The sequence below is a fragment of the Lolium perenne genome, chromosome 4, assembly GCF_019359855.2.
Source record: "Lolium perenne isolate Kyuss_39 chromosome 4, Kyuss_2.0, whole genome shotgun sequence".
Classification (NCBI taxonomy): domain Eukaryota; kingdom Viridiplantae; phylum Streptophyta; class Magnoliopsida; order Poales; family Poaceae; genus Lolium; species Lolium perenne.
The window spans coordinates 256,014,280-256,157,694 of NC_067247.2; the positions used below are offsets into that span (position 1 = coordinate 256,014,280).

General features: G+C 45.6%; 4 protein-coding genes and 2 long non-coding RNA genes across 15 annotated transcripts; 4 read left to right on the plus strand and 2 right to left on the minus strand.

Moving 5' to 3' along the window:
* Window positions 1–14,300: 14,300 nt before the first annotated feature.
* On the minus strand, window positions 14,301–17,089 carry LOC139830632 (uncharacterized). Of its 3 annotated transcripts, none has more exons than XR_011743537.1 (5): window positions 16,680–16,952; window positions 16,505–16,592; window positions 15,993–16,246; window positions 15,629–15,697; window positions 14,301–14,656 (listed from the first exon to the last, which is right to left on the minus strand). It is a non-coding gene; the product is annotated as an uncharacterized lncRNA (long non-coding RNA). The 3 variants fall into 3 exon arrangements; XR_011743538.1 differs by lacking the exon at window positions 14,301–14,656 and adding an exon at window positions 16,963–17,089 and having other exon boundaries at window positions 15,251–15,697; window positions 16,680–16,738; XR_011743535.1 differs by lacking the exon at window positions 14,301–14,656 and having other exon boundaries at window positions 15,251–15,697.
* Window positions 17,090–18,041: 952 nt separating this feature from the next.
* Window positions 18,042–19,567, minus strand: LOC127329942 (uncharacterized). Of its 2 annotated transcripts, XR_007869060.2 has the most exons (3): window positions 18,932–19,563; window positions 18,681–18,846; window positions 18,042–18,373 (listed from the first exon to the last, which is right to left on the minus strand). It is a non-coding gene; the product is annotated as an uncharacterized lncRNA (long non-coding RNA). The 2 variants fall into 2 exon arrangements; XR_011756769.1 differs by lacking the exon at window positions 18,042–18,373 and having other exon boundaries at window positions 18,734–18,846; window positions 18,932–19,567.
* A 14,137-nt stretch (window positions 19,568–33,704) lies between these two features.
* LOC127332189 (uncharacterized) lies at window positions 33,705–90,570 on the plus strand. 3 transcript variants are annotated; one of them, XM_051358460.2, is made up of 14 exons: window positions 33,705–34,002; window positions 35,447–35,528; window positions 36,210–36,313; window positions 36,504–36,630; window positions 37,085–37,179; window positions 37,442–37,565; window positions 38,087–38,167; window positions 38,543–38,641; window positions 38,736–38,891; window positions 39,122–39,176; window positions 39,259–39,326; window positions 39,522–39,566; window positions 89,058–89,225; window positions 89,774–90,570. In XM_051358460.2, the coding sequence occupies exons 1-14, from the start codon at window positions 33,965–33,967 to the stop codon at window positions 90,257–90,259; spliced, it is 1,728 nt and encodes a 575-aa protein (XP_051214420.1). In that variant the 5' UTR covers window positions 33,705–33,964; the 3' UTR covers window positions 90,260–90,570. The 3 variants fall into 3 exon arrangements, with proteins under 3 accessions (XP_051214420.1, XP_051214418.1, XP_051214421.1); XM_051358458.2 differs by lacking the exons at window positions 89,058–89,225; window positions 89,774–90,570 and adding exons at window positions 41,060–41,227; window positions 41,795–42,590 and having other exon boundaries at window positions 33,722–34,002; XM_051358461.1 differs by lacking the exons at window positions 33,705–34,002; window positions 35,447–35,528; window positions 89,058–89,225; window positions 89,774–90,570 and adding exons at window positions 41,060–41,227; window positions 41,795–42,590 and having other exon boundaries at window positions 36,584–36,630.
* Window positions 43,514–49,032, plus strand: LOC127332190 (putative B3 domain-containing protein Os03g0621600). 2 transcript variants are annotated; one of them, XM_051358464.2, is made up of 5 exons: window positions 43,514–43,691; window positions 43,975–44,132; window positions 47,740–48,145; window positions 48,254–48,423; window positions 48,728–49,032. In XM_051358464.2, exons 2-5 carry the CDS (start codon window positions 44,016–44,018, stop codon window positions 48,974–48,976), a joined length of 942 nt encoding a protein of 313 aa, XP_051214424.1. In that variant the 5' UTR covers window positions 43,514–43,691; window positions 43,975–44,015; the 3' UTR covers window positions 48,977–49,032. The 2 variants fall into 2 exon arrangements, with proteins under 2 accessions (XP_051214424.1, XP_051214423.1); XM_051358463.2 differs by having other exon boundaries at window positions 43,517–43,691; window positions 48,251–48,423.
* A 300-nt stretch (window positions 90,571–90,870) lies between the features above and the next one.
* LOC127332187 (putative B3 domain-containing protein Os03g0621600) lies at window positions 90,871–93,312 on the plus strand. Of its 3 annotated transcripts, none has more exons than XM_051358454.2 (5): window positions 90,871–91,081; window positions 91,208–91,362; window positions 91,821–92,226; window positions 92,313–92,503; window positions 92,760–93,312. In XM_051358454.2, the coding sequence occupies exons 2-5, from the start codon at window positions 91,249–91,251 to the stop codon at window positions 93,003–93,005; spliced, it is 957 nt and encodes a 318-aa protein (XP_051214414.1). In that variant the 5' UTR covers window positions 90,871–91,081; window positions 91,208–91,248; the 3' UTR covers window positions 93,006–93,312. The 3 variants fall into 3 exon arrangements, with proteins under 3 accessions (XP_051214414.1, XP_051214415.1, XP_071675235.1); XM_051358455.2 differs by having other exon boundaries at window positions 92,331–92,503; XM_071819134.1 differs by having other exon boundaries at window positions 91,236–91,362.
* A 4,845-nt stretch (window positions 93,313–98,157) lies between these two features.
* Window positions 98,158–100,866, plus strand: LOC127332188 (putative B3 domain-containing protein Os03g0621600). 2 transcript variants are annotated; one of them, XM_051358456.2, is made up of 5 exons: window positions 98,158–98,504; window positions 98,589–98,766; window positions 99,421–99,826; window positions 99,930–100,108; window positions 100,348–100,866. In XM_051358456.2, exons 2-5 carry the CDS (start codon window positions 98,653–98,655, stop codon window positions 100,507–100,509), a joined length of 861 nt encoding a protein of 286 aa, XP_051214416.1. In that variant the 5' UTR covers window positions 98,158–98,504; window positions 98,589–98,652; the 3' UTR covers window positions 100,510–100,866. The 2 variants fall into 2 exon arrangements, with proteins under 2 accessions (XP_051214416.1, XP_051214417.1); XM_051358457.2 differs by having other exon boundaries at window positions 98,612–98,766.
* Window positions 100,867–143,415: the final 42,549 nt, after the last annotated feature.

Consider the following 143,415-nt stretch of genomic DNA (forward strand, 5'->3'; position numbering starts at 1 on the left):
CTCGTTTTTGTGCAGAAATTCAACATTCGGGAAAATCCTTGGAATTTATACCAAAGGGCCTATTTTACCAGAAGAATCACGGAGCCAGAAGGGCAGGCCTAGGGGAGGCACAGGGCCCCCAGACGCTAGGTCGGCGCGACCTAGAGGGGGGGCGCGCCGCCCTAGCGTGTGGACCCTCGGCTGCCCTCTGACGCCCTCCTCTGGACTACTTAAAGGTTTCGATCTAAAAACGCGAGGGGAGAAGTCGAAGTCGCCAGAAACCCTCCAGAACGCCGCCACATCGTGAAACTCCATCTCAGGACCAGAAACTCCATTCTGGCACTCCGCCGGGACGGGGAATTGGAGGAGATCATCGCCATCATCACCACCGACGCCTCTCCATCGACCAGCAATGCTTCCCCCATCCATGTGTGAGTAATTCCCCCGCTGTAGGCTGAAGGGGATGGTAGGGATTGGATGAGATTGATCATGTAATAGCATAAGATTGTTAGGGCATAGTGCCTAGTGTCCGTAATTGGTACTTTGATGATATTGTTGCAACTTGTTATGCTTAATGCTTGTCACTAGGGCCCGAGTGCCATGATTTCAGATCTGAACATGTTATTGTTTCATGATGATATGCATTGTTTTATGATCTTACCTGCAAGTTGTATACACATGTCGTTGTCCGGAACCCGAGGCCCCAAAGTGACAGAAATTGGGACAACCAGAGGGGAAGGCGGTGATGTGAGGATCACATGTGTTCACGGAGTATTAATGCTTTGCTCCGGTACTTTATTAAAAGGAGTACCTTAATATCCAGTAGATTCCCTAGAGGCCCGGCTGCCACCGGCTGGTAGGACAAAAGATGTTGTGCAAGTTTCTCATTGCGAGCACGTACGACTAAATATGGAACACATGCCTATGGATTGCTTAGTACTTGGACACTATTTTATTATTACCTGCAAATGCCCTGCTTTAATTGTTACATGAGTTTCTCTCATCCATGCAACGCCCGTCATCCATCCATGTGCCTACAGTATTTTAATCCTGCTATTTACTGTAATCACTACTGCTGTCTTTGTTCTACTGCTACTGCTATAAAACTGTTACTACTGATAAACTCTTGCGAGCAAGTCTGTTTCCAGGTGCAGCTGAATTGACAACTCCGCTGTTAAGGCTTTCAAGTATTCTTTGTCTCCCCTTGTGTCCAATCAATAAATTGGGTTTTACTACCCGCGAAGACTGTTGCGATCCCCTATACTTGTGGGTTATCAACCTTCCGCGACAACGATCTATGTCAAGCGCTTGATAACCGCATCGATCCCCCCACACAAAACAATAAACTTTATTGTGTGAACCTTTCGTACTACTATTTGATAGCTATTGTTTTGCTTCTCGATATTTTACATAGCCCAAGGTGAAACTATTAATCTATCCTCGTTGCCTAGTGATGGAGTGGAGTTGCAACGCGCCGTCGAGCGCGGCGCTGCTCCGCTGGCACGACGCGTCCATGGTAGAGTACACGAGGCACACCTCCACCAAGACCATCCCGAGGCCTTCCTCGCATCCGGCGGGTGCACCTCGCGTCAGCCGAGCGCATTGGCAGAGCGAATGGTGGTGTTCGTGGACACGCAGACTTCTTCCTACTCTCAGACGAAGCATCCGCTGCAACGAAGAACGCCGGACGAGCCCTAGTGCCAGCTCTCACGGAGACCATCCATGCACGCACATGAGGCGCTGTGGCCGTCGTCTCGGACGCCATGCTTCACTAGGCGCCCACGTCTCATGCGAGTGCGACGTACAACACGTGATGTTCCACACCATCGACACCTTTGCGGGATGACCATATCCACCGTCGTTTTGTTACTCTATGTGATCCCGACGCCGGTGGGATGACCTTGTCCACCGGTAATGGACAAGAGGAGGGAGAAGAGGGGAAAAGGGGAAAGAAGATGGTAGGGTGGGCCCCATGTCCACTAGCGCATGCCTAAACGGTGGGGCGACAGGCGTTTGTCCACGTTAGCTTAGTGGGGTTGCACCAGCTAAGATTAGCCACAATGAGAATATCATAAGTAGTACTATCATGCACGCTATGTTGGTAAAAAATTCTGACGTGACACAATATTAATGAGGAGAGAGGTGAGAGTGATGTCATAAGTAGATATCGTAAAATATAGTAGCAAATAAATCATGTACACAAACTTGCATCGAGATTCTACAAAATATTAGTACGATAAAATTGTGATAATACGTCATGATACTATGCGTTGTATTGGTGATATCATGTACTAGTATTATCTGCATGATACTAGTGTATGATAATTTACGCGATTCGTTGCTCCGGGCGATGAAACTTGAAAAGTTATAAGAAATGGTGCTGACTCCCATGGTAACCTCAATTGTGGTTGTTTATTATAAGAATGAATTCTACTTTTTACCCTATAGCGTTTCATTTGTGACATTAATTACCTACCAAGTGAAAATTCATGCATTTTTTATTTTTAAAGTTGTGTACCATTATTTTCTGGTGTGTGTCTATTGGCAAGGTTTTAGGTGATGATCGGGGTTCAAAAATATCAAGACGCATAGTGATGAATAGAACATATAGATTAAACAAGTTTGAGAATAATCATCCATGAGGCCCTTTGATATTTACATATTTTATCGTATCATGCCTATACCATCTAACAATACCAAGCAAAATGATAAACGGGGGCTAAACCGTATTTAAAGTCTCCGGATATTTAATCGAAGCTTAAATGAGGTAATATGTATCACAAATGCACAACTACAACGTAAAAATGAAATTTTCTCTTATTGTAATTTACCAAGGGCTTCAACGGGGCGACGCATATCAGACGCCAAAAGTGGTCGCGCACGTCTCTTTCCGTCGCCCCGCAGATACGAAATGGTCATTTTTTTTACTGCGCGTCCGTTTGCGCCTGGGGTGCCTCCAGCGGGATGACTGTCTACTACTGGCGCGTTGTTGACGAGGGAGGAAATACCCGTGGTGAAGCTTTTCGGTCCCCGGCAACGGCGCCAGAAAATAGCTTGATGTCTACTCACGCTTCTTTTCCTGTAGACAGTGTTGGGCCTCCAAGAGCAGAGGTTTGTAGAACAGCAGCAAGTTTTCCCTTAAGTGGATCACCCAAGGTTTATCGAACTCAGGGAGGAAGAGGTCAAAGATATCCCTCTCAAGCAACCCTGCGATCACAATGCAAGAAGTCTCTTGTGTCCCCAACACACCTAATACACTTGTCAGATGTATAGGTGCACTAGTTCGGCGAAGAGATAGTGAAATACAGGTGGTATGAATGAATATGAGCAGTAGTAACGGCACCAGAAAATAGCTTGCTGCTACAACTGGCGTGTGGTTGATGGAGGGGAATATTGCAGGCAGTACAGATGCAGTAGAACAGTAAATAAGCGATGATTGCAGTATTTGGGAACAAGACCTAGGGATCATACTTTCACTAGTGGACACTCTCAACATTGATCACTTAACTGAATAGATAAATGCTATACTCTACACTCTCTTGTTGGATGATGAACACCACTAATTGTGTAGAGCTACAAGAGCACCTCAATGCCGGAGTTAACAAGCTCCACAACATTCGATATTCATATTTAAATAACCTTAGAGTGCATGATAGATCAACACAACTATACCAAGTACTAACATAGCATGCACACTGTCACCATCATACTATGAAAGGAGGAATAGATCACATCAATACCATCATAGTAATAGTTAACTTCATAATCTACAAGAGATCACAATCATAAACTATGCCAAGTACTACATGATGCACACACTGTCACCATTACATCATGGAGGAGGAATAGAGTACTTCAATAACATCACTAGAGTAGCACATAGATTAATAGTGATACAAAGCTCATATGAATCTCAATCATGTAAGGCAGCTCATGAGATCATTGTATTGAAGTACATAGGAGAGAGATTAATCACATAGCTACCGGTACAGCCCTTAGCCTCGATGGAGAACTACTCCCTCCTCATGGGAGACAGCAGCGGTGATGAAGATGGCGGTGGTGTCGATGGAGATGCCTTCCGGGGGCACTTCCCCGTCCCGGCAGCGTGCCGGAACAGAGACTCCTGTCCCCCAGATCTTGGCTTCGCGATGGCGGCGGCTCTGGAAGGTTTCTCGTACCGTGGCTTTTCCGTATCGAAGATTTAGGTCAGGGACCTTTAAATAGGCGAAGAGGCGGAGTCGGGAGGCTGACGGGGCCACCACACAGTAGGGCGGTGCGCCTGGCTCCTTGGTCGCGCCGCCCACACGTGTGGGCCCCCTGTGGCCCTCCTCTGGTCCCTCTCGGGTGTTCTAGAAGCTTCGTGGAATTATAAGATGCTGGGCGTTGATTTCGTCCAATTCCGAGAATATTTCCTTACTAGGATTTCTGAAACCAAAAACAGCAGAAAACAGGAACTGGCACTTCGGCATCTCGTCAATAGGTTAGTTTCGGAAAATGCATAAATATGACATAAAGTATGTATAAAACATGTAGGTATCATCAATAAAGTAGCATGGAACATAAGAAATTATCGATACGTTGGAGACGTATCAGCATCCCCAAGCTTAGTTCCTACTCGTCCCGAGTAGGTAAACGATGACAAAGATAATTTCTGAAGTGACATGCCATCATAATCTTGATCAATACTATTGTAAGCACATGTAATGAATGCAGCGATCCAAAGCAATGGTAAAGACAATGATTAAACAATTGAATCATATAGCATAGACTTTTCATGAATAGTACTTTCAAGACAAGCATCAATAAGTCTTGCATAAGAGTTAACTCGTAAAGCAATAAATTCATAGTAAAGGCATTGAAGCAACACAAAGGAAGATTAAGTTTCAGCGGTTGCTTTCAACTTGTAACATGTATATCTCATGGATAGTGTCAACATAAAGTAATATGATGAATGCGAATATGCAAGTATGTAAGAATCAATGCACAGTTAACACAAGTGTTTGCTTCTAAGACAGAAAGAAGTAGGTAAACTGACTTAACATAAAAGTAGAAGAATGGCCCTTCGAAGAGGGAAGCATCGATTGCTATATTTGTGCTAGAGCTTTTATTTTGAAAACATAGAGAGAGCATAAAAGTAAAGTTTTGAGAGGTGTTTGTTGTTGTCAACGAATGGTAGTGGGCACTCTAACCCCCTTGCCAGACAGACCTTCAAAGAGCGGCTCCCATGAAACATTTTTATTTTTGGGTGGCACTCCTTCCAACCTTGCTTTCACAAACCATGGCTAACCAAATCCTCGGGTGCCTGCCAACAATCTCATACCATGAAGGAGTGCCTTTTTATTTTAGTTTTATTTAGATGACACTCCTCCCCACCTTTGCTTTCTCAATCCATGGCTAACCGAATCCTCGGGTGCCGTCCAACAATCACATACCATGGAGGAGTGTCTATTTTTTTTGTAAAATTATGAAGGTTAATTAGTTGGGACTGGGAATCCCATTGCCAGCTCTTTTTGCAAAATTATTGGATAAGCGGATGAAGCCACTAGTCCATTGGTGAAAGTTGCCCAGAAAGATTGAAAGATAAACACCACATACTTCCTCATGAGCTATAAAACATTGACACAAATAAGAGGTAATAACTTTTGAAGTGTTTAAAGATAGCACTCAAGCAATTTACTTTGGAATGGCAGAGAAATACCATGTAGTAGGTAGGTATGGTGGACACAAATGGCATAGTTTCTGGCTCAAGGATTTGGATGCATGAGAAGTAATCCCTCTCAATACAAGGCTTAGGCTAGCAAGATTATTTGAAGCAAACACAAGCATGAACCGGTACAGCAAAACTCACATAAAAACATATTGCAAGCATTATAAGACTCTACACTGTCATCCTTATTGCTCAAACCCTTACCAGAAAATATCTAGACTTTAGAGAGACCAATCATGCAAACCATATTTCAACAAGCTCTATGTATTTCTTAACTAATATGTGCAAAGTATATGATGCAAGAGCTTAATCATGAGCACAACAATTGCCAAGTATCAAATTATTCAAGACATTATACCATTTACCACATGTAGCATTTTCTGTTTCCAACCATATAATAATTAACGAAGAAGTTTCAACCTTCGCCATGAACATTAAAAGCTAAGAACACATGCGTTCATATGAACCAGCGGAGCGTGTCTCTCTCCCACACAAGGATGAACTTATTCAAACAAAACAAAAATAAAAACAAACAGACGCTCCAAGTAAAGCACATAAGATGTGATGGAATAAAAATATAGTTTCGCTAGAGGAACCTGATAATGTTGTCGATGAAGAAGGGGATGCCTTGGGCATCCCCAAGCTTAGATGATTGAGTCTTTTTGAAATATGCAGGGATGAACCACGGGGGCATCCCCAAGCTTAGAGCTTTCACTCTCCTTGATCATATTGTATCATCCTCCTCTCTTGACCCTTGAAAACTTCCTCCACACCAAACTCAAAACAAACTCATTAGAGGGTTAGTGCATAATCAAAAATTCACATGTTCAGAGGTGACACAATCATTCTTAACACTTCTGGACATTGCACAAAGCTTCTGAAAGTTAATGGAACAAAGAAATCCATCAAGCATAGCAAAACAGGCAATGCGAAATAAAAGGCAGAATCTGTCAAAACAGAACAGTCCGTAAAGACGAATTTTTAAGAGGCACCAGACTTGCTCAAATGAAAATGCTCAAATTAAGTGAAAGTTGCGTACATATCTGAGGATCACTCACGTAAATTGGCATAATTTTCTGAGTTACCTACAGAGAATTAGGCCCAGATTTGTGACAGCAAGAAATCTGTTTCTGCGCAGTAATCCAAATCTAGTATGAACCTTACTATCAAAGACTTTACTTGGCACAACAATGCAATAAAATAAAGATAAGGAGAGTTTGCTACAGTAGTAACAACTTCCAAGACTCAAATATAAAACAAAATTGCTGTAGCAAAATAAACACATGGGTTATCTTCCAAGAAGTGCTTTCTTTATAGCCATTAAGATGGGCTCAGTAATTTTAATGATGCACTCCCAAGAAAGAGTAGTTGAAGCAAAAGAGAGCATCAAGAAGCAAATTCAAAACAAATTTAAGCCTAACCCACTTCCTATGAAAAGGAATCTTGTAAATAAACAAATTCATGAAGAGCAAAGTGAATAGCATAGGAAAACTAGACAAGTGCAACTTCAAGATTTTCAGCAAAAAGAGAGGTGTTTTAGTAACATGAAAATTTCTACAACCATATTTTCCTCTCTCATAATAATATCCAGTAGCATCATGAACAAACTCAACAATATAACTATCACATAAAGCATTCTTATCATGAGTCTCATGCATAAAATTATTACTACTCCCAACATAAGCATAGTCATTCTTATTAATTGTGGTGGGAGCAGATTCAACAAAGTAGCTATCATTACTATTCTCATCAAGTGTAGGAGGTATGGTATAATCATCATAAAATTTACTCTCCATAGTAGGTGGCACCAAAAGACTACTATCATTATAATCATCGTAAATAGGAGGCAAAGTATCATCAAAGTAAATTTTCTCCTCAATGCTTGGGGGACTAAAAATATCATGCTCATCAAAACTAGCTTCCCCAAGCTTAGAATTTTCCATATCATTAGCAACAATGGTGTTCAAAGTATTAATACTAATAACATTGTCATTAGCATGCAAATAAGGTTCCATAGGTTTTTCTATTTTTGCAACGAACCATTTATGTCTTAACTCAGGAAATAGATTAAAAAGCTCATAGTTGCTTTCCATTATGCCAAACTAGTGAAAAATAAAAACAAGAAACAAAAAGATGTAATTGCAGGATCTAAAGGAAATAGCTTCGAGCACTTACAACGGCAACAGAAAATAACTTAGTTACCTGGGACCGGAGTGTGAGTGCCTTTTACCTTTCCTCCCCAGCAACGGCGCCAGAAAATACTTGACTGTCTACTACTGGCGCGTTGTTGACGAGGGAGGAAATACCCATGGTGAAGCTTTTCGGTCCCCGGCAACGGCGCCAGAAAATAGCTTGATGTCTACTCACGCTTCTTTTCCTGTAGACAGTGTTGGGCCTCCAAGAGCAGAGGTTTGTAGAACAGCAACAAGTTTTCCCTTAAGTGGATCACCCAAGGTTTATCGAACTCAGGGAGGAAGAGGTCAAAGATATCCCTCTCAAGCAACCCTGCGATCACAATGCAAGAAGTCTCTTGTGTCCCCAACACACCTAATACACTTGTCAGATGTATAGGTGCACTAGTTCGGCGAAGAGATAGTGAAATACAGGTGGTATGAATGAATATGAGCAGTAGTAACGGCACCAGAAAATAGCTTGCTGCTACAACTGGCGTGTGGTTGATAGTGGAAATATTGCAGGCAGTACAAATGCAGTAGAACAGTAAACAAGCGATGATTGCAGTATTTGGGAACAAGACCTAGGGATCATACTTTCACTAGTGGACACTCTCAACATTGATCACTTAACTGAATAGATAAATGCTATACTCTACACTCTCTTGTTGGATGATGAACACCACTAATTGTGTAGGGCTACAAGAGCACCTCAATGCCGGAGTTAACAAGCTCCACAACATTCGATATTCATATTTAAATAACCTTAGAGTGCATGATAGATCAACACAACTATACCAAGTACTAACATAGCATGCACACTGTCACCATCATACTATGAAAGGAGGAATAGATCACATCAATACCATCATAGTAATAGTTAACTTCATAATCTACAAGAGATCATAATCATAAACTACACCAAGTACTACATGATGCACACACTGTCACCATTACATCATGGAGGAGGAATAGAGTACTTTAATAACATCACTAGAGTAGCACATAGATTAATAGTGATACAAAGCTCATATGAATCTCAATCATGTAAGGCAGCTCATGAGATCATTGTATTGAAGTACATAGGAGAGAGATTAACCACATAGCTACCGGTACAGCCCTTAGCCTCGATGGAGAACTACTCCCTCCTCATGGGAGACAGCAGCGGTGATGAAGATGGCGGTGGTGTCGATGGAGATGCCTTCCGGGGGCACTTCCCCGTCCCGGCAGCGTGCCGGAGCAGAGACTCCTGTCCCCCAGATCTTGGCTTCGCGATGGCGGCGGCTCTGGAAGGTTTCTCATACCGTGGCTTTTCCGTATCGAAGATTTAGGTCAGGGACCTTTAAATAGGCGAAGAGGCGGAGTCGGAAGGCTGACGGGGCCACCACACAGTAGGGCGGCACGCCTGGCTCCTTGGTCGCGCCGCCCACACGTGTGGGCCCCCCTGTGGCCCTCCTCTGGTCCCTCTCGGGTGTTCTGGAAGCTTCGTGGAATTATAAGATGCTGGGCGTTGATTTCGTCCAATTCCGAGAATATTTCCTTACTAGGATTTCTGAAACCAAAAACAGCAGAAAACAGGAACTGGCACTTCGGCATCTCGTCAATAGGTTAGTTCCGGAAAATGCATAAATATGACATAAAGTATGTATAAAACATGTAGGTATCATCAATAAAGTAGCATGGAACATAAGAAATTATCGATACGTTGGAGACGTATCACGGGACGACGCATATTGTTTTTCCAACACTTTTTTCATAGCTCAAATGCAAGAAATGTACATACAAAAAACAAGAAGCAGTAACAAGTCCCTAAACTAGTTGTCGCCCCTCGGGGCGGTTGATGGCCCGACACCATCGTTGCCTCCCTCCCTCTTCATCAGCTTCTCATTCGCCCACTGCTCCATCCGCCGTGTGGTGGCCAGAGCTCCGTGGGTCGCTGCATCCTCTAGCAGGCGTTGCCGCAACGCCTTGTTGGCGGCATCCTCGGCCTTCTTGAGCATCTCGAAGGACTCGACTAAAGCACTCTGCTCCGTCGCCTTCTCCTCCGGGTCAGGCCTGTCAGAGTGAGAGTCCCATTCGAATTCGGAGGAGTCATCCTTTGTGGTCGCCGCCTCCCTGCGGCGTTCCTGCTTGGCATCGAACGCCGCGTGGGCCGCCTGCATCTCCTCTGCTTCCTGCTGCGTGTCAGCCATGAACTTCGCGTCCATGGCCACGTCGATGGCGTTGTCCGCGCTTTCGTTGTTCTCCTCTCTCGACCGAGGGAGGTGGAGTCGCATGTGGAGGTGCCGTAGGCTGGCCGCATCCGACGCTACTCATGGCAAAGGCGGAGGGTTGTGTGGAGGCGACGCTACAGTGGACGATGTGCGGTGACTAGGGTTTGTTTGGGAGGAGATGAGATGCACGCGTCCCTTTTTATAGACGCCAAAGGCAAGCGATGGGCGCGACACGCGTTGCATCGCCATTACTCGTTGGTAGTCGTGGGCGGCGGCCGTTCGGCAGGCGAGGCATCGTCATTAACATGGCGCACACTATTGAGCGACGCCTTGGCGTGCATGAGAAGACGCATCTAGCCTAGGTCGCTGCTAGACGGGCCCAACGAAATGCCTGCCAAACGCGGGCGTACACTCAGCGCGACCGCGCACATCCGGAAGACGCATCCGAAACTCATATTGGTCCGCGTTTGTGTCTCCACGGACAAGCTGATCACTATACGTTAGGGCTGATTGCTGATGTATTTTTCGACAGCGTGAACGCAAAGTCGCAAACAGATCCCTTGGTTGAAGATGCCCTCGGTAGAAGCAGGTGAGCTGGATTGCCTTTCCACCGATGCTTGATGCTTGAGAGCAAGTTCAATAGTAGAGCCAACTGTTGGCTATAAGCCAAGTGCCATGTCATCTATAGTCATCTTAGAGCCAACAAGTACAATAGTGAGCTATAAAATTATACTACTTTACTAGTGCATGGCCCACCATTCACTCTCACATAGTGCTTAGGAGCACGTGCTAAAGTTGGCTTTTGCATAAGAGCAATTCCAATAGTGTAGCTAGCTGCTGGCTATAAGTCAAGTATCATGTCATCTATAGCCAATATAGAGCCAACACATACAATAGTGAGCTATAAAAATGTAGTACTTTATCAATGTATGGCCCACCTTTCACTCTCACAAAGTGCCTAGGAGCACGTGCTAGAGCTGGCTCTTGCATAAGAGCCCACTCCCCTTCTCTCTCCTCCTCTCTCTCCTCCAACTAAGCAATAATATAATATTTTAATCCTTATAGCCAGCTGACTAGGACTTATTGTACTTGCTCTAAGAGCCCACTCCTCTTCTCTCCTCCTCTCTCTCCTCCAACTAGGCAACATTATATTATTTTAATCCTTATAGCCAGCTGACTAAGGCCATGTTTGTTGAGCTTCTACTTCTGCTTTTGGAGCTTTTAGGGTCTAGAATCGGAAGCTCAAACAAACAACGCTAGATAGGAAAGCACTGCCGAGAAGCGCTGTCGAGAAATGAACTACGAGGCCGGAAGCAGGGGGCGAGGTGCTTCCCGAGCTTCTCCTGCTTCCCGAGTTGTGCTGGACAAAAATGCCCCCTGCACTTTGAGATGATTACGAAAATAATGCCATTCCTTATATCCCATCTCGGACAGCAGTTTTCCAACCAGCCCGACACACCCGACCCCTTTTCCCCAATCCTCCCTGCATGATGAAAATGGTTTTAATGGGATTCGATTTATTGTACAAAATAGCATGACTTCACTGTTAAGATAGAGGAAATGACAAAACATTTCATAGCACGAATAAATATAATACAAATTTAATACTTTGATAGGCTTTGTATTAGTGCAAATCTTACCATGACATGAATTCTCTTGCAATTGAGCTTGCTGCTCTCTTCTATTGTGATTATAAAGCTAAACACTGCAATCTATGTGGTCCCAATAGTGTTGAACACAATATTGAACCGACTCTTCTAGTATTCATTGATCTTTATGTCTTGCTTCTAGTAGTTGGAGACCAACTACTTCTTCTGAATAAGAGTGTTCTTCATGTCAAAGCAGGAATCAGGCTCCTTATTACCCTAGGCGGTTATTGTAGCAAAATCAGCCACTTTATATGCTATCCCCGTAACCTAAAAATTGTGATCGATATATTGCATCAGTCAGTATTAGCAAAACAGAAAACATCTAAAAGAAAGAAGTACACCTCTCTAGAGCGACAAACACACATTTCTGATCAGGAGCACACCTCTTCCATAGTCTTTGTGACATCTGTGGTATCTGAAGTAGTCGTTATTTAAATCCTTATGTGATGATCAGTGCCAGTGCCGCACAACACATGTTTTGTCTGCAGCGGCACAGCCGAGACGTTCTCAGGCTCCGGCAGCATATTCCCGAAGGTGAGGATCTATGCGGTTGTTGAGCAGCTTCTCCGCGAGAAGCCTCCAGTAGGCCTCCCTAGACGGGTAAGCCTCCAAGGCCGCCGCATACTCCTTGTTCGTCTTGGTCTGGTCTCCGTGAGCAGGTAGTGCGCAAGGGCAAGTTCCATGTCCATTGCTGACCGGTCCCAGATGAATTTGTCTCCCTGCATGCACACAAGAAAAAAAGACCATATCAAGCAATTTCGTCGAACAACTTATGCACACACGCATGTACATGATTTCGGATCTACGAAAATATGTAGGAATTGACCGACGGATTTCACGAGGTGGTGCTCAGCGATGGCATGTAAGGGAGGGATCCGGCCTCCTAAAGCGGCGGCCGGTGCACGGTGGCGTTGTTCTTCTTGGAAGAGATCGAGTGAGAGCATACAACCATCCGGTGAACGGATCTTGCGCTGCGACGAGACACGTCCATCCCGTCAGACGCAGCCGTCGCCCATCCCCACCATCGCACTACCTTGATTGTCCCCATCAGCCAGGCCTGGAGCTCCGGCGGTAGTCTTGGCTCGTTTGATCCCTACCATCGGCTGATCGCCCTGGGGTGGTAGGACGATGCAAGGAAGGGGGCAGCGTGATGGTTGATCTGCCGGGGCGACGTGATAGCTAGGGCGGTAGATTGATTCATTCCATACCAGGGTAAGGAAAGATAACACGAAAATTAAATATCCCTTTAATTTTTATTGATTTCCATAAATCGTACGTGGGGAGTGGAAAAGTGTTAGACGATGTAGAGGCTGTTAGATTTGATCGAACGGTTCAGATACTTTGAATCTCCTTCACCAAACGTGTTGTATGACGTACGACCAACTGGAATATAATAGTAAAGATATGTCACAACACTCTCGTATTATCTTGAATATATGTAATATTTTATATTTAATATGAACAAGTATCGTAAAACAGTCGAAAATAGTTGATCTGTGTCAAATCGGCTTTTATACAACTTCTTCAAAATTCAGGGGCATTTCAGAGATTTCATCCTTCGTTACAGCTGCAACAGCAATTAACAACACTCCTGCCAAACATCAATCTCTGCTTCACAACTTTTCCACAATTTACCAACAAGCCAAAAGGCTGCGGCTGTAAACAAATGACCTAAGACGTAGTGTACTTGCTCTCACATGAGACCCGCCGTACCAGTAGGGCACACGCACCGGGCCCGGAAAAGAAGAAAATCCGGATAACGAGGAGTCAATTGCCTCGGTCAAAGTGCAGGAGCCATGTCAGTGCCAGCCGTGCAGCCGGTCAAAGCGCAGACAAAAGCTAGCTCCAATCAGGGCCCGCTCTCTCTTCCGGCCCACCGAGCCGAAGCGAGAGTGCGAGACCCCGCGTCGATCTGCCTCGTCGTCTTGCCTGCCGCGCGACCTCTCCCATCTCTCTCTCTCTTCCCCGCCGCCCAGGGTGCTTCTCTGTCGCTGGCGCTGGGTCCCACCGCCCAGTTGCGCACTCGCACCATAGCTTTTGGCCCCGACACCAAGGAGGCAATCATGTCCCCGCACGTGCCCCACCCGCACTGTTGCGCTGGCCCCGAGCCTCCCATTTTTCTCACATAGCCCCCTCAGATCCCTTGTAAATAGAGACCGCCACACAGTGCTGGGCTTTACATACTGTTGAGCCGTTTCGATCAGCTCTGCTGCAATCTCTCTCTGCAAACCAGGAGTGGAGTATGGGCGTTGTCAATAGGATTGGATTAAACAAAGATTTTGGTGTTGCGTTTACGTCTGTCTACTGAAGGAGAGGGCTGGACGTACTGGATGGGACGGCTAAAAATGGGCGTCTGCAGGTCAACTTTCAGAGAGAGAGAAAGGGCCACCATGACTTGGCGTCACGGCGATGCTTTTCAGTGCAGTTGCGTGCGGACAGGCAGGCGTACCTGTGCCAAGTTCAAAATACTAGATTTTGATGTGCGCCTTAGCGCACGACCCCGTGTGACTCGTGTAAAATATGAAAATGATCATCATCTACATAGGTAGCCCATTGTCACAATATATGGTAGCTTTTCTCAAGACAACTAATTTCATAGAACAAAATTTTAGAACAATTCAAACTCTTGTTCTGAGGAAGAATAAAGGTCAATACATAATAGGAGGTCACTTCGGCATATGAGGAAGAGCACTTGCTAATATCAAGCACAATAAAACATTTGGAGCAGACTTTCTAGTATTGTGGCCAATTATTACGGCAGCAAGGAGATGAGGTCCCTGCTCTAGTTCTGAAATCCCTCGCAACCGGTCACAATCTCGGCCACCTGGTGCACCTCCGTAGCCTGTGCACACGGCCGCGAGCCCAAAGCATGTCCTCCTATAACTCCTACACTCCAAACAACAGCACGCTCACGCTCACGCCCACCGCTGCAATACCCTGTTGAACAATATGTAGTAGGCACCATCATTAAACTTTCAAAGTTCAATAAAGACTTAAAGAACACAGCCTTTTTAGGCCACTGATATTTTAATCCATTCAAAAGTTATAAGAATCAATAACATCCAGAATTGCAGACAACTTCCTATCTAACTGATTTCAACATTCACAGACCTGTTTAACTTTAAGATCTGGAGACACATGTCTCAATCTAAGGCATACATCTCAGATGTTAATGGTACTGTTGTAATAGCAAGCAATATCGAAATGTTAGAAAGCATTTCAGTGAAATCAGAGAAGAAAGAATTAAGTCAAGCACATAATGAAGACCATTAGCTTATCCCCGACCTGTATAGAAGAGAACTGTCAAGAAGATGGGCAAAGTTCCTAACAAACATTCCTTGGAATCAGTCAACACTCCCCATGCAGCAACAACTATCAGTAGTACCAAGCAGGGTGAACCCTCGAACAGTATTCTCAATATATACCAGAAGATAAAAATCATACCTTTTCTTCAAGGAAAAAAAAACTATCGAGACAAGTAGAACAAATATGTAACAAATACGAGATAAGTATCAAACAAACTAACTTAGAACCAGCTGAACAATATGCAAGGCTACCTACAAATCTAAAAATAACTATCCACACATATTGGTGAAATGATCAATGATCGTGAGAAGATTTAGATGTGCGCCTTGGCGCACGGGCCCGTGGAGCTCGTCCTATTGATTTTGTATGTCAACGATAAAATTTAGGCGCCAATGTGATAATACATTTGCTGGGTTTTACAAAACTATGTTGTTAGGATGAAATTAGGTTAAAGCATAGAGAACTACAAACGGAGTACCGAACACTTATACATATAACCAGTGAAATAGGGGAAGATTTAAACTCTGATGCATGCATAATATTTATCCACACTTTCTCTAACGCCCCATATAGGGCATGTCACAAATGGCGTAACGGAAATACCAGGTCTGCAACACCATTCATATTTATGGGAGCCGGTTTACACTTCTGAAGTTTAACCTTAGACTCATCCTGCAAAAAAAACAAGACAATAAGTTTAACAAAAAAGCATAGAGACAAAGGATGAAACACGTCTGTTTTTTACACAAGCGTATTTTTTTAAATGCGTGATAAAGAAGAAACTCTATCAATACATATGCAATTAAAGTATTTGTCTAGATTGTAGCGCCATTCTTAAGCGCGTATCACCGTCGTTGCCAAAAATGAGTGAAAAAAAGTTGAACAACAATATTTTAGAAGAAATTTCTAATTCTAGAAGCACAGCAGATCCTCCTTGGATCTGAGGCCTTGACCTGCAGGCCCTTACCCATTTTGTTCCCAAGTAGAGATAGCGTCTTAAGTCTTAGCTCTTCTAGAAGTAGCGTCACATGAAGCTGGTTTGATCTGAAAACAAAACTGGCATAAGCTATATATGAGTTATAATTAGTTAATACGGTGAAGAAATCAAATAATTTAGGGTGCCTCACACACATGAAGCAACTCACTTGTCCCAGGATTCCTCCATTCGATTGAAGAAAGGTAATGCATGGTATCATATTTAATTTTCAGCTAGAATTTCATCTATAGCCGAAAATATCATCCATCATAGGTTTTATACACAAATAAAAAGATCAACTCAAACTGTGAAGAATATTTGTAATGAAGAAATTCGTTTTCTACTACGTGGATCTACTCCTTACACCACTGCGATAGAAAAACGGAGACATCTCCATGTAAGTTATGCTACATTGTGCAATATCTTTGTATCATTATATATTAATTTCTGCAATAAACAGTACAACTAATAGATGATGGTTATACCATGCTTGGTATGCATACCTGATATAAACCCAATATCAGTACCCTTTTATCTTGTTTACTTCACTTCTTTTACGATGGAGTAGACACCCTACCAAGTAGTGCCAACCTGAGAAAAAGCAAAGACAAAAATGGGAACATGCTGTTTACATGGTTACGAGAAGTTGTCCGATAAGTGATAAGAAAGAGCATATACCATTTTGTTTTGCAATTTTTCTTCTAAATCACTCCTCACTTGAATAGAGCAACAATGATCTGCTACACTTAGTTTTGTAAGGTGCCATTACCATAGCCTTTGAATTAATAGGAACCAAAAACTCCTTGCCATATCACACAAAGCATCAAATGAATGCATCTGGGAGGTGCATGGTTTTTCACAACCCTTAGCACTTTTCTCTGATGCTAAAGTTTCATAGGATAGTTTTTAATTGTTTTAGACTAATTCCTAGATAGCATATAGCATTCCGCAACATGCATACCTTGCTGAACAATAACCATGTTGTTGCCCATATCATTGGCCATTGCTCCAAGTCCAAGCGCTTAAGTACTAATATAAAAACCAGCCTGAACAATCTTTAAATAGAATTTCCATGAGAATGTTACCAATATACTCCGGCTTGAGTCTTTGGTGACCTGTGCATCCACAAGAAATACATCCCAGCTTCAGCAAATCCTGAACTATGGCGGTGAAACAAACAAACTTTACACATAAATTTCTGAAATAAATATTGGGCTGCAAGGGAATCATTGCACGATGCGGTTGATCTAGAGATGAACAAATGAAGGCATGGCAAAATTTTACCTACCAATTTGGGCCGATGCATGCCGTGGACTCGCCACAATGCTGCATGCGGGCTAAACGGCGTAAGGCAGCGCTGATCTCGGCGACAACAACATCAACGACATGATTCGGGCGCTGTTTCCGGCAATGGCTGCGCCGGCGTTCTTGTGTGAGACATCGCTGCCTCTGTCGACGTGACAAAGGTACAACTCTCATCTCGCACCTCACCTAAAATGTTTAATAACAATCCATGAAAGGCCAAGAGTGGGCAAATTTCAAAGAAAATGCAAACTAATTATAGGAATATATCAAAGTGCACACCTAAAGCTTTGTAGCATCTACACAATTTTTTGAACAACTACAATTAAGTTTTTAAGCTGGATAATTATCTATCTAAACCACGAGAGTGCAGCATGTCCTAAATACAATTAAATGTTAGAAGGGGTTGTGGCTTCAGATCCTTCTCTTTATCTAAATAATACAAAATCTAGGGGACCAGTTACGATATCCTCAAAAACAACACGGACTCTTCTCTTTAGTTCTTACCCTGAACGTAGCAAAGAAAGAATCACTCGTATGGCAAAAAATTAAATATACACTATAAGGGAAATTAAAATAACCATGCTTCTGGTCCTAATAAGGGAGAAATATGATGCGTCTAGTCTCTGCCTTGTTCTCAAGGCTAAAATCCATTACGAAACAACATTTGGCTAAAATAAGTAATATCATTTGATGTTTCGCTGAACTATTGCACAAAAGATTGCATCTAGATATTTAAAGGAAGCTTCAAGTCTGATTCCGCTAGAAGCTAAAAAACACAAGTACCTAAATCTAATTATTTGAGTACCAAGGAATTTGCAGTAGCAATGATGCCAATTCTAGAATATCTTTTGGTTACATTCTCTCATCACAACAGTAAATTGTAAGATGCAACTATTTTTTGGAAAATGGTGAGACCATACATCCTATGTGATCGAGGTCTTCGTTTCTCCCGAGTTCCGATTTCTCCTTGGTATCCAAAAATATCTCAAACTAAGGTGCATATGACACATGCAGCCGATTGCCAAGAAATACATGATCATCCAATTTAATCTTTGCAACGCTCACAGCTGAAATCAACATGAAACAAAAAGGAAATTTCTCATGTGAATTCACACGATAGCAACTTCAACAGATTGGAGCCTCTGCACAAAGTCAGATATAAATACATATGCGTTGAATAAGTACAAACGAGAAAATGATTATACATCAGTCAACACCATATCAGTGGAAAATAAAAGATCCAAATTTGTTGGAGAATAGTCTAATTACTGTCCATATCAGATTACCAAATAAAGTAGTAAGTCATAGATCTCAATCCTAATGTTGTACGGCAAATGGCCACCATGTAAACTAAGTTCTGCTGCATCAGGTTACCTTGTTCATTGATTTGGATTGTTGTGAACTGGTGCCTTCTTTGAAGATGTTGATTTACATCATCTTGCAGAAATATTAATTTTGGTGGGGGGAAAAGGGAGATGACTCAATCAAGTGCTGAAGATAAAAAAAAACGACGGCTCACAGCTGCCTTCTTCTCATCCTCCTATCAAGTGCCAAGGAACAGAAAACAGGGTAAGGGAAGAGGACCATGGGACAGGCCACGGTTGCAAGGGATGCGAGAGAGGAACCTGGGTGTAGGAGATCTAGATCAACCGCCACTTGCTGCTCGTCCACCTCCGGCCCAGCGCTGCACCTCGCCGCTGGTCCACCTCCATCCAGCAACTCTCTAGGAGTAGGCCACGAGGAGGAGGGATCAGCAGATCGGCGATGGAGGCACGCTGGCGGAGCCTCCCTCCATGTCACTCGCCGTCGTCGCCGCAGTCGCTGCCGTCGCGCAGGCACACGCTTGCCTCCGTCGTTTCCAGCCGCGCGCTCGCCGCCGCCGTCGCCAGCGCCGCGCCTTCGCCGCTGCCGTCTCCGGGCGCGCGCTCGCGGCCCGCCGTCTCCCGGGCGCGTGCTCGCGCTTGCCGCCGTCGCCAGGCGCGCCCTTCGCCGTCTTCAGGCACGCGCTCGGCTTCGTCCCTGGGCGCGTGGTCGGCGCCGCCGCCGCTGCCCTATTCTCCTCGGTTGGGGATAGGGCGTGGAAATGAGGGGATTGGGGAGCAGCCTCACGACGCACGTCGCCGCCGTCTCCAGCACGAGCGTATCCAGCACGTCGCCGCCGTCTCCAGCACGAGCGACGACGACGGGGTGGCGGCGCGAGCGACTGGGAGGAGGCGAAGCAGCGGGGGCAATGGGGCGTGCGAGGCCTGGGATTGCGGAGGAGGAACCGGGCGACGGGATTGGGATAGGGCACGACGCCGCCAACGCCGGGCCGGATGGGCTTCATTGACCCGTGGATAAAAAGCGGGTCGCGCGAGGGCCTCGTTTCCTACTACTCCACCAGTGAAAAATAGACGGCCAAGATTCACCTGCTGGTAAGATCCGATGGCCCACAGGCTCAAAACGCTGTGAGGCCCCCTATGGGGGGCATCATATACAACGTTAGATTTCAACCCGTACATGTGATGTGTGCGGTTGAAGACCAACAATGTAGGGGTATGTCCATTGGCGGATCTAGCATCTACATAATGGTTGTACATATTCCATTAAAATGACAATTTAACTCAAGTTTCTCATGAAAATATTTAGCACGTTGTTGTATTTCTAAATTACAGCTAAATATATAAAAAAATATTGTCAAAAATGATGGGTGTATTCATTTGGCTCCGCCCATGGGTATGTTAGAGGACTCCTATTTTTAACTACCCCGAAATGAGCTTTCTAAAAAAAACTTATATTTCGGAAAGGATTTTACAAAGTCTTTTAGCTTTCTAAAAATGCTTATGTTTCGGAACGAATGTAATAATCAACAAGGATTGTTTAAAGCCAATTCATGTGCAATATGGAGTACGATCGAAGAGAATATGGAGCGGTGAAAATATTCGTCGACAAGAACGCAACCACATGTCGCTGCGCTTTGGCACAATGTCACATTGATGATTGATGTTGTTGCATTTGGTTTTAGTTTTAGGTGACATCTCGAGTCAAACATATTGAAAAAGCTACATACTACTACGTTTATTTATCTAGACACCTCCTTTATAGTACATCGCAAAACTCCTAGTACTCCCTTCCTTATAAAGAGACTTAGATTTATCTAGGTTTCTATGTATCCACACACTAAAATGGGTCTAGATACATGCGGATCTAGATAAATCCAAGTCACTTATTTCCGTAAGGAGGGAGTAATAAATCTAAAATTCAAAACATAACTCGAAAGGAAAGATGACAAGTTTAACATCATACATCAAATGCTCCCATTCTCAATGAATAAGCTATCGGGCGTGTATTTTGTTTTGTTTTGTTCAAAAGTATGTTTCAAGTTCAGATTTAAAATTCCGATCAAAAGTCCAGACTAATCACTCCGAAAAAGTGTGAAAATGAACCAATTTAACCATTTTTTTAAAATTTTAGCATAAAATGAACCCTATGTTGTCAAAAATTACAATCTAATCCTATTGCATGACCATTGTGTCATAGGCGGACCTACCATCCCTCTTGCCCGGAAAGAAGCCCGGACTTCTGGCTTGACAAAAAAATTAGCACATTAGTTTGTTTGCCCCGGCTTTGAAATTTTGTTGGGTCCACCTATGCACGACGCCCTGATTTTTTTCAAAATTGATTGATTCATTTTGGGTTTAAGTTTTAGAAAATGGTCAAATTGGTCCATTTTCTTGGAAAAAAAGGTTCGTCTGTTCATGGACAAGTGGATTAGAGCATCTCCAGCCGCGTCCCCCAAAGAGATTTGGGGCGCGCCGGACCAAAAAAACCGTTCCAGCCGCGTCCCCCAAAGCCCATTTTTATCCGGCGCGTCCCGATACGGTGTCCGGCGCCCCGAGCCCGTCCCCGTCCCACAGGGGACGCACCGGGGACGCCGGACACACCGAAAAGCGAGGCGGGGAGTGGCGGGGCCGACTCGTCAGCTGTAACATCCCAACCTTGTTTATTTGAATAAATGAGTGATCATGTGCATTTCATGCATTTAGTTTGCATTTGAGTAAAATTTGCATCAAACCCTAACAATTATGCAAATTATTCTCTATTTCTTTCTCATTCAAATCTTGCAAGTTTTTCAAAATAGACAACATGGTTTTGTTGTCATTCAACAAGTCCATGTGTGTTTAATATCCTCTCTGGAAAATTGAGTTTCAAACAAAATTCAAAAACAGATTTGAATTTGGGTTACATTTGGAGAATAAAAATAGAAAAAGAAAACTAGAAAAAAATAGAGGGAGAACCCTCCTCTCTTCTCTCCCTGGGCGCAGCCCACTTCCCTCCCCCTCTCTTTCTTCCTGGCCGAGGCCCAAGTGGCCCAGCAGCCAACCCACCTCGGCCGAACCACCCCGCAGGGGGTTTTCTGCAAAAACGTCGTCGTCCTCCCCGCGAAACGAAGCAGGTGCTGGCAGCAGCACGGCCGCCCGATGGCGCCGGCGCGCCAAGATCGCCGCCGCCGCCCCCTGCCGGCCATAAGTACCTCCGCCGCCGCCGCCCCGAACCCTATTCCCCATTTCTCCCCTCTTCCGCGACGAAAACCCTAACCCTACCCTATACTGCCGCCCCGGCCTCCGGCCAAATTCACCGCCGGCGAGCTTCCCCGGCCACCGCCGACCACTCCGTCGCGCTCCTGGTGAGCTGCTGCTCCTCCTCGTCCCCTCGCCTCTCTCCCTCTCGCCCTCTAGCCATGGCCGCCACGGGCTACTGCCCCGGCCTCCGCCGCACCTCGCCGCCGGCCACTCTCCGGTGGCCAAAAGCGGGCAGCGCCGCCACCAACCGGCTCAGCGCGTCGCCCCGCGTCGTTTGCCCCCGCACACGCGCGCTATCGCGCCCTGAGTCGCCGGATTGCTGTCCGGCCGAGCTCAATTTTGAGCTCATGGCCGGCTGACGTCAGCATGACGTCATGCTGATGCCGTATTTCTTTTTCTCTATTTTTCTGTATTTCTTTTCTGTAATTTCAGTAAATAGAAATAATATGACATGTGGACCCCATCTGTCAGGATTTTAATAATTTCATAAATATTTTAGAAAATAATAATATTATGACATGTGGGTCCAACTTCATTATTATTTATATAATTTTCTGAAATTGATTTAAAATGAATTAAACTTGGGAAATTCATAAATAATTCATTTTAAATCAGAAAAATATAAAATTATATATCAAAATGATCAGAAAAACAAATCCTAGTTGTTTATCCATGTTTCATACATCTTTGAACCAATTAAATATGAGCCTTAGAAGAAACCCTAATTTGACCCCTCTCATATATCGGGATCGAAGCCGAACCCCTCTTAATTTCCGTCGATGCACCTAGGGTTACTCGAACCCCTTTAATATGACATGTCATCATATTTTATGTGCATTGCATTGTACCTTGTCTTGATTGTGCTCTTCCTTTCCGGTATTTGGTTCTTCTCGATAGGGACCGAACGCGAGCCTGAGATCAACGCCCCCGAAGAGCAGCATCACAACAACGAGGGACAAGGCAAGCCCTAACCTGGTTCATATATGGTTTCGAAATGCTTTACTTCTGGTTCTTACATATTGCATCCGCTTCAAATATGTTTTATCGGCAGTTCTAGATATCCTATGTGTGCATATTCCATCCTTGTAGCCCAGAGTTACTGATCCACCGCTCCCAGCAAAACTAGGTCTGAGCTTGTTCGCATCGCTAGAGCTGTATATGTGTTATGCTTAGCCATGCTTAGCTGTTGAAGTCTGATCCATCCGGTTGATGAATCAGAGCTACGAATGAACCTAGTTTGACAGGATGACGTGGTAAGATCAGTGATGATGTTAATAAACATGCTAAAGGCTTGGATGGGCCGCCACATGGGGATGTGGTGATTTGACTCGTTCTCGCCGATACTAGGACCTGAGTTCTCGCCTTTGGAACCAAGACTGAGCGTACAGCCACACGGGGCCCATGGGAACCCCTTGGCCCGAACTTACCTAGCTTACCCATGAGTCAATTAGTTTGCGAGTTCCATTTGCCATACGCATGGGGAAAGGTGGAAAAGGTTTTCAAAGTGCATCATACAGGGCGTGGCCGGGGTGAAGGATGCTGGAGGCATTGAACTGGATCCCCTGCACACAATGACCGGGACCGCCTCGAAGAATGGCTACCTACGATGACGGAGCTCCCCAGTTAGTTTGACTCATGGGATAGGCGAAGTAAGGGAAAGGTTTTGGTCGACCACCCTCTGCCGGCACACCAAGGAAGTGTGTTAATCTAGTGGCACTAAGAGTCGGTCGGCGCGTGTGGGTAAAGTTGTACACCCCTGCAGGGTAAATCTTTTCGAAAAGCCGTGTCCACGGTTAAGGACGACTTGGTGATGGATTCTGTGATCATAGACAACTTGAACCTAATCGTAAAACTTGATGTCAGTGTGTGATAAGGATCCCTTCTCAGGGTGTCGAGGGTGTGATCCTAGGTGATAGGTTCAGGTGATGATGAAGATTCGGTGGATTCAACATGATGATCTTGAAGCTAGAGTTGATATCGCTCTCTTACCCCTTTTGAAAATGGTCTGAATAGATGAGCTTCTGCTCCCTCCTGTTTACAAAGGAAAACTGGCTTTCTGCAAAATAAGCTCCACATAAAGCCTCGCATACCCGCTTTGCTAATAGGTTGTACTAAGTCTTGCTGAGTCCCTGTACTCAGCCTTGCATGCTTTGTTTCAGAGGAAATCCTTCCAACTGATGGCGGCTTCTACCTTGACGTCGACGAGTAGATCGGAGTTCCTCAGGCGGCAGCCTGAGACTTATGGGCTGGGACGTCGCCTTATGTTATGGCCTCTTAGGCCCTTTGCAGTCTTGTTATCTAGATAACATAATTTGCTTTCCGTTGCTTGTTGAATTGTGGTCAGTGACCTCTGCGTGTAATAAATTTGGATCTTAACTCTGCTAAGAGTTGTAATATATTTGCTTTCAGTCGTAGAGTCACTGTTGTGTTACCGATTCTCAACCTGTAGGCCCTAGAGATCTAGGTTAGGCTTATGCCAGATGTGATATCTGGGTTTGTCTAGCCCTGACCTCCGGGGTCGCGACAGGTTTTGGTATCAGAGCAGGACTGCCTATAGGAAACCCTTTCGACTGGTCGATGTTGAGTCTAGTAGATGTGAAAATTATTTGAAAGCTAAAAGTATTTGCAAAAGCATCTGAATAGGACTCTTTTTACTCCTTATCTGGTGTCACTCTAATGCTGAGTCCTCTTACCTTGTTTTGATTGAAAAAGGTTTTACCTCTACCCTGATATTTCCAAACTTATAGGATCTACGAGTTTGGGTTGTTTTCTCTAAAAGTACTCCGTACTTGGTTGCTTAACTCAGTGTTCCTAAAGTTACATCAGTTGATCTGAATCTTGTTCCTTCTATTCAGTGAATGTTATCATTCCGTTCAATTCTTTCCAAGGAATCTGTTTCTCATGATCTTTGTCTTTCTCTTCAGGATGGCTGGTCGTGGTCATGGTCGTAACCGACGTGGACAAAACAATGCTGAACAGGAACTGCCGCCACCTCCCACAATGGCGCAGGTTCTTAACAACATTGAGACCAACCGCCTAAGGAATGAACAACTTCTGGAGCGTGTAGCTCAAAACACCGAGCGTCGTCCCGACAACTGTGTCACACTTGGGGACTTCATCCGTGCACTGCCTCCTGTCTTCACCCACCCCAAGGAGCCTCTTGATGCTGATGATTGGCTTCGCACCATCGAGCGCAAGTTCAACGCTCTTCATGTTCCACCAGGTGAACGCGTGAACTTTGCCACCTACCAGTTAGAGGGTGCCGCTGGTTCTTGGTGGGAAGGTTTTCTGGCTCTTCAAGCGCCAGGACATGATGTTACCTGGGAGGAGTTTGTCACAGCTTTCCGTGCAGCCTATATCCCCAAGACTGTCATGGACATCAAAAGGAGGGAATTCCTGGACTTTTCTCAGGGCAAGCTGGATGTGGAGACATATGGACGTGAGTTCACTCAGCTGTCTCGCTATGCACCCCGTGATGTGGTTGATGATGCTTGATAAGCAAGATCTGTTCCGCAAGGGACTTAACCCCGAGCTTCGTTATGAGATGCTGCCTTTCACCTTCCAGTCATTCCAAGACCTGCATAACCGTGCTCTTCTGATGGAGAACGGAAGGAAGGATATGGAAAAATCCAAGAAGCGTGAAGAAGGTGATTCTCGTGCGTCTTCCTCTCACAACAAGAAGCGCCGAGTCTGGATCCCTTACTGATCTTGTACCTCGTGCTCCCTATGCACCAAGGTCTTCGGCAATAACTCTAAGCCACCCTACGGTGGCTCAAGCTATCGTCTGCCATGGGTCTTGTGCCCGGTGGTGCTGCTACTCTTGTGGTCAGCACGGCCACTACTCAAAGGAGTGCCCCCATAAGCGGTGGTCGTGGATATTCTCAGCCCAAGAAGGATGACAAATATTCCTCTGGTCGTGCTCGTTTGACCCATGTCTCTGCTGATGAGGCTGAAGAGGATCCAAGCGTCCTAATGGGTACGCTCTATATAAACTCAATCCTAGCTACAGTTATGTTTGATTCCGGAGCATCGCATACATTCATATCTCAAGAGTTTGCACAAAAGCATGATATACCCTTCAAGACAATGCCCTCCCCTCTAGAGATCACAACTCCCGGGTCTCGTTGGCAAACCATTTGGATTACCCGTGAGGTCATAATCAGTATAGGGCATCTGTTGTTCCCCACCTCTCTCATTGCCCTCAAGTCAACTGACATTGATGTCATCTTGGGCATGGATTGGCTAGTAAAGCATAAGGAAATTTGTCATTGATTGTTCAGCCGGGTCTATTGTGCCGACCGATCTTTACGGCAAAAGTATTCTATCTTGGGCTCCATCCGCAATACCTCCATCGGCAAGGTTTACCCCCGAAGCCGAGTTGTATGCCGTTGAAGCCACTGCCTAAACCAGAAATCTCCGATGTTTGGGTGGTCCGTGACTTTCCAGATGTCTTCCACGAGGAGTTACTCCGGCATGCCACACGATCGAAGTGTGGACTTTGTCATTGAGTTGGTTCCCGGAGCGCCCTGTTTCTCGAAGACCATATCGTATGCCTCCGGAAGAGTTGGTTGAACTGAAGAAGCAGTTAGAGGAGTTGGAAGAGAAGAAGTTCATACAACCCAGTACTTCTTCCTGGGGTTGCCCTGCCCTCTTTGTCAAGAAGAGAGATACCAACATTCCGCGACTGGTTGTTGATTACCGTCCGCTCAACGCAGTGACCATCTAGAACAAATACCCTCTTCCTGTAATCAATGATCTTTTTGATCAGTTGTCCGGTGCCACAGTCTTCTCAAAGATGGATTTGAGATCAGGTTACCATCAAATCAAAATCCGCAAGGAGGACATTCCTAAGACAGCGTTCACAACTCGTTATGGTCTTTACGAGTACACTGTCATGTCCTTTGGCCTCACAAATGCTCCTGCCACTTTTATGCGGCTTATGAACTCTGTTTTCATGGAGTATCTTGACAAGTTCGTCGTGGTCTACATCGACGATATTCTGATCTACTCCAAAACCGAAGATGAACATGATGAACATCTCAGTTTGGTGTTAACCAAACTTCGTGAACACCGTCTCTACGCCAAATTCTCCAAATGTGAGTTCTGGTTAAAAGAGCTCATATTCCTTGGTCATGTTATCTCTGAAAAAGGTGTTGCAGTCATTCCAGATAAAGTTCAAGCCGTTCTTGACTGGAAGACACCTAAGTCAGCTAAGGAGATTCGGAGTTTTCTCGGTCTGGCGGGTTATTACCGCCGATTCATTGAAAATTTCTCCAAGATTGCCAAGCCAATGACTGATCTTCTCAAGAAAGATAAGAAGTTCGAATGGTCAGAAAAGGCTGAAGAGAGTTTCCAGGTTTTGAAAACCAAGCTGACTACTGCTCCTGTGCTCGTCCTTCCGGACACAAGCAAAGACTTCGTTGTCTATTGCGATGCCTCTCTCCAAGGGCTCGGATGTGTGTTGATGCAAGATGGCCATGTGGTGGCCTATGCCTCTCGACAGTTGAAACCACATGAGCTCAATTATCCTACTCATGATCTCGAGCTTGCAGCTGTGATCCATGCTCTTAAGCAATGGCGACCTTACCTTTATGGTAATCGTTGCGAGTTGTACTCAGATCATCAAAGTCTGAAGTATCTTTTCACCCAGCCGGATCTGAATAACAGACAGAGAAGATGGTTGGAAGTCATCAAAGATTATGACTTGGGTCTCAACTATAAACCCGGCAAAGCCAATGTCGTTGCTGATGCACTAAGTCGGAAGTCCTATTGCAACAATCTGATGGTTAAGCAAGCGCAACCTTCTCTCTATGAGGAACTTGCAAAACTCAACCTTGAGATTGTTCCTAGTGGATACCTTGCTAATCTAGAGGTGAAGCCCTCTCTTGAAGACCAGATCAATAAGGCTCAGAAGCAAGATTCTGGCATTACCGAGATCAAGAAGAACATTGCTAGCGGAGTTGCTAAATGTTTCTCCATTGATGATCAAGGTACCGTTTATTTCGGTAAGCGTCTTGTCATGCCGGATAAATCGGATCTCAAAGAGCTAATCCTTAAAGAAGCTCATGAATCACCCCTCTCCATCCATCCTGGTAGTACCAAGATGTATCGGGATCTTCGCCAAAGATTCTGGTGGTCCGGGATGAAGCAAGAGATCGCTAAGTTTGTTGCTGAATGCGACGTTTGTCGTCGCGTAAAAGTTGAACATCAAAGACCTGCTGGCACTCTCCAACCTCTATCAATTCCAGAGTGGAAATGGGATGAAATTGGCATGGATTTCATTACCGGACTCCCCAAGACCAAAAATGGAAGAGATGCTATATGGGTAGTCATTGACCGTCTATCCAAGGTTGCTCACTTCCTTCCTATCCGAGAAGACATAAAAGCTAGTCAACTAGCAGATCTATATATCTCACGGATAGTCACTCTTCATGGTGTTCCTAAGAAGATCGTCTCTGATCGTGGAAGTCTTTTCACCTCAAAGTTCTGGTCTAGCTTTCAACAAGCTATGGGAACTCGTCTTTCCTTCAAAGACACCTATCATCCTCAAACCGGTGGTCAAACCGAAAGAGTGAATCAAATTCTTGAAGACATGCTCAGGGCCTGTGTTATATCCTTCGGTAAAGATTGGGAAAAGTGCCTTCCATTTGCCGAGTTCACCTATAACAACAGCTTCCAAGCTAGCCTGGGCATGGCACCTTTTGAAGCTTTGTATGGCAGAAGGTGTAGAACTCCTTTGAACTGGTCCGAAACTGGAGAAAGAAAGTTCTTTGGACCAGATATAATCAACGAAGCAGAAGATCAAGTTCGCATCATTCGCGAGCGTCTGAAAACTGCTCAGTCACGTCAAAAGAGCTACTATGATCGCCATCATCAAGAAGTGAAGTATGAAATTGGTGATCAAGCTTATCTTCGGGTCACTCCTCTCAAGGGTGTCCGTCGCTTCGGTATCAAAGGCAAACTAGCTCCTCGCTATGTTGGTCCTTTCCGCGTCCTTGCCAAGCGTGGTAATGTTTCCTACAAGTTGGAGTTACCTTCCAATTTTCCTGAAGTTCATGATGTCTTCCATGTGTCCCAACTCAAGCGTTGCTTCAAAGATCCTATCCGTGGTGTTGATCACGAGACCCTTGACCTTCAAGAGGATCTAACATATCGAGAACATCCTGTTTGTATCCTTGATGAAGCCGAGCGTAAAACTCGACGTCAGAGCATCAAGTTCCTGAAAGTTCAATGGTCTAATCATTCTGAGCAAGAAGCAACCTGGGAACGAGAAGATCGTTTACGATCTGAGTACCCTTCCTTCTTTTCTAAAATCTAGGAATCTCGAGGACGAGATTCTTGTAAGGGGGGTAGAGTTGTAACATCCCAACCTTGTTTATTTGAATAAATGAGTGATCATGTGCATTTCATGCATTTAGTTTGCATTTGAGTAAAATTTGCATCAAACCCTAACAATTATGCAAATTATTCTCTATTTCTTTCTCATTCAAATCTTGCAAGTTTTTCAAAATAGACAACATGGTTTTGTTGTCATTCAACAAGTCCATGTGTGTTTAATATCCTCTCTGGAAAATTGAGTTTCAAACAAAATTCAAAAACAGATTTGAATTTGGGTTAGATTTGGAGAAATAAAAATAGAAAAAGAAAACTAGAAAAAAATAGAGGGAGAACCCTCCTCTCTTCTCTCCCTGGGCGTAGCCCACTTCCCTCCCCCTCTCTTTCTTCCTGGCCGAGGCCCAAGTGGCCCAGCAGCCAACCCACCTCGGCCCAACCACCCCGCAGGGGGTTTTCTGCAAAAACATCGTCGTCCTCCCCGCGAAACGAAGCAGGTGCTGGCAGCAGCACGGCCGCCCGATGGCGCCGGCGCGCCAAGATCGCCGCCGCCGCCCCCTGCCGGCCATAAGTACCTCCGCCGCCGCCGCCCCGAACCCTAGTCCCCATTTCTCCCCACTTCCGCGACGAAAACCCTAACCCTACCCTATACTGCCGCCCCGGCCTCCCGCCAAATTCGCCGCCGGCGAGCTTCTCCGGAAACCGCCGACCACTCCGTCGCGCTCCTGGTGAGCTGCTGCTCCTCCTCGTCCCCTCGCCTCTCTCCCTCTCGCCCTCTAGCCATGGCCGCCACGGGCTACTGCCCCGGCCTCCGCCGCACCTCGCCGCCGGCCACTCTCCGGTGGCCAAAAGCGGGCGGCGCCACCACCAACCGGCTCAGCGCGTCGCCCCGCGTCGTTTGCCCCCGCACACGCGCGCTATCGCGCCCTGAGTCACCGGATTGCTGTCCGGCCGAGCTCAATTTCGAGCTCATGGCCGGCTGACGTTAGCATGACGTCATGCTGATGCCGTATTTCTTTTTCTCTATTTTTCTGTATTTCTTTTCTGTAATTTCAGTAAATAGAAATAATATGACATGTGGACCCCATCTGTCAGGGTTTTAATAATTTCATAAATATTTTAGAAAATAATAATATTATGACATGTGGGTCCAACTTCATTATTATTTATATAATTTTCTGAAATTGATTTAAAATGAATTAAACTTGGGAAATTCATAAATAATTCATTTTAAATCAGAAAAATATAAAATTATATATCAAAATGATCAGAAAAACAAATCCTAGTTGTTTATCCATGTTTCATACATCTTTGAACCAATTAAATATGAGCCTTAGAAGAAACCCTAATTTGACCCCTCTCATATGTCGGGATCGAAGCCGAACCCCTCTTAATTTCCGTCGATGCACCTAGGGTTACTCGAACCCCTTTAATATGACATGTCATCATATTTTATGTGCATTGCATTGTACCTTGTCTTGATTGTGCTCTTCCTTTCCGGTATTTGGTTCTTCTCGATAGGGACCGAACGCGAGCCTGAGAACAACGCCCCCGAAGAGCAGCATCACAACAACGAGGGACAAGGCAAGCCCTAACCTGGTTCATATATGGTTTCGAAATGCTTTACTTCTGGTTCTTACATATTGCATCCGCTTCAAATATGTTTTATCGGCAGTTCTAGATATCCTATGTGTGCATATTCCATCCTTGTAGCCCAGAGTTACTGATCCACCGCTCCCAGCAAAACTAGGTCTGAGCTTGTTCGCATCGCTAGAGCTGTATATGTGTTATGCTTAGCCATGCTTAGCTGTTGAAGCCTGATCCATCCGGTTGATGAATCAGAGCTACGAATGAACCTAGTTTGACAGGATGACGTGGTAAGATCATTGATGATGTTAATAAACATGCTAAAGGCTTGGATGGGCCACCACATGGGGATGTGGTGATTTGACTCGTTCTCGCCGATACTAGGACCTGAGTTCTCGCCTTCGGAACCAAGACTGAGCGTACAGCCACACGGGGCCCATGGGAACCCCTTGGCCCGAACTTACCTAGCTTACCCATGAGTCAATTAGTTTGCGAGTTCCATTTGCCATACGCATGGGGAAAGGTGAAAAAGGTTTTCAAAGTGCATCATACAGGGCGTGGCCGGGGTGAAGGATGCTGGAGGCATTGAACTGGATCCCCTGCACACAATGACCGGGACCGCCTCGAAGAATGGCTACCTACGATGACGGAGCTCCCCAGTTAGTTTGACTCATGGGATAGGCGAAGTAAGGGAAAGGTTTTGGTCTACCACCCTCTGCCGGCACACCAAGGAAGTGTGTTAATCTAGTGGCACTAAGAGTCGGTCGGCGCGTGTGGGTAAAGTTGTACACCCCTGCAGGGTAAATCTTTTCGAAAAGCCGTGTCCACGGTTAAGGACGACTTGGTGATGGATTCTGTGATCATAGACAACTTGAACCTAATCGTAAAACTTGATGTCAGTGTGTGATAAGGATCCCTTCTCAGGGTGTCGAGGGGGTGATCCTAGGTGATAGGTTCAGGTGATGATGAAGATTCGGTGGATTCAACATGATGATCTTGAAGCTAGAGTTGATATCGCTCTCTTACCCCTTTTGAAAATAGTCTGAATAGACGAGCTTCTGCTCCCTCCTGTTTACAAAGGAAAACTGGCTTTCTGCAAAATAAGCTCCACATAAAGCCTCGCATACCCGCTTTGCTAATAGGTTGTACTAAGTCTTGCTGAGTCCCTGTACTCAGCCTTGCATGCTTTGTTTCAGAGGAAATCCTTCCAACTGATGGCGGCTTCTACCTTGACGTCGACGAGTAGATCGGAGTTCCTCAGGCGGCAGCCTGAGACTTATGGGCTGGGACGTCGCCTTATGTTATGGCCTCTTAGGCCCTTTGCAGTCTTGTTATCTAGATAACATAATTTGCTTTCCGTTGCTTGTTGAATTGTGGTCAGTGACCTCTGCGTGTAATAAATTTGGATCTTAACTCTGCTAAGAGTTGTAATATATTTGCTTTCAGTCGTAGAGTCACTGTTGTGTTACCGATTCTCACCCTGTAGGCCCTAGAGATCTAGGTTAGGCTTATGCCAGATGTGATATCTGGGTTTGTCTAGCCCTGACCTCCGGGGTCGCGACATCAGCGGCACAATAAATTTTAACCTAACCGTCGCCTACCTCGCGACGGAAGTTATTGGCTTTGCAGCGACGGTGCAGTTCCCGCAGCGACGCGTCCCGTCGCGCCTAGCTCTGCGTGCAGGCGTTAATGAGCGCCACCGCTCCTCCGCCTCCCTCCGGCCTATAATAGGGCCGCCTCTCATCGTCCCTCTCACACAAACCCTAGCTCCTCTCTCCCAAACCCTAGCCGCCACCATCTCAACAAGACTCGACGCTATGTCTGGTAGAGGTGGAGGCCGACCTCGCGGCCGTGGTCGTGGTCGTGGTCGTGGCCGCGGCAGAGGTGAACGCTCGCCGTCGTCTCCCACGCCGTCGGCTTCATCGTCGGAGATGGACGTGGAGCCGGACGTGCTGTTCGAGTTCGTCCTCGTCCTCAAGGGCGACCTGCGCGACATCTAGAGGCTGCCGGACTCCTTCGCCGACTACGTCGTCGGCGACGACCGCCCGCGCACGATGCATCCGCGGGAGGCTGCATGCGGCTACTACCGGTGGATCGTCGACGTGATCTACGACACTCGCGGCAAAATGTACCTCAACATCGGCTGGGAGAAGTTCGCGCGGCAGCACAGCCTCGAAGCCGGCTTCATCCTCCTGTTCTCCTACTTCGGCGACAAGGACATGAGCGTCAAGGTCTTCGACGAGACGCGCTGCCGTCGGGACTACCACGGCGACAACACCGGCGAGGAGGACGACTGAGTGTTGTTTCTTCGTAGCGAACACGTGCACGGAAGTTTCTGGATGTTCGCCTCATCGGTAGAACCAACAAGGGCACCATCCCCCCGCTGGATTTTCCAGTTTTGGTGACTGAGTGTGCCCTCGAGTGCTCTTTCTTAGCAGCGAACACATGAAACCTTCGATGCACGACCTAGTTAGGTTTAGTTTCTTTGCAAAATTTTATATTTGTGTCCATGACGGTTCAAACTATGTATTAGTTTGTGGAAAACCATGTTCCTAACTGTGTTTTCGTGTAAACCATGTTCCCAATTATGTATTAGTATGTGGAAATTGAAATAAAAATGCCAAAAAAAAGTATTTTAAATGTTTGGGGGAGACGTTTGGTGGACGCGACTGGGGAGCGACGTCCTCCAAAGACGGCACGAACAAAACACATCCTCAAACGCTCAATCCGGCGCGGTTTGAGGGATGCTTTGGGGACGCGGCTGGAGATGCTCTTAGCATTTTTCATGGACAAGTGGATTGTACAAGCAGAGTCCTCATCAAAGATTTTCAGCATTTTCATCAGGACACCGCATATAAAATAGAAGAACAGAGGGTCCAAACCGTAAAACCACCATTCGTTCTCGGGGCCTCGTTGTCGTCTGCCGAGGCCGGATTAGGAGAAGGCAACTGCGCAAGGCACCCAACCCAACCCAACTAATTTACCATCATCACCAATTAAAAAGAGACGGAGGGGAGAGGGAGAGCAGAAGGTGGGAGAAATCAGAAGCGATCAGAGCACAGAGGAGAGGGAAGGCCAGCGAGCGACGACGGAGCAGCTGCCTCTGCTCCGCTCCGTGCGCCCAATCCCCCTCTCCCTCGCCGCGGAGATTCGCCGCCGTCGTCTCCCTCCCGCCCGATGGACCAGCTGGTGAATTTCATCATCCGCCCGCCCAGGTGAGCTCCGCTGTTCCTCCAGCCACCCGCCCCGATTCGGTTGGCGCAGGTTCGGATCTGAGCCGCGGGGCAGATTCTGTCTGCCCCACACCCGATTTTCTGTTGGTCGGTTGCGGCTGTATGGTTGCTTCATGCGGCCGCGTAATTCCGGCAGATTCGTGGATTAGGCTAGTGGTGTAGATGTGACTTGCAGTTCGGTTTCGTCATTCAGTGTGTACGGAGCTTGGTGACTTGGGCTCTGTTCAAGCTGTTATGTATGTGCGGGTTAGGACGTTCATGTAAATGCTCGAATGCCTATTGGGTTTAGGTTTCAGCTTAGGAATGGTTTGCTCAGCTGGGTGGTTTCTGTTTCGTCGGATTGGAGATCATGTACAGGCTTAGGAATGCTACTTGCGTTCTCAAGTGTTAAAACCGTCCGGTTGTCATTTTATGGCTGCTGTTCCTGAATTGTCCTTGCTGACTTGTCGATGAGTTAGTTAGTTCAGCTCTACGATAGATTATTTGTGTACTGACCATAAAGAGCAAATGTGTGTGAGACTGATTATTGGCAGCGTACTGACCTCGTAAGATTTCTTGTTTCTCATGTCAAACCTTAGGTTACAAACTAGCTTGAATGCCTGTCTGCCTGCAAATGTTGTGGGGTTGTGATCATAAAATTATTCCCGTGGCATTTGCAAGTTGTCGTCACCACCTATACTTCCTTAAGTGGTCTTCCGTTCCACCTCAACAAGCTACTCTATTCCAAAAACCCGTGGAATTCATTTTACCAAGATGAGACAAGTTGACATCGCTACAATATATATTTAGTGGCCGGAGCTTGGTTGTTCATTTGAATGGTTGAATCTCTACTGGGTTTAGGTTCAGCTTAGGAATGGTTAGCTCAGCTGGGTGATTTCTGTTTCTTCGGATTGAAGATCATGTACAAGCTTAGGAATGCTCCTTGTGTTCTCAAGTGTTAAAATGGTCTAGTTGTCATTTTATGACTGGTGTTCAAGAGCCGTGCTTGCTGACTTGGCAATGAGTTAGTTCAGTTCTATCGCCATTTTTTTCATGTAGTTGCCAGAATGAGCAAATGTGTGTGAGGCTGACATTATTGCCAGTGAACTGACCTAGTGAGACTCTTGTTTCTCATATGAAATCTTAAAGGACAATTGAACTTGAATGCCTGCCTGCAAATGTCGTGGCACTGTGCTCATGAAATTATTCCTGTGGCATTTGCACTCTATTGTCACCGCCTATACTTTCTCAAGTAGTGCTTCCATTCCACCTCACCAAGCACTCTATTCCGAAAATTCGTTGAGTTCCTGTTACCAAGAGTAGACTAGTTGACATCACTAGAATAAACATTTAGCAGACGAAGATGAACAACTATGCCTATTAGGGTAACTCTTTAACTCTATGGTCCCGACTTTCTTAACCTTTTCGATGCTTTGTCGCATTGCAGAGCTGACTATAGTCCAAACGATGATCTACTGGAGCAGGAGTTTATGCTGAAGGGAAGATGGTTTCAGAGGAAGGACATAGAGGTTATTATATGTCTTATATCTATGTGATTCGATGATGACAGATTAAGATGACATGAGAACCTCCTCTTTCTATTTCTAGGGTTCTATTGTTTTTGTCTGTGCGGTACACATTTAGGAAACCTACTATCACCTTCATTGCCAAAAAAACCTAACATCATTTAACTAGTGAAGCAAGATCAATTTATGTATGCACATGCATATATGTTATGATTTTTTTTTTGCCGATATGCTAATAATGACAACCTACCAACCTACTGTTTTGTTGATTCTTTCTAAATTCTGTGTAATCTGTAAGTTGGCTGGCACTTTTCTCCAATTGGGCTATGTTCTTAGATTCTGCGTCAACTTTAAAATGTACCCATTTAATATTAGATGCATGTTATGATAATTAAGAAATTTAAATGAGAACTACAGTATTTATTATATTTTTGAGTTAGGAGTATTTATCACATCTTTCCCATCTTTATGTATTCGTATTACCATCTTAGCTGTTGCATTTATTTCTCTCTTGGACTAGTGTAGAAATAGTTATATTGATACTGGTCTGCAAACATTTTTGTCATTTATTGGATTGCGTATATTATATGTAGTGAACAGGGGCTTCAGCCTCGTCTAGTAGACTTGGGTTTCTTCTGTTGCATGCCATGCTATGTAACTGATATGCACAGTCTCTTTTTTCAGGTCATAAATGGGCAGGGCAAGAAATTGCAGTGTAGCCACTACATACCTGCTGTGATGCCTGAAGGAAAAGCACTTCCTTGTGTTATATACTGTCATGGAAACAGGTAAGGGTATAACACATTATCCTTTTTCTTAATATAGGTTGCTTTTTCAGTTTTACCAAGCTGCTTTCCACCTATTAAGTTAAGTTACTAATAAAGTGCAATCTTAATCCTTACATACAGTATTTGCTAAGCTATTTTATTATATTATTTTTTCCAGGATTAATTGATATATGTATTATTTATTTTCCAGTGGATGCAGAGCTGATGCTAGTGAAGCCGCTATTATTCTTCTACCATCAAATATTACAGTCTTTACACTGGACTTTTCAGGGTCTGGACTCTCTGAAGGAGAGCATGTCACCTTGGGATGGAATGAAGTGAGTTCGCCTTGTGCAAGTAGAAGATTTAAAAATGGCACACATTCTTTCTGAAACCTTCTGTTTGCATGTATAGATTCTGCATGCATAACTAGTAGAAATGATATTAGATAACTAAATTGAGAAATAAATAACACATAATAATTTGTTGTCTATGATCTGTATTTGTCAAGAAATAGATACTCTGGAAGATTATCGCAACTGTCAAATGGATGGTTGGTGAAATCTAAAACCTTGTGTATAAATTAATCACAGTATAACATTTATAGAAAGACAGTTCTCATCAAAATCTGACTGATTTTAAATGTTCCTTTCGGCCTATGGAACCTTTTCTCTCCCTTCGGCTTCTTCTACTCTGAGCCATCAATACCGTAGTTTATCACAGTGCTTCTATTTCAACGGATTTTATTGCTTTTAAAGGCACATCGATGATATTTCTTTTCTTTTTTTACAGAAAGAAGATCTGAAAGCTGTTGTTAATCATTTACGGACAGATGGGAGCATATCTTGCATTGGCTTGTGGGGCCGCTCAATGGGTGCAGTCACAAGGTATGTTCTTTATGTTGAATTGAATCCTCATTTTCTCTTGTAGTGGTCAGATACCCTGTCGTCCAGCTTAGTATGTTCGTATGGTTTATGATGATCCTGTGTAATATTCAGCTTTTATTGAACGGAAGTAGTATTCCGCTTTATGTGTTTGTTGGCTTATTAATGTGCATGTGTAATATTGTTGCTTCTGCTTCTGCGTGTGTCGGAGTGCTGAAACACTAAATTTTGCCTTATCCAGAACATCTGTATTCTCTTCTTTCAGTTTAATGTATGGAGCAGAGGATCCATCAATTGCTGGGATGGTTCTTGATAGTCCATTCTCTAACCTGGTTGAGTTGATGATGGAACTAGTAGATACCTACAAATACCCGTTGCCAAAATTCACGGTAAGCATCATTTGATGACGGTGACTTGACAGTTGTCACTAACAATGTGGATATGCGGCTGTTGTCCAAGGAAGTAGTGTAGTTGATGCAAGCCTGCACTTTAGCATGGTGTTTTATGCAATTTGTTTCTTGCATCACCCACCTTATAGCACCATTTCTATGTGTGAGTATGACTACTCGAATATCCTATTGGAGCCATGCATGATCCTTGTAATCTGGAAGACTATTTTGTCTCCCTTTTATTACTACAGAGTATAAGCTACTACATTTAGTTCTAATGTTCATGAATCGTGAGTTTCTTCGAACTGGTATCTGCCTAGATGCTAAGTTTATGGCTACGGGTTTTTGTAATTACAACTATATATGAACTGCTGTTCTATTTTTGTGATGAAATACATGAATTGAGGTTGCCTTCTGCTAATTTGATTTGCTCTAGAAATACTCATATGCATAGTGATACTGCATACTTGCACATGGTAGATCCATCTTATTTATTTTGGAGCTTGTATTTGTTTGTTTAGGTCAAACTTGCAATACAGCACATGCGGAAGATTGTCAAAAGAAAAGCCAGCTTTGACATCATGGATCTTGATACCATTCAGGTTTATTACCAGACTTATTTAAGTTACTTAAATACATATATAGTTTGTTCTTACGCACATGATCTACTAGGATATTTTGCAAGTCTCTTTTTTTGTGGCTCTTTGAAATAATGATATTAGGTTAGTTTTCTGACAGTTGGTCCTAAGCAAAAGCAAAAACTGGATACGAAACTGGGGAACTACATGGGCCTTTTCTCTTTAGGAAGTAAATGAGATTCTGCACTTCATTTGCCAACTGCACATTGCAAACTTTTATTAAATAATGATTTGACAGCATCATTTGGACATAATTTGACACATCATTCGAAAACATGTACGTGATTCTGTTTTGACAGCATCACATCACATAATTAGTTTATGAATATAATCCTGTAGGTAGCAAAGCGATGTTTTGTTCCTGCTTTGTTTGGCCATGCAACTGAGGACGACTTTATACTACCCCATCATTCGGACAAGATCTGTGAATCATATGTTGTAAGTTTCTACTTTTCTATCCAAATATGAAACATAAATGAATTCTTGTGTCTGTTAAGATAGTAATATATGGTTTATCCACATGTATCTGCAGGGAGATAAAAACATTATAAAATTTGACGGGGACCATAATTCACCCCGTCCGCAGTTTTACTTTGACTCCATCACAATATTTTTCCATAATGTGCTAAATCCTCCTGATGTCCCTGAAGAACATTATTTCATGTCACCACATGGCAGCCTTGGTCAGGTAGTACAAATTGGTATTCTTTCACTCTTGAAATGTGTTAACTTATGCAAATGGGCCAATATTAGGGAACCCTCTACCCTCTTTAGTTCAAAAAAAAGAACTAACTTTTCTGATGAAATCATCATTTTGGAAAATTAGTTCATTTATTTCCACTAAAGAGGGTAGAGGGTGCCGTAATGATGACCCATTTGCATCTCTATTAACTTTACTTACTTAGCTTCTGGTGATAGGGTCATTGGGATACAGAACATGATATTGAGTATAGGATTGCTCAATCACCAACAGGTATGATTTGCATACATTCATCCACACTTGTGTTTTGCACCAGTCATGTCAAGTAACTTATGTGTAATTTGTTCAAGGACAGCCCCTGCAGCTACGACAGAAGATGCCATTGCGCAGTTGCGTTCTAGAAGGCTCATGAGTAGAATGGAGGTTAGTTGACATTCTGAACAATCCAGCAATCCTGCTTCGTCATTGTGCCATAGTGGTATTCTGGTTTATGGGTTCTCTTTCTCGAATAGAAGAATAATATCTATCTTAGTGACGATCCAAATGTCATCAAGCAATTCATAGTGTTGTATTGACCTTTTTTTGTGGAGCAGGAAACTAATTCTTATTTGCTTGTAGGTCCCATCTGGTGCAACCCCAGAAGGCAGGGCTGACAGAACTGAGGTGTTCTTTTTATGCTATTTCGACTTCATAGGATTAGATTTTATCTTTCATAACACTGAAATTTTCTACCTTATCATCCACTGCTTGACTGATTTCCCCCGGTAGTACTGCAGCTTCATAAATAGAAACACATGACCTATTGCCACCATTGATTTTTGAGTCGGCGATTTCGCCGACTAATCGCCAAGTCGTTCTGCCATGGACGAGTCGCACTAGCGACTTGACTCAGCGAGCGAGTCGCGCGACTTCCTGGCTCGCCGGCGGCTATACAGCGACTATACGTAGGCGGGGAATAGTCGCCGGTCGCCCCTGTTTGTCAGCCAGAAATTTTTTGTGGGGGATCTCTCCCTGTGTCGGTATTTCAGAGAGAAGGGGATGGGATGGGAAAGAAAGGGCTGAGCTCAGGAGGAGAGGCTCGAGCCGCCGCCGTCCGCCGCTGGTCGCCGGCGTCGCAGAGGAAGAAGAGGGGAGAGGGGAGAGGCTCGAGCGAGCTTGCGTGCCTGAGTGCGGCTGGCGGCGCTTGGAGGATCGATTCATGTAATTGCCAGGTTAAGTGAGAGGTGAGCCTGGGAGTTAGCTGGGCCGTGCTGGGCCTGGTCAGCCTGGCTGGGATAGATGACCGCGCCAATTTTGCTCATGTGGCCTTAATGGGCTTCGCAAATGAGAGTATTTTGGTCGTTTACTGCAGGCGACTTGGGGTGACTATACAAGCCCTAGTCGCTGAGTCAAGTCAGCAAGTCATGAGTCTCAGCCTTGGCGACTTGACTTGACTTGGCGACTCAAAAATCATGATTGCCACCAGTAACCTATTTGCTCTATGGCACATAGCAACTTCAACTTCAAAGCAATTCATAGTGCACATTGTTACAACAAATATAGGTTTCATACAGATATCTGGTTGGTTTAATTGTCCATGCTCCCTTTCACCATATAGGCGACGATTGTCTCTAATATGTTGCCTACAAAATCCCCTCTCTCGGTCTCTGCTCTATCTATTCTTTGCTGACTGGCTTTTTGGTACAGTGTCCAGCAATCCTTGCGCTTGAGCTGAAGCCATTTTGCGGTATAAAACTGTAATCTAATAATGGGTGTTAGTAATATTTGATATGTATTACTCCCTACGTCCCCTAAAGGATGTCTTAGATTTGTCTAAATTTGTAGGTATCTAGACATATACTCCCTCCGGTCAGTTTTAATCGACGCGGAGTGTACCTACCTGCCTTCTAGCTGTAGGCAGTGTCGGACGTCAATTATATCCGATCGGGGGTAGTACAGTATTCAAGATTTTTTTATTTGTCCTGCGCACTCAGTTTTTTCACTTTAGTCATTGCATGGTATGTGTTGACAACAACAGCTGGTATATATATCACTGATAAATTTTGGAGGGAATGCTTTGATTGTTTGTGTCAATATTGATCTTTTCGCAAGCTTACAGAAGATTGCATCCATCAAGCATCAGCATTCAGATTCGTTTTTGATTGCTGTTTGGACAGGTATTGGATAGTGATGTTGGTCCCTCCTCATCTAGTGCATCTACTGCGACTCCTCCCAATGGCCGGAACGGAAGGATGCTGACTCCAACCTCTGATGATGGCGAGTATGTGGAGTACTCATTTGATAGTGTATCAGACATGCCTTACACCGAGGAAGACGAAGATAGAGTAAGTTATACTGTAATGTTCTTTGGGGTTGTCGTTATAACTTCACATTTGAGCTGTTTGCAGTTTCTTAAGATCTTCGTAGAGTTCAATATGCCAAAATGTTCTAAAATGTGTAGTAGAGATAAAAAAAATAGGAGGATTGAGAGCTACTTGCCTCCCCCCCCCCCCCCCCCCAGGTAGGGGTCAGCTTGGATGGTGTTGGGAGTCCTGGTTGTGATTTAGCGACTCGTGACTTATAATTCAATTGCTAATCATTGTTTAAGCTATGAAAATACATTTCTTAACAATAATTTTATCGGTGCAAATTGAAGTTTGACTTCCAAATGGGGATGTCAACTCCAAAAAGCATGAGCAAGCTGTGGTAGATGCATAAAGTTTTGCGTTAGCTCTGGTGCTGCAGTTGTGCACCCCATGTATTGAGCTTGTAGCCATGTGAACGAATGTTCTAAGGATTATCACGGTGGTTGATCTCTGCTGAATACACATATACTTTCTTTTCTAGTCTTTACCTTTTGTCGTTTCTAACCTTATCATCGACTAATCACTTTCTGATGCGCTGATATGCAGATGCTGATGCAAGCAATTCTTGAGTCTCTGAAGGATCTAGATAAGTCAAATTCAAAGGACACTAAAACGGTTGCATCCGATGCTGTGTCCAAAGAAAGTAGTGTAGCAAAAGATGGCAATCATACAACTGATGTAGCAACATTGGAGACAGATGCATCCTCCATCTATGTCAGTGCCACTGATGTTCCTGCCAAGGATGTAGCTGTCTGCAACAGCGTGGCAAAGAAAGCTGATGTGCAAAGTGCAGACCGCAGCGCTGCAACCGATGCTGCTGTTTATGTAAATGCTGCTGGCACATCAGAATCAAATGGCTCAACTCAAGCCGTCAATGGAAAATCTGGTCCGGCAGAATCCCAGAAATCCAAGCAGAACTCCAGTGGAGAGGATGGAACAAGAGCAACCCTGGTAGTCCAGAAGAGCCGGACAGGCAGCCTGATGGACGGGTTGTCACAAAAATGGGGTTCCTTCTTCAAGAACAATGACTGAGCGTCTGAGCCAGACAAGTGGCAGTTGACGATACACGGGTTTTGTGTGTTTATATAGTCCATAGAATTCCTTTGGCCGGGCATCACGCCCAGCTTGATTGATTTACCTGTAAAATGAAAAAGGGAAAGGGAAATACTGTACAATTGGTTTTAGCGTGTTGGTGTATATATAGAACTAGGAAAGGTAGCGATCCCCTTGATCATGTATCATATCTCAACACTTTGGCTTCCTGTGAATTGTAGATTCACGTTTCTTGGAGTGAGCTGTACTTCTTATGATGTGATGCAGGGAAAGCTTGATATTTCTTGCATTTTCGCTTGTATTTACGCAAAATATAGCTGGCCTGCCATATAGTGAGTTGTTTGAAGGTTTACGGCTTCAGTGTTTGGTAACTGATGTGCGGTGGTGTGCCTGCGACGTAGTAGAAAAAATCAAGTCTACATTCTAGGTAAAATTAGACAAATTAGTAGTGCATTTATTAGCGGAAATTCAATTCGGCTCCCGGGTGCGTATGCTCCCTCTAGCAAAAAATCATATTTCGAAATGTTGAAAAATTTGGACAAATAATTCTACATGTACATCTCCATAATATACGTGCGTTCGTCAAGTTTCACGAAAAACCAATATTCTGTGTGGTCTATATAAAAAAGAGAAAGTTTATCTTGTGAAAAGCATTATTTTTAGCACTGAATTTTGTTTTTTTTTACATACGTCACATGATAAGTCGATTTTTTATGAAACGACTTTGTGAGCACGTTGCACGTGAAGATGTACGTGCGAACTTTTAGTATCAATTTTTTAAAAAAATTAAAATGTATGTAAAATGCATTTTGAAATATAGGGAGCATATGCACCCATATTCCAAAACACCGCTCCAATTCAAGCTACATTGAAAATAGTGACATCCAATACATAAAGGAGAACCACTTTGTTTTCCATATTCTTATAGAACGTAGAGTATTTCAGAAAAAAAAATTATGCCTAAAATGCAGAGTATTTCAGAACAGAGGGAATAGATTTCTATACACATCCAAATCATATCTTCCACTTGTACATTTGTTGATCCAAAAAAAGCCTATACATTTGTTTCAAGGAATAACAGTCCCTCCATAGCGGTAGGTGAAATGACGACGCAACATAATAAGTCCCTTGGATTTTTTTAATCTAGCATTCATGCATTTCTGAGATACATGGATGACAGTTCAGACCTGAAGACAAGTGGGCGTCAGGGGAGGGAGAGGAAGAGGTAATTTATGGCTCTACAGTTGAGCTAAAGTGCGTACTGCTCGGCTCCTCGGCTTTCTCGGCTTCCTCGTCTTCCCCCATCCCTCTACTAGGCGTTCAGAAGCTGGAGGCTCACTTGTTCTACCGCACAAACCATTGCTGCCGTCCTCTCGACAGCAATTTGACCGTAAGCACTCTCAATCTTTTGTATTACTTTCTTGGTGACTAGCCTACAGACTCTTCAGAGATGTTTGATTAATCGATTCTAGCTCAAGACGCCCCTTCTTTTTTTCTTTCGCGTTTCGTGAACCATTTAATCGATTCCATGTGAATATGCGCATTTGTTTCCTATATAATCAGTGCAGTTTCGTTCCACCGAAACAAGTGTAAAAGCATTTGCCGCACCATGGCCTGAACCGCCTGACACGAAATTTCTTGTTTTCCTTTTACCTTTTTCTCTGCAATCTTAGAACTTCTGGGCTAAGCTTCTGGACGTAGATCTGGTTAAGAGATGGGCAAGCCTTGTGAGAGATCAAAGGAGAAGGCCGAAGATTACTGCTGCGATCATGCAGAGGAGCAAGACAAGTATTTCTTCAAAGTTATGATTGGTGATTTTCGTGAAAGAATCGTAAGTTATTTTCCATCTGCACTGTGTTCCCGTTACTTTTTTTTCTCTCCTGCACTTCCTCTCAGCCCGAGAGCGTGTTAGCAGGTCCACGTTATTTTCTTCCAGCTGCACTGTGTTCCTGTTACTACCTCCGTTTGAAAATGTAAGATATTTTAGGTGCTTATAAAATAGACTAGATATATACTAAAGTGGGTGAATCAAAGAAAAGGCTTCAACATGTTACATTTCTAAACGGAAGGAGTATATCTTTAGATTTGTTGTTAATCAACACAACTATACTCCGCGGAGCTAACAGTGGAAGTTTTATCTCCACGGCCGGAATACTATCATAGTTCTGCTAGCAACATGCTGCTAACAGTGGAAATTCTATCTCTGCATCCTTTCGCCAATGTTTTTTTTTTGTGTTGATCATCAACACGCTTAACAGGTTGCTAGTTGGAAGTTGGACCTTGTGCTACCCGCAAGATTGAGACCCCGCGGTTGATCCTAGGTAGGGCGGCATGGCGGCTGGATCAGGGGGCTCGGTGGGGTTAGCTCCTCATCTCCACTGAGATCTCCGGCCTACGATTAAGATCTTCGGCCTGCGGGCGATGGTGTGGGGGCCTGCCGATCTTCCTAATAAAGGTGGCGGTCCTAGTGCCTTCCTCACATCACGACAACGATCTGCGTGATTGGTCACCCTCGATCTGTCCGCGACGTGTTCTGGAACTATTGTCGGAGGTCTTCACAGATTGGCACAACGCCCTGGGATATCTAGATCAGATAGAATTGGGTTGTGCGCGTCCATGTCATCCTACGTGGCTACATGAGGGAGCGACACGAAGTTACGCAATTTGTTAAACACTATGGGACATCTAGGTATCTCGATTTCCATGGTGTAGACAACGGTGGAGTTTTTGGTGGCTGAGATTGGAGGATCAGTAATGACGGATGGGGCCTTGAGGTGATGGAGGCTTTGCTTCACAGGCTGCTGCTCGGATTTGGCTTGCGGGACTTTCCCGCCCAGTCTGGACGCGGTACTTGTGAGTCTGTTGTTTGTTAACTTTCAGGAGCAGCAGTGGCAAGTGAGGTGCAAAGGTTTTCATTTTTGGTAGTGCTCCTTGAGTGCGAGTCGTGTTTAGGGTGAAAGTCTAAGGTTTAACCTTCATTGATTGTGCTTGGCAATGGCCTAGCTGAAGGAATTGTTTTGACAGCTCAGACATCTTCAGGGTGAAAACCTACTCCCTCCTGCCCAAAATACATTGCATATGAAAGTTTGACCATGTATATTGATAAAAATATACAATGAAAACTAATATTTTTAGAATTTTCATGAAATATATTTTCATATAACATGCATTTGGTATATTATATCTTGGTATTATTAGCTATATTGCAAGTCAAAGTTTGAGTTGCATGGAAATTAAGCGCAACATAATATGGAATGAGGGAGTAACATTTTCGATCGGGCCTCGACGACGCTTGTGCATTGTTCCCTTCTTGGAGGCATCACTTTTAGAGATCTTTTTTCAATTCCGGGTGTTGTCTTTGGTTGTGGTTAGAGGAGTTGATCACTAGGGTGGGGCCTTTGTTTTTTTCCTTTTTATTTTTTTCACATTGTTTGCATCCTCTGTGTCTTTTGTGACGCTTTGTTGGTGCAGATGCCAGGTGTAATTGGTATCTTCGTGATATTAATATATCCCCTTTGTCAAAAAGTAGGTTGCTAGAAGGCTATCGAGCTAGGATCCTTCGGCGCCTTGTGTTCTAGGAGTTGGCCACATTGGTCTCGCAGTATGCGGACAATGTCATTATCTTCTGCCACTTGGATGAGCCGGAGCTGTGCACGGTATGCGGCATCCTCGAGCTCTACGGACACGCTTCGGCTCTACACACGAACTTTGCGAAGTGCTCTGTCTCCCCCATTGCTTGCTCCGAGGAGGAGGCTGCCTGGTGGTTATGAATGTTAGTTGGTACCTTACCCCGTCACACATCTTGACATTTCCCTTGCGACCATGCGGTTTCTGAATGAAGCGAACCAACCCTTGGTTGACCGGATTGCGAACAAGCTACCTACCTAGAAGGCCTCCATGATGCCTAAGGCCGGGAGACTGGCTCTGATCAATCGGTCCTAGCCGCAATCCATCTAGGCTAACTCATGGTGTTGAGCATCAACTAGAACACCTTCAAGAAGGATTTTAAGATCTTCTAGGGCTTCCTTTGGGTGGGCACGGCGGCAGCTAATGGTGGCTACGTATGGCCACGTCAACTGGTCCAAGGTCTATCGGCCGCAGTGATGTGGAGGTTTGGGGATACCTGACCTGGCCCGCACGCCGATAAGCGTTCGGACCTGTTGGATATGGATGATGTTTTCTGATCGGCTCGACGAGCAGTCTATTCAGGACATAGCACCGGAACTTTTCGCGCTCATCCCGAGATGCCCCATGAAGCGTTGGACCGTACGCGAGGCACTAGTTTACGGCAGTTGGATTACTGACATAGAGGTGACTTGAGCCCCCTAGCCCTTTGGCGATATGTTTAGGTTTGGATCTGTCTGCATGATGTTCAGTTCTCAATGGAGTATGAAGGTTGGTGTGGCGGTGGACGACCGACGGCAAGTATTCCTGTAAGTCTTGTTACAATACCTTTTTTTAAGGAACACTTGTTTCAAGGTCTTGGAGGCTTATCTGGAAGTCGTAGGTGCCCCCAAGGTTAAGCTCTTCATCTGGCACCTTGCGACAATGTTGGATGGTGGAGCTGTTGGCGCGCCGTGGACTGCAGCAACCGATGAGCTGCCCTCTGTGCGACCTGTCAGAGGAGACGATAGCGCACATCGCCATGACAATTTGGAACGAGGTGCTGTCCTAGATCCCATCTACTCAACTTGATCTATTGCTGAGGACAACTTCGCAGATTGGTGGGCGAGGTATATCCACGCCTCGCATGTTGCACAAGGGCACCTTGTCGACGATCACGCTCACGGCGTGTTGGATATGGAAGCATCGCAACGCGGCCATCTTTGACAACACACGGCCTTCAGTGGCCTCCTTACTCGACATGAATAAACCGAGGCACGATCGTGGGTGGATGCGGGGGCTCCCACCTGCTCCCCCTAGGTTAGCTTCTTTGGGTCGAGTTGCATGGCAGGGTGTTGGTCCTCCTTTGGATTTGCACTATCAATGCATCGAAACCCAATGTTTTTTTGTGTTTTCGCGAAAAATAGCCGATTTTTCATTTACAAAATAATGGAGAATTTTGCATCATGAGGTGAGGAGTAAATTTTTCTTTGGGTCCCAGCTGCTCCCCTAGGTTAGCTTCTTTGGGTCGAGTTGCATGGCAGGGTGTTGGTCCTCCTTTGGATTTGCACTATCAATGCATCCAAACCCAATGTTTTTTGTGTTTTCACGAAAAATAGCCGACTTGTCAGTTTAAAAATAATGGAGAATTGTGCATCATGAGGTGAGGAGTAAATGTTTCTTGGTTTTAAAATTTTGATAGAATTAATCATTTCATGACCTGGTGTTTCTTATGGCAAGACAATGAATTTTAAACATATCAACCATACTATTGGTACAGAAAAAACATTCTACTTTCTCATGAGGGCTGGTCTTTGATTATCTTTTTGCTGCAGACCATACCAGATGCCTTTGCGAAAAATTTTAGCGGGAAATTAGCAAAAACCATTAAGCTGAAATCACGCAACGGTTGCACCTTTGATGCCCAAATTACCAATAATTTCAAAGACCTAATACTCCAATCTGGATGGAACGCATTTGCTAGTACTCATGACTTGAAAGTGGGTGACTTTCTGATGTTCAAGTACAATGGGATCTCTCAACTGGAGGTTCTTATCTTCGATCCGAGTGGCTGCGAGAAAGTCCCATCCTGTCTTGTCATCAAGCATACTGGTCAAGAACTAATTGACATCTCAAGCAGTTTTGATGATATTCCCATAAATTCACCACTAAGTGAAAGGCCAAACCAGGGGAACGAAAATGTGAATATCAGTTCATCAAGGCCTCCACCCGAGGCATCAGGTTTATAAATCATACTGCCAAGCCAAACTATGCAAATTATGACTTTCTTTTGCATTATATATTATGGTTAAATTGTCTTGCCTGTATGTTATTTTTCATCATCAGAAGATGATCTGGAAGCGCAGTCTGTCCCGCCTTACATTCTCCCAAGGGGCACACGTCTTACTGATGTGCAGACGAAGAAATTGGGAAAAAGGGTCGAAGCTATTCAATCCAAAAACCCCATCTACGGGTGTATACTGACCAGGAACAGTCTTTATGGAAAACCTTCTGCTCTGGTGAGTCAAAACCTCTGTTACTGAATCTGCATTCTATTATTTTCCATGCGTGTTTGGAAAAATTCATTGTTTCAAATACTTAATTTGTTCAAGCCGTGAAAGTTTTGTGTACTTTATGAAAACTCTTTTCGTGTCAGGCCTACCAGACTTTACGTAGCTACTAGACTACATATACTTTTTCTGCATTGTCCAGAAATCAAACACACTATTAGCCGTATTTGCCTGGAACATAAAACGCTTCAAACTACACATCATATTGTTTTATTTGACTGACATTAGAGACCCCGTTTTTCCATGTACTTAGTACTTGTCCAGGAAATATGCCGATGTATACCTTCCGTTTGACGATGAAACTCTCATCCTCGAACGACATGGCAAGAACTGGGGAGTGCGGTGCTGTGCTGCCTCGAATAAACGTAAAGTGCTTCTGAAAGGGTGGACACAGTTTGCACGTGACAACAGTTTGAAGGTGGGAGATCTCTGCCTCTTTGAGCCACTCAAGAAGAAGAATAAGCAGTACATCATGAGGGTCCATATCATTCGGAAAAAATGAGATCTGTTAGGCTGGTCGATCTCTTCGGCTGATCGTTCCTACGTTTGCTGTTGGTGAAGTGTGTCGATGTTATGTGGGAACGATACCCTCTCCCTGGGCTCGGTTTCATGTTTATATAGGTGTGGAATAGCCCCACACGTGGCAATACAGAGGGGGTATAATACCGGGTAGAGTACTACTCTATACCGGTATTATACAAGGATATCACATACACTAACACCCCCCCTTAATCTGAACCTCGGGAGAGGTTAAGATTACGCCTAAACTTAGCAAGATCATTAACAGCTAAAACCTTAGTGAATCCATCAGCAACTTGGTCTTTTGTAGAGATGAACCGAATGTCAAGTAACCTGTCAGCCACACGCTCTCTGACGAAGTGATGATCAATCTCAATATGTTTGGTACGAGCATGAAATATAGGATTTGCAGATAAATATGTAGCGCCCAAATTATCACACCAGAGACATGGACGTTCTTTGAGAGAAACACCCAACTCACGAACAAGTGCCTCAACCCATATTAATTCAGCAGTAGCATTTGCCAGTGACTTGTATTCTGCTTCTGTGCTAGAGCGAGAAACTGTTGCTTGTTTGCGAGCACTCCAAGATATCAGATTCGGCCCAAAGAAAATGGCAAAACCACCAGTGGAACGCCGATCATCCAGATCTCCTGCCCAATCAGCATCAGAAAAAGCACTAAGAAGGGTAGAGGAGGACCTGTGAAACGTGAGACCAAGCTGAAGAGTGCCTTGAATATAACGAAGTATCCTTTTAACAGCTGTCCAATGAGAGGTAGTGGGAGCATGGAGATACTGGCAGACCTTATTGACTGAGAAAGAAATATCTGGCCGAGTCAATGTAAGATATTGTAAAGCACCAACAATACTGCGATAGTTGGTAGTATCCTCAGGACCAAGAGGGTCACCATCTTGCAAGGAAAGCTTATCAGCCGTAGAAAGAGGAGTAGGGCACGTGGAACAATGTTGCAGCCCAACTTTTCTAATCAAATCAGAGGCATATTTGCTTTGTGTCAACAGAAGACCAGTAGGCCGGGTTTGCACTTCTATACCAAGGAAGTAGTGAAGGTCACCAAGGTCTTTGATAGCAAACTGTGTGTTTAACTGAAGAAGAAGATTCTTGGTAGCCAAATCAGAGGAACTGGCCACAATGATGTCATCAACATATATTAAGAGAAGCATAGTGATACCTGGCTTACGAAGCAGGAAAAGGGACGTGTTAGCCTTTGATGGAACAAACCCAAGAGCTAGAAGTCTGGAACTCAATCGTGAATACCAGGCACGAGGTGCTTGTTTAAGACCATACAGAGACTTGTCAAGTTTGCAAATATAATGCGGAAAGCGAGAATCAACAAACCCAGGAGGTGGTTTCATGTACACTTCTTCCTCCAGAACACCATGTAAAAACGCATTCTTGACATCCAACTGACGAAGACTCCAGCCATTAGAGACAGCTAGAGCCAGAACAAGTCTGATAGTGGCAGCTTTGACAACTGGACTAAAAGTATCCTCATAGTCAATACCATACCGTTGTTTGAAGCCTTTGGCAACCAACCGAGCTTTGTATCTATCAACAGTACCATCAGCATGCTTCTTGATACGATAGACCCACTTGCAATCAATTAAATTGGTGTGTTTGCTAGGGGGCACAAGGTGCCACGTTTTGTTAGCCATGAGAGCACCAAACTCCTCACTCATGGCCTGTTGCCATTTGACATCCGCAAGAGCTTCTTTGAGATTACTAGGTTCACCTGTGGAAGTAAAAAGACCATATCGAATAGTGCCATCAGTATATATTTTGGGTTTCTTTATACCTTGTTGCAGCCGAGTAAGCGGTCGAGGAGGCTGTGCTGAAGCACCCACGGTGATAGGACCAGTATTTGGTTGAGAGGATGCAGGTGCAGATGGTGGGGTGACCGTAGCAGCAGAAGACTCGGGTGCAGAGGGCGGGGTGGCCGTAGCATTTTCGGCCAGGGAGCTGTCGGCCTGAGCGGGAGAAGCAGAGCCGCGCGCGCGCGAGCTGGCTGCACTGTCGGCCGCGCGGTCGGAGGAACCGACGCTGCCGGGGCACGTGGCGGACGCGGACGGGGAGACCGCGCCAGAGGCAGGGGACCCCGGCAATGATTGCCCTGGGGATTGCAGCAGATCTTCCTCGGTTTCAGCAAGATTTTCGTCATTTTCTGCATCCGATTCAGAACTCGATATTTCATGTGTGGAACCGCCATTTGAAGCAGAATTTTGAGCAGTGTGTGAAGCAGTAGTAGAGCTACGATCTGGCGCATGATCCTCGGTATGCTGCAAAATGTTAGTAACCGGTACAATAGGCATTGTACCGGTTACTAACATTTTACTCATTGTACCGGTCATCAATATGCTCCCCCTCATGTTGCTTATGTGTGGATGCTAAGGAATCAGATAGAAGCAAGATGTTATCTTTTAATCGTTTGCCAGCATTTGGATTAAGAGAGGCAAAGGGAAAAACTTGCTCATCAAACACAACATCACGAGAAATATACACACGGCCTGTGGAGGTATCTAGACATTTTACTCCTTTGTGCATAGGACTATAGCCTAAGAACACACAACGTTTAGAGCGAAAAGCAAGTTTATGTTTGTTATATGGGCGGAGGTTGGGCCAGCAAGCACAACCAAAGGTCCGAAGAGACTCATAGTTTGGGGAAACCTCAAGTAACTTTTCGACAGGGGAAACAAGGTTGAGAACTTTGGTGGGTAGAAGATTAATGAGAAAGGTGGCAGTCAAGAAAGCTTCATCCCAAAACTTAAGAGGCATAGATGCTTGAGCAAGCAAAGAAAGGCCAACCTCAACAATGTGTCTATGTTTTCGCTCAGCCGAGCCATTCTGTTGGTGAGCATGAGGGCAAGATACATGATGTGTAATACCAACTTTTTGAAAGAAACCGTGGAGTTTTTCGTATTCACCACCCCAATCAGTTTGCATGGTTACAATTTTGCGACCAAATTTGCGTTCAACAAGTTGCTGGAAATTAAGAAAGACTTGATAAACATCACTGCGTTTCTTAAGCAAATAAATCCAGGTAAATTTACTGTAATCATCAATGAAGCTAACATAGTACTGGTGTTTGCCAACACTGGCGGGAGCAGGACCCCATACATCAGAGAATACTTGTTCCAAAGGAACAGTGGACACACTAATAGAAACGGGGTAGGGAAGCTGATGACTCTTCCCTTGTTGGCATGGATCACACACATATGGATGTAATTCTGGCGAATGACTGAGTTTATTTCTTCTAAGAACTTGTTGAACAATGAACGACGATGGATGTCCTAGACGGCGGTGCCAGGTGGAGGATGACGGCTTGATGGTGATGAAGGCATGCTTGGAAGGGTCGACAGTAGTGGGTACGAGAGGATACAAGCCGTCATGACAGGGACCTCTAAACAGAATTTGCCTGGTTGCCTGATCCTTAATCAAAAAGAAGAAAGGGTGAAACTCAACAAAGGCATTATTATCAAGGGCAATTTTATGAGTAGAGAGTAAATTTTTGGTGGCACTAGGAACATGGAGAATATTACGAAGATGTAAAGAACTATGAGGGGTATGCAATATTGAATGACCAACATGCTCAATTTTCATACCTGTACCACCGGCGTTGTTGACTTGATCACGGCCTTGATAAGTGTCCCGAGTGTGCAGTTTGTTCAATTGTCCAGTGATATGATCAGTGGCTCCACTATCCATGTACCAATTCGTGTCCACACCGTATGCACCCTTTTTATCTGTCCTGGAGTCATCATCATCACTATCGCGGTCTGCATAACGCCACCAGCACGCACTGGCTGGATGGCCGTGCTTCGTGCAGATCTGACAGGTAACATCAACATAGGGAGTAGGGGTGCGGCCACGGCCCCGACCACCCTTGGGTGGTCCACGCCCATCGTCACGGCGATCACGACGCCCATCACGATCACGGTCACGGCGCCCATCACGATCTCGGTCACGGCGCTGATCATCACGTCGGCGATAACCATCATCACGCCGACGATAGCCATCATCACGTGGGCGGTAGCCATCATCACGCCGGCGCTGATAGTCGTCATTGCGGTGCTGCGCGCCACCATCACGTCGAGCGGCGATGTTGGCAGAGGTCTGGAACACAGTAGGAACCTCAGAGGTCTCTTTCAGCGTAGCCTGGCGATGCTCAAGGGCTTGGAGTTGGGAGCACATGTCGTTCAGCTTGGTGTGAGGAACAGCGTTCATGGAGGCAACAAAAGCAGTGTAGTCATCGCCAAGACCAGCAAGAATATAGCCTTTGAGCTCATCATCATCGACGTGTTTGCCAGCAGCAGCAAGCTCGGACACAAAGCCTTTCATCTTGGTGATGTAGTCGGTGCAGGTCATGTCGAGTTTCTTGGTGTTGGACAGCTTGACGCGAAGCATATTCACCCTGGAGCGAGACTGGGAGGAAAATAGTTCCTCAATTGCAGTCCACAGGTCCCGAGCGTGCTCTACCCCGAGAACCTGCGCAAGAATGTCTTGGTTGAGGCCTTTTGTCAAAAAACTGAGCACGGTCTGATCCCGAGCAAGCCAGGAGTTGTAATCTGGATTGGGGATGCTGATCTCCTTCTTGTCATCATCGAGGACTTGGATGGTAGTCGGTGGTGCGGGGTCAGTCCCGTCAAGGAGACCCATAACTTGCGCACCACGGAGAGCCGGTAGGACTTGCGCCTTCCAGAAGAGGTGGTTCTCACGGGAGAGTTTCTCCGGTGGTGGGTGACCGAGAGCTGATGCCAGAGCAGCCATGGTGGCCATTGTCGAAGAAGAGGCCATGGGGTTGTGGACGAAAAAACGCGGCGGCGGATCACAGGGGACCGGCGGCGGCTAGGGTTTTGGAGTTTTACTGATTTCTGGTTGTCTGTAAGGATCGGCAGCGGCGGATCAAAGGGATCGGCGGCGGCAACTAGGGTTTTTGGTTGTTGTTTTGGTTTTGGCGGCGGCAGATCAAGGTGATCGGCGGCGGCGGCTAGGGTTTTTGATGGGTTCTTTGGTTTTGATGTGGTTGTTGACGGCGGCGGAGGATCTCAACGCGGCGGCCGGAGAGGATTGTTTTCTGGTTGTTTGGGTTGTTTGGAAGCTCGGCGATCGCCGGCGGTTCTAGGGATCGGTGTTGGATGTCGTGGAGGAAGAGGGCTCTGATACCATGTCGATGTTATGTGGGAACGATACCCTCTCCCTGGGCTCGGTTTCATGTTTATATAGGTGTGGAATAGCCCCACACGTGGCAATACAGAGGGGGTATAATACCGGGTAGAGTACTACTCTATACCGGTATTATACAAGGATATCACATACACTAACAAAGTGTTCCTTATGTTTGATCGATCGAGGCACTAGCTATCTGTGATGTATGTCTGGTTTGCCTGTAGGATCCAAGCTCGATCAGTCATGGGTTTGTTTTGTGCTTCAACGAATTTGTTGCTGTAAAATGCAGTGTTGTAACAACCTTTCTTCTGTGTTTTGTAACCTCAACGTGGCTCTAGTCCGTCTGAATTCTGTGTAAACAAAAGCGTCAGTCTTATCTGATACTGCATCAATTGTTGAACTAAGGGCGCGTAGCCTGCATCCCCTTCAACCTGGCCCGGGGAAGAACAAAATGGGCTGTTTGGATTACTGGGCTCTCCCGCGTTGTGGCCATCACTGGTTTTAAAACACCCTCCGGCCTGTCCGGGAAGAGAGGCCCAATCGGCCGTTTCTATGAAAATCAGAACGCGCTCGTGCAACTGATGCACTCATGGAGCAGTGTGGGAGATGCCACTCCCGCCTCAGTTAGTCCCATGCATGCACTCCACTTCACTCACCGTTCTCTCGCTCTCTCTCCTCTCACTGACACGAACTAGCATGTCCCGTCAACCGCCCGCTGACATCATGTCTTTTTCGCCGTCTCCGCCCCATCCGCCAACGGCTGTCGCGGCCAAGCTCCTTCTCCTGGGCGCCGAAAGGCACGCGCTCATGATCCGCGACTACGAAGCCACTGGACTCTGCGAAGTGGCGGGCGCCGATTGACCCGACAGTCATGCAAGTGTTAAATCGCCCCCCCCCCCCCCCAATCGATGCGGAGCGCGAGTACAAGGGCGGCCGTTGTGGGCATGCACTACCGGAAAAGGCTTCGCAGTGATGGGCGTGTTTTCCGCACTGCTAACGATAGAGGTGTGTGTCACCTATATACATCCACTCGTAATGCACACGTCTGACGGGAAATTATTACACCGCCGATTACGCTGACTATTGACAAACAAATTGATAGTAGGCCGTCGCCGGTGGTCATGAGCAATAAAATGGCGACGGTCAAAGCGACCAGATCTAGCGATAATACATTAAATAAGAATATCATTTGTATATGATCAATGATAGTTCATTAAGTTTGCATTTAATTCATGTTGTCAATACCATTATCAATAAATTTGCTGTAGAAATAAAATAAAATGGATGCATGAAAAGAAAAGAGGAAGAGAAATAAAAATTGAAATACAAGTTACACATAGAGTTGTTTGTTTGATAAGCTTTACTGAATGATAATTTACAAGTGCCATATTTAGTGATGTCTTTTATGCACATGCATAGATGGTTAATTTTAAGTTACTTTGTTTAATAAGAAATGATTAGCACTATGCACACTTTTGCATGCTTGTAGATGGTCAACTTTCTCCCTATTCCAAGTATAATGTATGTGCTATGCCTTTGTAACATTTCAAAATTATCTCTTTTATGTGATTTAAAGCTCATGGGATAGTACTGCAGCTTCATAAATAGAAAGACATGACCCATTGCCACCACCACCAGTAACCTATGTGCTCTATGGCACATAGCAACTTGAAATTAATTTGAGATTAAGTGCACGACATTGTTACAATACAAATATAGGTTTCATACAGATATCTGGTTGGTTTAGTTGTCCATGCTCCCTTTTACCATATAGGTGACGATTGTCTCTAATATTTTGCCTACAAAAACCCCTCTCGCGGTCTCAACTCTATCTATTCTTTGCTGACTGCCTTTTTGGTACCGTTCTAGCAATTCTTGTGATGAGGACATCCCTACTACACTACTACCTCCGTCACTACAAGATGAAGACGATGCTGCTGTGAAGCTCAAGTACAATGAAGTTAGGATTGGACCAATGACAAGAGCTCGTGCGAAGCTACTCAAACAACAGGTGAACTTGTTCCTAACTGATACTTTGAATGACGAGAACTTTATACTGCCTAAGTCCTTTTACTTATGTATGATCAGGTATAAAGAAGGAGCAAGCATCGCACGAGGAGGAGAGGAGCAGCTGGACAAGAAGCTGGACGTGAAGCTGGACATGGAGCTGGCCATGAAGCTGGATATGAAGACATCCCATGGAAGCGCGAGGGAGGAGAGGGAGGCATGCGCGAGGGAAGAAGAAGAAGTCCAGGCCGGCGCCAGGCCCGGTCTGACCGGCCGCCACGCCGGCGCCCGGTCCCCAGCCCGGTCCAACCGGATGCCACGCCAGGTCCGCTCGGCGCCGACCGGATCCTCAGCTGGTGACATCCGGGCGGGTGTACTGAGCCACACGACCCGCCCCGGTCACTACCCGATCCCTGGCCCGGTTGAAACCGGACCACCCGGTCCCAGGCCCGGTTGACCGGCCCCCAGACCGGCCGAGTCCGAGTCTGTCTCGACCAGATCCAATCTGGGTTGGTTTTCTATCTATCTTTTCGACTCCTGGTCGTCCTGAACCCATATATAAGTGCCTAGGACGCCCCCAAATTAGGTTTAGACCACGTTTAAGATAAAACCTAGTTCATAGTTGATTGCTTTGCAACTCTATCGAATTTCTACACCATATTGCATTAATTTGGTGTATACCCCTGAAAGTCTTGTGTGATCTGCTGTTCCATTGGGAATTAGACGGTTGCAACTTACCGCTTCGTGGTTGACGGCTACGTGCGCAAGTGTGTGGAGTTGCGAATATCTTGCAGGGTTGAGAGCTGCTGCATTGGCATCAGGGACCAATCGAGAGACTTCGTTGCGTCATACAAGTTATCATCCACTTCATCATCGTGTTATCTCCGTTGTGTTCATCGCGTGATCATCATCACCACCGTGCTTACTGAGAAGATCGGGCAACCCCTTATCATCTTGGTATCAGATTTTAGTGTTTCCTCGGTAAACCATCCACAATCCACCCCATAGTTAAGTTGTGAGTGTTTTCCTATCCAGAAAGAGCCAAAAAGAAAAAGTGAAGTGCTAGTAAGATCAACTAAAGGCCTAGTTTACTTTTCTGCACCTGTATTTGAGCAATCTTGTTCCTGTTTTCGTTGAGCTTTGCTAGTGTCTCTCGAGTGCATTGCAACCTTTTCATCCATATAGTTGCATTGCCACATTTATCGCCTTGTGTGAGTATCATTGGTTGTCTACGGTCAGCGCTAGAGCTTGTTATTGGTGCAAATAGGTAGCCTACCTACAACCCCACATATATCCTGCTTTGTCGTGTGATTTGTTCTTATACCCTTGATATTCTCTTCGCTACATCCGTGCACTAGATGTCACTACAAGTGATAAGCAACACTAATTCACTTTGGAGCGGTAATATTTCCTTTTCTTATCAGTTGTAAGTGAGTTGTGAGAGTACCACCATATATATTTTTGATTTAGTGCACTAGCCTACTAACCATGTCTTCTAGTGATGAGAAAATTGTTAACCAGAAAAACAAGGATGCCGCTGATGTGATGACATGGAGGGAGTATGAAGCTCTTCGTAATGAGATGCAACGTGAATTCCGCACTCAGGACGATGAACTTAGGGGGACTGTTCAGGAGATCTCCCAGAAGCTGGATGCTACTAATGAGACCGTCACCACAATGCAAGATCAAACGACGGATATCCAGCGCAGTCTTCAAGTTTTGCAACTAGCTGTTGATAATCTCACCCAACAACAGCAATAGGAAGATGAAGACCCTGAGCTTCAGGATGAAGCACCTGGTGTTGGTCGTGGTGCTGGACGTGGTAACCGTGGTCGTGGCTTTGTTGAACTAGGAGCTCGCCGTGCTTATCCACAATAGCAGGACGATGGTTTGGGTAAGCCAAAGTTTTCAATACCCAAATTTGAAGGAGGTGCTGATGTTGAAGAATACCTCACTTTGGAGCTGAAAATTGAGAATTTGTGGCGTCTACATGACTATACTGAAGATAGGAAGGTTAAGCTTGTTTCTTCAGAATTTGATGGCTATGCATTGCGTTGGTGGGATGGAGCTACACGTACTCGTCAGGAAGATAACGAATTGCCAGTTCTTACATGGCGTGAGATGAAGGCCATTATGCAAGCTTGTTTTGTTCCCACGAACTAGTTGCGGTCTATATATGATAAGTTGACCCTCTTGAGACAAGGTGTGAAAACTGTTGATACTTATTTCATGGAGATGGAGATGCTTATGCAGCGTGGCCGTGTCCGTGAGTCAATTCAGATGACAATGCAGCGTTTTCTACATGGTTTGAAGTATGATATCAAAGGCATTGTTCATCATCACAGTTACACTAATATGAATGAGTTGCTACATCATGCAAGAGAAGCTGAAGCACAGTTAGCTGAAGAAGCACAAATTAAAGGACGTGCTACGAGAGCTGGGCGCTACACGCCTAGGGCGCCTCCATCTACAACGTCGATGCAATCTTCGCGCTCCACACCTTTTCCTACTTCTTCTAGCAAGCCGTTCTCCAATGTGTCCAACACAAAGAAGTCCGAATCTGCTGCAAGTACAAGTGGTTCTAGCATGTCTACTACGCGTAACCGTGATATGGTTTGTCATACATGTGGTGGCAAGGGTCACTTCAAGAGAGATTGTCCTAACCGCAAGGTCATGATTATCAATGAGGACAATGAGTATGAGACTGGAGATGATGTTCATCCATATGCTCCAGAAGATGATGACTATGACAGTGATGGTGTAGATGCTTATCCGTCTGAAGCTCTCACTATTGTTGTGTCTCATCATGCTCTTAATGTGTTGCCAAGTGCATCTACTCAGCGCTGCAATTTGTTCCAAACAAAGGCACTAGTTGGTCCTGATAAAGCTTGCAAGGTTATTATTGATGGCGGGAGTTGCCGGAATTTAGCAAGCAAGGAGTTGTGTACCAAGATGAAACTGAAGTACCTACCGCACCCGCATCCATACTATATTCAGTGGTTGAGCGACAATGGTGAGATGAAGGTAAACCACATGGTGTGTGTTGAGTTTGAGATTGGACCGTATAAGGATTTCATTGATTTTGATGTGGTTCCTATGATGGTGTGTCACCTACTATTGGGTCGGCCATGGCTCTATGACCGTTCTGTGCAACACAATGGCCGTGTCAATACATATAATTTGGAGTTCAAGGGCAAGAAAATCAACTTGCAGCCTATGTCACCACAGCAAATTGTCAAGGAATCTCGTCAAAATGTTGAAGTCAACTTGGAGGATGCACCTATGGATAGGCGAGAGAATTGTAATGCCGTAAGTGATATAACGAAAAGTGAGAGAGTGAATTCATTAGTCTTATTAGCCACCAAAGAGGACATGAGAGAATTTAGTGAGGATCCTACAGCCATGCCTCTTGTGCTCGTGTACAAGGGTGAGGTTTTGGTTTCTAACGATATGACCCCTATTTCTCTTGGTGTTTCTAGTGTTTTGCAGGAATTCAACGACGTGTTTCCAGAGGAGGTGCCCGCAGGATTGCCACCATTGCGTGGTATTGAGCATCAAATAGACTTGATCACCGGCACCTCGCTGCCCAATAGGGCGCCATATAGGACGAACCCCGAAGAGAAGAAGGAGATACAAAAGCAAGTACAAGCTCTACTCGACAAATGTTATATTCGCATAAGCCTTAGTCCTTGTGTTGTTCCTGTTATTCTAGTTCCCAAGAAAGATGGTACATGGCGCATGTGTATAGATTGTAGAGCGATAAACAACATTACTATTCGATATCGTCATCCTATTCCCCGTTTAGAGGATATGTTAGATGAATTTAGTGGTGCTGCTGTTTTCTCTAAAATTGATTTGCGTAGTGGTTATCATCAAATTAGGATGAAAGAGGGGGATGAATGAAAGACAGCCTTTAAAACAAAATTTAGTTTATATGAGTGGTTAGTAATGCCTTTTGGTTTAACTAATGCACCTAGTACTTTCATGAGACAGATGAACCATGTTTTGCGTGATTTTATTGGCAAGTTTGTGATTGTGTACTTTGATGACATATTAATCTATAGCCGCAATGAATCTGATCATACTATACATATTCGACATGTTTTGCAAGTGTTGTGTGATAGTAAACTCTATGGTAATCTTGAGAAGTGCACATTTTGCAAAGATAAGGTCACATTTTTGGGTTATGTTGTCTCTAAGCATGGAGTAGAAGTAGATGTGTCTAAAATTGAAGCTATTCAAAATTGGCCTACTCCCATGAATGTGAGTCAAGTAAGAAGTTTTCATGGTCTTGCTGGGTTTTATAGAAGATTTGTGCCCAATTTTAGTACTATTGCTGCACCTTTGAATGAATTGACTAAAAAGGGTGTTGTATTTAAGTGGGCGCAACCCAAGAACATGCTTTTGATAAACTGAAGAGATTGTAACTTCTGTACTGTTGCTTGCACTTCCTGATTTCAATAAGCAATTTGAGATTGAATGTGATGCTAGTGGTATTGGAATTGGTGGTGTGTTGATGCAAGAGGGTCGCCCATTGCATATTTTTCTGAGAAACTTTCTAGTGCTAAGTTAAATTATCCTATATATGATAAAGAATTGTATGCTTTAATTAGAGTTCTTGAGGTTTGGTAACATTACTTGTGGCCAAAAGAATTTATCGTACATTCTAATCATGAAGCTTTAAAATATCTGAAAGCTCAATCTAACTTGCATAGGCGTCTTGCCAAGTGGGTTGAGTTCATCGAGTCTTTTTCATACATTATTAAGCATAAGAAGGGAAAAGATAATATTGGTGATGATGCTCTATCTAGGAAGAACATGCTATTAACTCAACTTGATGTTAAAATTCCTGGATTAGAGATATTATGTGATTTGTATGCTACTGATCATGATTTTGCTGAACCATATCGCTTGTGTGCTATTGGTAAAGCATGGGAGAAATATCACATATATGATGGGTTCTTGTTTAGAGCTAACAAATTATGTGTTCCAGAATCGTCTGTGCGTTTGCTCTTATTACAGGAATCACATACTGGAGGTTTGATGGGTCACTTTGGACGTGAGAAGACGCTACTCATGCTCGCTGATCACTTTTATTGGCCAAAGATGAGGCAGGATGTGGACAGATATGTGAAGAGATGCATTACTTGCAACAAGCCCAAGTCCAAGCTGAAGCCTCACAGTTTGTATACTCCTTTACCGACACCTACTACACCATGGGAAGATATTAGTATGGATTTTATGTTGGGTTTTCCGCGTATTAAAAGAAGCCATGATTCTATATTTGTGGTAGTGGATAGGTTCTCTAAGATGTCACACTTTATTGCCTGCCACAAGAGCGACGATGCGTCGCATATTGCTAACCTATTTTTCAGGGATATTGTACGTCTACATGGAGTCCCGAAGACTATTGTTTCTGATCGTGACGTGAAGTTTATGAGCTACTTTTGGAAGACACTTTGGGAAAAGCTGGGGACAAAGATACTTTTCAGTACTACTTGTCATCCCCAAACTGATGGTCAAACTGAGACGGTGAATAGAACATTGTCGCAACTGTTGAGATCCATGATCAAGAAGAACCTGAAGGAGTGGGAAGATTGTTTACCGCATGTGGAGTTTGCTTACAACAGGGCGATACATTCTACCACCGAGCTGTGTCCCTTTGAGATGGTGTAAGGTTTCAAACCCATTACTCCACTTGATTTGTTGCCTCTACCCATACATGAGAGAGTCAATATGGAGGCATCAAAGAGGGCAGATTTTGTGCGAAAGATTCATGTGAAGACTAAGGAGTTGATAGAGAAGAAAGGCAAGAACAATGCTGCAAGAGTGAACAAGAAGTGCAAGGAGATGTTGTTCAAGCCTAGTGATATGGTCTGGGTACATTTTAGCAGGGATAGGTTCCCGAAGCTACGGAAGTCCAAGTTGCTTCCTCGTGGTGCTGGTCCTTACAAAGTGCTTGCCAAAATCAATGATAATACATACTCTATAGATCTTCCAATTGATGAGTTTGGTGTCAGAAATTCTTCAATATGGCTGATTTGACACCATATGACGGAGAAGACCTTGGATCGTTCAGGTCGACGCCTTTTGAAGCGGGGGGGGGGGGAGATGATGAGAACATCCCTACTACACTACTATCTCCGTCACTACAAGATGAAGATGATGCTGCTGTGAAGCTCAAGTCCAATAAAGTTAGAATTGGACCAATGACAAGAGCTCGTGCGAAGCTACTCAAACAACAGGTGAACTTGTTCCTAAGTGATACTTTGATTGACGAGAACTTTATACTGCCTAAGTCCTTTTACTTATGTATGATCAGGTATGAAGAAGGAGCAAGCATCGCACGAGGAGGAGAGGAGCAGTGATACGTCTCAAACGTATCTATAATTTCTTATGTTCCATGCTACTTTTATGATGATACTCACATGTTTTATACACATTATATGTCATATTTATGCATTTTCCGGAACTAACCTATTGACGAGATGCCGAAGTGCCAGTTCCTGTTTTCTGCTGTTTTTGGTTTCAGAAATCCTAGAAAGGAAATATTCTCGGAATCGGACGAAATCAACGCCCAGAGCCTTATTTTTCCCGGAAGCTTCCAGAGAGCCCGAGAGGGACCAGAGGGGAGCCCTGGGGGCCCCACACGTGGTGGCAACGCGGCCCAGGGGGGCGCCCCCTAGTGTGTGGGACCCCCGTGGCCCTTCCGACTCCGCCTCTTCGCCTATTTAAGCCGTCCTGACCTAAATCTTCGACACGGATCGACGAAACACCAGAAAACCTTCCAGAGCCGCCGCCATCGCGAAACTCCAATTCGGGGGACAGAAGTCTATGTTCCGGCACCCTGCCGGGACGGGGAAGTGCCCCCGGAAGGCATCTCCACCGCCATCTTCACCGCCATCGCTGTCTCCATGATGAGGAGGGAGTAATTCTCCCCCGAGGCTGAGGGCTCTACCGTAGCTATGTGGTTCATCTCTCTCTTTGTGATCTAGTTGAATATCATCTATGTGTTACTCTGGTGATGTTATTAAAGTAGTCTATTCCTCCTCCATGATGTAATGTTGATATTGTGTGCATCATGAAGTACTTGGTATAGGTTATGATTGTGATCTCTTGTAGATTATGAAGTTAACTATTACTATGATAGTATTGATGTGATCTATTCCCCCTTTCATAGCTGATGTTGACAGTGTGCATGCTATGTTAGTACTCGGTATAATTGCGTTGGTCTATCATGCACTCTAAGGTTATTTAAATATGAACATCGAATGTTGTGGAGCTTGTTAACTCCGGCATTGAGGTGCTCTTGTAGCCCTACACAATTAATGGTGTTTGTCATCCAACAAGAGAGTGTAGAGTGGTTTTATTATGTGATCAATGTTGAGAGTGTCCACTAGTGAAAGTATGATCCCTAGGCCTTGTTTCCAAACATCGAATCTCCGTTTATTTACTGTTCTGTTGCATGTTTACTCGCTGCCATATTTTATTCAGATTGCTATTACCACTCATATACATCCATACTACTTGTATTTCACTATCTCTTCGCCGAACTAGTGCACCTATACATCTGACAAGTGTATTAGGTGTGTTGGGGACACAAGAGACTTCTTGTATCGTAATTGCAGGGTTGCTTGAGAGGGATATCTTTGACCTCTACCTCCCTGAGTTCGATAAACCTTGGGTGATTCACTTAAGGGAAACTTGCTGCTGTTCTACAAAGCTCTGCTCTTGGAGGCCCAACACTGTCTACATGAATAAAAGCGTGTGATACGTCTCCGACGTATCGATAATTTCTTATGTTCCATGCCATATTATTGATGTTATCTACATGTTTTATGCACACTTTATGTCATATTCGTGCATTTTCTGGAACTAACCTATTAACAAGATGCCGAAGTGCCGATTCTTGTTTTCATTGTTTTTGGTTTCAGAAATCCTAGTAACGAAATATTCTCAGAATTGGACGAAATCAACGCCCAGGGTCCTATTTTGCCACGAAGCTTCCAGAAGTCCGAAGAGGAGACGAAGTGGGGCCACGAGGTGGCCACACCCTAGGGCGGCGCGGCCCCCCCTTGGCCGCGCGGCCCTGTGGTGTGGGGCCCTCGTGCCGCCTCCTGACCTGCCCTTCCGCCTACTTAAAGCCTCCGTTGCGAAACCCCCAGTACCGAGAGCCACGATACGGAAAACCTTCCAGAGACGCCGCCGCCGCCGATCCCATCTTGGGGGATCCAGGAGATCGCCTCCGGCACCCTGCCGGAGAGGGGAATCATCTCCCGGAGGACTCTACGCCGCTATGGTCACCTCCGGAGTGATGTGTGAGTAGTCTACCCCTGGACTATGGGTCCATAGCAGTAGCTAGATGGTTGTCTTCTCCCCATTGTGCTTCATTGTCGGATCTTGTGAGCTGCCTAACATGATCAAGATCATCTATCTGTAATTCTATATGTTGCGTTTGTTGGGATCCGATGAATAGAGAATACTTGTTATGTTGATTATCAAAGTTATGTCTATGTGTTGTTTATGATCTTGCATGCTCTCCGTTACTAGTAGATGCTCTGGCCAAGTAGATGCTTGTAACTCCAAGAGGGAGTATTTATGCTCGATAGTGGGTTCATGCCTCCATTGATATCTCGGGACAAAGGATGAAAGTTCTAAGGTTGTGGATGTGCTGTTGCCACTAGGGATAAAACATTAGTGCTATGTTCAAGGATGTAGTTACTAGTTACATTACGCGCAATACTTAATGCAATTGTCTGTTGTTAGCAACTTAATACTGGAGGGGGTTCGGATGATAACCTGAAGGTGGACTTTTTAGGCATAGATGCATGCTGGATGGCGGTCTATGTACTTTGTCGTAATGCCCAATTAAATCTCACTATACTCATCATAATATGTATGTGCATGGTCATGCCCTCTTTATTTGTCAATTGCCCAACTGTAATTTGTTCACCCAACATGCTGTTTATCTTATGGGAGAGACACCTCTAGTGAACTGTGGACCCCGGTCCAATTCTCTATACTGAAATACAATCTACTGCAATACTGTTCTACTGTTTTCTGCAAACAATCATCTTCCACACAATACGGTTAATCCTTTGTTACAGCAAGCCAGTGAGATTGACAACCTCAGCACATTTCGTTGGGGCAAAGTACTTTGGTTGTGTTGTGCAGGTTCCACGTTGGCGCCGGAATCCCTGGTGTTGCGCCGCACTACATCCCGCCGCCATCAACCTTCAACGTGCTTCTTGGCTCCTCCTGGTTCGATAAACCTTGGTTTCTTTCTGAGGGAAAACTTGCTGCTGTGCGCATCATACCTTCCTCTTGGGGTTCCCAACGAACGTGTGAGTTACACGCCATCAAGCTCTTTTTCTGGCGCCGTTGCCGGGGAGGAAAGGTAAAAGGTACTCACACTCCGGATCTCGGCTACTAAGCTATTTTCCGGCGCCGTAAGTACTCGAAGCTATTTCCTTTAGATCCTGCAATTGCAACTTTTTGTTTCTTGTTTACACTAGTTTGGCATAATGGACAAGAATGAGCTTCTTATGCTATTTCCTGATTTAAAACATGGATTGTTTGATGCGAAAATTAAAAAACCTATGGAATCTTATTTGCATGCTGATAGTAATATTAGTATGAACGCTTTGAACACCATTGTTGATAATGATATAGAAAGTTCTAAGCTTGGGGAAGCTGGTTTTCATGATCTTTTTAGTCCCCCAAGCATTGAGGAGAAAATTTTCTTTGATGATACTTTGCCTCCTATTTATGATGATCATAATGATAGTGGTCTTTTGGTGCCGCCTACTATGGAGAGTAAATTTAGTTATGATTATACTATGCCTCCTACACTTGATGAGAATAATAATAATGATAGCTACTTTGTTGAATTTGCTCCCACTACAACTAATAAAACTGATTATGCTTATGTTGGGAGTAGTAATAATTATATGCATGAGACTCATGATAAGAATGCTTTATGTGATGGTTATATTGTTGAGTTTGCTCATGTTGCTACTGAAAGTTATTATGAGAGAGGAAAATATGGTTGTAGAAATTTTCATGTTACTAAAATGCCTCTCTATGTGCTTAAATTTTTGAAGCTATAATTGTTTTATCTTCCTAATCTTGTCACTTTGCTCTTCATGAATTTATTTGTGTACAAGATTCCTCTTCATAGGAAGCATGTTAGACTTAAATGTGTTTTGTATTTGCCTCTTGATGCTCTCTTTTGCTTCAAATACTATTTCTTGCGAGTGCATCATTAAAACTGCTGAGCCCATCTTAACGGCTATAAAGAAAGAACTTCTTGGGAGATAACCCATGTGTTATTTTGCTACAGTACTTTGTTTTATATTTGTGTCTTGAAAGTTGTTTACTACTGTAGCAACCTCTCCTTATCTTAGTTTTGTGTTTTGTTGTGCCAAGTGAAGCCTCTAATCGAAGGTTGATACTAGATTTGGATTTCTGCGCAGAAACAGATTTCTATCTGTCACGAATCTGGGCTGTTTTCTCTGTAGAAAAATCAGAAAAATATGCCAATTTACGTGCGTGTTCCTCAGATATGTACGCAACTTTCATTAGTTTTGAGTTTTCTGATCTGAGCAACGGAAGTATTTATTAAAAATTCGTCTTTACGGACTGTTCTGTTTTGACAGATTCTGCCTTTTATTTCGCATTGCTTCTTTTGCTATGTGGGATGGATTTCTTTATTCCATTAAACTCCAGTAGCTTTGGGCAATGTCCAGAAGTGTTAAGAATGATTGTGTCACCTCTGAACATGTGAGTTTTTGATTATGTACTAAACCCTCTAATGAAGTTTATGAGAAGTTTGGTGTGAAGGAAGTTTTCAAGAGTCAAGAGAGGAGGATGATATACTATGATCAAGAAGAGTGAAAGCTCTAAGCTTGGGTATGCCCCGGTGGTTCACCCCTGCATATATCAAGAAGACTCAAGCGTCTAAGCTTGGGGATGCCCAAGGCATCCCCTTCTTCATCGACAAATTATCAGGTTCCTTCTCTTGAAACTATATTTTTATTCGGTCACATCTTATGTGCTTTACTTGGAGCGTCTGTATGCTTTTATTTTTGTTTGTGTTTGAATAAATTGGATTACATAATGCTTGTGTGGGAGAGAGACACGCTCCGCTGGTTCGTATGAACACATGTGTTCTTAGCTTATAATATTCATGGCGAAGTTTCTTCTTCGTTAAATTGTTATATGGTTGGAGTTGGAAAATGATACATGTAGTAATTTGCTAAAATGTCTTGGATAATGTGATACTTGGCAATTGTTGTGCTCATGTTTAAGCTCTTGCATCATATACTTTGCACCCATTAATGAAGAAATACATAGAGCTTGCTAAAATTTGGTTTGCATAATTGGTCTCTCTAAGGTCTAGATAATTTCTAGTATTGAATTTGAACAACAAGGAAGACGGTGTAGAGTCTTATAATGTTTTCAATATGTCTTTTATGTGAGTTTTGCTGCACCGGTTCATCCTTGTGTTTGTTTCAAATAAGCCTTGCTAGCCTAAACCTTGTATCGAGAGGGAATACTTCTCATGCATCCAAAATACTTGAGCCAACCACTATGCCATTTGTGTCCACCATACCTACCTACTACATGGTATTTTCCGCCATTCCAAAGTAAATTGCTTGAGTGCTACCTTTAAAATTCCATCATTCACCTTTGCAATATATAGCTCATGGGACAAATAGCTTAAAAACTATTGTGGTATTGAATATGTAATTATGCACTTTATCTCTTATTAAGTTGCTTGTTGTGCGATAACCATGTTTACTGGGGACGCCATCAACTACTCTTTGTTGAATTTCATGTGAGTTGCTATGCATGTTCGTCTTGTCTGAAGTAAGAGCGATCTACCACCTTATGGTTAAGCATGCATATTGTTAGAGAAGAACATTGGGCCGCTAACTAAAGCCATGATCCATGGTGGAAGTTTCAGTTTTGGACATATATCCTCAATCTCATATGAGAAAATTATTAATTGTTGTTACATGCTTATGCATAAAAGAGGAGTCCATTATCTGTTGTCTATGTTGTCCCGGTATGGATGTCTACGTTGAGAATAATCAATAGCGAGAAATCCAATGCGAGCTTTCTCCTTAGACCTTTGTACAGGCGGCATAGAGGTACCCCTTTGTGACACTTGGTTAAAACATGTGCATTGCGATGATCCGGTAGTCCAAGCTAATTAGGACAAGGTGCGGGCACTATTAGTATACTATGCATGAGGCTTGCAACTTGTAAGATATAATTTACATGATACATATGCTTTATTACTACCGTTGACAAAATTGTTTCATGTTTTCAAAATCAAAGCTCTAGCACAAATATAGCAATCGATGCTTTTCCTCTATGGAGGACAATTCTTTTACTTTCAATGTTGAGTCAGTTCACCTATTTCTCTCCACCTCAAGAAGCAAACACTTGTGTGAACTGTGCATTGATTCCTACATATTTGCATATTGCACTTATTATATTACTCTATGTTGACAATATCCATGAGATATACATGTTACAAGTTGAAAGCAACCGCTGAAACTTAATCTTCCTTTGTGTTGCTTCAATGCTTTTACTTTGAATTATTGCTTTATGAGTTAACTCTTATGCAAGACTTATTGATGCTTGTCTTGAAGTGCTATTCATGAAAAGTCTTTGCTATATGATTCACTTGTTTACTCATGTCATATACATTGTTTTGATCGCTGCATTCACTACATATGCTTTACAAATAGTATGATCAAGGTTATGATGGCATGTCACTCCAGAAATTATCCGTGTTATCGTTTTACCTGCTCGGGACGAGCAGAACTAAGCTTGGGGATGCTGATACGTCTCCGACGTATCGATAATTTCTTATGTTCCATGCCATATTATTGATGTTATCTACATGTTTTATGCACACTTTATGTCATATTCGTGCATTTTCTGGAACTAACCTATTAACAAGATGCCGAAGTGCCAGTTGCTGTTTTCTGCTGTTTTTGGTTTCATATATCCTAGAAACGAACTATTATCTGAATTGGTAGAAATCAACTCCCAGGGTCCTATTTTGCCACGAAGCTTCCGTAAGTCCGAAGAGGAGACAGAAGTGGGTCCACGAGGTGGCCACACCCTAGGCGGCGCGGCCCCCCTTGGCCGCGCGGCCCCCGTGGTGTGGGGCCCTCGTGCCGCCTCTGACCTGCCCTTCCGCCTACTTAAAGCCTCCGTTGCGAAACCCCCGCATCGAGAGCCACGATACGGAAAACCTTCCAGAGACGCCGCCGCCGCCGATCCCATCTCGGGGGATCCAGGAGATCGTCTCCGGCACCCTGCCGGAGAGGGGAATCATCTCCCGGAGGACTCTACGCCGCCATGGTCGCTTCCGGAGTGATGTGTGAGTAGTCTACCCCTGGACTATGGGTTCATAGCAGTAGCTAGATGGTTGTCTTCTCCCCATTGTGCTTCATTGTCGGATCTTGTGAGCTGCCTAACATGATCAAGATCATCTATCTGTAATTCTATATGTTGCGTTTGTTGGGATCCGATGAATAGAGAATACTTGTTATGTTGATTATCAAAGTTATGTCTATGTGTTGTTTATGATCTTGCATGCTCTCCGTTACTAGTAGATGCTCTGGCCAAGTAGATGCTTGTAACTCCAAGAGGGAGTATTTATGCTCGATAGTGGGTTCATGCCTCCATTGATATCTCGGGACGGATGTAAAGTTCTAAGGTTGTGGATGTGCTGTTGCCACTAGGGATAAAACATTAGTGCTATGTTCAAGGATGTAGTTACTAGTTACATTACGCGCAATACTTAATGCAATTGTCTGTTGTTAGCAACTTAATACTGGAGGGGGTTCGGATGATAACCTGAAGGTGGACTTTTTAGGCATAGATGCATGCTGGATGGCGGTCTATGTACTTTGTCGTAATGCCCAATTAAATCTCACTATACTCATCATAATATGTATGTGCATGGTCATGCCCTCTTTATTTGTCAATTGCCCAACTGTAATTTGTTCACCCAACATGCTGTTTATCTTATGGGAGAGACACCTCTAGTGAACTGTGGACCCCGGTCCAATTCTCTATACTGAAATACAATCTACTGCAATACTGTTCTACTATTTTCTGCAAACAATCATCTTCCACACAATACGGTTAATCCTTTGTTACAGCAAGCCAGTGAGATTGACAACCTCACTGTTTCGTTGGGGCAAAGTACTTTGGTTGTGTTGTGCAGGTTCCACGTTGGCGCCGGAATCCCTGGTGTTGCGCCGCACTACATCCCGCCGCCATCAACCTTCAACATGCTTCTTGGCTCCTCCTGGTTCGATAAACCTTGGTTTCTTTCTGAGGGAAAACTTGCTGCTGTGCGCATCATACCTTCCTCTTGGGGTTCCCAACGAACGTGTGAGTTACACGCCATCAGCGTGCGTAGACATCAAGCTATTTTCTGGCGCCGTTGCCGGGGAACGAAGAAAAGCTACACCACAGAGATTTCTACCTCCCACGTCAACCACGTGCCAGTTGTGGACAACAAGCTATTTTCTGGCGCCGTTGCCGGGGAGGTAAGGTAAAAGGCACTCACACTCCGGACCCCGGCAACTAAGCTATTTTCTGGCGCCGTTGCCGGGAGGTAAGGTAAAAGGTATTCACATCCTCCGATTACTAAGCTATTTCCTAGCATTGTTGCCGGTGTGTGAGTGCTCGAAGCTATTTCCTTTAGATCCTGCAATTGCATCTTTTTGTTTCTTGTTTTACACTAGTAAGGCATAATGGAAAACAATTGTGAGCTTTTTAATTTATTTCCTGAGTTAAGATATGAATTGTTTGATGCGAAAATTTAAAAACCTATGGAACTTTATTTGCATGATAGTAGCAATGTTATTAGTATGAATGCAATTACTGCTAATGCTATGGAGAAGTCTAAGCTTGGGGAAGCTAGTTTTTGTGATCTTTTTAGCTTCCCATCTTTAGGGGAGAAAATTTGCTCTGATAATGCTTTATCTCCCATATGCGATAACTCTAATGATGCTTCTGATATTTTAAATCCACCTGCTGAAAGTATTTCATATAAAATACCTATGAAAATTATTGAACATGTTATGTATAACCGCTATGAAGGGGATGGAACTGTCCATCCTGGAGATCATTTACTGTTTTTGCATGAGTTATGCGGGTTATTCAAGTGTGCAGGTATCTCTATGGATGAAGTTAAGAAGAAACTATTCTCTATATCGCTGTCTGGTAAAGCGTCGCATTGGTATAAATTGCTGAAGGATGGGCATTCTCTTGATTCGAAGGATATTGTGCCTCTATTTTACTCTAAATTCTATCCTCCAAGTGAAATTCACAAAGACCGGAACCGCATATACAATTTCTGGCCTCATGATGGAGAGAGTATTGCCCAAGCATGGGGAAGATTGAAGTCTTTAATGCTCAAATGCCCCATTCATGAGCTTCCTGGTAATATCATCATTGATAATTTCTATGCAAGACTTTCTTTTCAGGATAAAACCTTGCTGGATACTACTTGTTCTGGATCATTTACATGCAATGAAGAAGAGTTTAAAAGGGACCTTCTTGATCGGATTCAGGAGAATACTGAAGGATGGGAGAACAACAAAGGTAAAGAGTCAGGTATAAATTATGATTATGAATGCATTGAAACTTTTATGGATACTGATAAAATTCAAAATATGAGTGCTACTTATGGTCTTGACTCTCAAGTTGTTGCAAATCTTTATAAAGCTTTTGCCTCTCATTTTGAATTGCCTAGGAAGAATTTTGATAAGTATCATGAACCTTTTAAAGACACTTGCATGAAGGATGAAACTGTTATTAATGATTGCAATGAACATGCCCAAACTTCTGTTTCTTATAAGCATGTTAATTTTTGTGGAATGCATAGACCTTATGGAATTAATCAAATCGAAGATGAATATTGTATCCATCATGGGAATGAAAAAACTAGAAAGTGGTCTAGGGCTCTAGATGATCTTGGTAAAAAAGTTTGTGCCCTCTATCCTTTTATTTGTGAACTTTGCCATAGAGTGGGTCATTTTAATTTTCAATGCTCCTCCAATGATAATTCGAACCCCATGAGTGCTGCAAATTTGTATTGTGATGATGAAATTACTTCTAATCAGCAGGATGAACTTACTTTATTTTTGTGGTGTGAAGAGTTATCAATAAAAATCTCTTTGTTACATATGAGTGATCTTGATATTGATGATGTCCTGCATGGGTGTTTTTCTTATTGCATTGATAATTGCCATACAAATACTTACATACAAAATATTTTAGAAGATGACACTTTGCCAAAATATGATAGGACCATTGTGTGTTTTGAACTTATTAATGAAAAGGAGGAATCCTCCCAAGTTTCTTCTATTGTTTCTGGAAATAAATCAGGTTATGTGGAGGAGCCCCCTTCAAGCCTCTTCCTCCTAAAGAAGGGAACGAGGAGAAGGAGGAGAAGAAGAAGAAGAAGGGAACGAAGAAGAAGAACAAGGGGAATAAAAAGAAAGAGGTAACAACATATCCCCGCGTGTATGAGATAACGATAGGTAACCGTAAGTATGTTGCTCCTGATGATTATTATGATAATGAATCTGAATACAATGATCTTCCTATGACCTTTACCTACATTAGTGATCATGATTTGAAAGAGCACACTACTTTTGATATTGAAAATCTCTGGGAAACTAATTCTGAGAATGATGATGTTAATAACTGCCATAGTATCAGTACTATCCATGCTTCCTCCCATAATGATATAGAAAGCTCTAAGCTTGGGGATGAGGTGTTTGAAAATCCTTTTGCTACTGATCATTATATGATTGATACATCTCCTTCTAGTAACAATGATGGTATGGTCACAGATGAACATACTGTGAAAGATAACTATTCTATTTCTTATGATGACACTATGCCTCCGACCTTTGATGATTATTATAAAGAATGCTATGATATAGGTTATAACTATCCTTATGAAACTTGTCATAGTTATGATTGGATTGCCAAAAACAATTCCCTTAGTATGCAACTTGTTTACCATGTTCAAGTTCTTGATAATAATCTTGCTTCAATTACTATTAATGAGAAGAACTCTTCTTATGCCAAAATTAATGATACTTTTATGCATATGAACCATGATAAGAATGTTTTAAGTGATGGGTATATTGTGGATTTCATCAATGATGCTACTGAAAGTTATTATGAGAGAGGGAAACATGGTAATATGCATCTTAATAATATTAAGTTTCCCTCTTTATGTTGAGAATCTTGAAGTTACTTGTGTTTTATCTTCCTATGCTTGTCACTTTGCTCCTCATGAATTTATTTGTGTACAAGATTCCTTTTCATAGGAAGTGGGTTAGGCTTAAATTTGTTTCATACTTGCTTTTCGATGCTCTCGTTGCTTCAACTCTCATCCTTATGAGTGCATCATTAAAATTGCTGAGCCCATCTTAATGGCTATAAAGAAAGCACTTCTTGGGAGATAACCCATGTGTTTATTTTGCTACTGTTTTGTTGTGTCTTGGAAGTTGTTACTACTGTAGAAACCTCTCCTTATCTTACTTTATTGCATTGTTGTGCCAAGTGAAGTCTTTGATAGTAGGGTTGATACTAGATTTGGATTACTGCGCAGAAACAGATTTCTTGCTGTCACGAATTTGGGTAGGATTCTCTGTAGGTAACTCAGAAAAATCTGCCAATTTACGTGTGTGATCCTCAGATATGTACGCAACTTTCATTCAATTTGAGCTTTTTCATCTGAGCAAGTTAAGTGCCTCTAAAAAATTCGTCTTTACGGACTATTCTGTTTTTACAGATTCTGCCTTTTATTTCGCATTGCCTCTTTTGCTATGTTGAATAGATTTCTTGGTTCCATTAACTTTCAGTAGCTTTGTGCAATGTCTAGAAGTGTTAAGAATGATTGTGTCACCTCTGAATATGTGAATTTTTGATTATGCACTAACCCTCTAATGAGTTTGTTTTGAGTTTGGTATGGAGTAAGTTTTCAAGGATCAAGAGAGGAGGATGATACAATATGATCAAGAAGAGTGAAAAGTCTAAGCTTGGGGATGCCCCCGTGGTTCATCCCTGCATATTTTAAGAAGACTCAAGCATCTAAGCTTGGGGATGCCCAAGGCATCCCTTCTTCATCGACAACTTATCAGGTCACCTCTAGTGAAACTATATTTTTATTCCGTCACATCTTATGTGCTTTACTTGGAGCGTCTGTTTGCTTTTATTTTTGTTTTTGTTTGAATAAAATCGGATCCTAGCATTCTTTGTTTGGGAGAGAGACACGCTCCGCTGTTTCGTATGAACACATATGTTCTTAGCTTTATTTTTAATGTTCATTGCGAAGGTTGAACTACTTCGTTCATTGTTATATGGTTGGAAACAGAAAATGCTGCATGTGGTAATTGGTATAATGTCTTGAATAATTTGATACTTGGCAATTGTTGTGCTCATATAGATCATATTTAAGCTCTTGCATCATGTACTTTGCACCTATTAATGAAGAACTACATAGAGCTTGTTAAAATTTGGTTTGCATGATTGGTTTCTCTAGAGTCTAGATATTTTCTGGTTAAGGTGTTTGAACAACAAGGAGACGATGTAAAGTCTTATAATACTTACAATATGTTCATATGTGAGCTTTGCTGCACCTTTTATACTTGAGTTTGCTTCAAACAACCTTGCTAGCCTAGCCTTGTATTGAGAGGAATTCTTCTCGTGCATCCAAATCCTTGAGCCAAAAACTATGCCATTTGTGTCCACCATACCTACCTACTACATGGTATTTCTCTGCCATTCCAAAGTACATTACTTGAGTGCTACCTTTAAAATTCTATCCTTTGTCTTTACAATATATAGCTCATGGGAAAATAGGCTTAAAAACTTTTGTGGTGAAGAATATGTAGCTATGTATATTATTTCTTATAAGTTGCTTGTTGAGCGGTAACCATGTTTCTGGGGACGCCATCAACTATAACACCTTTGTTGAATATCATGTGAGTTGCTATGCATGTTCGTCTTGTCTGAAGTAAGGGCGATTTTCATGATCAAATGGTTTGAGTATGCATATTGTTAGAGAAGAACATTGGACCGCTAACTAAAGCCATGAATCATGGTGGAAGTTTCAGTTTGGACAATTAATCCTCAATCTCTTATGAGAATATTATATGTTGTTGAATGCTTATGCATTAAAGAGGAGTCCATTATCTGTTGTCTATGTTGTCCCGGTATGGATGTCTAAGTTGAGAATAATCAAAAGCGAGAAATCCAATGCGAGCTTTCTCCTTAGACCTTTGTACAGGCGGCATAGAGGTACCCCTTTGTGACACTTGGTTGAAACATATGCTATGCAATGATAATCCATGTTAATCCAAACTAATTAGGATAAGGTGCGAGCACTATTGGTATACTATGCATGAGGCTTGCAACTTATAGGATATCTTATACATAACACATATGCTTTATTACTACCGTTGACAAAATTGTTTCTATGTTTTCAAAATGAAAAGCTCTAGCACAAAAATAGGAATCCATGCTTCCCTCTGCGAAGGGCCATTCTTTTACTTTATTGTTGAGTCAGTTTACCTACTTCTTTCTATCTTAGAAGCAAACACTTGTATCAACTGTGTACATTGATTCTTACATGTTTACCTATTGCACTTGTTATATTACTTTGTGTTGACAATTATCCATGAGATAAATATGTTGAAGTTCAAAGCAACCGCTGAAACTTATATCTTCATTTGTGTTGTTTCAAAGCTTTCTACTAAGAATTTATTGCTTTATGAGTAACTCTTATGCAAGTCTTATTGATGCTTGTCTTGAAAGTATTATTCATGAAAAGTCTTTGCTATATGATTCATTTGTTTACTCATTATCTTCACCAGGAGAGGGAGGCATGCGCGAGGGAAGAAGAAGAAGTCTAGGCCAGCGCCACGCCCGGTCTGACCGACCGCCACGCCGGCGCGCCCAGTCCCCAGCCCGGTCCAACCGGACGCCACGCCAGGTCCGCTCGGCACCGACCGGATCCTCAGCTGGTGACATCTGGGCGGGTGTACTGAGCCACACGACCCGCCCCGGTCACTACCCGATCCCTGGCCCGATTGAAACCGGACCACCCGGTCCCAGGCCCGGTCGACCGGCCCCCAGACCGGCCGAGTCCGAGTCCATCTCGAGCAGATCCAATCTGGGTTGGTTTTCTATGTATCTTTTCGACTCCTGGTAGTCCTGAACCCATATATAAGTGCCCAGGACGCCCCCAAATTAGGTTTAGACCATGTTTAAGATAAAACCTAGTTCATAGTTGATTGCTTTGCAACTCTATCGAATTTCTACACCATATTGCATTAATTTGGTGTATACCCCTGAAAGTTTTGTGTGATCTGCTGTTCCATTGGGAATTAGACGGTTGCAACTTACCGCTTCGTGGTCGGCGGCTACGTGCGCAAGTGTGTGGAGTTGCGAATATCTTACAGGGTTGAGAGCTTTTGCATTGGCGACAGGAACAAATCGAGAGACTTCGTTGCGTCATACAAGTCCATTGAGAAGATCGGGTAACCCCTTATCACCTTGCGCTTGAGCTGAAGCCATTTTGCGGATGAAACTGTAATCTAAATAATGGGTGTTAGTAACACTTGATATGTATTACTCCCTACTGAAAGATCGAGATGTCGCCTAGAGGGGGGGGTGAATAGGCAATTAAAAACACTTACGGATTTGTCTTGTAATAATGCGGAATTAAACTATCGTTTAGTTTACAAGCACAAACCCTAAATATGCTAAGCTCAACTAAGTGTAACAATAGCAACTAGAGCTAAGCAAGATAGGCACAAGATATATGTAGCACAAGTGATAGCAAGATATATGTACTTCAAGCACGATGGCTATCACAAGGAAAGAGAGCTCGGGTATAGAAATAACCGAGGCACGCGGAGACGAGGATGTATTCCCGTGTTCCCTTCCTTTGCAAGAAGGTACGTCACGTTTGGAGGAGTGGAGGTCCCACGAAGGATTCCCCGCGCCATGAAGGCTCACCCTATTCTCTGAACCACACCCACGAAGGATAATGGCCCTTTCCTTATGGTTAGCTTTTCTTCCGCTCCGCCAAGCCAACTAGGAGGTAATCTTCCAAGAGTAACAAGATCATATGCTCTCACTCGAACTAATCGTGGTGGAGAGCTCAACACTATGCAATGATGCAAAGCAAGAACACTAGAGGTGTTCAAGTCCTTCACTCTCAAATCCCACCCAAACAACAAATGCTAGGATGAGATTGAAGAGGAAGAACAATGGGGAAAGTCAACAAAAGACTCCAAGATCTAGATCCAAAGGGTTCCCTCACTTAGAGGCTCTGTTGGACAAGGCGACGCCTAGGCACCGCTTAAGCACGCTTAGGCACTAGGCGATGGACAACCGCCTCGCCTAGGGCATAAGCGGAAGTCTAGGCAGTGTAACCAAGAAATTGTCTTCCACAATAAGAAATCATGCCATACTTCACGATTGAGCTAGATGGGAATTTTTCTAAAGGTAGTTATCAGAAATTTACACATTTACATGCTCTAAATTAATATTTATTCACATATAATAATCCATATAAACACTTTATGATATAAACTATGCCCGCCTAGGCTGCGCCTAGGCCGCTTAAGCATCGCCTAGGCACTAGGCGAATGCCAACCGCCTCGCTTACGCCTAGCGCTTTTTCCAACCTTGCTTAGAGGAGAAAATGATTGGTGGGGATGTAGATCTAGATCTCCTCTCTTAGATCCCTCAAGAAATAGCAAGAGTTATGGGAGGAATCAAATGGGAGAGCAAGTTCTTCAAAAAGCAACAATGGAGGAGAGAGAATGGAAGAACTTACTTGCTCAAGGTGGAAGAAAGGGCTATTTATAGCTAGGGAGCAAGTATACCCGTTGGGGGAAAATACAGAGAAAAAGATAAGAAAAACGGGCAGCAAATCGGGCAGGAAAAACGGCCCAACCGGCTGCCAGGCCAGCCGACCGGATTTGGCGCTGATGCGACCGGTGGCCCGTCCGGTCGGACCGGTCCAGCAGCCGGGCGGCAGCAGCGCGCGCGTGGGCGGCAGGTAGGCGCGGGCGCGCGGGCTGCGCTGGGGTGGGCCACGCGGGCGGTGAGGCCCAGCCGGAGCTGAGCCCGGTCGGGCCGGGGAAGCAGCCGGGTGGCCCGGTTGGTGACCGGCGCCTGGGCCGGAGGAAGCCGCCAGGCCCACGGGATCCCGCTCGGTTGGCGACCGGTTGCGGACCGGGTGGGCCGGTGTCTGGGCCGGTCGGCCGGCTGGCCCCTCCCCTTTTCTTTTCCCTTTTTCTTCTTTTACTTTTTCTTTAATAACAAATGCTCCCGAACTCCGATTTGAATGAAACCAATTTTGTTTGAGAGATAAGAACAAATGCTATCCTATGGAAAGTGCAAACACAAGAATCTTTAGGAGGGGATTTTATCATGAATATAAAAGGTAGAACTTTATATCATGAATAACCGACAAAATCACCCAACCTCGAAAACGCAATAGAAGATGCATGCGAACTCCGTTTTCGATGAACTTGGGCTTGTTGTAAAGCTAGCAACAAGCTCAAGAACCTTACACATAGAAAAACCCAGAAGTAATAAGGATATGCAAAGTATGCAAAGGATTAAGCTCCCTAAGACGATGTGATCAAGTTACCCAACCGAAAGCCCCTCTTAATAGTGCGGCTATCTATCCTATAATCCGGTCTCCCAACATCCACCTTGAGACCGGTAAAAGGAAAACCTAGCAAGGCCATACCTTTGCCTTGCGCATCCCGCTCGATCTTGATGATAACTCTTCAAGCTTCACTCAAGTCGGAATGTCTCACTTGATCAATGTTGCTTTGTGAAGACTCACAAATGCTCCCCCATACACTATGATGGGAAAGCCCAATTGATGCACATCTTCACATGTCCATTAACACCAAATGGACGACAAGCTTCAAGCATGTGATCCACTCAAGATGCTCATCTAGAACTTTCCCAAATCAACCTTGTATCTTCTCATACTCACTTAAGATAGAGCATGGCTAATATTGAGTTCCACACAAGAACTCCATCTTCATTTCTTCTTCTTGATCATATCACATATATATCTTTATACCGATGATCTTGATGCCAATACACAAGGTATACCTTTATCTTCATGGCATCCATACTTGAATCCAACACATGGAGTACAAGTAGAACCTATGGAATATTCCTACATATAAACTCAATGAAAATATTAGTCCATAGGGGTTGTCATTAATTACCAAAACCACACATAGGGGCAATGTACCCTTACAATCTCCCCCATTTTGGTAATTGATGACAATCACTATAAGATGATTTATATAATGAATATTAGAAACAAGTACGCAACTTATCCGAGAATAAGTTGTATACAAGAGGTTGTATTTGATATGGTCAAGTAACACAAAGCTACTAGCCCATATCAAAAACGGATCTACTCACACAACTACAACAAATGCAAGAGATGTGAGTAGAACCAATATATATAGAGAAAACTCCCCCACAATGTATGCACGTGTGATGAACATGAATTCATTGCATATATTGTCAAGATTAACCTTTGGGATAGTTTCCACTATATATATATATATATATATATACAACCATGCAAGACATATAAATATGGAATGCATGAGAGGACAAAACACTTAAGCACAAACCAAACTTAAGTATAAAACCATTCCCTTAAACCCCCTAAACTTCTCCCCCATTGGCATCGATTGTCAAAATGGGTGAAAAATTTAGAAGGCCAATATAATGTGAGTTCCTCCCCAAAGTGTGCACTTTTTCATAATTTGAGTGGAATCAAGTGGACATATCCAATGTCGAAAACTTGAAGGAAGTCAAACTATATTGAGGATCAAAAGATTGCATAAAGATAACATGGTGAAGTGAGCTTCAACAAATAAAGCAAGCAATCAAAGATCCAAATGGACAAACAAAGATATCAAGATAAGAGAGATATAGTGCTCTAAATAAAGTAAGAAAGCTCCCCAAGGTTCATGCACAATTTATAATGTTTGCATTTGAATACAATATGCACAAACATGGAATCCTCACTCCCTATATATCATTTAGAACACAACTAGGATAAAGAGAATAGCTTATCAAGAACAACTTGAGTCCAATAATTACAAGATATGAGTGTATGAAGAAAAACAAATAAACCAAGCACTCATAAACTTTCTTTACCAACACCACTAAAATCAAAAGGATAAGAAGATGGTTGGCAAAGAACAAGGATATCAAGGTGATGGATTAACGCTCTTATGTATATGAGTTTCTATAGTGGACAAAGTGATCCATAAAGAAACATGCAGACACAAGAGGTTAACAAAATAGATAAGACAAGATATCCAAGATGAAGTCATAAAATATACCAAAGGATATTTGCTTAAAAAAGCATATATAGCCTATGGCTCCAATTTTCACTAGTGGTATATGAATGAGCTTCAACTAAGAAAATCTCAAAAACATCACAACCAACAATAAGGGAAGTAAAGCTAGTTGGAATGTTTTGAGAAAGGCAACAAGTATCATAAATATGGATTTATTTCACAATTTCATCAATATTGCACATAAGAGCTCTTTGAGGAATTGATATGCAATAAATTGCTAGAAGGCATATTTGAGATAGGTGAATCATAAACATGATATATATATATATATATTCCTATCATATGCATCTTCTCAAGTTACTCAAATGTACAATAAGAAGTTTTCTTTTTAAAAGGATTTTTCAAGACTCGCAATGTTTTCGAAATAAAGAATTTCATGCCAAGATGCAACCTACAAGAGGTTGGATGCTATATGAGTATGCATGAATAAGATACTTGTTACCGAGATAGCAATGGCTTGATGTAGTAGATAAGAGTTCATCGATCATCCTAGCTTGACTCCAATTTTGATATGGTGACAACACCTTCCTTATGGATGAGACAAGCCTCCATTGCATCTCCAATGTACCTAAAACAACATTCAAGTACATCTTGGTCCCCAAACTTATTGGGTCCAAAATGGTTAGACTAACCACAATATATAGGACACACTCCATATAAATATGTGCATATCTAGATGAAATTTGAATTTCATGCACATCTTATCCATTTAGGATTTGATGGAGTATATCCTACATAATAGATCAAAAGAAAGCAAGCATGCTACAAGTATAAACAAATTACATATAAGCATGCACCAAAACTTTTAAAGATCCAAGAAAGATATACTTTGGACAAAACACCAAAAGAATTGAATAAGGCATAAAGGTGTCACAAAACAAATTTATTGTCCAAATTATATCTAAGAAGTAAATCACAAAAAGATTTGTTCAACAAAGTTCAACAAATAAACTAAGAAGTAACCATTGAGGATAGAGGATGAAATAAAGCAAACATGCTCAAAGATTTATCTCATTCAAGCTAATAAAGTATGTAAGAAGGAATGAGATAGCAAACTCCCCAAAAGAGCAAGGTTCGAACAAATAAACCAAACCCTCACTTTTCACAATGGCACAATGTACCGTAAAGAAAAGGTATGTATTCCAAAACAAACACTTGATATGAATCAAGGGGATTTATTAAAAGATTTTTCAAAGGGACAAGGAAGACATATGGGAGCAACAAAGATTTTTTGGAAATAAAATAAGGAAGTAAGAAGCAATCCAAGGTGAAGGAGATCCATAAATTCAACCACTTACAAGGTTATCAATTGTCAAAGACAATGATAATATTGGAATTAGCTTCCGGTGGTATATTAATAAGGATAGTACGGATCAATTTCACAATAAAAAGGCATAGGATAAGTATATAGAATTAAGCACTATGCATGGATGAAGATTCTTGATGGCTTCAATTAGTCAAACAATCACGAACGGCAATGATTAGAATAACTTGAAGCAAATGGTGTCCCGAATAAGATATAGTGATATGTATTTGAGGAAGAACCTCACCAAGAATCTCTTAATCAAACAAGAACCAAAAGATGAGCAATAAAAGCTTTTTACTACAAGTGGAGCTTGTTTGAGCAAACATGCCACCTAGAATCAAGATAATTACGTGTATCAACACTAAGTGGCAAAACCTCATATGTTCACATTTTCTAGGCTTGTGATATGTACAAAACATATTACTCCCCCATAATGTGATAAGTCATTTCTTCTAAAACAAGAGGCAACTAAAATTCGACTAGAGATGATTAATGGACATTAGAATTTGAATTTCTCATGAGTATGACACACCACATAGTGACTAGATAATATTGCAATATCAATACTAAGTGGTGGTACCCATGCACACACATTGTAAAGAAAGATAGATGCACAAAGCACATCACTCCCCCAAAATGGGATGTTCCATTAATCACTTCAAAGAGAGCCAAATAAGATATCATCAAGATGCATTAGGCTCAAAACAATACACAAGTATATGATGAGTCAAACAAACATGCTTGAATACACAAGATAGGCAAGTAAGACTCAACACATACAAACACATATTTGATACAAAACCAAACATGCAAAGGGGCAAGTAACTTACAATAAATATGAAGAGATGAAGTATAAGTTACCGCAAGGAGGAACATTGGATATAAGATATAGATGATAAACCATACGACTTGGCTTGGTCAAAATATAATAAATGAAGATCCCTTAATTCTTCATGAAGTAGCCAAGTCTCCAATGCCCTCCACCTACACCTATTGATCAAGTTTGAGCTTGTTGGTCCCCAACCAAGTTGGGTCCTAAGAGGTTAGTCACAATAGGCTTGGCAACCCAAATGGTCTTTTTCTTGAGACCACTTTGAGTTCCAACAAACTTAGCAAACACATTGCCATCCTTATCCTTCCCTAGAGAATAATCATCATCAACAATTATAGGGTTAGATAAGGTACCACCTAAGCAAGAAGAAGCAAAGTGCCCCTTCTCACGACATAAGTAGCAAGTGTTCCCCTTTCTCTTCTTTATTGATTTCTTCTCTTGGGGAACAATATCTTGATTCTTCTGGAAGTGGCCTATCTTCAACTTGAGGTCGAGCATGAGCTTGACCTTGACCTTGTGGCTGTTTCCCTTGTTGTTTCTCACTCAAGTGCTTCTTCTTCTTCAGTGGGAACGATCTAACATGATGCCCTTCAACCTTGCACTTGAAGCAAACCAACTTGGCTGGATCCTTGACTTTGTCTTGGCCTTTCTTCTTGTTGCTCTTGCTCTTGGACTTGTTCTTGTTATTGGAGTTGAATCCAAGTCCACTCTTGTCATTGGGGAATTGTTGCATACTTAGCATCTTGTCAAGTGCGGATTTCCCTTCATGACGCTTTTCCAAGTCTTTCTTCAAAGACAAGACTTGGGCCTCGAGCTCTTTGATTTCCTCTACATGGTTAGTAGAAATACAAGTACTAGAGGAAGTAGAAGCTTCATTGTTAGAGCAACAAGGCAAAGCAAGTAATCCAACACAAGGTGTGTCACTAGTTTGACTAAATGGATTGCAAGGACTAGCACATGGCAATATAGCATTTGTAGTAGAGATTGTGCTAATGTCCACATGAGGCTCACAAGATGTTACCTTAGTGATACTAGCCTCATGAGCTAACTTTAGCCCATCATAAGAAATTAGAAGGTCATCATGAGAGCCCGAGAGCTTTTTATGACTTTCTTCCAATTCCCTATAATTGCTAGTTAGCAACTCAAATTGAGCCCTTAACTCAACATTCTCCTTTAAGATAGATGCTTCACAAGAATTAGAGTTAGTAGCACAAGCATCAACAATTGTTTTCTCATTTTCATCTCAATTTTTTGTGTAAGCATAAAATTAGTATGCTTCTCATCTTTTAGCTCATGCTTGAGGAGAGTGAATCTCATTTCCCCATTTTCAACATGGGACTCCAACTCCACTATGGTTTCCCTATATTTATTCAAGGTATCCATAGAGTGTTCGAGATTAGCACGAGCTTCTTTATTACCATGAAGAGAAGCATATACCATTGCCATATTATGCACCAAGGTATTATATTCTTCATCATTATCATCATCATCATTATCATCGTTAGAGGATGTGTTAGGAGTCAAAGTAGGAGATACCTTTGATTCTTTTGCCATAAGGCACATGTGCAAACCGGTGAATGAAGATGAAGATATTCTTGAATCCTCATTTGAAATCGTGTCTTGATCCATTGAGTGTTTGGTTTCCTCTACATTGTTAGTCAACAACCAACTAGAGGAAATAGAAGCATTTTGATTATGGGAACAAGACAAGGTAAGCATATCATCATGAGATCTATGTAAGCAATTTACACATGATATGCAAGGACTATCAACACAAGCATGTAGACTATTTTCAATGCTAGATGTGTTTAAGTCCAAAGAGGAAGCATTGCAATGGGATAGAGATGAAGAATCATCACTCTTGAGCACAATATCAACATTGCAATTTTCCTCACCACTCACCATATCATTACCTCATGTCTTGCTACACGTTGGTGAAGTGGAAGAAGATGATAACTCATCACGACCGGAGGTGGAAGCAACTTGGAGCTCTTCATAATTTGAAGGGGAAGAGAGCTCCTCGGAGTCACCACCGACCAATTGAGAAGTGGATCCACCAAACATTTCCTTAAGCTTGATCCACATCTCATGAGACGATTTTCGCTTTATATATATCAAGAACCAACGAAAATCGGGTCTCAAGGTGAATAAAAGCTCATTAGATACTTGAGCTTCAAGATGTAAGTTTTTCTCATCCTCTAAAGATAGATTTTGAGAATCCATCGGAGGAGAAAAACCGACATCTAGAAATTGCTCTATATGTGGACACAAGGTCCGAAGATTACAAAGTAAGCAATTTCACCACAAAAGATAATTTGTGCCACTAAAGACAATTGTGTCATTGTGCACTATACTAGCCGACATCTTTACTCTCAAGGCGGTGAAGCCTTAAACAAGGAGAGACCTTGCTCTGATACCAATTGAAAGATCGAGATGTCACCTAGAGGGGGGGGGGGGGTGAATAGGCAATTAAAAACACTTACGGATTTGTCTTGTAATAATGCGAAATTAAACTATCGTTTAGTTTACAAGCACAAACCCTAAATATGCTAAGCTCAACTAAGTGTAACAATAGCAACTAGAGATAAGCAAGATAGGCACAAGATATATGTAGCACTAGTTATAGCAAGATATATGTACTTCAAGCACGATGGCTATCACAAGAAAAGAGAGCTCGGGTATAGAAATAACCGAGGCACGCGGATACGAGGATGTATTCCCGTGTTCCCTTCCTTTGCAAGAAGGTACGTCACGTTTGGAGGAGTGGAGGTCCCACGAAGGATTCCCCGCGCCACGAAGGCTCACCCTATTCTCTGAACCACACCCACGAAGGATAATGGCCATTTCCTTATGGTTAGCTTTTCCTCCGCTCCGGAGATGGCAAGCTCCACAACCACTTCACAAGCTCCACGAAGGAGAAGCCCGGGCCTCTTCACAATCTTCTTGAAGAGATCACCGGAGCACCAACTGCCAAGCCAACTAGGAGGTCTTCCTCCAAGAGTAACAAGCTCACGGTCTCTCACTCGAACTAATCGTGGTGGAGAGCTCAACACTATGCAATGATGCAAAGCAAGAACACCAGAGGTGTTCAAGTCCTTCACTCTCAAATCCCACCCAAACAACAAATGCTAGGATGAGATTGAAGAGGAAGAACAATGGGGAAAGTCAACAAAAGACTCCAAGATCTAGATCCAAAGGGTTCTCCTCACTTAGAGGAGAAAATGATTGGTGGGGATGTAGATCTAGATCTCCTCTCTTAGATCCCTCAAGAAATAGCAAGAGTTATGGGAGGAATCAAAGGGGAGAGCAAGTTCTTCAAAAAGCAACAATGGAGGAGAGAGAATGGAAGAACTTACTTGCTCAAGGTGGAAGAAAGGGCTATTTATAGCTAGGGAGCAAGTATACCCGTTGGGGGAAAATACAGAGAAAAAGACAAGAAAAACGGGCAGCAAATCGGGCAGGAAAAACGGCCCAACCGGCTGCCAGGCCGGCCGACCGGATTTGGCGCTGATGCGGCCGGTGGCCCGTCCGGTCGGACCGACCCAGCAGCCGGGCGGCGGCAGCGCGCGCGTGGGCGGCAGGTAGGCGTGGGGGCGCGCATGCGCGCGGGCTGCGCTGGGGTGGCCGCGCGGGCGGTGAGGCCCAGCCGGAGCTGAGCCCGGTCGGGCCGGGGAAGCAGCCGGGTGGCCCGGTTGGTGACCGGCGCCTGGGCCGGAGGAAGCCGCCACGGGATCCCGCCCGGTTGGCGACCGGTTGCAGACCGGGTGGGCCGGTGTCTGGGCCGGTCGGCCGGCTGGCCCGTCCCCTTTTCTTTTCCCTTTTTCTTCTTTTACTTTTTCTTTAATAACAAATGCTCCCGAACTCCGATTTGAATGAAACCAATTTTGTTTGAGAGATAAGAAAAAATGCTATCCTATGGAAAGTGCAAACACAAGAATCTGTAGGAGGGGATTTTATCATGAATATAAAAGGTAGAACTTTATATCATGAATAACCGACAAAATCACCCAACCTCGAAAACGCAATAGAAGATGCATGCGAACTCCGTTTTCGATGAACTTGGGCTTGTTGTAAAGCTAGCAACAAGCTCAAGAACCTTACACATAGAAACACCCAGAAGCAATAAGGATATGCAAAGTATGCAAAGGATTGAGCTCCCTAAAACGATGTGATCAAGTTACCCAACCGAAAGCCCCTCTTAATAGTGCGGCTATCTATCCTATAATCCGGTCTCCCAACATCCACCTTGAGACCGGTAAAAGGAAAACCTAGCAAGGACATACCTTTGCCTTGCGCATCCCGCTCGATCTTGATGATAACTCTTCAAGCTTTACTCAAGTCGGAATGCCTCACTTGATCAATGTTGCTTTGTGAAGACTCACAAATGCTCCCCCATACACTATGATGGGAAAGTCCAATTGATGCACATCTTCACATGTCCATTAACACCAAATGGACGACAAGCTTCAAGCATGTGATCCACTCAAGATGCTCATCTTGAACTTGCCCAAATCAACCTTGTATCTTCTCATACTCACTTAAGATAGAGCATGGCTAATATAGAGTTCCACACAAGAACTCCATCTTCATTTCTTCTTCTTGATCATATCACATATATATCTTTATACCGATGATCTTGATGCCAATACACAAGGTATACCTTTATCTTCATGGCATCCATACTTGAATCCAACACATGGAGTACAAGTAGAACCTATGGAATATTCCTACATATAAACTCAATGAAAACATTAGTCCATAGGGGTTGTCATTAATTACCAAAACCACACATAGGGGCAATGTACCCTTACACCTACGTTCCCTAAAGGATGTCTTAGATTTGTCTAAATTTAGATGTATCTAGACATATACTTCCTCCGGTCAGTTTTAATCGACGCGGAGTGTAGCTATCTGCCTTCTAGATGTAGGCAGTGTCGGACGCAATTATATCCGATCAGTGGTAGTACATGTTGAATATATAAGTAAATTATCATATGAATTAATCCGAACTAACAGTTGATAAATCATGACTACGTAAACAACAGATGAACTAATCATGCAGATCAACAAAGTAGATGAATATATAGCATCTAGACAAGATAAACCTAGCGCATCTACTCCAAACAGCAGTACTAGAAACTCTAGTAAGATCTGAAACGTGAATGACAAAAACGTGTACCATCCAGCGTTGGCGGCAGCAGCAGCAGCAGCATCGACGATGTTGGCAGCAGCAACATCCTGGTTGTCGCCCATGTTGAGGTTGCCGAAGAGGTTGTCGATGTCCGGGAAGAAGTTGTCGTTCGGAAAGTCGTCGTCGGACGACGTCGTGTTGCCAGTAGTCGCGCGTAAGCGCTCCCCAAAAACCTGATTGCCCCTCACCCGTACAGGTCTACGAGAGGCAGGGTTCCGGAGGCCTACTGTCCCGACGAGCCGAAGGACGGGATGAGGAAGACGAAGGCGGCGTCACAATGAACTGGAAAAAAGGCGGTCGCATATATTGTCTATTTCAGACTAGGGTTTGCGTCCGCGCTTATATAGTGCGGTTCGGGAAGGTCGTCGGACGCAACCCACATACGAGTTCACGATCCAGAAAAACCGGAACGAAAACGGCTGTGTTAACATCCGTTAATGACTCGTAATTGATTACACAATAATTTCCCAAATAGCAAAAAGATAATTAAGCTCGGCTCGGCGAGATTCCCGCAACCCGTGACGTGCGTGACGAGGCGGGCGGCGGAGAAGGAGGAGTGCACGAGGGCTCTCTCTCTTCTCACTCACTTACTAGGACTAGAAAAACCCACCTTATATACCACTCCAACTCTCTCCCAACTAGCAATGTGGGACTAAACTTTAGTCTCACCCCTTGCCATTCCCACATGGGTCAAGAGAATTTCAGAATTTGTATTGGGACATGGGCTAAGGCCGAAGCCAAAATTCCAGCAGTACATCCATGGGTGGTATTCGAGACTTTTTCTTTGTTCTGCGCACTCAGTTTTTTCACTTTAGTCATTGCATGGTATCAGGTATGTGTTGACAACAACAGCTGGGTGTAGCATGTAGCATGCACTCAAGAATCTCATGTGCAAACAAATTAGTGTGACTAAATAGTGCTTCGATGGTATATATATATATCACCATCTAAAATTTTGAGGGAATGCTTTGATTGTTTGTGTTCATCTTTTTACAAGCTTACAGAAGATTGCATCCATCAAGCATCACCACTCAGATTCATTTTAGATTGCTGTTTGGACAGGTATTGGATAGTGATGTTGGTCCCTCCTCATCTAGTGCATCTACTGCGACTCCTCCCAATGGCCGTAACGGAAGGATGCTGACTCCAACCTCTGATGATGGCGAGTATGTGGAGTACTCATTTGATAGTGTATCAGACATGCCTTACACCGAGGAAGACAAAGATAGAGTAAGTTATACTGTAATGTTCTTTGGGGTTGTCGTTATAACTTCACATTTGAGCTGTTTGTATTTTCTTAAGATCTTCGTAGAGTTCAATATGCCAAAATGTTCTAAAATGTGTAGTAGAGATTAAAAAAAAGTTAGGAGGATTGAGAGCTACTTGCCTAGGGGTCAGCTTGGATGGTGTTGGGAGTCCTGGTTGTGATTTAGCGACTCGTGACTTATTATTCAATTGCTAATCATTGTTTAAGCTATGAAAATACATTTCTTAACAATAATTTTATCGGTGCAAATTGAAGTTTGACTTCAAAATGGGGATGTCAACTCCAAAAAGCATGAGCAAGCTGTGGTAGATGCATAAACTTTTGTGTTAGCTCTGGTGCTGCAGTTGTGCACCCCATGTATTGAGATTGTAGCCATGTGAACGAATGTTCTAAGGATTATCACGGTGGTCGATCTCTGCTGAATACGCATATACTTCCTTTTCTATTCTTCACCTTTTGTCGTTTCTAACCTTATCATCGACTAATCTCTTTCTGATGCGCTGATATGCAGATGCTGATGCAAGCAATTCTTGAGTCTCTGAAGGATCTAGATAAGTCAAATTCAAAGGACACTAAAACAGTTGCATCCGATGCTGTGTCCAAAGAAAGTAGTGTAGCAAAAGATGACAATCATACAACTGATGTAGCAACATTGGAGACAGATGCATCCTCCATCTATGTCAGTGCCACTGATGTTCCTGCCAAGGATGTAGCAGCCTGCAACAGCGTAGCAAAGAAAGCTGATGTGCAAAGTGCAGACTGCAGCGCTGCGACCTATGCTGCTGTTTCTGTAAATGCTGCTGGCGCATCAGAATCGAATGGCTCAACTCAAGCCGTCAATGGAAAATCTGGTCCGGCAGAATCCCAGAAATCCAAGCAGAACTCCAGTGGAGAGGATGGAACAAGAGCAACCCTGGTAGTCCAGAAGAGCCGGACAGGCAGCCTGATGGACGGGTTGTCACAAAAATGGGGTTCCTTCTTCAAGAACAATGACTGAGCGTCTGAGCCAGACAAGTGGCAGTTGATGATACACGGGTTTTGTGTGTTTATATAGTCCATAGAATTTCCTTTGGCCGGGCATCACGCCCAGCTTGATTGATTTACCTGTAAAATGAAAAAGGGAAAGGGAAATACTGTACAATTGCTTTTAGCGTGTTGGTGTATATATAGAACTAGGAAAGGTAGCGATCCCCTTGATCATGTATCATATCTCAACACTTCGGCTTCCTGTGAATTGTAGATTCACGTTTCTTGGAGTGTGCTGTACTTCTTTTGATGTGATGCAGGGAAAGCTTGATATTTCTTGCATTTTCGCTTGTAGTTACGCAAAATATAGCTGGCCTGCCATATAGTGAGGTGTTTGAAGGTTTACGGCTTCAGTCTTTGGTAAGTGACGTGCGGTGGTGTGCCTGCGTCGTAGATTTTTATACACATCCAAATTATATCTTCGGCTTGTACATTTGTTGATTAAAAAAAAAAAGCCTATACATTTGTTTCAAGGAATAACAGTCCGTCCATAGCGGTAGGTGAAATGACAACGCAACATAATAAGTCCCTTGGATTTTTTAAATCTAGCATTCATGCATTTCTGAGATACATGGATGACAGTTCAGACCCGAAGACAAGTGGGCGTCAGGGGAGGGAGAGGAAGAGGTAATTTATGGCTCTACAGTTGAGCTAAAGTGTGTACTGCTCGGCTCCTCGGCTTCTTCGTCTTCCCCCATCCCTCTACTAGGCGTTCAGAAGCTGGAGGCTCACTTCTACAGTTCTACCGCACAAACCATTGCCGCCGTCCCGTCATCTCGACAGCAATTTGACCGTATGCTCTCTCAATCTTTTGTCTTCCTTTCTCGGCCTGCAGACTCTTCAGAAATGTTTGATTAATCGATTCTACTATATCTCAAACATTTCTGACGTGGGTCCGCACCCTTCTCTGCAATCTTAGAACTCGTGGGCTGAGATTTTGGACGTAGATCTGGTTATGAGATGAGCAAGCCTTGTGAGAGATTAAAGGAGAAGGGAGATTACTGCTGTGACCATGTAGACGAGCAAGACAACTACTTCTTCAAAATTCTGATTGGTGATTTTCGTGAAAGAATCGTAAGTTTTTGAACTTTATAATTCGCATAACTAATCCTTAAACTATCCGATTACATTTGGTCAATCAACACAATAATAGTATCATAGTTATGTTAGTACCATGTTGTTAAAACTGGAAGTAACAAAAGAATAGAGAACTGTGCATCCTGAGGGGCACGGGGGAGTAAATGTTTATTGGTTCTTAAATACTCCCTCCATCTAAAAATATGTGTCTCAAGTTTATCTAGATACAGATGTATCTCCAACTAAAATGAGAGATACATCCGTATCTAGACAAAAGTGAGACACCTATTTTTAGGTGGAGGTAGTAATTGATTGCATTGATCAGTACATGATCTGGTGGTGTTGCTTCTTGCAAGACAATGAGCTTTGAACATATAAACCATACTACGGATATAGGAAAAGCATTTTCTACTTCCTCATGAGGGCTGTTCCTTGCATTTATATTTTTGCTGCAGACCATACCAGATGCCTTTGTGAAACATTTTAGGGAAAAATTAGGAAGAACCATTGAGCTGGATTCACGCAATGGTTGCACCTTCGATGCCCAAATTACCAGCTACCATGACAAACTAGTTCTCCAATCTGGATGGGAAGCATTTGTGAGTGCACATGACTTGAAAGTGGGGGACCTTCTGTTGTTCAAGTACAATGGGATATCTCGGCTGGAGATTCTAGTATTCGATCCGAGTGGCTGCGAGAAAGTAGAATCATGTCTTGTCATCAATAATACTGATCAAGAGCCAATTGATATCTCAACCAGTTATCATGATATTCCCATAAATTCAACACAAAGTGACAGACCAAACCAGGGGAACGAGATTGTGAATATCAGTTCATCAGGGTCTCAACACGAGGCATCAGGTTAATACATCATACTACCAAGCCAAAATATGCAAATTAGGACTTTTTTTTGCAATATGTATTATGCTTAATTTGTGTGCCTGTAGGCTATTTTTCATCATCAGAAGATGACCTGGATGTGCATTCTGTCCCGCCTTACATCCTCCCCAAAGGCACCCTTCTTACTGATGTGCAGACGAAGAAACTGGAAAAAAGGGTCCAAGCTATTCAATCCAAAACCCCCATCTACGGCTGCATCTTGAACACGGGCAGTATTTATGGGAAACGTCCTGCTCTGGTGAGTCAAAACATCTGTTACTGAATGTGCATTCTATTCTTTTGGCATGTGCATTCGGCAAAAATCATTGTTTCAATTTCTTGATTCGTTCAAGTTGTGAAAGTTTTGTGTACTTCATGAAAACTCTATTTGTGTCATGCATGCTCATAATTAGCTTACTCGCTTCTAGGCATTATCAGTGTTTCGAGCTACTAGACATTATGTTGTTTTATTTCAATTGACATTAAAGATCACTGACTTTTTCCTATGTAATTAGTACTTACCTCTGAAATACGCCAAATACCTTCCGTCTGAGAATGGAACACTCTTACTCGAGCGACATGGCAAGAAATGGGAAGTGCGGTGCATCGTTGCCTCGTTTGAACGTAAAAGGTTCACCAAAGGGTGGAAAAAGTTTGCACGTGACAACAATTTGAAGGTGGGAGATTTCTGTCTCTTCGAGCCACTCAAGAGGATGAATAAGCAGTACATCATGAAGGTTCATATCATTCGGAAAAAATGAAATTTGGTAGGCTTGTCGATCTCTTCTGCTGATCGTTCCGACTTTTGCTATTGGTGAAGTGTTCCATATGTTTGTTTGAGGCACACCAGCGGTCATGTATGCCTGGTTTGCCTGTAGTCTCCAGGCTCGATCAGTCATGGATTTGTTTCGTGCATTAAGGCATTTGTTGCTGTAAAATGTAGTGCTGTAACAACCTGTCTTCCGTGTTTTTTAACCTCAACGTGTCTATAGTCCGTCTGAATTCTATGTAAACAAAAGCATCACTCATCGGTTAACTCTGCCGGCATCAATTATTGAGCTAAGCGTGACCACCTATTCCAGTTGTTCCTGGTTAAAGTCTGTTTGAATTCTATGTTCAGCGAACGTAGATCGTTTTCAACAGAAACGTCATCCGTAGCATATATAGAGCTAGTGGCGTATCCCCTAGCCAAGTGTCTTCCCAAAAGATGGTTTTCATAAAATTACCAACTACAAAGGATCTTCGACTAAAAAAAACTCTTTTTGACACGCATGAGTCCTTTTTAGAAAAGGAGATTCAGTTGATTTCACTTGAACCTGGTACAATGTTTTATGTTAGAGGCATTTATTCTAAAGTAGCTCCTGCCTGACGGAATTGAGTGCAGCCATAATTTCTTTTATATATTTTTATGGAAGTGGAAATAAAGGAATCCAGGAAATGCTTTTTTATAAAGGGTGCTTTATTACTTCAAAAGAATACCACACAAACACAAAGCCAAAGCGAATACCACACCAACACAAAGCGAAACTGGACGTTTTTCGGAACCAAAAGAAGACTTCAATCATGTAGAATAACTGAAGCAAACCAACAAACTTGTGTTAGTTCCTAAAATGAAATGAAATATGATGAAATATTAGATTATAAAATAGATTGCAAGTTATCACGAATGGGTGATAGGGGAAGGATCGGACCATCAAAGCCTCCTCGAACATAGGAAGGGATTACGTGGTTTGAAATGGGATACTTTGGGCATTTGACTTATCTTTGATTCGGCATGCTAGGTTGGGCCAGATACAACAATAACAAAATGAAAAATCCATATTAGGCGGAAATGGAAATTCCGTTTCCGCTTCCGTTCCCTCGGAAAAGGTTGTTCTATTCCCATTAAAAAGTTATGGTTTTATTTTTGTTCCACAAAACTCTGTTTCGTTTCCATATTTCCAAGCCATTTCCCCTTTTCACGAAAAATCAGAATAATCGGAATCTTTGCGCTCCATTTTCTTTCCTACCTTCCACACTCTCTCATTGTTCAAAGTTTAAACAACCGTCTACATAATAAACATTTGTTCTTTATGTCTAGTACCTCAACCCATCATAGACCCACTTGGTCTTTAGGTTGGCAAATAATACTCCACTTTGCGAATGGTATTTTCTTTTAAGTTGATTGCATTGCGAAATCAATTGAGATCTATAAAAGTCAAATATTTTCCTTGCGCTTTAAGTATTTCTTGAAAAGATACCAAAAACAGAGACTAAATTAATAAGAACAAGTCTCTCTTTGTATGAGAGTAACTTGCCATGCCCAGATCCCAACTTTCCTTCCAAGAGATCCTCTACCAGCTTCCATTCTTTATTGAATAGTTGACATAATAGATAGGGACACTCAGGTATATAAAAGGTACAGAACCGGACTCATAACCAAACAATTATTTATATTGCTCCTCTTCCTCCGTTGTATTTCCAAAATAGAAATCTCACTTTTGTGGAAATATATTTTAAGGCTATCTACTTGTTAGAAAATGCACAATATAAGTTTCATGTTCACGGCTTTCTCCAAGTCATGTTCCATGATAAAAAAAAGTACCATATGCATATTTTTAGAATATACACCTGGTAAGATGGGGAATAAGTCCACAAACTTGGCCATCCTCTTTTGTTCGTGCAATAAGGATAGCCAATATATCCGACAGACTGGCACGATGTTCAAAATCATTATATATAGGGGATCCCCCATGCCATTATTAACCTTCATTCCCACACTTCATCCATGCACAAACCGCGCAATCCACTAGCACCATGACATCGGGGTCACCTCAAGTAGGCCCATGACAAGGAGAAGGCACAGCTAGTCCAAGGTGGAGAAAGTCAAATAGATATCCCCATAGGCCCAAGGGTAGCACAAGTCTTGCACAAGGTGGCCATCAGGACAAAGCCAAGGTCGACAACTCGACCTAACAAAGCTAGGACAATTCCTGAACCTTCACCCAGATCGCCGAATCTCCGAAAGTGTCATCAACGAACCGTTGGAGTCATCATCAATGCTGGGGTTATCACTAACCATAAAGTTAGCAGTTACCAGCCAGCGCACCACTATGCCTTAACCCGATAGTGACCACTGTAATTTCTATCATTATTGTAACCCAATTATGTTGCCTATAGAAAGCATAGAGAGAATAACATATATTAGTAACATTCTACCTCCCTAGTGGATAGTAACATATGTGTAGTATCATTGAAAGTCATATTCATTAGGTTGTAGACTTATCTTCTCTTACAAAATGTGATGTTATGGTAACATAGCTAGTTACCACAAGCACATCTCTTCTTATTTAATGGCATGTCATGTTACCTGATTGCCTATGTGGCATTGCATGTAGCTGGATGTTAGTAGCTATATTAGTCCCAATATGACTAGTCTCATACAATACATGTAACCTCGACACATAAGAAAAAAAAATTATAGGGTGTTACCTCCACCGATGAGGGTTTAAACCTAGGTAAAATTATGTGTTTCCCTTCCCCAGATTCCTAGTGCTGCCTTGCTCCACATCTTTTCCTTCACATTTGTCATCCCGGATGCCTTCTGTGGTGAGTTTACTAGGAGACAACTTTGGTGCAAATCCTTTCATACACAAATCATATGTTTTTTGAGTTTTTCAATGTTGTATACAGTTTTACGGCATGCTGCAAACTCGGGTGTCACCTTGAACAGACAAACAAGATGATGCGGCGATTAGAATCATCTGCATGAAAAAGATGTTCATGCTACAAATATTTTTGCGGGGTATTGCGAGCCTTGGCCTTCCATGCTATATATGTGGTGATTTTTGGGGGGGATTTACTACATACTTTTTTGCTGCACTAATGTTTTTAAAATGTTGTTATGCTTTTATACGGTTTTGATATGACTCAGTAAGAAATGTCATCACAATGTTGCAGTAGTAAAAAAAAAAAAGGGTGCCTAGGTATGCTACAAGGGTTGGAGAATCCAGATTTGGGGTCTTTTTGATTTGCAGGAGTTTGCAACACATAATAGGAAAATTGCAGGATTAGAATGTCATGTCGAGTTGAATCCTACATGATTTGGATTCTACATGGTATTTCTTTAAATAGAGTTTAACTCATAGGAAAACACAAAGGGGTCATAATATGTGGTTTGCTACATGTATGGATATTTTTCCTCCAAAACATAGTGCACCACAATTTATAGGGAAAATTCCTATACATTCTTAAGAATTTCAATCCTATGAATCAAACGGTTCACGTAGAAAAAAATGATAAGGATAAAAATTCTACAAAATTCCTACTACCTCCGTTTCTATGAATAAGACACACCTGTATTTCAAGATAAACTTTTACTGAAAAATTAATCAACAAAATCTTAATTATATCGTAATTAGTATGTTGGATTCCTATTCAAAAACACTTTCTAATGATGGTAATTTTGTAAAATTAATTTTATATTTTAAGACAATTCTTGATCACATGCAGTCCTTTCGAGGGCGTAGACTACTCATAGTGAGATATCGTAGAATTATAAAAAATAATGCCAAATAAATTAATAAATATAAAAAATTATGATACTAGCACTACTTCCCGTGTCTCACGAAAGTTGTCTAAGATTTATCAAAATTTAAATTAGAAACTAAATAGCATCTAGATACATCTAAATTTTAATAAATCCTAACAATCTTCATGGGATGAAGGGAATATATGATAGCATACGAGCGAGGGACCCCTATCTACACAGTATATATTGCATCAAGATCCATGCTAGCTCTTTTTTCTCCCCTCGAACAACTTCTCATTTTTGTATCTCTCCCACCACACAATCTTTAAACTTGACATTTGCAGATCACTTAAACATAACAACTTAATGTAGGAAAAATATTTCGAATTTTTTATGTCCTAATGTATATATTTTTTTAAATAATTTACTTTGAATTTTAAAATAATTTGAAATTCAGAATTGCAAAAAAAATATGAACTATTTTTCCACAATTTTATTTGTTATTTTTGGGTGACTTGTAAAAAAATCAAAACAAAATATTATATAACTTGAAAGATAAAAAAAGACAAAGTCGAAACATGTGCAGGTGCGCTCTAGCACGCATTTCTGAGATACATATTTTTTTTTGCGAACCATGCAAGAGCCTTGTATTAATATAGAAGGGAGAAATCCACCGAAGTGGTTAAAGTCTTACAGAACAAACAGACAGAGCACAAACGGGAGCTACAAACACACGCAGTCTAACACTGGATAGAAACAAACGACCCACACTAGCTAGTAAGCTAAGCACGTTCCAGCCTTTATCTTTTTAAAAACTAGATTGATGATCGGCTTCTAAGCAAAGGAATACACAGGAACGCCAAAACATCCATGATGCCAGCACCACATGGAACTGAATCTAGCACCATTAGCTCTGTCCATGTTGGCTCAACCGGGATGCCACAATTTCCGCATTGTTAGATTCGAAAGAGGACGACCTTTCCTACCCCTATGAGCATACACAGATGCTCACATACACGCGCATACACTCACCCCTATGAACGCACACACGCACACCCTACCCCTATGAGCATCTCCGGAAGACTGAGCCGGCGGATTGGATCTTGAAATTGACGAAGTCACCACAGGCGCCACGCTGTCGACGGGAACGTCGCCTCCCACTGAATGAATTTTCCGCCTTTATGCGACACACAGATGTCAAATCTGGGATTTGAACTCTGGTGGGCTGGGGATACAACCACCCTCCTAACCACCCAACCTCAGGTTGGTTCTCGTTTTGCCTCCGCTTTTATGTGCTCAAGAAGTATGTTTGTTGGCCTGTAAACTTTCTCAAAAACCCTGTTATTCCTTTCTCTCCATACTGACCATGTAATCAACATAGCAAGTGTGTCTAGTCTTTTTCTATTCTTCCCTGTGAGTGAATTTCTTGCCAGTTGCCACCATTCCTGCAGTGAGTCATCAGTGGCGGGAGCAGTATTTTGCAGATTCGCCCATTTTTCTGAGATACATAGATGCAGCAAGTGGGCGTCAGGGTAGGGAGAGCAGAGGTATTTTTTTTTTTGCGGGGAACAAAATAACAAGGAGAGCAGAGGTATCTATGGCTGTACAGTTCAGCAAAAGTGCGTCTGCTCGTCTGCTCGTCTCCTCGGTTTCTTCGTCTTCCCCATCCCTCGCCTCCCAGTAGAAGCTAGAGGCTCACTTGCTCTAGCGCACAAGCCATTGGTGTTGTCCTGTCGATAGCATATTAACCGTAAGCTCTCTCAGTCTTTTGTCTTCCTTTCTCGGTGACTAGTCTGCTAATCAGAGATGTTTGATTAATCGATTCTATCTCAAGATGCACCTTCCCTGCAATCTTAGAACTTCTCGGCTAAGCTTTTGGACGTAGATCTGGCTATAAGATGGGAAAGCCTTGTGAGAGATCAAAAAAGAAGGGAGATTACTGCCACAACCATGTAGAGGAGCAAGACAACTATTTCTTCAAAATTATGATTGGTGATTTTGGTGAAAGGATCGTAAGTTTTTTCCCCACCGACACTATGGTCTTGTTACTTTTCCTTTTTCTCTCGCACGTACTCTCAAGCGGACAATGTGTTAGCAGGTCAATGATAATTTTCTGTATTCATGGACTCGAAAGAGAAGTTCCTAAAGTGGTATTAAACCGGATAATATATGTTTCTTAATCCTCTACTTACTCTCAAGCGGAGTGGTTTTGAACTCTAAATTCGCATAACCTGTATCTTTTCCAAAAAAAAAAAACTGGAGTATAGTAGTTCTGTTAGTACTATGTTTTTAAGTCTGGACCTAACAAAATAATGGACAGTTGTGCATCCTGCGGCGTGGAGTAAACGTTTCTTAGTTCATAAATAATTGATTGCGTTGATCATTACATTATCTGGTAGTGTTTCTCTTGCAAGACTATTAACTTTGGACATATCAACCATACTATTGGTACTGCAAAAGCATTTGTTTGGCTCTCTTTCTGATTTTGTACAAACCTCTTGTACATTTGTAACTTAAAGCCCAAAAAATATATACAAATATACAGTAGAGTCCTACTGTTTTCCGTCAAAAAAAAATTTGCAAAAGCATTTTTACTTCCTCATGAGGACCACTCTTCTTTTCGGAAAAAAATGAGGGCTGTTCTTTGTTTTATCTTGTTGCTGCAGACCATACCAGATGCCTTTGTCAAACATTTTAGGGGTAAATCTGCAAGAACCATTAAGCTGGAATCACGCAATGGTTGCACTTTTGATGCCAAAATTACAAATAATTACGACGAACTAGTCCTCCAATCTGGATGGGGTTCATTTGCTAGTGCTCATGACTTGAAAGTGGGGGACCTCCTGTTATTCAAGTACAATGGGATATCTCAACTGAAGGTTCTAATCTTCGATCCGAGTGGCTGTGAGAAAGTACAATCGCATCTTGTCATCAATAATACTGGTCAAGAACTAATTGACATCTCAAGCAGTTTTGATGATATTCCCATAAATTCACCACAAAGTGAAAGGCCAAACCAGGGGAACGATAATGTGAATATCAGTTCATCAAGGTCTCCACCCGAGGCATCAGGTTTATAAATTATACTGCGAAGACAAACTATGCAAATTAGGACTTCTTTGCATTATATGTTTTGATTCATTTGTCTTGCCTGTTGGTTATTTTTCATCATCAGAAGATGACCTGGAAGCATATTCTGATTCTGTCCCGCTGTACATCCTCCCACGTGGTATCTCTCTTACTGATGTGCAGACGAAGAAACTGGATAAAAGGGTCCAAGCTATTCAATCCAAAACCCCTATCTACGGATGTATCATGAGCAAGAGCAGTCTTTATGCAGAACCTTCTAATCTGGTGAGCCAAAAACTTTGATACTGAATATGCATTCTATTCTTTTAGCATGCGTGCTAGGCAAAAATCATTGTTTCTATTCTTGTCATGCATACCATAATTAACTGCATTTATCTTATCTAAATTCTTTTTTGTCCAGAAATTAAACCCACTATTTGTCTAGAACATTAAGTGTTTCGAACTAGACATTATGTTGTTTTATTTGAATTGATATTAAAGATCACCTTTTCCTATGTATTTAGTACTTATCTCGGAAATATGCCGATACATACCTTCCGTTTAAAAATGGAACGCTGATCCTTGAACGGCATGCCAAGAATTGGGAAGTGCAGTGCAGCATCACCTCGGTTAAACGTAAAAGGTTTACAAAAGGGTGGAAAGAGTTTGCACGTGACAACAGTTGAAGCTGGGAGATTTCTGTCTCTTCGAGCTACTGAAGAAGAAGAATAAGCAGTACATCTTGAGGGTTCATATCATTAGGAAAAAATGAAGTCTGGTAGGCTGGTCGATCTCTTCAGCTGTTGCTATTGGTGAAATGTTTGGTATGTTTGATCGAGGCGCTATCTATGATGTACGCGGTACGCCTTGTTTGCTTCCAGTATCCAAGCTCGATCAGTGTTTGGCTTTGTTTTGTACTTCAAGGAATATGTTGCTGACTTGCTGTAAGATACAGTGCTGTAACAACCTGTCTTCTGTGATTTTAACCTCAATGTTGCTATAGTCTAGGCCGCTATGATTATGGAGTTGATCTGAATTCTTTGGTTTCCTGATCTCCTTTCATCTCACAGGCTAAGTGTGTGAAAGAGCTCATATGATGCAGATGGAGAACATGATTTTTTTTTTAAAAAAACTAGGAGCAGATGAACTCAATCACTGTAGCATGTAGGAATAGGATACATGAACTGCAACTGTTAAAAAAGAAAAGAAAAAGAAATGCTCACCCTGCACGTCTTATCAACGGGCGTCGGGACGATGTCGTCCGGTGGCCAAGGCACGAGCCGCATCCTCATGTTGGACCAGGAGCCAGGGACTTCCTAAACGATCTCGTCGATCCCCCCCGGTTGGACCTCTCGTGTCTCGTCCTCCTGTTCCCAGATTCAGTTCGAGCGCTGCCAGCCGATCTCTTTCAGGCGGAGGCTTCTGTTTAGAACCCAATTCAGGGGGAGAAAGAGAGTGAGCTGAGAATTGAGCGTGGTGAAGGCGCATCTACATCAATAAAACGCTTGTCTACGACCTCTTGGCCTCTTGCTCAACGGTGTCACTATCTGACGTAGCCCTGTATCGTACATTTCTCATTATTTTTTAACAGCTAGCAGCATGACTAGGAAGTCTACTAGTCTTGATACCGTTTTTAGAGCATCTCCAACAGGCGCATAAAAAGTCGGCGCGCTAAACCTCCCTTCCGCCGTGCTGTAAACGGATGGCGTGCGTTGGGCCGGATTTTGCCCCGCCGGACGCGCCAAATGCAGCGCGCGTTGGCGCGCTAAAAACGCACCTCCGCCGGATGCTCCATTTTGCAGCGCGCAGCGCGGCACAAACAACAAACACACACAAGTATGCATCAAACAAGATCAAACAACCATATAAAATTCACAAATAAAATGTACCATACAAATACAATAAATTGTTCACAACAAATACAACAAGTACATGAAATTGTTCACACCAAATACAACAAGTTTAGAGACCAACATACAACAATACAACATAGTTTTGAGACAATACAACACATAGTTTTTAAACAAATACAATAAGTATGCAACTATTATTATCCATTCCAATTCCACCATTATTTCATGAGATCTTTTTAAAGCTCATCATGTGTGTCGTTGCAGCGAATGACATGGTACGAGGCAATGAACCGAGCAATCCTATGTGCGTTCCTCCTCACTTGCACGGGAACCCCCATCAACTCGTAGTGGGTATGATCCACATCTTTCCCACGATCATCCTCTATAATCATGTTATGCATGATGACACAAGCGGTCATGATATACCAAAGACATTCTTGGTCCCAAAATCTAGCCGGTCCTCTAACAATGGCAAATTGGGCTTGCAAAATCCCAAATGCTCTCTCTACATCTTTCCAAGCCGCCGCTTGTGCATTGTGGTATTGGGTTTGCTTCTTACCTCTTGGTTGAATAATCGGCTTCACAAATGTTTGCCACCTTGGATATATGCCGTCGGCGAGGAAGTAGCCATAGTTGTACTTGTGGCCATTAGCTTCAAACTCCACCAATGGACCTTCCCGCATTGCAAGTCTTGTCATTAGTGGTGATCGTTGAAGAACATTGATGTCATTGCAAGACCCGGGCATTCCAAAAAAGCATGCCATATCCAAGTCTCTTGGTCGGCGACTGTTGTGGGTATACTTCATGGGTGTACCATCGACAGTGCCTAGATCCGGCAAGCCCGGGTGGCCCACAGATGGTGATGAGGCATGTGGCCCATCGGGCGGCCCAGTTGCTGTTGATCATGAAGGGAGAAGTCCGGTCCAGGATCAGTAAGCCGGTTCCGTACTGACATTAGGAAGAACCCGGATCCGCGGAGGCCCGTGAGGAACCCGGATCCAGTACGACGTATATGGAAGGCGGATCCGTGACGTGCACGGCAAGATATTGTATCGTAAGTTAGGCTATCTGTAATCCGGCTAGGACTCTCCATGTAAACCCTAGATCCGTGCGCCTTTATAAGCCGGATCCTGGGAGGCTTAGAGGCAGAACAACAACTCATTGTAACATCGCGAAAGCGCCCAGATAATTCCAGACAAGCAGCAGTAGGCCCTGTCATCGTGCAGGTGTTCCGAAGCTGGGTAAATCGCGTACCACCGTCCCGTGTGCACTCCGCCCTATGGCCCCTACTTCTTCTCCCCCTCGTGAGGATCCCTCCTCCGAGGTACCGTCGATTAGGCAACGGCACGCTGGCGCCCACCGTGGGGCCTGTGGCGTCTGGAGGCCGGAACCGGGAGGGTTCCGCCATGGGAAGCTACGACGACACCATCGCTGTGGGGCGCGTCCTCTACGCCGGAAATCTGCCGATCGTCCCTCCGGATGAGTGTTGGATTCCGGCTAGGACAAACCCCGTCAAGCTCTCCATCGTCCCAATTGGCGGCATACACATCTTCATCGGGGAAACCGTCGATTCCGACGGAAACCCATTGGTAAGTAACGCAGACGCGACCGCCGCAGAGCTGGACGCTGTCGCGAAGATCCGATCTGAGATGCAGGAGCTTCCCAAGGAAGATTCCGCCTCGGATCTGGAAATTCCAAAGCCCACCCAATCCGCCCCTGAGCAGGAAACAACGGTGGAAGACCAATGCAGATCCGCCTGGGTCTCCCAGGTGTTAGAAAAGCAGAGGTGCCACTTCGTACACTTCTTGGCCCACACCGCCGGAACCGCCCCTCAAGAAGACGGAGCTGGTCCTGAGCAGGTAGAGGCACCGGAAAATGACGCCGATCCGGATCAGGCTGAGCCTGTCGGAGAAAGCGAAACTCCGGCTGAAGAGTCGATTTTGGGCAATCTGAGCCCAATTTCCGGAGATACCCCCTCCATGGATACCGACGAGTTTAACCGCAAGCTAGGGGAGTACGGTTTCGGTGATCAGCCTGAAGTCGACTCCGCCCAGCCTAAGCAGGTTCTCGCAACGGTAGCAGCGCTGGGACAAACTGGATCTGAAGAGCCAACCAGCCAATCCGACCCTCAGCTATCCCACCAAGGATCTCCAATGTCACGGGAGCGACCCCGCAGGGATTCTTCCTCGGAGGAACTCTTGTCGGCTGAAGAGATGGTTGCGCGAGCAGTTCTTAACAAACCTATAACCCCGGGCGACGCCGCAGATCTGGAGGCTCTAGAGGCCACTAGACAGGAAATGCTGGCCACTGCCAAGAAGCTCGCCGATACCGAAGCCGCATTAAGGGAAGAAAGGGAACAAGCTGCAGGTTTGGCGGACCAATTCGACAGACAGGATCGCGAAATTACTACCACACTCGAGCAGGTCAAGAGCATGGCGAAAGAGTGGGAAGTAAAGATGACCTATGCGCAGGCGGAGGCCGATCGAATTGTTAGAGAAGCAATTCCGCCTCGCAGGATCAACTTCGCCACGCCCGCAGAGCACCGGCCGCTGGAAACCCCAAAGGACAACATGCTAAAAGCTGCGGAGCTGTTGAAGAAGAAGGACGAAGAGGTTGATATCAACTACCTCTGTCGTGGATGTAACCACGGCAGATGCTACAGGGGGTAGCACTTCATTGATGCGAGGGGAAGGGAACATTGCCATCTACGGGTCGAGGTGCAAGAGACGCAAGGGTTTTACCCAGGTTCAGCCCCTCCGGAGAGTAAAAGGCCTACGTCCTGCTAGATCTTTATTGCTCAGTGGAGAATTACAATGGGGGGGCTCAGTCGGCGGCTACGCCGAGAGCTTACAGGGGGAGATTGGATCTCGAGTAAGGTGTCCTCTAGGGTTTAAGCTCGGGGGTTTATATAAGCACCCCCGGCCTAGGGTTACATGGAGATAACTCCGAATCATATCAGTTGCTACTAATCCGGGATCCGCTATCCCTCTCGCAAGTAATCTTCTTGTCCAGCCGTGTGGACCTCCTCCTTGGGATCACGGCCTGGTCGCCTTAGGGCCCGGTCGCTTAGGCGGCGCGATCCACCCAAGCCTCTATCTTCATGGCGACTGGGACTGGCGACCCACCCCCTATGGGCATATCCCCATCAGTAGTCCCCAAGCGCGGTGGTGAAGAAGCGCGGATCTGGAACAAGTCTTGGAGAGGCGCGGTGATGGATCAAGATGAGTCGCCGCCGGGCTTCCAAAGATAAAGTCGCGGGTGCGGTGGCAGTCTCAGTCGCCATAATTTGATCAGTCAGTCGGCGTGTGACAGTCGGCTCTAGCCAGTCGCCGTTTGCCAGTCGACGCGTAGTCACCATAGAGACACGTGGAGAGGCCAACGGCTAGATTTCACGTTGACCGAGGCGCACACCGTCTGCATGTTGTTGACCGTTGGGCTCGACGTGACCGCTAACGGCTAGTTTAACGGCTATTCAGCCGGTGACGGCGCAGATCTCGACCGTTGATTGCGGGGCGGCGATTCCGGGACAATTCAACGAACAGATCTCATCCTCAATCTGAGCGAGTGCGGGCGGTATAAAGGGTCGCCCCTAGGATTAGGGTTCAACACTCCTCCGCATTCATCCCCCATCTTCTCTTTATCTCATCTTCATTCCACACTCCACACGCATCCATGGCGGCGAAAGGTTGGGGCAAGTCGAAGGTCACGCGGGAGTCTCTCCTCCCGTACGTCGCCTCTGGAGTCATCCCGGAGTTCAACCAGGAGCGATGGCGGGTTCCGCCGGCGAACGAGACGGAGCCCCTCCCACGGCCCGGGGAGTTCGTGATCTTCATGAGCTTCCTCGATCGCGGGTTCGCTCTCCCCACCTCCGATTTCCTCCGGCAGCTTGCTGGCCTTCTACAAGACATCAAGGTTTCCGACCTCGGGCCGCACAGCGTCCAGCAGATTTCTCTGTTCGTGGCGCTGTGCGAATGCTACTTGGGCTGTCCGCCCTACTTCCCGCTGTGGGTGTCCATCTTCCACGGGCGGGCGACTCGGGCCAGCAAGAACAGCGAAGCACTCATCCCGAACGGGGGGATCACCTTCCAGGTGAAGTCCGGGGAAAGCTTCATCGACATGGCGCTCCCCAAGAAGGCGCGATCGCTGTGGCGTCGTTTCTGGTTCTACGCCAAGGAGTACACTCCGGGCGAGGTATGCATTCCCCAATACAGTCCCGAGCCGAGCGTCCCGCGGCGCCTCAATGTCCGGTCGCTGCCGCGCGAGCAGGAGAAGGTGGTGAAGGATATGCGCCAAGCGATCCAGGCGCTAAAAGATGACGGCCTGACGGCGGTCGACATGTACAACTGTTGGCTTGGCCGGCGGCTGATCCCCCTGCGGTGCCGAGCTCACCCCATGTGGGAGTACCGGGGACAGAACGACCGCACCCGGTCGACGGCGACCGAGTGGGACGAGGGCGAGTACCGGAAGGCGCTCGCTAAGATCACCACTGCCACCTTTACTTCCTTCGAGGACGGCTTGCAGCCCTACACCGAAGACACCCCAGCGCCTCGGGTAATGCTTCGCATGGCGACTTCGCACGGCTTAGCCGCGCTTCTTCCTTTCTGACTGGTTCCTTTGATTCGATTGCAGCGTTGGCGAGAAGATCGCAGACCACCTCCCTCCTCTCGCCGGAAAGGAACCACCGGAGATGACCGAAGGCGAGGAGGAAGAGGTCGACGAGGAGGAGGAGCGCACCGAGTCGGACTCGGAGGCGCGGGACTTCATCGACTCCCGCGCGGGTCGAAGAGGGGTGCCGAGTCCTCGTCCCAGGGCGCGGGCGAAGAGGAGGCGACCTCCGTCCGAGGACAAGGCGGAGCCCTCCAAGGAAGGGGCCGAGCCGCTATCGAAGCGACTGCGCCCCACTCTCCTGGAAGGGTCCATGAGGCTTCAGCGTCCCTTGAAGGACGCGATCGATGCGGGAGCTCGGGCCGGTCCGGGCGTAAAAGCGATTCCCACGGTGAAGTAAGTATTTCTTGTCGAATTTATCCTTCCTGCGATCGGACCGAGTGTCGACTCACCTCGCCTCTCTGTAGGTCCAAGAAGAAGACCTTGGCGAAGCCGCCCGCGGCCGGGGTGGCGGCCACGAGGGCGGCCGAGGCAAAGAAGAAAGCCGCGGAGAGGAAGGCGGCGCCGTCCGACCTTGGGGGTGCGGGGTCGGCTCCAGAAGAGCCCGCCGCCGGGAGTCAAGCGGAGAAGGAGAGCATTAGCCACGTCGAGCCCACCGCCAACGTTTTCCTCTACCCGGCATGGCTCGCGGGGGCATGGCGAGTGCGGCGACGGGTCCGGACGTTGCTCCGCCCGTGGTGGAGGAGGAGTCGACTGACATTGGATCGACCGAGGGGCAGAAGGCACCCGAAGTTGAAGAGGACATCGTCGAGGAGGGCGGCCTGTCGGAGCCACTGAAAGAGCGCCGGTCCAAGGCCGCCAGGGACCGCGCCCCGCCCAGTGACACCGACACGCGGACGGGCGAGGTTCCGTCGATCGAGGCGGTGATGCGAGCGGACGGGGCGACCGAGTCGCGTCATCCGCCGCCGTCTTCATTGACCTTCACCGAGCTCCACACGGCGCTTGGCGAGGCGCATGTGGTAAGTGTCGCTGAACACGTGGCCTAGTCACCCCCAGTCCCCGAGGGTCGACTTGGTCTGAAAGGGCGAGTCGAGTCTCTATTTGCTTTTTGTTTGTTGACCTTGGCACTTTTGTTTGGTTTCCGTAGGCGGAGATTAAGCGGCTGACCGCGCTTGTGGAGGAGGCGGCGCAGAAGAACCGGAAGCTGATTGCCCTGGGCGATAAGTCATGCCCACTCGCCGTCCTCATTCAGTGTCACTGGCCCGGGCGTTCGTTCTCACCGTTTCCTTTTCTTGTAGCAGAGGCGCAGGCAAAGGCTCTTGCCGAGGCTCGGGAAGGGTTCGTCAAGGAGTCCTTCTACCGTGAAGCCGAGTTCCGGGCGCAGCAGGCCGAAGAGGCCCGGAAAAGGGCGAAAGCGGAGGTGGCGGAATTGGACGAAGGTCCTGGAGCGAAGGGCCGGGAGCTGGAGGACGTCATCACCGAATACAAGGTGAAGCTGGAGGCCGCGACCGATGCGCGGGACTCGCACGTGGGGCTGCCGCGTCTGCGGGAGGAGGTGGCGGCCTTGAAGCAGCAGCACGCCAAAGACCTTGCTGCGGGAGAAGGAGGCGTCCGAGGGCATCGTCTGGCGGTGCAGGCCGAGAAGACCAACTTCGAGGCTTTCGTCAGGGAGATGTCGCGGCAGATTCTTGGTAAGTTCTTGTTGTCGCACTTCTTGTTTTATTTGCCGGGGGTTTGAGTATCTGAACACGGCGAGTCGGCCTCGGGGGTCAGTCCCCGAGCGTGGCGAGTTGGCCTCGGGGGCCAGTCCCCGAGCGTGGCGAGTCGGTCTCGGGGGCCAGTCCCCGAGCGTGGCGAGTCGGCCTCGGGGGCCAGTCCCCGAGCGTGGCGAGTCGGCCTCGGGGGCCAGTCCCCGAGCGTGGCGAGTCGGCGTTGAAGGGGAAGTTCTCATTTTTCCCTTTTCCTTGTGTTGTTGACTGCAGGTACGTGCGACTTCGTGGAGACGGCGACTCCACGGGAATGCTGTCGACCGCGACCGCGCGTATCATCGCTGCGCGGGGAGATACTTGCCGTGCTCCAGCACTGAGCCCGCGGGAGGTGATTCCGCGGGACACGCCATCCGTCTTCAAGGCCGTGTCCAACATTCCGGCTGTTGTTGGCGGCTTCGTCGCTCTTCTGCCGCGTTGGCATTACCATGGCTACGAGCATGGTGCTGGCGCATTACTCTGAAGGGTTCGACGTGGAGGAGGTCACCGCTGGCTTCCCCTCGGAGACTGGGGAGTTCGATGTTGCCGAAGTGCTGCGGCTGATGGATGCGGTGCGCCCCTTCGCCGACCGAGTACTGGCGACCGCGGACTTGGAGACTCATATCCCCAGCCAAGCGGCTCCTGGTGACGCGGAGAAGGAGCCGGGCCCGGTGGACTACCCCGCGGAGCGCCTCTTCCATGCTGCTGCCGCCGGCTCGCTGTCTACATATCCGGTCGTGGTGTACACGCCGAAATTTCGTCACGGCGATGACGGCGTCGAGCCTGTCGTAGAGGGGCTCCGGGGTCGTCCTCGTAGTTTCCTGAGTACCTGTGTAAGAAGTAGCTAGATTTCCCGCGAGCGGGTGTTAGTTGTAAATAGAATGATGACTTTTGCTTAAATGTGATTCGGTGGTTGCTTTTGCATTATTTGAGACGGCGATGCATTGGAGTTGGTTCCGACTATCCATGGCCTTCAGGTCAGTCGCCTTGCGACCCCAATGAAGGCTATCGACTTGACTGTTTTCCTTTTCGAGCTGGGCGTCCCCGATGGCCGCAAAGACGTAGTCATTATAGTACGAATAGCAGCCTCATGGGTGGAGTAGTGGTGTGGTGTAGTTTGCGCTGTTCGGATGTAGCGCGCCACTCGTCGTGGCTCGGTGAGCCAGTCGCTAGGCGACTCCAAAGGGGATCATTGCGGGCGTATTTTCCTTGGCGAGCCGCGGGTCCGTTTTGCGGGGTCCCTAGTCGAAGTACTTAGCCACGCAATTCGCCAACCTAAGGTAGAGGAGGGCATTGGTGTGCTTTATAACGTAGCACAAGGCGGTCGCCGAGGCCCGTGGGGCTGGCCGAGCGTGCGGCCTGCGTGGGTTCCGGTCGCCGTTTTCACCCGATGGCGTGAGAGATGGTGGGTGACCGGGCCTGGTGTTGCGCCTCGGTCACGCCGCCATCCCGTGTTAGCCCGGCTACTTGGCCGATCGTGGACTTCTCTCTTCCAGCAGCGGCGACCGGAGGTCTCTCAGTTCCTAGTCGCTTGTCGCGGCGACTAAGCCGGTATGTCCCGGGATGAGAGATGACGATATTTGGCGGGTGAAGGGGAGGTAGTCGGAGCTTGAGATCAAAAAATGGTCGGCGATTTTTATTACCCTCTGAATTTTCGGATTACATTTTTCCCTTAGGTATAGAACCGCCGGAGGAGGTTGATGTTCCAGGCGCTCCACCTCTTTAGTGAGCGGCTCGCCTTTGTCGTCCTTGCGGACGTCGATGAGGTAGTAGGAGTCGTTGCCGAGCACGCGGCTGACGGCGAATGGTCCTTCCCAGGCGGGGACAGCTTGTGCATCCCTTTCTTGTCCTGGATTAGCCGGAGTACCAGATCGCCGACTTGGAAGGAGCGACTCCGAACGCGGCGGCGTGGTAGCGACGGAGGTCCTGCTGGTAAATGGCGGTTACGGAGAGTGCGAGGTCTCTCGGCCTCGTCGAGGAGATCGATGTCATCTTGGCGAGCTCGCTCGTTGTCTTCTTCGGCGTAATTGGCGACCCGAGGTGAGTCGTAGGCGATGTCCGTGGGCATGACGGCTTCGGCGCCATATACCAGGAAGAAAGGCGTGAAGCCGGTTGACCTGTTAGGCGTTGTGCGGATGCCCCAGAGTCCTGAAGAGAGCTCCTCCGCCCAGCAGCCGGCTGCGCGCTCTAGGGGCACGACCGGGCGTGGTTTGAGTCCGTGCAGGATGCTCTGGTTTGCCCTTTCTCGCTTGGCCGTTCGACTCGGGGTGGGCGACTGAGGCGAGATCGAGTCGGATGCCCTTTTCTTCGCAAAAGTCAGCCATCTCCCCTTTGGCGAAGTTGGTGCCGTTGTCGGTTATGATACTGTGAGGGTAGCCGTACCGATAGATGAGCTCGCGTAGGAACTTTGTGGCCGTCTTCCCGTCGCACTTCTTTATGGGCTTTGCTTCTACCCATTTGGTGAACTTGTCCACCGCTACCAGGAGGTGAGTATATCCGCCGGGGGCCGTTTTGAATTTTCCCACCATGTCCATGCCCCATACGGCGAAGGGCCAGGTGAGGGGGATGGTCTTCAATGCCGATCCTGGCATGTGCGATTGGCTTGCATGCTTTTGGCACCCGGCGCATGAACGGACAAGGGCGATTGCGTCTTCGTGGGCTGTTGGCCAGTAGAAGCCGTGACGAAAGGCCTTGGCGACGATTGACCGCGCGCCTGCGTGGTGGCCGCAGTCCCCTGCGTGGATGTCGCGCAGAATGTTGCGCCCTTCCGCCGTGGTGACGCATCGTTGGAACACTCCCGAGACACTGCGCTTGTATAGCTCATTGTTGATGATGGTGAAGGACTTGCATCTGCGCACGATGGCGCGTGCTTTGGTTTCATCCATCGGCGGTGCCTGGCTCTCGAGGTAGCTTATGTATGGCTCGGTCCAATCGGTCTTGTCGACGGCGAGTGCGACTAAGGCGGAGTCGGGAGCAGGTGGCTCGGCAATGTCCAGCTCGCGCGGTGCGCGCACCGAGGGGTGGCTGAGGATGTCCGGGACGACGCCCGGAGGAGGTTGAAGTCGCTTGGACCCGATTCTCGGCTAGCGCGTCGGCTTCTTCGTTCTTGCGCTGTCAACCCACTCGACGACGTGACCGGCGAAGCTAGCGCCGGCTTGGTCGACGGCGCGTTTGTATGCGATCATGTTGGCGTCTGTGGCGTCGCAGGTGCCGGAAGTTTGGCTGGCGACTAGGTCGGAATCGCCGAGGCAGCGCAGCCGTGTTGCGCCCATCTCTTTTGCGACTCGCATGCCGTGCAGGAGCGCCTCGTACTCGGCCATGTTGTTGGTGCATGGCTCGAATCTGAGTTGCAGGACGTACTTCACTGTGTCGCCCTTTGGTGATGTGAGGACGACTCCCGCGCCTGCTCCTTCGAGGTTTTTAGAACCGTCGAAGTGCAACGTCCAATGTTTGAGGTCCGCGGGGGAGCTTGGCTGCTGGGCCTCTTCCCAGTCGGCGAGGAAGTCGGCGAGTGCTTGAGATTTGATGGCGTGGCGTGACTCGTAGGTGATGTTGTGGACGCCGAGCTCGACTGCCCACTTGGCGATCCGGCCGATTGCGTCGCGGTTGCGGATGATGTCGGCGAGTGGTGTTGAGGCGACTACCTTGATGGGGTGCTCGTGGAAGTAAGGGGCCGATCGCCGCCGGGCCCCCGAGGACGGCGTACACCAGCTTAAGGGAGTGTGGAAACAGTTGCTAGGATTCGATTAAGGCTTCGCAGAAGTAGTAGACCCGCCGTTGAACCAGTTCCACCCTACCTTCCTCCTTCCGTTCGACGACCATGACCGCACTTATAGCGCGGTTCGACGCGGCGACGTATAGGAGCATGGTTTCTTTTGGCAGCGGGGCCGCGAGGATAGGGGCATTCGAGAGGGCGTGCTGGAGTTCCTCTAGGGCCCGCTGCGCCTCGTCTGTCCACCGGAATGATTCCGACTTCTTGAGCAAGCGGTATAGTGGCATGGCCTTGTCTCCGAGCCGGGGTATGAAGCGATCGAGGGCGGCGACTCGACCGGCGAGTTTTTGCGCGTCGACTAGGCATGCTGGCTGCTTGGTGCGCATGACCGCCAGTGTCTTCTCCGGGTTAGGTTCGATGCCTCGCTTGGAGACGACGTAGCCTAGCAGCTGTCCAGATGGAACCCCGAAGGTGCACTTCAAAGGGTTGAGCTTGATCTTGTACCGCCGTAAGTTGGCGAATGTTTCGGCGAGGTAGCAGACGACGTCGGGCTGTCGACTCGAATTGACCACCACGGCGTCGACGTAGACCAGCCCGGTGCGGCCGATCCGGCTTTCTAAGCAGCTGTTCATGCACCGCTGGTACGTTGCTCCGGCGTTCTTGAGGCCGAAGGTCATGGACGTGTAGCGATAGGCGCCTAGGGGTGTGATGAATGCAGTCTTCTCTTGGTCTTCCTTGGCCATCTTTATTTGATTGTACCCGGAGTATGCATCAAGGAAGCATAGCGACTCGGACCCGGCGACCGCGTCGATAATCTGGTCGATTCGCGGTAGGACGAATGGGTCCTTGGGGCCTTGTATTTGTTGAGGCTTGTGTAATCGATACACATTCGCCACGTCTTGTTCTTCTTTAGCACTAGGACTGGGTTTGCCAGCCATTTCGGGTGCTTGATTTCTATGATGAAGCCGGCAGCGAGCAGCCGGTTTACTTCTTCGGCGATTGCGCGTCGCCGTTCTTCTCCCACAGGGCGCATTGCCTGCCTAACGGGTCGCGCGGTGGGATCGACATGTAATTTGTGCTCAGCAAGTTCTCTCGGGACACCTGGCATGTCAGATGGTTTCCATGCAAAGATATCTCGATTCTCACGGAGGAACTTGATGAGCGCGCTTTCCTATTGGGCGGACAGGCCCGTCCCAATGGTAACTTGCCTACTTGGATCGTTTTCTACAAGATCTACTTGGCGGGTGCCTGCTGCGGCCTTGAAGGTTGCTGCGGACGAGTCGAGCTCGGTTGGCTTCTCCAGGATGGCGGGGTCGTTGCGGTCGACTGGGTACTTGGCGAGCTCGGCGGAGTTGTCTTGTTCGTCGGCGATGACGGCGTCGGCGAGCTTGGCGCTGTCGTCCTCACATTCCAATGCCATCTCCGGGTCGCCATGGACGGTGATGACGCCTCGAGGCCCTGGCATCTTCATCATGTTGTACGCGTAGTGTGGGGTCGCCATGAAGCGGGCGAACGCTTGTCGGCCGAGTACGCAATGGTAAGAGCTTTTGAAGTTCACCACCTCGAACGTTATCCGCTCGGTACGGTAGTTCACGGGCGTGCCGAAGGTGACTGGCAGCGTCACCTTGCCGATCGGGAAGGCCTTCCGCCCGGGACGATGCCGTGGAACGTGACCTTGGTGTTCTCAAGGCGTGAGTCCGGCAAGCCAAGCCGCTGGAAGGTGTCGTAGTACATGATGTTGATGGAGCTTCCCCCGTCCATCAGGGTTTTTGGTAGCCAGTAGTCGGCGACCTTGGGCCTGACGACTAGCGCCACTCGCCCGGGGTACTCGATGCGGGGGGCGTGATCTTCGCGGCTCCAGGTGATGCTTTGCTCGGACCAGTTGAGCCACCGGGGTACGTCGGAAAGTATGACTGCGTGTACCGCCACCGCCCTTGCGAGGACCTTCTGTCCCGCCTGTCGCCGACCCCGGTGAAGGTGTGGAGCGAGCCGGCGCTGCGACCGAAGCCCTCTCCCTTGTGCTGGTCTTGGTCCTTGGCGCGCTCCTTGTGCTGGTTGCCGCCGTCGTTTTCCTTGGCGCGGCGAGCTCTTTCTATCCGCTTCGTGAGTAGCAATTTCCCGTCGTGTGGTTGGCGGGCTTGCCCTCCTTGCTGTGATAGATGCATGGTGCGTCTAGGAGGCTGCGGGCGTCGAAGCGCTTGGGCTGAGGCCGATCCTCCCGAGGTGGACGAGTGTCGCGCCGAAACGATTTTGGCTCGCGCTGCTCGTAATCGGTGGTAGCAACTAGCTCGTTGTGTCCTCCCTCTCCGCGGCGCTTGCCGTTGTTGGACCGGCCGGCGAAACGGTAGTCGCCACGCCGAGGCTCCGTGTGCGCAGGGCGGCGATTGCGTCGTTGACCGTACTCGTCGTCCGAGTCGACTGTAGGGTCTTCATCGGCGTAGCGGGTGGCGATGTCGAAGAGCTCGGAGATTGAGATATTGTCCCTGCTGACGCGACGGAGCTTGGCGCTTAGTGGTTCGTACCGGCAGCAGCGTCGGAAGCGATAGATTGCCGTGTCCGTGCTGATGCCGCCGGAGGTCGTCCACATGTCCTGCCAGCGCTGCACCCACCGGCGGGTCGACTCGCGCGGGCCTTGGACGCAGCGATCTAGGTCTTCTATGGTTGTGGCACGGGTGTATGCGCTGGCGAAGTGCTGGATGAACGCGGCGGGGGGTTCTTCGCGTTAGTCGTTGCTGGTGACGGTGAGGGTGTTGATCCATTGGCGATTGACGCCGTCCATCAGGAGGGACAGGTATCGCGCTGCGAGTATATCGGAGTGGCCCTTGCTCCCCATTGCCATGGCGTTCGAGTCGATCCGGACGGTGGGGTCAATGCTTGTATCGTACTTCTCGATGTCGCGGGGTCCTTTGAACCCCACAGGGTACGGCTCGCCTCTAATCATCGGCCCGAAGCAAGCGGGGCCGATTCGGGTGAACGCGCTCGCGCGGGGCTTCATCGGCGTGGCGGTCGTTCAATCGATTGCGCGCCCGCCATTCTTGGTCGTTGACGATGTGGGTTCGGGCGTCGGCGCTGCCCGTTAGCGGCGACCATCACCCGCGCGGGGCGCGGCTCGACTCGGTTGTTAGACGAGTGGGCCGCGCGCGGTGCTGGCGGCGGGCCGTTGTTGGCGTTGACGATTGCGCGGTTTGCCGCGTCTGACGACGCCGCGCGACTGGCGGATGTGCGCGAATAGAGTCGCCCCTGCGAGTCGGCTGCGGCGTGCTGCTGCTCCAATGCCTTGGCTACCAAAGCCTTGGCGTGCTGGACGAGGATCGCGCCGTCTCCCGTTTCGGGGATTCTTGCGAGGACGGCCTGCGCAGCTGCCACGTTGTCGGCTGGAGACGAGTGCAGTGGTAGGCCGTTGGCGTCGACCTCTGCCCGAGGAACTTCGGGTGGTGGTGGTGGGGGTGGCGGTGGTGCTCCGCGCGCTGTTCTATCTGCAGCAGCCCGACTTCCTTCCGGGATGTCAGGGTTTTGGACTCGGGCGACCCGGATTTCTCCGTCTGGGTCGTCGAAGTTAAGGCGTGCGCTGGGAAAGTCGCTCGCGGGCGCGCTCCATGCGCCGGCGGTTTCGCTGCTGACGATAGTGGGACACGGCCCTTACTTCATCTTGCTCGAGGCGGAATTTCTGCCTTTCGGCGAGCTCCTTTTCCTCTGCTCCTCGAGGGCCGCCCGGTGCGCCTCGATCTCGGTCGCGGTGGCGGTTGCGGGGAGGGGAGTGGTGAAGGCGTCGACTGGGATCTCTCCTTCACCCCCTGCCATGAAGACTGCGGTCGGGTAGCGGTAACGCGGGGCCTCGACAGAGTCCGAGTCGTAATCGCTGCCGAAGAGGGAGAGGATGGAGTCGTCCTCGAAGCCACCTTCGAAGTCGCTCGGGTGGGAGACCAGGGAGATAGAGTCCTTGGTCGATGCTGTGGCGATGGAGCGGGCAGTCGGGGACGCAGCGGTGGATCCCGCAACCGACGTTGTAGCGATGATGTCGGTGAAGTCGGCGTCGATCGCAGCGATGATGGATTTGATGGCCGGGATGGTGTCGGCGGAATCGGCGACTGGAGCGGTGTCGGCGGAGTCGGTGGCTGCCGAGGCAACGGTGGAGTTAGCGGTCGGTGCCACGACCGCCGACTCGGCATCGTCTCCCGGGGCCGCCTCAGCCTCCGCGTATACCTCGCCGGTGACCGGGCGAGTAGCGGTGAGGAGCTGCCCGGGCGCGAAGGGGTCGTGTGAGCGACTGGGGCGAGGCTCAGAGGGATCGCTGACGCCGGCGAGCCCAACGAAGAGGTTGATGGAGCCGATCGGCACCATCCAGGCGTGTGTGAGAGGTGACGAGGCGGGCCGGTAGGTGCTTGGCTGGATGTGGAAGAAATTGCCGGTGGCGATCATCCTGCCGGAAGCAACCGGCCGCCGAACTGGCGAGTAGGGCCTCGCCGTAGCTCGAAGGCTTGATGTCCCATGCCCCACGGTGGGCGCCACTGTCGTGGATGTAACCACGGCAGATGCTACAGGGGGTAGCACTTCATTGATGCGAGGGGAAGGGAACATTGCCATCTACGGGTCGAGGTGCAAGAGACGCAAGGGTTTTACCCAGGTTCAGCCCCTCCGGAGAGTAAAAGGCCTACGTCCTGCTAGATCTTTATTGCTCAGTGGAGAATTACAATGGGGGGGCTCAGTCGGCGGCTACGCCGAGAGCTTACAGGGGGAGATTGGATCTCGAGTAAGGTGTCCTCTAGGGTTTAAGCTCGGGGGTTTATATAAGCACCCCCGGCCTAGGGTTACATGGAGATAACTCCGAATCATATCAGTTGCTACTAATCCGGGATCCGCTATCCCTCTCGCAAGTAATCTTCTTGTCCAGCCGTGTGGACCTCCTCCTTGGGATCACGGCCCAGTCGCCTTAGGGCCCAGTCGCTTAGGCGACTGGCGATCCACCCAAGCCTCTATCTTCATGGCGACTGGGACTGGCGACCCACCCCCTATGGGCATATCCCCATCAACCTCCGCACACTTGTCGCTTCAGCAATGCAGCAGCAAAGCAAGGCGGATACTTCGCGCAGGTTGGAATCCAATCCGGATAACTGTGTATCTACCGCGCAGAAGGACGCCCGCGCCGATCGGCACCCCGATGATGAATCACACACCGGATCCTCGGAACGCAGAAGAAGAACCAGGGAACACCCAAATCCGATCCCCGTTCCGTCAAAGACGCCTTCGTCAGATCCAAGAAAGGGAAAGGATGCAATGTATCCTGGACGAGACAAATATCGCAACCCCTCTCCTCCGCCCAATGGTTACCCGCGACCCCCTCGCCGCCGTAGTCCAGCTGGAAACACCAGGCCCCCAGGGCATGGTGGGATTGTTATCCGCGACAACGTGCTGCCAAGAAACAGAAACAGGGAGCGCTCGCCGGAACCACGCCGGAACCAGAACAATGTTCGTGAGCCCGAGCCCAGGAGGAGTCGGAATGAGGAGCGCGGCCCAGAGCCTCGCCGGAGCCGCGACCCAGAGCCTCGCCGGAGCCGCGACCCGGAGCCTCGCCGGAACGACCAGGGCAGCCAGCGCCATGGCGAAGGCAGCCACAGGAGCCGGAGCCAGCACCGGGAAGGCCGAGGAGAATCAGATGGCGGAAGCAAGAAATCGGTCCGTCCACCTCGCAGGTCTCCCTCACCACCACCTAGCGGTGGCGGCGGAGGTGGAGGCGGAGGCGACGGCCGGAGATCTCGCTCTCGCTCACAATCTCCTCGCCTCGGCCCACGCGATGCGCGGGATCGCCTTAACGAGTACAGAACCGACTACATCAGCCCGAAGTGCTTTGGCAGGATGATTCGAGAGGAACCAAAGCCAAGGATGAACCTCAAGCTACCCGGAAACCTGAAGCATTATGATGGCACCGAAAGGCCGGATACCTGGATTGAGGATTACTATAATGCAGTAACCTTTGCCGGAGGAACCCCTAACATCGCCTGCCGCATGCTCCAGTTGTACCTTGTAGGTCCAGCCCGGATCTGGCTCAGTGACCTCGAGAAGAACTCCATCTTTTGCTGGTTCGACCTGAAGACCGCTTTCGAGAAACACTTCAGAGGCACCTACAAAAGACCTGCCACGGCAAGCGACCTGCAAGCCTGCATCCAGAAGAAGGGAGAAACCTCAAGAAACTACCTCACACGATGGTTGGCATGCAGGAACGAGTGCGAAAACGTCGACCACACCACCGCCATGTACGCTTTCATTGGTGGACTGCAGAGGGGAGGATTGCTGAGGCATACGCTCACTCGTTTGGCTAACTCAAGCAAGCTGACTTTGGATGAGATGATCTCCATTGCCAGTGATCATACTGCCGCCAATGATGACGCAGGCGGTGATCTCGCAGCTACAGCAATCCCCCTGCATCAACAAAAGAAGAACCGTGATAACGGTAGCAGTAGCAGCCACAAGCGCAAGAACCCTGATGACCAGAAGAGTGGCGGATCCGAGATGGTCGCCATGGCGTTTCAACGCGGAGGTTCGGGAGGCGGAAGAGGACGCGGACGTGGAGGCGGAGCCGGCAGGGGTCAGCAGCATACCTCTGAGGTCACGGCTGGCGGATCCCGCGCTCCGCAAACCTACGAGGAGTACAGAGACATGCCCTGCCTGGCCCACCTGGATCCGGTTACAGGGAAGTCCACGCACACCAACCGCAACTGCAAGTGGGTCAATGATCTAAAGAACGACCCGGAGGCAGGATACAAGCGAGCCCGGAAGCACCGCCCACGCGGCAAGGGAGGCAAGGGCAAGAACAAGGACAAAGAGGAAGATAGTTCCGAGGCGATGGATGAGGATGATAACTCGCCGGATCCCAAGGCAGGATCCGCAGGAAAATCCAACCCATTCGATAAAAAGAGCGTGGGGGCTTACCACACTTTCCTCGGGACCCCAACAGTACGCGCTTCCAAGTCAGCTACCCGGATCCTGAACGCCATAGTTCCGGCTGTGCCGCAGTACGTCAGGTGGTCGGAAATCCCGTGCACATTTGACAGGAAGGATCACCCTGCAATTGTGCCAAAAGAATGCTACGCCTTGGTTGTAAGTCCCCGCATAGATGGGTATGACTTCTCCAAGTGCCTCATGGATGGCGGAGCCAGCCTAAACATCATGTACCTGGAGACTCTAGAGCGGATGAACCTCACCAAGGAACAGCTCAAACACAGCACCACTGAGTTTCATGGCGTGGTTCCGGGTAAGAAGGCGAACTCCCTCGGCAGCATCACACTTCCCGTGGCTTTTGGCGATGTTCATAATTTCCGCGAAGAGAAGATCACGTTTGAAGTTGTGCCCTTCAAGAGCTCCTACCACGTCATCTTCGGCAGGCCCACCTACCACAAGTTCCACGCAAGAGCGTGCTACATCTACAACAAGCTCAAGATTTCGGGTCCTAAGGGTATGATTACCGTATCCGGAGACTACAAAAAGGCTCATGAGTGAGAGTTAGGCGAAGCCGCCTTCGCAGAGTCTGTGATATCTGGAGAAGAGCTAAAAGGCTACAGAGCCGCGGTGGATCCGACTGAGATGCAGACCACCAAGAAGCAGATCTCCGAGCAAAAGACCTCTTTCAAGGCCGCGATAGAAACCAAGAAGCACGACCTCATCAAAGGCGACTCTTCCAAGCAGGTTTCAGTCGGAGCCAACATGGACCCCAAATAGGAAGACGCGCTCGTCGAGTTCCTCCGCGCCAATATGGATATCTTCGCATGGCAACCTTCTGACATGTCCGGAGTACCTAGGGAACTCGCCGAGCACTACCTCAACATAAATCCGGGGGCTAAACCAGTGAAGCAAGCTATGCGACGCTTTGGAGATAAGAAGCGCCGCGCCATAGGAATGGAACTAGCAAAGTTACTAGAAGCAGGTTTTGTAATAGAAGTTATCCACACTGATTGGGTCGCAAATCCCGTCCTTGTACCCAAAAAGAACACTGAAATACTAAGAATGTGCATCGATTACTCTGGCTTGAACAAGCATTGCCCGAAGGATCCGTTCCCCTTGTCGCGCATTGACCAAGTCATTGATTCGACGGCGGGGGCGAAACTTCTGTGTTTTCTTGATGCGTATTCCGGGTATCATCAGATACGGATGAAGGAATCCGACCAAAAGGCGACTTCATTCATTACCCCGTTTGGTACTTACTGCTATGTTACTATGCCTTTTGGTTTAAAAAATGCAGGTGCTACCTACCAACGTACGATGCAGCGGTGCCTGAAGGACCAAATTGGCCGGAACATGCACGCTTACGTCGACGACATCGCGGTCATGACCCGGAAAGGATCCGACTTGATCAGCGACCTCACAGAAACCTTCGACAACCTCCGCAGGTACAAGATGATGTTGAATCCGCTGAAGTGCGTCTTTGGCGTGCCAGCCGGAAAACTCCTTGGCTTCATAGTCTCTCACAGAGGCATTGAGGTTAACCCGGAAAAGATCAAGGCAATCCTGTGTATCAAACGGCCAACTTGTCTCAAAGACGTGCAACGACTAACTGGTTGCGTCGCAGCAATCAGTAGGTTTGTTAGCCGTCTTGGCGAGAAGGCGCTACCTTTGTACAAGCTGCTGAAGAAAACAGACAAATTTGTCTGGGACGATGCAGCCGACGCAACTCTTCGGGGGTTGAAGGAAATACTCACCTCCCCACCTATCTTGGCAGCTCCAGCAGAGTCAGAGCCAATGCTCCTTTATCTGGCAGCTACCAACAAATTCATCAGCCTCGTCATCGTGGTGGAGCGAAAGGAAGAAGGTCATGAGTATGACGTCCAAAGACCTGTCTACTACATTAGCGAGGTGCTGACGGAGTCAAAGCAAAGATACCCTCACTTTCAGAAGCTGGCCTATGGAGTGTTCCTAGGCAGCCGGAAGCTGAGACACTACTTCCAAGAGCATCCAAAGAATGGGGCTTGTGAGCAAGGCTCCGCTGTCAACAATTCTCAACAACGCTGACGCAACAGGACGTACGGCTAAATGGGGCATCGAATTATCCGCCTTCGACATCGCTTACAAGCCTAGGACCGCGGTTAAATCCCAAGTCTTGGCAGATTTCGTCGCAGATTGGACAGAAGCTCCGGATGCAAGTCTGGAGCCGGAACCAGAAACATGGGTCATGCACTTCGATGGATCCAAGCAACATCAAGGCTCAGGAGCCGGAGTCACCCTGAAGTCCCCTACCGGAGAAGAACTGCAGTACGTTCTGCAGATCCACTTCGAAGCTACAAATAACATGGCGGAATACGAGGCTCTACTACACGGTCTGCGCATCGCTAAGGAAATTGGGATCAAGCACATCATATGCTGTGGAGATTCCGACCTGGTGGCACAACAAGTAGCCGGAACCTGGAACGCCAGAAACTCCGTCATGGCGGCCTACAGAGACGAAGTTGATGAGATCGCCAAGTGCTTCCTCGGATACGAAGTCAAGTACGTCAGGAGAGACGATAACACAGCGGCAGACATGCTATCCAAGCTCGGATCCAGCAGGAAGCAAATTCCGCCTGGCATTTTCCTGGAGCATCTCCGGATACCCTCGGTGAAGGGCGCTAACTCGGAAAACCCAGAAGTGGCAGTATCTCCGGCTAGGGAAGTGATGGCTATCATTCCGGCTTGGACACAGCCTTTCCTGGACTACCTCATCGATCGGAAGTTGCCAGAGGACGAGGTCCTTGCGCGAAAGATCGTCAGACGAGCGAGATCCTACACAATTATTGATGGACAGATCTACAAACGAAGTGCAGCAGGGGTATTTCTCAAATGCGTCTCCAATCAAGATGGCATTGAAATCCTTAGAGAGATCCATGCAGGGGACTGCGGGCATCATGCCGCCCCCAGATCGCTCGTTGCAAAAGCTTTTCGGCTAGGTTTTTACTGGCTCACAGCTAAAGAAGATGCTGAAAAATTAGTCAAGACCTGCCGAGGTTGTCAGTACTATGCTACTCAACCAAATGCTCCAGCCCAAGAGCTGAAGACCATACCTATCACCTGGCCGTTTGCGGTCTGGGGGCTCGATATGGTTGGTAAGTTAAAAAGATCATCTCCTGGCGGTTTTGAATACCTCCTGGTCGCTGTTGACAAGTTCAGCAAATGGATCGAGGCTAAGCCAGTGAGAAAAGCCGATGGTGCTACGGCACTAAAATTCATCTGCAGCCTCGTGATGAGATTCGGCATCCCACACAGCATAATCACAGATAATGGCACAAACTTCGCTCAAGGAGAATTGAGGGATTATTGTGAGACAGTAGGGATTCGTTTGGACCTTGCATCTGTGGCTCATCCACAATCCAACGGTCAGGTTGAAAGGGCTAACGGCCTAATATTATCAGGAATTAAACCGCGCCTTGAAGAACCGTTGCGACGAGCAGCTGGAGCTTGGGCTGATGAGTTGGAAGTTGTTTTGTGGAGTTTAAGAACTACCCCTAATAGATCAACAGGGTTTACCCCATTCTTCCTGGTATACGGATCCGAAGCCGTGCTTCCCTCCGACATCATCCACGATTCACCGCGAGTTTCCGCCTACAATGAAGAAACAGCTGATGAGGCCAGACAGCTATCTGTGGACCTGATCGAGGAAGCTCGGAACTTAGCTGACCAGCGCTCCGCCATCTACCAGCAGAAGCTCCGACGTTATCACAGTCGTCGAGTTCGGAATCGCTCCTTCATGGCAGGAGACCTGGTGCTCCGCCTTCGGCAGGTGAAAGACCATAAGCTGCAATCTCCATGGGAAGGACCCTTCGTCGTCAGCAAAGTGCTTCATAACGGGTCGTACTACCTTGTTGATTTCCGCGAGCTGAGGGATAGACCTGCTAATTGGCACCGGAAATGCAAGCGTGAGGATCCGGATGACATCTACGATGAAACAGATCGCCCTTGGAACATCGCACAGCTACGTCCTTTCTACACTTAGCATATTTTTTCCGAGTTACAAACTCTGTAATAGTTATACATGATCAATGAAATAAAGCTTCTGGTTCACTCTTTGAGTCTTTTACCTCCTTTACTTGTTCATTTTAGATCGTGTATGTTTTTTCCGACTAAAACCGCAGAGCTGGATGTTTCCGCCTAGGCGTGTATGAAAGTTGTGATTTTTAAAATCGTCCTTTAGGACGTAAGTTTAAGTTTTATGGTGGAAATTTTTTTCGTTGCGAACTCGTGGATTCCTGGTAGCGACTTCCGGCACCTAGGCTGGGGGCTTGTTTCCGCGGTTATGGACGGACGCCATTGGGCTTCGTCGCCGCAGGCGAGCGTTTCCGGCCAAAGGTTTTCCGGCTCGTGGAAGGTCAAGTGAGTAAGCCGGAAAATTAACAAACCAGCACTTGCTTTTAACAAACGAAACATGCAAATAATTCAAACGGATAGCAGGATAAGTTTTCCGCCCACGCATAATTGTTTCGTCCCTAGCTACTTAAAAATTTAAGTCTTATTACAAACCCACTCTGGGGCCAAAATGATGCAACTTGTTTCATTGTCTAAACAGGAACTCTACTCGGAGTCCTCTTCTTCAGATTCCTGGTAGGCGGAGCCGTCGTCGTCACTGTCACCGGATCCGGCTTCGGAGTTGTCACCAGAGCTTCCTCCGGAATGCTCGACGCTTGACCCGGAGCCTTCCCCATAATACTCCGGCTCACCTTCCTCCTCCTCCTCTGCATCGGAAAATCCCTTGGGCAGATCGTGTTTGTTATACCAGAACGAGTGATTCACTCGCCTGAAAAACAGCTGCTCATAGCCTTGGGTTTCCGTAAGGAGAGCACCCATGTCGGAACCCTTGGGGGCTCCGCGTGCAACATTCGCAAAGTTGAGCGAGGGGAAGTGGGCCTTGCAGGTGGCCAAGACTAGGGAGGCGACTCCGCGTGCTGAAGATTTTTGCCAGTCCTTGATGAAATCCGGCACTTGTTCCATAAGCTTGGTCATCGTATCGATGACTGTGGTTTTGGCCTTCTTCAGAGACAGAGTCGTGGCGATTCCGCGACAGGCTTCAAATAACGCGTCAATAGAAATCCGCGCTTCATCGTATGCCTCCGTCCTCTTCAGGTTCGACTCTTTTGACCACTCAAAGCCAAGGCTCGCTGTGGAAGAAGGAGGTCCAGTTCCGTTAGAAAGAAAGCATATAAGGCAGTCGGAACAACGACACGGAAAAAAGCTTACGGAAGATAAGTTGGTCGATGGCCTCCGCCTCCGCTTCTAGAACCTTGTTCTTGGCTACCACGGAGATCACGCGACCCTGGCTTTTCTCTAGTTTTTCGTTCAGATCCGCCAGGACGCGGGCATGCTTATCGGAGAGCTCCTTCCTCGCCTCAGTCTCCTTGTTGGAGGATTCTTGGATGAAGGTTTTGAGGGATTCGTTCTCCGCCTCAAGCACCTTGACCTTGGCGGATAGCTCATCAAACGAGGAGTGCTTGGCAGTTTCTTCTGAAGGCAGAAAGTTGCACATATTATGCATCCTGTACAACTATGTCAGCACAAAAAGTAAAGACCCGGATCTCGTACCTTGAAGGCGGGTCTCAAGCAGCTGGATAGCTTTTTGGCTATTTTCCGCGTGCTGGCGCAGCCCCTCGATCTCCGTGATTTGCTCCAGCACGTGCACGCGCAGATCTTCGTGCAATTTCCGCGTGGTCTGCGAGGCAGCAAGGAGTTAGTCGGATATTAAAATCTTGGAGGCTAGTGAAGAATTCAAAGTCTTGGTATAAATTTTAAATTTCCGCCTAAAAGTACATTTTGGGAAAGCATCGGCTAATACATGTTACACGGAAATATATCACCCAATGCTTGGGGGCTAGTATCACCTGCCGCACTTCCTTGTGCTTGGCGAAAAACTCCTTCAGGCCGTCCTCCAGGCCAGCGAGCTCTCGCATCTCCTCGTCCGGCTTTCCCCACACTTTATTCAGCATGGTGGAAACTTCCGCGTGACGCTGTGCAAGGGTAAGCTTTTGAAGGGACGGAGTCGGTCGAGGGTCGACCCGAGTCGCGTTGGTGACTTGAAGGAGCTTTACCTTTTGCTCCTGTTGTTCTTCTGTGGGCTCCACGAAAGCGGCGCTTGGTTGATCTTGCGGAGGAACAGATGAGGAGGCCCCCTTGGCGGAGTCGCCATGGTGAGCGGAATCTTCAGGAAGGTCATCAAGGTTGATGACATCTTTCGGATCCGGCTTGGAGGCGGATGAAGCCTTGGGCGGAACTTCAACCTCAGGAGTAACAGGAATAGAAGCCGGAGATGGCCTGGCTCTTTTCTTCGGGACCCTTGGGGCCTTGGGGGGCTGGCTTCCGGAGCTTCAGAAAAAACATAAAAGTATAAGTAAGAGTTTGAGCGTGAAACCAGAACTCGGATCTCGGAAGTAGGCGCTTACCCGGAAGGCTTGAAGAAATGCTGGATGGCAGGCTGCCCCTTGTTGCTGGTATTAATCAGTGAAAGGCGCTTCTTTTCCGCCTCCGCTTTCCGGGTAGCCGCAGTGCTAAGCACTTCGCGGGCGCGTTTCGCATAGGGGCTGGAAGGAGCTGGCTTCTTCCTCTTAGCAGGGCGTGGGGCCTCGGGAGCTTCCGCCTCCGATGCAGCTTCCGGATCTGTGTTTCCGGTGGAAGGAACCCGGAGGATAGTTCCGAGTTTGTTTTCTTCAAGCGCCTCGAGCCGATGCAAAGTTAAACACTTAGACAAAAAAGTTTGAATGCGAAGAGAAACAATAGACTAAAGTCAAGACGACGTACCGCGGTTCCGGAACCATTCGTGTGAATGTCTTTGTTGCACACGTGAACGTGAAGTTCACGTGGGATTTTGATGAGGAGCCAGATCCTCTTGTCGATGGCGTCGGCGGAGAGATTGTCTTTTGTGGCGCGCATTGGGTCGTCGCGCCCTGTGTATTGGAACATCAAAGTGTCCTCGTGTTGGAGCGGCTGGATCCGCTTGGTGAACCAGGAAAGGGTTAAGTCCTTCCCCGTCAGCCCCTCCTCCGTCAGCTTACAGATCCGCCTGACGGCGCGTGAGAGCTGGGGCGATTCGGAAAGGTGGGGGCAGTGCGACCATGCCGGAAGCTCAATGGCGGGGCAGTTCTTGAATGGCGGCAGCTTTCTTTCGCTCGCGGGGTCGGAGACGTCCTTCAAGTAGAAGAAACCCCCAGACCAGTACCTCGCGGATTCGTGACGGTCGGTGGGAGGGTAGACGCGGCCCGGGCGGATCATGAAGGTGATGGATCCGCATGTAGCTAGTTCGTCGGATTGCCGGATCCTCTCCTTCTTGACAGTAAAGTAGTATTGGAACAGGGAGAGCTCGGGAGTTACCCGGAGATGGCCTTCGCAGAGGGTGACGTGATTGCTGATCGCAAGCACGCTGTTCGGAGAAATGTTATGGGGCTGGAGCCCATAGACCTTCAGGATTTCCAGGAAGAAGTCCGAGGGCGGAAATGAAAAGCCCCGCTCCACCAGTGCTTTCGTCAGCACCATCTCGTTGTCCTCCGGAGCTGGAGCTAAAGCATTTGGAACTGACCTCCAGCTTCCGGGTTGCAGGAAGCCCTCCGCCTCGAGGTTCTTCAGCTCCATCTCAGTGGTGGTACAGGGCCACCACTTTCCCTTGGCTTCAGAGTCTCGTTGACGAGCCTTCGATTTTTTGGCGACTTCTTCCGCCTTGTGCTCCGCCTGATCCGCCCCGGAGGCTTTTTCCGGGTTAGCGGAAGTCCCTTCAGCCTCCTTGCTGGAATCCTTTGAAGGATCCAGCCTGACTGGGACGAAGGGTGGAGGGGCGGAAGAGATTGGGGTTGCCAGGATTGGTTCAGAAGTTGGAGGCGGAGTCGTTGAAGACATCTGAAGAAAAGACATTGGCGGAAACATTCCTTAGTCGGATCCAGCGTCGTCAACCTAATGATCATCCCTACCGACTACGGCGCGAGAGCGAAGCTCGAGAACTCACCGTGATGGAGTCCGCGGTGGCCGGAGTCGCCGACAACGAGGTTTCGACGCGGTGGCTCGCTGAAGTTAAGAACAGGACGAACTCCGTACGGCGGCGAAGCAGCTCCGGTGAGAGTCCGGCGAGATTCCGGCACGGCGGAGAGACAGCTCGAGGCGGCGCTTCGCAGAGAGGTAGAAAGGGGGGTGAATGAGGGTTAGGGGGTCGACGGCGGATATTTATAGGTAGGGAGGACGAGATTCGTGCTCCGCATCCTGTGGTCGGAACGCAAGCGTCGCGCCGTTGGATGTGTGACACGTGTCCCAAACCCTAACGGTAAAAATGGCTAGAGATAAGTTACCGCACAAATCGCGCGAAAATGGCGCCAGAATTGGCGGAACCGTTTGAGTCTGCTAAAGATTCCGGGTAAAGGCGCGAAGATAAGTAATCCCCATTCGCAAGCAGGGGAGTAACCCGGAGTCATGTTTGAAGCTGTTGATGTATGAAGTCCCGCAGGATGGGGGATTTTCTGACTAAAGGTTGGGAAAGAAGAAAATGTGAAGTTGGAGTTCTTCAAATTTCTCCGCGTTACCAAACGATGCCGGAAACCTAAGGTGCAAGCATGGCGGAAACTGCAGGCGAAACTCGGAGAACTCTGGGGGCTACTGTTGTGGGTATACTTCATGGGTGTACCATCGACAGTGCCTAGATCCGGCAAGCCCGGGTGGCCCACAGATGGTGATGAGGCATGTGGCCCATCGGGCGGCCCAGTTGCTGTTGATCATGAAGGGAGAAGTCCGGCCCAGGATCAGTAAGCCGGATCCGTACTGACATTAGGAAGAACCCGGATCCGCGGAGGCCCGTGAGGAACCCGGATCCAGTACGACGTATATGGAAGGCGGATCCGTGACGTGCACGGCAAGATATTGTATCGTAAGTTAGGCTATCTGTAATCCGGCTAGGACTCTCCATGTAAACCCTAGATCCGTGCGCCTTTATAAGCCGGATCCTGGGAGCCTTAGAGGCAGAACAACAACTCATTGTAACATCGCGAAAGCGCCCAGATAATTCCAGACAAGCAGCAGTAGGCCCTGTCATCGTGCAGGTGTTCCGAAGCTGGGTAAATCGCGTAAGACCGTCCCGTGTGCACTCCGCCCTATGGCCCCTACTTCTTCTCCCCCTCGTGAGGATCCCTCCTCCGAGGTACCGTCGATTAGGCAACGACAGCGACCGCTTCAAAGACTATGGTGGCATCCTTCTTGTACCCTTTGAATTTTCCATGTCATGCTGCTGGACAATTCTTTCAACTCCAATGCATACAATCAATGGAACCAAACATACCGGAAAACCCCCGGTCGGCGTTGATCTCCAAAAGCCTTGCCGTGTCTTGAGCATTGGGGGCTCTCAAGGAGCCAAAGACATTCACAATTGCAATGACAAAGCGCTTCACACACAAGATAGAAGTGCTCTCTCCCATGGCCAAATGATCATCAACTGGATGAGCCGGTATACCATATGACAACATACGCAAGGCGGTGGTCACCTTTTGATATGTGCTATGACCAAGTTCTCCGGCGGCATTTCTCCTTTGCTCAAAGAATCGATCATACTTGATCACATCCGTTGCGATGTGCTTGAACAAGTCGATACTTATCCGAAAACACTTTTTCGCCGAAAATAGCTTTCGGGAAATATCGTATTCTCATTGAAATACGACCGCATCAACTTCTCATGCCCTTCAATCCTTTCTCTCCACAATTTCTGTCTACCGAACACCGATCCACCAAATTTTGGCTTCTTAACGGCGCGGTATGCTAATAGTAGTGTTATGTTCTCCTTTTCCTCTTGGTCGTACTCGTCGATGAATCGTATGATGAACTCTACAAACATACATATGAAATTAACTACAACTAATTAACTATAGTAGCTAATCGGCGAGCAAAATCATGGAGGCCGGCTGGTGGAGGTGCGTACCTTGCGAGCAAATCGGCGAGCATCATGGTCGCGCCATGTCGTGAGCAAGCTCGATGACGAAGACGATGACATGGCGACGGCGGTGATGGCGCGTGAGACACACGTCTGTTGGGAACCCCAAGAGGAAGGTGTGATGCGTACAGCAGCAAGTTTTCCCTCAGTAAGAAACCAAGGTTATCGAACCAGTAGGAGATGAAGGCCACATGAAGGTTGTTGGCGGAGGAGTGTAGTGCGGCGCAACACCAGTGATTCCGGCGACAACGTGGAACCTACACAACACAATCAAAATACTTTGCCCCAACTTAACAATGAGGTTGTCAATCTCACCGGCTTGCTGTAAACAAAGAATTAAACGTATGGTGTGGAGAATGATATTTGTTTGCGAAGAAAAACAAAGAACAGAGTTTGCATTAGATTGTATTTCAGATGTAAAAGAATGGACCGGGGTCCACAGTTCACTAGTGGTGTCTCTCCGATAAGAAATAGCATGTTGGGTGAACAAATTACAGTTGGGCAATTGACAAATAGAGAGGGCATAACAATGCACATACATATCACGATGACTAATATGAGATTTAATCAGGGCATTACGACAAAGTACATAGACCGCTATCCAGCATGCATCTATGCCTAAAAAGTCCACCTTCAGGTTAGCATCCGCACCCTTCCAGTATTTTTTTTTTAAATAACAGCAGGAGAACTGCTGTGTTCATTGCAATAGAGGAGAAATGGTACAGAGATCCAAACAGCTCGGTTTATTGGAGGAAAACCGGGCAAAAACCTTTACATCCACAGGAATACCACAAAACATACAGAGCGCCGGGAAGGCCGACTAAACGACACAAAGAGAACACCGGGGCAAGTGACTTCATCACACATCATCCCTCGTGCTTACGACGGGAGACTTCGACTTCGTCACAACAGCACCAAGTGCACTTTGAAGCCGTCGCCTCAACTGCCACGAGCTTGTTCGCCGCCTTCAACAACACCGGAGAGAGAAGACATATCCGAAGGGGGGCGGGCATGTGCCGCTCCGGTACTGAGAAGAGGACCAACAAATCACGTCTGACGTTGTCAGTATGTCAAGGGTATTCCTGCCACCCACCGTTGCTACCCCTTGGCTTCATCGATCCCAAACAGATGCACCGCCGCCTGAATCGAGAGTCTCGGTCTCCAAGATGACGCCCCCAAGAAGGAAGCGACATTGTAGATGTCGCCGTCATCTGATCCAAAGGAACTGGATCTAGGTTTTCACCCGGAGACCATGAGACTTCGACAGGGAGGGGGGGAAGAAGTTCCTCGACGACGCCTCCAACAAGGAAAGCGGCGCACAAGGCGTCACCGCCGCCGGCATCACTGCAAGGTTTTCACCCGGAAGCTTCCATCCTCTCCAACCCAGCCTCACACGTGGCCCATAGCATCGGGAAGAAACCTCCGCCCAAAGGGAGCAGCGCGCGACCAAGGCCAGCAACCGGAGCACCAGATCTAGGCGGGGAGGCCCGCCACGCACAGGATCTGCGCATCCCGGCCACCCTACAGCCGAAGCTGCTGCGCCATGCGCCAGATCTGCCGCCAAGCACCGGATTCACCGCCGTCCGCACCGAGCAGCAGCTCACATCGCCGGCCACCACGACCGCAGTCCGGGGCCGCCGCCCCGGCGCCCAACCGCTCCGACGCCCGCGTGAGCGTGGCCGGCCTCGTCCGCACCAACGGCCGCTTGGCCGTGGTCGGCCTCGCCCGCACCAGAGCCCGCTTGGGCGCGGCCGGCTTCGCCCGCACCAACCACCGCCCGCTTGGGCGCGGCCAGCATCTTCGAAGGTAGCAGCTCGCGTCGCTTCATGGAGAAGGCCCGCCGCCACCGGCCACCGCACGGGCTTTGCCCGGCGGCATCCACCGGTGGCGGCGGGGGAGGATCTGGAGGAGGGAGCGGCTAGGTGGTGCAGGCCTGGGCTCCGCCCGAGCCGCTCCAGGAGGAACGACGATTTTCACCCTTCCAGTATTAAGTTGCAAACAACAGACAATTGCATTAAGTATGGTGCGTAATGTAATCAACACAAATATCCTTAGACAAAGCATTGATGTTTTATCCCTAGTGGCAACATCACATCCACAACCTTAGAACTTTCTCACACGTCCTGCATTCAATGGAGGCATGAACCCACTATCGAGCATAAATACTCCCTCTTGGAGTCACAGGTATCAACTTGGCCAGAGCCTCTACTAGCAACGGAGAGCATGCAAGAACATAAACAACACATATATGATAGATTGATAATCAACTTGACAAAGTATTCCATATTCATCGGATCCCAACAAACACAACATGTAGCATTACAAATAGACGATCTTGATCATGATAGGCAGCTCACAAGATCTAACATGATAGCACAATGAGGAGAAGACAACCATCTAGCTACTTCTATGGACCCATAGTCCAAGGATGAACTACTCACACATCAGTCCGGAGGCGATCATGGTGATGAAGAGTCCTCCGGGAGATGATTCCCCTCTCCGGCAGGGTGCCGGAGGCGATCTCCTGAATCCCCCGAGATGGGATTGGCGGCGGCGTCTCTGGAAATTTTTCCGTATCGTGGCTCTCGGTGAAATAAGATGTTTGGCTTTTGTTTCGTCGAATTCCAAGAATATTGCCCGAACAGCTTTTCTGGAACCAAAAACAACAGAAAACAGGAACTGACACTGTGGCATCTTATTAATAGGTTAGTTCCGGAAAATGCATGAAATCATTATAAAGTGTGAGCAAAACATATAGGTATTGTCATAAAACTAGCATGGAACATCAGAAATTATAGATACGTTGGAGACGTATCAAGCATCCCCAAGCTTAGTTCCTACTCGCCCGCGAGTAGGTAAACGATAAAAAGAATAATTTCTGTAGTGACATGCTACTTACATAATCTTGATCATACTATTGTAAAGCATATGAGATGAATGAAGTGACTCAAGGCAACAATCTATAGTTTGCTAACAAATAGATAACATATAGCAAAACTTTTCATGAATAGTACTTTCAAGACAAGCATCAAAAAGTCTTGCATAAGAGTTAACTCATAAAGCAATAAATTCTTAATAAGAGGTTTTGAAGCAACACAAAGGAAGATTTAAGTTTCAGCAGTTGCTTTCAACTTTCAACATGCATATCTCATGGATAATTGTCAACACAAAGTAATATGATGAGTACAATAAGCAAGTATGTAAGAATCAATGCACAGTTGACACAAGTGTTTGCTTCTAAGATGGAAGGAAGTAGGTAAACTGACTCAACATAAAGTAAAAGAAAGGCCCTTCGCAGAGGGAAGCAGGAATTAAAGCATGTGCTAGAGCTTTTTAAGTTCTGAAATCATATAGAGAGCATAAAAGTAAAGTTTTGAGAGGTGTTTGTTGTTGTCAACGAATGGTAGTGGGCACTCTAACCCCCTCATCAAACAGACTTTCAAAGAGCGGCTCCCATGAAGGACGTTATCTCTACCAGCAAGGTAGATCATCCCTCTTCTCTTTTGTTTACACATGTACTTTAGTTTTATTTATAGATGACACTCCTCCCAACCTTTTGCTTTCACAAGCCATGGCTAACCGAATCCTCGGGTGCCTTCCAACATTCACATACCATGAAGGAGTGTCTATTTGCAAAATTAAGTTGCTTACTGATGAATCAGGGCAAAACATGTGAAGAGAATTATTAATGAAAGTTAATTAATTGGGGCTGGGAACCCCGCTGCCAGCTCTTTTTGCAAAATTATTGGATAAGCAGATGAAGCCACTAGTCCATTGGTGAAAGCTGCCCAACAAGATTGAAAGATAAAACACCACATAGTTCCTCATGAGCTATAAAACATTGACACAAATAAGGAGATAATAACTTTTGAATTGTTTAAAGGTAGCACATGAAGTATTTACTTGGAATGGCAGAAAAATACCACATAGTAGGTAGTTATGGTGGACACAAATGGCATAGGTTTTGGCTCAAGGTTTTGGATGCACGAGAAGCATTTCCTCTCAGTACAAGGCTTTGGCTAGCAAGGTTGTTTGAAGCAAACACAAGTATGAATCGGTACAGCAAAACTCACATAAGAACATATTGCAAGCATTATAAGACTTTAGACTGTCTTCCTTGTTGCTCAAACACTTTTACCAGAAAATATCTAGACCTTAGAGAGACCAATCATGCAAACCAATTTCAACAAGCTCTACGGTAGTTCTCCACTAATAGGTTTAAACTACATGATGCAAGAGCTTAAACATGATCTACTTGAGAACTCAAAACAATTTGCAAGTATCAAATTATCCAAGACAATATGAGGCATTTTCTATTTCCAACCAAATAACAATAAGTGCAATAGCTTCCAACTTTTGTCATGAACATTAAAAGTAAAATGAAGAACACCAGTGTTCATATGAAAAAGCGGAGTGTGTCTCTCTCCCACACAAGGATTGCTAGGATCCAATCTTATTCAAACAAAAACAAAAATAAAAACACTCAGACGCTCCAAGTAAAGCACATAAGATGTGACCGAAGAAAAATATAGTTTCACTAGAGGTGACCTGATAAGTTGTTGAAGAAGAAGGGGATGCCTTGGGCATCCCCAAGCTTAGACGCTTGAGTCTTCTTGAAATATGCAGGGATGAACCACGGGGGCATCCCCAAGCTTAGACTTTTCACTCTTCTTGATCATATATCATCCTCCTCTCTTGACCCTTGAAAACTTCCTTCACACCAAACTTCTCATAAACTTCATTAGAGGGGTTAGTACTCAAAAAACTTTAATCCACTTTAGTCCTGTAGTGACACATTGCAAGAACTCAATAAACATTAGCTACAGCTCTCCACGTCTAGAAAGCCTCACTTAAAGTCCACAAGAGACAATGCAAAAAACAGAGACAAAATCTGCCAAAACAGAAACGCCAGTAAAGACGAATTTTTAAGAGGTACTTCCGTTGCTCAAATCAGAAAACTCAAAACTAATGAAAGTTGCGTACATATCTGAGGAACACGCATGAAAATTGGCAGAATTTTTTGGGTTTCCTACAGAGAGACCTACTCAAATTCGTGACAGCTAAAAATCTGTTTCTGCGCAGAAATCCAAATCTAGCATCTGCCTTCTATTAGAGACTTTACTTGGCACAACAATGCAATAAAATAAAGATAAGGAGAGGTTGCTACAGTAGTAACAACTTCCAAGACACAACAAAACAGTAGCAAAATAAAAACATAGGTTATCTCCCAAGAAGTGCTTTCTTTATAGCAATTAAGATGGGCTCAGTAGATTTTAATGATGCTCACATGGAAATAAGAGTTGAAGCAAAAGAGAGCATCAAAAAGCAAGTTCAAAACACATTTAAGTCTAACCCACTTCCTATGCATAGGAATCTTGTACACAAATAAATTCATGAAGAACAAAGTGACAAGCATAGGAAGAAAAAACAAGAGTAACTTCAAAAGTTTCAGCATATAGAGAGGTGTTTTAGTACCATGCAAATTTCTACAACCATATTTTCCTCTCTCATAATAATTTTCAGTAGCTTCATGAATAAACTCAACAATATAACTATCACATAAAGCATGTTTTTCATGATCCACAAACACATAATTTTTATCAAGCTCAAAAATAATGGGATCAAAACTTTCAAAACTACTTTTATCAATATAACAAGATGATTGATCAATCTCAAAAGATATGGGACTCCTAGATAAAGTCAAGATCTCTCCAATCCCATTTTCATTAGTAGTACAATTAATATTATCAAGTAACATAGGACCATCATCTAGAGATTTATCATAAACATTTGCTAAGCAAAACTCTTTAGTACCATGCATTTCGATATCAGACACAAACAAAGCATTATCATAAGATTTATTAAAATAGCATGGATTATCATAGATAACAGTAGCATAATTATTCTCACAAGTTTTACTCATAGGGAATATTTCAAGAGAATCCACAGGAACATAACATTCATCCTCTTTTGGTAAGCATGGAGGACAATCAAATAGTGTAAGAGATAAAGAGTTACTCTCATTAGAAGGTTGGCATGGGTAGCTAATCCATTCTTCCTCCTTTTGTTCATCACTCCCCTCTTCTTTTTCATCCAATGAGCTTTCAGGTTCATCAATTTCCTCCTCTTTTTCATCCAATGAGCTTTCAGGTTCATTAATTTCTTCTTCCACTGGTTCCTGCAAATTGTGATTGCATTCTTGTGCATTAATGAGTCTCTCTTTATAATCAATGATATAAGGATTATCGCTGTAACTTTCTACGCAAAAATTAAGGATAGAAGAGACATAATCTTTAAGGTCCTTACAAGCAACACAAGTTTCATAATTTTTAGACATGAAGGATTCTATCTCAGAGGCTCCCATAAATAAGACAAATTGTTCTACCTCTTCGAACCCAAAATGAATATAGTTATTCCAATTATAGTTCTTAATTAAAACTTCTTCACTAAAGCCACATTGGAATTTCAGATGTTTAGTATCCTGTTTAGAGCAACAATTTATATCATGGCGTTTAAGCAAGATTTTAGCAATTGTATTCAATTTTTCTATCACAACACTCATAACTTTTCCCGTTCTTGATTCTCTATAATTCATATATATTTCAATAAGCTCCAAATAGGTTGTGGGTTCTCCCATAGCAACAGTTTTTAATTTTTCGGTTTTTCAAATTTTTATGGATTTTCGGGTATATGAGGAAAATAAAACAAGACAAAAATAAACTAGACGAAAGTAAACTAAGCAAAATAATACTAGACAGAAATAAACTAAGCACAAATAAACTAGACAAAAGTAAACTAAGCAACACAAAATAAAATAAAATAAAAACAGAGAGAGAGGTAGAGTGTACTCCCCAGGTGAACTTATGAGTAGAGCTATGCCTCCCAGGCAACGGCGCCAGAAAAATTGCTTGATGGCGCGTGAGACACACGTCTGTTGGGAACCCCAAGAGGAAGGTGTAATGCGTACAGCAGCAAGTTTTCCCTTAGTAAGAAACCAAGGTTATCGAACCAGTAGGAGATGAAGACCATGTGATGGTTGTTGGCGGAGGAGTGTAGTGCAGCGCAACACCAGGGATTCTGGCGCCAACGTGGAACCTGCACAACACAATCAAAATACTTTGCCCCAACTTAACAGTGAGGTTGTCAATCTCACCGGCTTGCTGTAAACAAAGGATTAAACGTATGGTGTGGAGAATGATGTTTGTTTGCGAAGAACAACAAAGAATAGAGTTTGCAGTAGATTGTATTTCAGATGTAAAAGAATGGACCGGGGTCCACAGTTCACTAGTGGTGTCTCTCCGATAAGAAATAGCATGTTGGGTGAACAAATTACAGTTGGGCAATTGACAAATAGAGAGGGCATAACAATGCACATACATATCACGATGACTAATATGAGATTTAATCAGGGCATTATGACAAAGTACATAGACCGCTATCCAACATGCATCTATGCCTAAAAAGTCCACCTTCAGGTTAGCATCCGCACCCCTTCCAGTATTAAGTTGCAAACAACAGACAATTGCATTAAGTATGGTGCGTAATGTAATCAACACAAATATCCTTAGACAAAGCATTGATGTTTTATCCCTAGTGGCAACAACACATCCATAACCTTAGAACTTGATGTCACTATCCCAGATTCAATGGAGGCATGAACCCACTATCGAGCATAAAAACTCCCTCTTGGAGTTACAAGTATCAACTTAGCCAGAGCCTCTACTAGCAACGGAGAGCATGCAAGATCATAAACAACACATATATGATAGATCAATAATCAACTTGACATAGTATTCCATATTCATCGGATCCCAACAAACACAACATGTAGCATTACAAATAGACGATCTTGATCATGTTAGGCAGCTCACAAGATCTAAACATGATAGCACAAGAGGAGAAGACAACCATCTAGCTACTGCTATGGACCCATAGTCCAAGGATGAACTACTCATGCATCAATCCGGAGGCGGGCATGATGATGTAGAGTCCTCCGGTGATGATTCCCCTCTCCGGCAGGGTGCCGGAGGCGATCTCCTGAATCCCCCGAGATGGGATTGGCGGCGACGGCGTCTCTGGAACTTTTCTCGTATCGTGGCTCTCGGTACTAGGGTTTTCGCGACAGAGAGAATAAATAGGCGAAGGGGCAAAGTCGGGAGGCGGCCGAGGGGCCCACCCCATAGGCCGGCGCGCCCCCCTCCAGGCCGCGCCGCCCTAGGGTGTGGGGCCACCTTGGCCCCTCTCCGTCTCTCCTTCGGTGTTCTGGAAAGCTCCGTGGAAAATAAGACCATGGGCTTTTGTTTCGTCCAATTCCGAGAATATTTCCTGTGTAAGATTTCTGAAACCAAAAATAGCAGAAAACAGGAACTGGCGCTTCGGCATCTTGTTAATAGGTTAGTGCCGGAAAATGCATCAAAATGATATAAAGTGTATATAAAACATGTGAGTATTGTCATAAAACTAGCATGGAACATAAGAAATTATAGATACGTTTGAGACGTATCAAGCATCCCCAAGCTTAGTTCCTACTCGCCCTCGAGTAGGTAAATGATAACAAGGATAATTTCTGAAGTGACATGCTACTATCATAATCTTGATCAACACTATTGTAAAGCATATGAGATGAATGAAGTGATTCAAAGCAATGGTAAAGATAATGACTAAACAACTGATCATATAGCAAAGACTTTTCATGAATAGTACTTTCAAGACAAGTGATGACCCACAAGTATAGGGGGTGTATCGTAGTACTTTCGATAAATAAGAGTGTCGAACCCAACGAGGAGCAGAAGGTGTTGACAAGCAGTTTCGATGAAGGATTCACTGTAAATGCTCACAGACAAGTATTCAGGGGTTTTTGATATAGCAGATGAATAAAGTACAAGTAAGTAAAATGCAAGAGTAATAATTGCAGCGAGTGGCCCAATCCTTTTTAGCACAAAGGACAAGCCGGTTTGTTTACTTATAATGACCAAACGTTCTTGAGGACACACGGGAATTTAGTCTAGTGCTATCGCTTCATATAGCTGATTAATCTTCATTGTTTTGATAAGTGTTGTGTGGGTGAACCTATGCTAATGCACCGCCCTTCCTAGGACTAATACATACTTGTGATTATACCCCTTGCAAGCATCCGCAAATACAAGAAAGTAATTAAGATAAATCTAACCACAGCCTTAAACTCGAGATCCTCGCTTATCCCTCCTGCATCGATATACCAACGGGGGTTCAGGTTTCTGTCACTCCGGCAACCCCGCAATTAGCAAACGAATACAAGATGTATTCCCCTAGGCCCGTAAAGGTGAAGTATCATGTAGTCGACATTCACATGACACCACTAGAAGAATAACACCACAACTTAAATATCATAACATTGAATACTAACCAACATAATTCACTACTAACATTTAGACTTCACCCATGTCCTCAAGAACTAAGCGAACTACTCACGAGACATCATATGGAACATGATCAGAGGTGATATGATGATGAATAACAATCTGAACATAAACCTTGGTTCAATGGTTTCACTCAATAGCATCAATAACAAGTAGAAATCAATACCGGGAGAGTTTCCCCTATCAAACAATCAAGATCCAACCCTAATTGTTACAGCGGTGACGAGGTGCAGCGGTGGAGATGGCGGTGATGATGATGGAGATGATGGTGATGATGATCCCAATGATGTCCAGCTCGATGACGATGACGATGGCGTCGATTTCCCCCTCCGGGAGGGAATTTCCCCGGCAGATTTCAGCCTGCCGGAGAGCTCTTTTCTCTCTGGTGTTTTCCGCTCCGCAGAGGCGGCTGTGACTCTTCGCGACTATCCTCTGGAGCTTAGGTTTTCGGGACGAAGAAGTACGCGAAGGAGAGGAGGCCAGAGGGGCTGTGGGCCCCCTCCCCACAAGGCGGCGCGGCCAGGCCTGGGCCCGCGCAGGCCTATGGGGGGCCCATGGCGGCCCTCCTCGGCTCCTCCTTTTGGCTACCTCCGTCTTCTGGAAAAATAGGATTTTTAGTATAATTCCCGTCAATTGCTGATCTTCCGAAATATTGCATTCTGACGGTGCTTTTGCAGCAGAATCCTGACTCGGTGCGCGATTCTCCAATGATCATGAAACATGCAAAATAGATGAAATAACATAAGTATCATCTCTAAATATGAAAAGATATCAATGAATAACAGTAAATTATGATATAAAATAGTGATGCAAAATGGACGTATCAACTCCCCCCAAGCTTAGACTTCACTTGTCCCCAAGCGAAACTGAGCTCAGTAAACAAGACCACATGTTTATGGAGTGAAGAGTCGATAAATAAAATACGGACAAAAAGCATCATATTAATTCACACAAGACATTCTAGTGAACAACTTCCTCATATAATTCAACTTGAAACAAGTAAAAGGAAATCACAAATAAAGGTGCATAGGAAATCATAATTGGTGATGGCAAACTTTGTTCTTGGTCAGAGAACGGTTAAAAGGTTGTACTTATCTATTGAGCAGCATTCTTATATTAAAGCTTATAACAAAACTTGCATACTCAATCATAATAATCTCCTCCTAATCATTGATAACCTTCAAAGCTATATTCATTCAGATAAAACTTGTACTGAACAAGGAAGAATAAAAGGCATGATTAAATAAATCACAATATAGATGGTTGGATCACAACAACTCAATTGCTTGCTTAAGATGGAGGGAAATAGGTTTACTGACTCAACATAAAGTAAAAGATAGGCCCTTCGCAGAGGGAAGCAGGGATTAAATCATGTGCTAGAGCTTTTTAAGTTTTGAAATCATATAGAGAGCATAAAAGTAAGGTTTTGAGAGGTGTTTGTTGTTGTCAACGAATGGTAGTGGGTACTCTAACCCCCTTGCCAAACAGACCTCCAAAGAGCGGCTCCCATGAAGGACGTTATCTCTACCAGCAAGGTAGATCATCCCTCTTCTCTTTTGTTTACACATGTACTTTAGTTTATTTAAGGATGACACTCCTCCCAACCTTTGCTTTCTCAAGCCGTGGCTAACCGAATCCTCGGGTGCCTTCCAACATTTCACATACCATGGAGGAGTGTCTATTGCAAAATTAAGTTGCTTACTGATTAATCAGGGCAAAACATGTGAAGAGAGTTATTAATGAAAGTTGATTAATTGGGGCTGGGAACCCCGTTGCCAGCTCATTTTGCAAAATTACAGGATAAGTGGATGAAGCCACTAGTCCATTAGTGAAAGCTGCACAACAAGATTGAAAGATAAAACACCACATACTTCCTCATGAGCTATAAAACATTGACACAAATAAGAGGTAATAATTTTTGAATTGTTTAAAGGTAGCACATGAAGTATTTACTTGGAATGGCAGGGAAATACCACATAATAGGTAGTTATGGTGGACACTGATGGCATTGGTTTGGTTTAAGGGTTTGGATGCACGAGAAGTATTCCCTCTCGGTACATGTCTTTGGCTAGCAAGGTTAATTAGCAAACATAAGAGTTGAGGGAAACAAACAAATATACATGTGATAGAAACAATCATACATCTTCCTTGTAAGCACAAACAATTTTAACTTCAGAATACTAAGCTAGGAACTAACAAGAAAGATAGAAACATATCTACATGTATTTCCTCTTTTCTACTTAAACTCAAAGTGTTGTTGCTATTGACCAATGCTAAGTTTGCCAAAACCAAATAGATTTACTCAATGCTCCCAAAGTGATACCAATACTAACAACAAGATCAATCATATAATAGAGATTGCAAACTAAAATAAGATGTGCAATATGTAAATGATAGAACTTCTCATTAATATTCAATAACGATAACTCACACCAAGGGATACATAGATAACCAACTAAAGAGAGATACTTCCATACCGCAACACATCTTATATGATAACTTCCCTACTCATGATATGACACTACTTGATAGTAAAAAGGTAAAAGATAGTGATGATGTGATACCGCGGCACTCCCCCAAGCTTGGAACAAACCAAGGGGGTGCCAATACCGATGATGAATTACTCCTTCGGCGGTGGTGATGGATTCTTGATAATCTTCTCAACAAGCTCCTTTAGCTCATCAATCTTGTACATGAGGTTGCGGATCACCTCCGAATTGTGCTCGACGCGGTTAAGAAGTATATCTGACGGCGAGTCCCAACTCTTAGAGTTGTTTCCCCACTCTTCAGCTTCAGGCTTCATCCTTCCTGCATTGTTAGAACGATCTATATCCCAGTTGCTGGGAAATACTGACTTGGGAACCCTTTCAGTTTGACTATTATGAATTAGAATGTGGAAGGGGTGGTAGGTGCCTGGAGGAGATGTCCTTGGAGCTAGGTAGTGACGTGGGACTCTTCCTCCGGTGCTAATCCGTGCGCTTTTCCTGGTGTTGAAGGATTTGACACCACTCTGATGCTTGCGACGGTGGCACGCGGGTATACTCGCGGAACTTCCCCAACTTCTTCTTCATCCTCGCTTTCGACTTTTTCCTTCAAATCGGGGTCCTGAATGTCTCCCTCCAAAGGCTCCTTGTCCTTGTTGTTGGAGACCATGGTGCTTCTAGACCAAAACAGATCCTGACAGAAAACAGCTCGAAACAAAACGCGACGAGAAAACGATATACGGACCTCCAGGGGTCCGGGGGATTATATAGCAGAAATTTTCACGACAGAAGGAAAGTACCAGGTCGAACCAGAGTCGGAGAGGGGAAGCGAGGGGCCCTCCTCATAGGGAGGCGCGGCCAGGCTGGGGCCCGCGCCGGCCTATGGGGGCACGCCCTCGTGCGTCTCCTCCACTCCGTTTCGATCTCGTAATTTTTCATATTTTCCAAAAGTTGCAAAAACATTGTTCGGAAAGTTAAACGCGGACTTTTTCTTACCAGAACTATTACCTATTCAAAGTCGAACTCTGCAGGACTGTCAACTTGGCCTTTGATGAAGGCTTCCGGAGTTACCACTCGAATAACATCAACATCTTCATTATAAGAATCACCAGAGATATAATGCTTGAGTCTTTGTCCATTTAACACTTGTGTGGCATTACCTTGCAGAGAACTAATTTTAATTGCCCCTGAACAATACACTTCATCAATGACATATGGTCCTTCCCATTTTGAGAGTAATTTCCCTGCAAAAAATCTGAGAGGAGACCGATACAATAGGACTTTATCCCCAACATTGAATTCTCTTTTGATAATTCTTCTATCATGCCATTTCTTAACTTTCTCTTTAAAGAGTTTAGCATTTTCATATGCTTCACTTCTCCATTCATCTAGAGAACTTAATTGTAGCAATCTTTTCTTACCGGCAAGTTTAGGATCTTTATTTAGTTCTCTTACAGCCCAATAAGCTTTGTGCTCTAGTTCTAAAGGTAAATGACAAGCTTTCCCATAAACCATTTTATACGGTGACATACCCATGGGATTTTTATAAGCAGTTCTATAAGCCCATAGTGCTTCCTTCAATTTAATAGCCCAGTTCTTTCTAGATTTATTAACAGTCTTTTTCAAGATAGACTTAATCTCTCTATTCGATAATTCTACTTGCCCACTAGTTTGAGGATGATAAGCGGAAGCAATTCTATGATTAATACCATATTTAGCAAGAGTTTTTCTAAAACCACCATGAATAAAATGAGAACCTCCATCAGTCATAATATATCTAGGCACTCCAAATCTAGGAAAAATAATATCTAAAAGCATTCTTAAAGAGGTCTCACCATCAACACTTTTTGTAGGTATGGCTTCCACCCATTTAGTAACATAATCAACAGCGACAAGTATATGAGTGTTACCTTCTGAAGAAGGGAAAGGACCCATGAAGTCAAATCCCCAACAATCGAATGGTTCAATAACAAGAGTATAATTCATAGGCATTTCATTGCGTCTGGAGATATTACCAACCCTTTGACATTCATCACAAGATAAAATAAACTTTCTTGCATCTTTGAAGAGAGTTGGCCAATAAAAACCTGATTGTAGAACCTTTTGCGCGGTTCTATCTCCGGCTTGATGTCCTCCATAAACACTACCATGACACTTACTCAATATCTCTTGTTGTTCATATTCGGGAACACATCTTCGCAGAATACCATCCACTCCTTTATATAAGTGTGGGTCATCCCAAAAATAATGCCTCAAATCATAAAAGAATTTCCTCCTTTGCTGAGCTGAAAAGGTTGGAGGCAAGTACTTGGAAACAATAAAGTTAGCATAATCAGCGTACCAAGGACTATCTCGCGAGCTCACCTTTATTATAGCCAATTGTTCATTTGGAAAACTATCATTAACAGGAACAGGATCATAAGCAATATTTTCCAATCTAGACAAATTATCAGCAACAGGATTATCAGCACCTTTCCTATCTATAATATGTAAATCAAATTCTTGCAAAAGAAGTACCCATCTAATAAGCCTTGGCTTAGCATCTTTATTTTCCATAAGGTATCTAATTGCAGCATGATCAGTATGAATTGTAACTTTTGAATCAACAATATAAGGTCTAAACTTGTCACAAGCAAAGACTACAGCTAATAATTCCTTTTGAGTTGTAGCATAATTTCTTTGAGCAGCATCAAGAGTTTTGCTAGCATAATGAATAACATTCAATTTCTTATCTACTCACTGTCCAAGAACAGCACCTACAGCAAAATCACTAGCATCACACATAATTTCAAAAGGTAAATTCCAATCAGGAGGTTCAACTACAGGGGCAGTTGTTAAGGCTTTCTTTTGAGTTTCAAAAGCTTCCTTACAATCATCATCAAAAACAAAAGGTACA

What these genes read in the sequence shown, in the direction of transcription:
- LOC127332187 (XM_051358454.2), top strand. Translation starts at nt 91,249, where the DNA reads ATGAGCAAGCCTTGTGAGAGATTAAAGGAGAAGGGAGATTACTGCTGT. An exon ending in GTGATTTTCGTGAAAGAATC is followed by an intron (nt 91,363 to 91,820) that starts GTAAGTTTTTGA and finishes TTTTTGCTGCAG; the next exon opens with ACCATACCAGATGCCTTTGT. An exon ending in ATGGGAAACGTCCTGCTCTG is followed by an intron (nt 92,504 to 92,759) that starts GTGAGTCAAAAC and finishes CTATGTAATTAG; the next exon opens with TACTTACCTCTGAAATACGC.
- LOC127332190 (XM_051358463.2), top strand. Translation starts at nt 44,016, where the DNA reads ATGGGCAAGCCTTGTGAGAGATCAAAGGAGAAGGCCGAAGATTACTGC. An exon ending in GTGATTTTCGTGAAAGAATC is followed by an intron (nt 44,133 to 47,739) that starts GTAAGTTATTTT and finishes TTTTTGCTGCAG; the next exon opens with ACCATACCAGATGCCTTTGC. An exon ending in GCCTCCACCCGAGGCATCAG is followed by an intron (nt 48,146 to 48,250) that starts GTTTATAAATCA and finishes TTTCATCATCAG; the next exon opens with AAGATGATCTGGAAGCGCAG.
- LOC127332189 (XM_051358460.2), top strand. Translation starts at nt 33,965, where the DNA reads ATGGACCAGCTGGTGAATTTCATCATCCGCCCGCCCAG. An exon ending in TCACCTTGGGATGGAATGAA is followed by an intron (nt 36,631 to 37,084) that starts GTGAGTTCGCCT and finishes CTTTTTTTACAG; the next exon opens with AAAGAAGATCTGAAAGCTGT. An exon ending in GCAGGGCTGACAGAACTGAG is followed by an intron (nt 39,567 to 89,057) that starts GTGTTCTTTTTA and finishes CTGTTTGGACAG; the next exon opens with GTATTGGATAGTGATGTTGG.
- LOC127332188 (XM_051358456.2), top strand. Translation starts at nt 98,653, where the DNA reads ATGGGAAAGCCTTGTGAGAGATCAAAAAAGAAGGGAGATTACTGCCAC. An exon ending in GTCTCCACCCGAGGCATCAG is followed by an intron (nt 99,827 to 99,929) that starts GTTTATAAATTA and finishes TTTCATCATCAG; the next exon opens with AAGATGACCTGGAAGCATAT. An exon ending in ATGCAGAACCTTCTAATCTG is followed by an intron (nt 100,109 to 100,347) that starts GTGAGCCAAAAA and finishes CTATGTATTTAG; the next exon opens with TACTTATCTCGGAAATATGC.